The 143107-nt window shown below is 37.5% G+C and overlaps 14 protein-coding genes, 2 long non-coding RNA genes, 1 other non-coding gene and 2 pseudogenes across 18 annotated transcripts; 12 read left to right on the top strand and 7 right to left on the bottom strand.

Annotated features, from left to right (window-relative positions):
* The window catches only part of LOC110703362, a 5205-nt pseudogene extending 5158 nt beyond the window's left edge, over nucleotides 1-47 (bottom strand).
* Nucleotides 48-18650: 18603 nt separating this feature from the next.
* Nucleotides 18651-20013, bottom strand: LOC110703361 (60S ribosomal protein L37-3). Its single transcript, XM_021881158.1, has 4 exons — nucleotides 19892-20013; nucleotides 19634-19769; nucleotides 19010-19111; nucleotides 18651-18928 (listed from the first exon to the last, which is right to left on the bottom strand). The coding sequence occupies exons 1-4, from the start codon at nucleotides 19892-19894 to the stop codon at nucleotides 18882-18884; spliced, it is 288 nt and encodes a 95-aa protein (XP_021736850.1). The 5' UTR covers nucleotides 19895-20013; the 3' UTR covers nucleotides 18651-18881.
* A 9053-nt stretch (nucleotides 20014-29066) lies between these two features.
* On the top strand, nucleotides 29067-34401 carry LOC110703358 (ATP-dependent DNA helicase DDX11-like). The gene is made up of 9 exons (XM_021881156.1): nucleotides 29067-29273; nucleotides 29347-29931; nucleotides 30381-30469; nucleotides 31454-31807; nucleotides 32009-32305; nucleotides 32398-32637; nucleotides 32746-32967; nucleotides 33232-33805; nucleotides 33923-34401. The coding sequence occupies exons 1-9, from the start codon at nucleotides 29129-29131 to the stop codon at nucleotides 34132-34134; spliced, it is 2718 nt and encodes a 905-aa protein (XP_021736848.1). The 5' UTR covers nucleotides 29067-29128; the 3' UTR covers nucleotides 34135-34401.
* Nucleotides 34402-35211: 810 nt separating this feature from the next.
* LOC110703114 (uncharacterized mitochondrial protein AtMg00310-like) lies at nucleotides 35212-35649 on the top strand. The gene has a single exon (XM_021880866.1). It carries the CDS (start codon nucleotides 35212-35214, stop codon nucleotides 35647-35649), a length of 438 nt encoding a protein of 145 aa, XP_021736558.1.
* A 2956-nt stretch (nucleotides 35650-38605) lies between these two features.
* Nucleotides 38606-39451, top strand: LOC110703113 (DNA-directed RNA polymerase II subunit RPB1-like). The gene has a single exon (XM_021880865.1). It carries the CDS (start codon nucleotides 38606-38608, stop codon nucleotides 39449-39451), a length of 846 nt encoding a protein of 281 aa, XP_021736557.1.
* A 2719-nt stretch (nucleotides 39452-42170) lies between these two features.
* Nucleotides 42171-43849, top strand: LOC110703359. The gene has a single exon (XM_021881157.1). It carries the CDS (start codon nucleotides 42282-42284, stop codon nucleotides 42915-42917), a length of 636 nt encoding a protein of 211 aa, XP_021736849.1. The 5' UTR covers nucleotides 42171-42281; the 3' UTR covers nucleotides 42918-43849.
* A 901-nt stretch (nucleotides 43850-44750) lies between these two features.
* Nucleotides 44751-53071, bottom strand: LOC110703357 (kinesin-like protein KIN-13B). The gene is made up of 12 exons (XM_021881155.1): nucleotides 52780-53071; nucleotides 52102-52314; nucleotides 51064-51255; nucleotides 50351-50452; nucleotides 49543-49620; nucleotides 49356-49437; nucleotides 48594-48753; nucleotides 48197-48499; nucleotides 47077-47295; nucleotides 45765-46116; nucleotides 45616-45681; nucleotides 44751-45440 (listed from the first exon to the last, which is right to left on the bottom strand). Exons 1-12 carry the CDS (start codon nucleotides 52894-52896, stop codon nucleotides 45261-45263), a joined length of 2064 nt encoding a protein of 687 aa, XP_021736847.1. The 5' UTR covers nucleotides 52897-53071; the 3' UTR covers nucleotides 44751-45260.
* A 5711-nt stretch (nucleotides 53072-58782) lies between these two features.
* On the top strand, nucleotides 58783-60260 carry LOC110703356 (pyridoxal 5'-phosphate synthase-like subunit PDX1.2). Its single transcript, XM_021881154.1, has 2 exons — nucleotides 58783-58983; nucleotides 59085-60260. The coding sequence occupies exon 2, from the start codon at nucleotides 59114-59116 to the stop codon at nucleotides 60020-60022; it is 909 nt and encodes a 302-aa protein (XP_021736846.1). The 5' UTR covers nucleotides 58783-58983; nucleotides 59085-59113; the 3' UTR covers nucleotides 60023-60260.
* Nucleotides 60261-64418: 4158 nt separating this feature from the next.
* On the bottom strand, nucleotides 64419-67168 carry LOC110703355 (mitochondrial arginine transporter BAC2-like). Its single transcript, XM_021881153.1, has 2 exons — nucleotides 66346-67168; nucleotides 64419-65452 (listed from the first exon to the last, which is right to left on the bottom strand). Exons 1-2 carry the CDS (start codon nucleotides 66595-66597, stop codon nucleotides 64739-64741), a joined length of 966 nt encoding a protein of 321 aa, XP_021736845.1. The 5' UTR covers nucleotides 66598-67168; the 3' UTR covers nucleotides 64419-64738.
* Nucleotides 67169-71815: 4647 nt separating this feature from the next.
* On the top strand, nucleotides 71816-71887 carry TRNAW-CCA. Its single transcript has one exon. It is a non-coding gene; the product is annotated as a tRNA-Trp (tRNA).
* A 4332-nt stretch (nucleotides 71888-76219) lies between these two features.
* LOC110703354 (probable serine/threonine-protein kinase DDB_G0281745) lies at nucleotides 76220-79346 on the top strand. The gene is made up of 2 exons (XM_021881152.1): nucleotides 76220-76632; nucleotides 78788-79346. Exons 1-2 carry the CDS (start codon nucleotides 76354-76356, stop codon nucleotides 78974-78976), a joined length of 468 nt encoding a protein of 155 aa, XP_021736844.1. The 5' UTR covers nucleotides 76220-76353; the 3' UTR covers nucleotides 78977-79346.
* Nucleotides 79347-90624: 11278 nt separating this feature from the next.
* LOC110703111 lies at nucleotides 90625-91347 on the bottom strand. The gene has a single exon (XM_021880864.1). It carries the CDS (start codon nucleotides 91345-91347, stop codon nucleotides 90625-90627), a length of 723 nt encoding a protein of 240 aa, XP_021736556.1.
* Nucleotides 91348-92426: 1079 nt separating this feature from the next.
* LOC110703110 lies at nucleotides 92427-96396 on the bottom strand (annotated as a pseudogene).
* A 2054-nt stretch (nucleotides 96397-98450) lies between these two features.
* On the top strand, nucleotides 98451-101645 carry LOC110703353 (F-box/LRR-repeat protein At4g14103-like). The gene is made up of 4 exons (XM_021881151.1): nucleotides 98451-98825; nucleotides 99717-100800; nucleotides 100899-101051; nucleotides 101157-101645. The coding sequence occupies exons 2-4, from the start codon at nucleotides 99748-99750 to the stop codon at nucleotides 101463-101465; spliced, it is 1515 nt and encodes a 504-aa protein (XP_021736843.1). The 5' UTR covers nucleotides 98451-98825; nucleotides 99717-99747; the 3' UTR covers nucleotides 101466-101645.
* Nucleotides 101646-104831: 3186 nt separating this feature from the next.
* LOC110703109 (MADS-box protein FBP24-like) lies at nucleotides 104832-106564 on the top strand. The gene is made up of 4 exons (XM_021880863.1): nucleotides 104832-105019; nucleotides 105922-105991; nucleotides 106117-106281; nucleotides 106502-106564. Exons 1-4 carry the CDS (start codon nucleotides 104832-104834, stop codon nucleotides 106562-106564), a joined length of 486 nt encoding a protein of 161 aa, XP_021736555.1.
* A 92-nt stretch (nucleotides 106565-106656) lies between these two features.
* Nucleotides 106657-107335, top strand: LOC110703167. Its single transcript, XR_002507652.1, has 3 exons — nucleotides 106657-106732; nucleotides 106813-106999; nucleotides 107109-107335. It is a non-coding gene; the product is annotated as an uncharacterized LOC110703167 (long non-coding RNA).
* A 1373-nt stretch (nucleotides 107336-108708) lies between these two features.
* Nucleotides 108709-110734, bottom strand: LOC110703352. The gene is made up of 4 exons (XR_002507670.1): nucleotides 110581-110734; nucleotides 110434-110489; nucleotides 109062-109103; nucleotides 108709-108978 (listed from the first exon to the last, which is right to left on the bottom strand). It is a non-coding gene; the product is annotated as an uncharacterized LOC110703352 (long non-coding RNA).
* An 18157-nt stretch (nucleotides 110735-128891) lies between these two features.
* On the top strand, nucleotides 128892-132905 carry LOC110703351 (IST1-like protein). 2 transcript variants are annotated; one of them, XM_021881148.1, is made up of 7 exons: nucleotides 128892-129344; nucleotides 129685-129817; nucleotides 130155-130220; nucleotides 130344-130447; nucleotides 131326-131470; nucleotides 131570-131710; nucleotides 131796-132905. In XM_021881148.1, the coding sequence occupies exons 1-7, from the start codon at nucleotides 129304-129306 to the stop codon at nucleotides 132705-132707; spliced, it is 1542 nt and encodes a 513-aa protein (XP_021736840.1). In that variant the 5' UTR covers nucleotides 128892-129303; the 3' UTR covers nucleotides 132708-132905. The 2 variants fall into 2 exon arrangements, with proteins under 2 accessions (XP_021736840.1, XP_021736841.1); XM_021881149.1 differs by lacking the exon at nucleotides 130155-130220 and having other exon boundaries at nucleotides 128895-129344.
* A 7086-nt stretch (nucleotides 132906-139991) lies between these two features.
* LOC110703108 lies at nucleotides 139992-140825 on the top strand. The gene has a single exon (XM_021880862.1). The coding sequence runs from the start codon at nucleotides 139992-139994 to the stop codon at nucleotides 140823-140825; it is 834 nt and encodes a 277-aa protein (XP_021736554.1).
* The last annotated feature ends 2282 nt before the right edge of the window (nucleotides 140826-143107 follow it).

Below are 143107 nucleotides of genomic sequence, written 5' to 3'. Positions count from 1 at the left end.
GTGTTTTCAACCTTTGGAAGTATCCTACACGCCCTAATGCGAAAAATGTGCGAGTATAGGGCTATAGGCACTAGAGACGAGCATGGTTTGGATTTATTGTATGTCATAATTACGAGATTGTGAGATCATATCCTACTAGAGGCACTTTGGGATGAAAATTCTCTTATCCTCCCCCTGTTAAGTGCTAACCCGGGCCGGGAGGACCTGTGAGGGATTTCACTAAATCTCTCTCCTACTAGTGATAAAAAAAATGTTCATTATTTAACGCCGAACAATTGTTATTGTACGACTACATTACATTTTAGTCATTAAAAATGTTTAATGCCGAACAATTACATAATCTAAATTTGTAGCGTACGATTACATTTAATACATACTACAAATAATTAATGAAATTCGATTATTAATGTACGATTACATTAGATTATATTAAATAGTTATCGTCAACAGTTGAATTTTTTTACTCATTATTAGAACCATATTTTTGCCAAATGTGTTCCACTATATCTACTTTTAAACCTGAGTTGCTCTATCACGTACGAACATTCTTTCTGGACATACGTGTCGAAATCAACGTTAAGCGGTCGACTAACATTGTATTCAAAAGGCTTGTTGTTAAATGTAGCACTTGTAGTTGGTCTTGTAAATTGTGGGCGATCTTCTTCATAGTACCTTCTTAAAACTTCGGCCTGAGTATAGTTCTGTCGTTCATCTTCAACAATCATGTTGTGCATAATGATAACAAGCTTTCATTATGTCACACAAAATGTCTTCATTAAACGCAAGGGATGATTGTCGTAGAATGGCAAACCTAGCCTGTAAAATCCCAAAAGCTCATTCAACGTCCTTCCCAGCCGCAGCTTGTTTATCAGCAAATAATTTATCCTTCTGAAGTTGAGGAAGTGTTATACCTTGAATCAAAGTAGTCCATTTTGGGTAAATGTCATATGTTAAGTAATAATCCAACTTGTATTTATGGTCGTTCACGGAAAAATTAATTGGAGGTGCCCGGCCATGGAGAACATCATCAAGGAGAACGGTAAAGGACAATAAGATCATTACAAGATCCAGGGATTCAAAGAATGCATGTCAAATCCATAAATCTTGATATGCAACGACTTCTAAATTGAGGGTTGCATTTTTACTCCGTCTTGCGTATTACGCTTTCCAAGTCATATGACAATTCTTCCACTCCCAATGCACGCAGTCAATGCTACCAATCATACCGGGAAAACCTCGCATTTCATTTTGATGCAAGATTCTCCTTAAATCTTCATCCATGGGACTTCTGAGATATTCAGCTTCAAAATGTGTAATAACCCCTTAACAAAAATGTTGCAATACCTTCCAGGAAATTGTTTTGCCAATGCGTAGATATTCATCCAAGGCATCCGGAGAGGTACCGTACACCAACATTCTAATCGCAACGATGAATTTCTGCAACGGTGATAACCCAAGCCTTTCAGTTGCATTCCTACGCTGCTGGAAGAACTGATCCCCATTGACCACCTTGTTCATAATCCAACAAAACAAAGGTCGTTGCATTTGAAATCTACGCCGAAATTGTTTGTTGCTATAAACTGAATTACTCAACTTGCAAAGTAATCATTTAACAACTGTACATGCCCCTTTTCCCTATCTATCTCTTCTATCTGTATCCCCTTTACGTTCCAGACACAATCAACTTTAGATACGGGGTGGGCTTGTGTTTGATTAGACAACAAAGTTGGTAGATGGGTTGCAACAAATTCTGCATATTGATCAGAATCAAATGAGCTGGAGGTTAAGCTAATGGAAAACATTGTGTTTGTTTGATAATTATGATATTTTTGATAATTTTGAGCAGTTAGATTATATTGGTTTGGTTGTGTGTAGATAATTTCAGTAGAATAAGCATGAATGGGAGGTCAAAATTATGAATGACTACTCAAAATACAACAAGATAAGTGACATGAATGAAAAATGACTAATCAAAATATAGTAAGACAAGTAACATAATTGAGACAAGACCACTTTTGTCAAGTTTGATAAAAATAAGATACCACTTTTGTCAAGTTTCATAGTAATATGACATGACTATTCAATGCATGTGAAAACAAACCAGTGATTATGACTAGTATTTGCTTAAAACAGTTCAACTTTATTACATAAATCAGAGAAATAATCTAACCGCACAATACAACTAATTAAAAATAAACTTCACACACCACTAAAATACAACTTGAAACTATAGTTAATACTTGAATTTAGAATTATATCACAATACTTGAAAACTTGCAATCATCTTCTACCATAGACTAGTTGAAATAACTCTTCCTTATGGGCCTCTTCAGCAGGAGTGAGTGGTGTTATCCTTTCTAAAAGAGATTGCAGCATATCAAACATTCATCTTCTTCTCTGCTAATTCAACTTGTTTGTGCCTTCTTTTTTTCCTTTTCCCTATCAAGTTCCAACCGTCGTTGTCGTAAATTTGCCTCCCTTTCTCTCACCTCAGTACACGCCTTTATCTGTTCACCGATGCTCAAAATTACACTATCGGAAGCAACTGCTTTGCCCTTACCCTTAGCCTTCGTTTTTTTTAGCACCATCAGGTCGTCGTAGACCTCCGGACGTAAATCCATCAGTATGGATGTCATTCTCATCCTCCGCCCTAGACCTCATCCCACTTCCACTATTATCGTCCTCATCATCAACACCACAACCCTTTCTTTCCTCCTTCGTCGACAGACCTCACCTTAGCTTTGTCCTCCACTACGGGTCTTAACTCATCATTTCCGCTGCATGGAAAAATGCAAAATTATGTTGTGGATTAGAGGAGATATAAAACAACTTGGATGCATTTTTAATTCCACCAGCTTCATTGTAAACACTTCCACTTTCTGGAAGTTTTCCCGCCTCCATATAGCAACTAGTCCACTGTAGCAAATCAGTTGTCATTCTTCTCCAATGTGTCTCCAAACTCTTCATAAGTCTTGGCGGGAGTATATGTGGCTTCTCCACTTGAGCATTATAGTAAGCTGCATATACTTTTGTCAAAGATCGGATGTTTTTGGTTCGTACCAACAAGCGCATCATCACTTATTTTTAGGTATAACCCAATTAGAGCTTCATCCTCAGCAACCGACCAAATGCAACTCGCTTTAGCGAGTGGTTGGTTGATCGGAATCCTTGGAGGTGGTAGAGGGTATTGTGGTGTCTCCGGAACAACTTCTTCTTGGCTCACGTCATACTCAGAGTTGCTCCCTATAGTAACGAGAGGAGTTTGTTGTTCAATATAAGTGTTTTCATTAGAAATTTGTGGAGGTATTAGTTGATGACCAAAATTTTGCGAAGATAGGTTTCCTAACCTTTCTAGGAATAGTTGAAAATTAGGACTAGTGATGAAATCATCACCTAAATCAGAAAAACATTGAGAAAGTTGATAGTAGTTAGGGTTGCTGGGATCGATTAAGTTGTATAATACAATAACAACAATAATAATTACTTATAAAAAATGCACCGATATTGTTTCGGGGTTTTCTGATGTCCTGCGGGAGAGTTACAATTCCGAGACTGGAACCGGACGCCTGTACCTGCAAAACAAACGGATGCTCCGGATGATTGGAGATCCGCCTCCGACGGTCAAGTTAGTACTTGATTGAGGAGTAATTAATGCGGAAATTAAAGTGATTGGGTCTCTCTAGGTGAGAGTGTTTAATGTGTGTAATCTGCGTTTTTTGCGTAATCTCCCTTAATGAGGATTAAGGGAGGTATTTATAACCTCGGGAAACGTGCCAATCTAGGTTTAGGTTAACCTTGGGCTGATTGGGCTTCCCTCGGAAGTTGGGCCTAGGTGACCTGCTTCTCCATTAGGCATGGAGTATGCCACGTGTCATGACATAATAAGTCCAGGGTGGACGAATAAGCGTGTGCCACGTGGCAAGCCCTGAGAGGTCCAACTGGGGGACACTTGGCAGGACCTGATTGGCCCACGTGGCGCATTCCGATTGGTGGGAGCAAAATCCCCTAATCATTTGCCCCCTCACAGGTGGCACGTGACTGGTCACGTGTTACCTGTGACAGGTATCGCCCTGTAACAGGCGACGGCCTGCTACAGGTGTCACTCGGCGAGAGGCCGAGAGATTCTCCCGCCAAAATTTTGAATTCTGGAAGTGACCCTTCGCCTTCTCACTTCGCCTATATAAAGGAGTGTTGACTTCGGTCATTTTCACACTTGAAAACTTTGTGAGAGAACATTCGGACCCCTGAACTTGCTCTGACATTTTGGACCCTTTCTGCCTACCGCCTGCTCTGACAAGCCGACTGCAAAGGATTTTCAGAACTTCATCAATCGTCACTCGTTCAGGTAACCGTCGGTTCTCTTACTATTAATTTTCTCTTTACTTTATTCTTTTTTGAAATGGCACCACGGAAGCACACGACACGACCTAGGTTAGTGATTAGCCGGTCACCGGGGACGGCTGAATCTAGGACTAGGAGTGCTGCCTGCCCTTTTCTGGACCCATCTTTGCCCTTTATACAAAGTCCGACTGTATCTGTGTCTATGCAGAGCATGATGGCCAGAACAAAAAAGACTGCCAGGATCTCAAACTCAGACGACTCCTCCCACAGGGTGCCGATTAGTGAAACATCTGACCAGGCGCCAGATGTGGAAGTGAAACAAAGCGGCTTGAAAGCCGGCAGTTCTGAGGGAGGAGTCAAAGTGACCCCTTCCCATTTTACAGCTGACAATTCTACATTCTCTCCTGCTCCTTTTAAAGGAGAGGAGGCGGGCCCCTCCGGGAGAGGGGAGGAGTCGTCCTCTTCGGACTCGTCAGAGAACGATTCCGAGTCTAGCTCTTCTGGCCATGCTTCTCTAGACACAGAAGAGAAAAACAGTCGCCTACAAGAGGCGAGGCTTTCTCACGCAGTTGAGAAGGGGGACGATTGGGCGGAGCCATCCGCCTCTCACCGAGAGCAAAATACCCCCTACTACTGCACGGTACCTCGGGGCCGGATCACGACCATGCAAGAGAAAGTGGAGAGCTTTATCGCAAACCACACAATGGGCCCCGACTTTTTAGTGTTCGTGCCGGATCCAGAAGACACAGTCGTCTGGCCGGCTGGTACCAGTTATGATGGCGCCTGCTTTGGCTGCTACGAGGCGGCCTTCAAGGCTGGGCTACGCTTCCCACTACATCCGGATGTTCAGCGGATCTTGGATGGGTATGAGTTGGGGTTATGGCGGTTAGCCCCGAACTCCTGGGTCAACGTACTCGGCTATGTGGCCGGGTGCGAACTGCACGGGGTGGAGCCGAACTTCGAGGCTTTCGCCCACATGAACTACCTCAGCCAGACCCCTAAGGCAGGCGGTACCGGCTGGTATCAATTGACGAGCCACAGGGGCTACCTCATGACGAGAGGTAAATCAAACAAATAGAAGGACTGGTGGAGCATCTTCCTTATCATTGAGAGTTCAGACACAGAGCTGAACAAGCGCTTCAACAGGTGGAACAGGAATCCGCCCCTTCTTGCAGGCGGCCGCAGCATGCCGCCTGTTCCCCCCAAGGCTAAGAAAGAGATCCTAGATAAAGGACTCTTCAAAGTAGAGTCGAAGGTGAACTCTACTTCAGGGGTACGAGAGCAAGTACCCCTGCACTGCGTCCCGAGCTTCAAATGGCTCTACGACGAGTACTTTTTGGCCGCCTGTGGCCTCAGCAGTCGGTGCTCAAGAGGTAGCCGGCCTGTCGAATACTCTGTTGTTCCATGCATTTCTTGTTATGACTTTTATTAACTTTGCTATTTTTTTTGCAGCGGACGCCATGAGCAAAATTACCGCCTCCAAGACTGCGACGGCCATGTTGCGGGCCTCCATCATGCAACAGTCTTCAACCGACTCCCCCAATAAGGGGGCACCCTTGGTGGGCTTCGAACCTTTCACCCTCTTTTTGGAGTTGTGTTTATGCATATACTGACTCTTTTCTTCTTTTTTAGACGGGCGCTCCAAGAGCTTCTTCTTCCCAACAGCCGGACCCCAAGGCCCGGAGGACGACTGTTGCAAGCTCTCCTGGTTCTGCCAGGAAACATGCGGCGGCTGAGAAACAGCCGGCCACTTCTTCTAAACTCCAGCTGGGCCACCTAGAAGTATGAAATTGTCCTTGTAAATTTTAGACTTGCTCCCTTCTTTACTAGGTCTAATCCGTTTGTTTATGCTTGATGCAGCCGACCCTCAGGAGCCTGACTTGGTCGAAGTGGCCAAGTCTATGATCAAGGTCGTACCTCCAGCTGAAAGGGAGGCGATCAGGGGTGTCGGCACCCTTGACCTAGACGGGATTGTCGGGGTTCTTGCTGAGGTATACTTAGCATATTTTTGAGTATTTGAATTCCAGGACGCCTTTTTTCTTTTTTGTTTGGAAACTGACGCATGTTCCCCTTTTTACTTAGGCCCTGCTCCGAGTGAACGGCTTTCGCAAGCCGCTTGACCGGAAGAACAAAGAGGTAAAGGCTGCAAAAGCTATGGCCGCCTCTGACTGTGATAAGGCAATGTTTCAAATTGCCCAAAATGAAGTTCTGACAATTGATATTCTTTATTATCAGGCGCAGGCTACCGCCGCTATCCGGGCTCAGATAGAGGCGGCCCAGAAGAGGAATAGCGAGCTGGAGGCGACCATCAACAACCTCAAGACCGAGCTGAGACCTCTTCGCCACAAGATGTCCTCATACGAAACCTTGGAGAAATCCTTGGCGAGCGTAAAGGAACGCCTGGTGACCCAGGAGAAGAGTCTTACTCAGGAGCTCTCGGAAAAGGCCGAGCAAGAAAAGAAAGAGCTGGTCCGGGAGATGATGGAAGACTTTGCTCAAATCCAGCGCATGACTTGGGGCCGCCTCTTCCCCAATGCCGACTTTGCCTCCTGGGAAAAATCGTACCGCCAGTGTTCTGATAGATATAATCAAGAGATCCTGGCGGCTGCTGAGGAAGAGGCGCTGGAGGAGGAGGAGGAGCCGGTGGTGGCGCTTGTGCCGCTTGGGGGTAATGCATCGAAGAAGGATGCAGCTGAAGCCGAGTCCAGCAAAAAGAGTGCTGACCAGGCGGCAGCTGCTAATATTGAAGATCTGCCCCCTTCATAAGCTTTATGTCTTCTTTCCTCGGCCTGCGTGCCGTTTGTTTGTATTTACCTGGCCAGGGGGCCGGGGCTCTGAATATTTTGCCGGTCTTTAATGACCGGCTTCCTTTTAATGAATATTTTTGTTTTGCTTCAAATTTGTTTAAGTATTGAATATTCTGATATCCAATTGTACACTATACCGACTGTTTTACATGGCCGATAGTTGCAGACAGGTACGGATAGTTAGTCACGCCGCCTATGCCCCTGGACGACTGGTTGTCTGTTTCCAGGCTAGACGATCAGTCGGCCATTTATCCAATCGGTATTCGAACCATTTTAAAGACTGGATCCCCTTTAGGCAGGCGGTCCTGTCATTTGTAAAATTAACCAATTAGGAAAGTGGTTTTCTACTTGTCATGTTTTTAGGCTAGAGACTTTAGGCCGTCTAGGCCGACTGTTCCCCTCCATATTTAATCTAGTGTGAACAGGTGCTGTATGAACACCTTTTTAGTTTCATACTAAATTTTTAAGGAGTAACCAAGTAAACATGATTGTTACCTAGTCGCCAAGTAACTGAGTAGTAGAGGTATCAAGCGGTGGGTACCGGTTGTTCCCCTTTATTCGCCAATGTTTGTTGGCTTTTAACTCATAGGTTGTTAACCTAGCAGGAGTAGTGGTTGAGAGCCCCTGTTTGCTAAAAACAGGCGAACGACTCATACCTTTTAGGCTCCATACTAAGTTTGAGAGAGTGACTATGAGTTAACTTTGGTGTTACTCAGTCGTCGTCACTCCTGCTTGAGTAGTAAAGGTACCAAGCGGCGGAGGCCGGCTGAACCTTTTGATTCGCCAATGTTTGTTGGCTATTAACTCAAGAGGTACCCCCTGCATTTATCCCAAGTAATACAGGCGGTCATCTGACTTAGATGTCAACTGCTACCACTGGTTTGGTTAGTGATAGAGTTATCCTTGTCTCAAAAACGGCTACGTGGTTGCCCTTGGGGACAGTCGTATAGGTGCCGTGTAATTAGTTTATAGAGCAATGTTCCACCCAAAAGGGAGCTGCTCTCTGCGACGAATTTCATCCGAAGGGATGCCGCCGGACGCCTGCTATGATGTTGGGACAGGTCGTATTAGTTTAAAGATTGGATCAGTTGGCTTGGCGCCTGGTCTGATCATTCGGCTTGTGGCCTTGGTTAGTTCTTGGTGAACGTAGGTGCTAAGTAAGAGGAGGGTAGCCGCCTGTTTAGGCACAGGGTCGGCCAGGCCACCATCATTTTTTAGCTAAGTATAGGAGGGTGGTCGTCTGTCTTGGAATCGACTGTATGTCCAGACGGCATGCCCCTATGGTGATAGAGTAAAATATTCAATGGAGAGTAGCCGACTGTAAAGGTACAAGCGGCATGCCCCTCTGAAGATAGAGTAAAATACTCAATGGAGAGTAGCCGACTGTAAAGGTACAGGCGGCATGCCCCTCTGAAGATAGAGTAAAATACTCAATGGAGAGTAGCCGACTGTAAAGGTACAGCCGGCATGCCCCTCTGATGATAAAGTGAAATACTCAATGGAGAGTAAGCGACTGTAAATGTATAGGCGGCCTGCCCCTCTTAAGTAAGAATAAAAATTAAACATGGAGAGTAGCCGACTGTTTGTTAGTAGGCGTGCCCCTCTTAGTACAAAATTGAATATTAAGTATGCAAACTTTTATTAAGTAGCCCTTGACTATTTATATCATTTAAAAGAAATATTTCTTAAGATTATCTACATTCCAAGTTCGAGGCAACGGTTGGCCATCTGGTGTTTCCAGACGGTAGGTACCGTCCCTGACCTCTTCACAGATTCGGTAGGGTCCTTCCCAGTTGGGAGTTAGTTTGCCAGACTCATTAGCCCTTCCAACTGCTTCCATTTTTCTAAGTACAAAGTCCCCCACTTTGAGTGGACGCCTGTGTACTTTTTTGTTGTATGATCTAGTCATTCTCAGGCGATAAATTTCATGGCGCAAGACAGCATTGCCCCTCCTTTCAGGGAGTGAGTCTAATGACAGGCGCATGGCTTCCCAGTTTGCCTCTTCGTCATATAGCATTACTCGAAGAGTCGGCTCGTAGTGTTCTATTGGAAGAACAGCTTCCGCACCATAAGTTAGGAGGAATGGAGTTTCTCCAGTCGCCCCTTTTTCAGTCGTCCTAATGGACCAGAGAACATGTGGTAGTTCATCCGCCCATAGGCCGCCTGCTCGTTCAATCTTTTTCTTGAGACCGTCTGAGATGATTTTATTAAAGGCTTCTACCTGGCCGTTTGCTTGTGGACGGCCGACAGATGCAAAGTAGTGTGCAATTCCTTGGTCACCCAACCAGCTTTTGAGAACAGGCGTCTCAAATTGGGGACCATTATCAAAAACCATAGACATGGGAACCCCGAACCGAGTGATGACATTTTTCCAAATGAATGAAATTACATCCTTCGTCTTGATTCCCTTTACAGCCTCCGCCTCTACCCATTTAGTGAAGTAGTCGACTGCAACAAGTATGTACCTCCTTCCGCCTGTAGCAGGCGTATATGGACCCAGAATATCCATGCCCCACTTAGCAAACGGTAGTGGGCTATGAATGGTAGTGAGGTCAGTAGCCGGACGGTGAATTAGCTTGCCAAACCTTTGGCACTTGTCACATTTTTTCACCATCTCCATTGCATTTGCTTCTAAAGTAGGCCAAAAGTAGCCCTGCCGCCTTTCCCGTTGAGCAAGCGTCCTACCGCCTATATGGGAAGCACAGTAACCAGAGTGAAGATCATCTAGTATCTCTCGCCCCTTTTCTGGAGTAACACACTTTAAGAAGGGTTGAAGGTACCCCCTTTTGTGAAGTTCTCCCTTTATTATTTCAAAATTGGTTGCTCGTTTTTTCAGTGCTGCCGCCTGTTGATGATCATCCGGCAGGGTACCATTTGTCAGATATGCCCTGATTGGATCCATCCAGGTTGAGCTTCTGTCTAAGATTCCAATAGGGTCTTCCTCAATGCTTCTCCTCTCCATTACTTCCCAAAAAACAGTTCGAGGAGTATCACAGGAGGCGGATGATGCTAATTTTGAAAGTGCATCCGCCTGGTTGTTTTCTGATCTCGGCACTTGGGTCAGATGGAAATCCTCAAGGGAGCCGACTGCTTGTCGGACCGCCTGTAAATACTTGATCATGGCCGGATGGGTTGCTTCATATTTGCCATTGTACTGACTCACTATCAATTGTGAATCGGAACAGACGTCTATTTTTCTTGCCCCTGCCGCCTTGCACATGCGGATTCCGGCTAGTAAAGCTTCATATTCTGCCTCATTGTTTGAGGCCTGAAAACTGAAGCGTAGAGCATACTCGTACCTGTCGCCCTCTGGCGACTGACATATGACGCCTGCTCCACAACCATTTTAAGTAGAGCTTCCATCCACATATACCTTCCAGACTTGGTCTGGAACTTGAGAGTCAGGAGGACGAGTCATCTCAACAATAAAGTCAGCAAAGGCTTGCCCCTTCACTGCTTTTCTAGGCTCAAAAGTAACTTCGAGGCTCTGTATTTCTATGGCCCATTTGATCATTCGGCCTGACGACTCCATGATGGTCAGTGGGCGCTTGATAGGTTGGTCTGTATACACGACGACTGCATGTGCCAAAAAGTAGGGCTTCAATTTTTTAACAGCCATGAAGAGTGCAAAACCAAATTTCTCCACTAAGGGATACCTCAACTCGGCATTTTTCAGTACGTGACTGACAAAGTAGACCGGGAGCTGACAGCCGTCTCTTTCAGCAAGAAGAACAGCGCTTAACGCATGATCAGAGACGGCCAGGTACATGTAGAGAACCTCTTTGGGCAAAGGGCTGACCAGCCTCGGCAAGGAATGCAAGTGAACTTTTAATTTCTGGAAGGCGGCCTCAGCATCCGGCCCCCATTCAAACCTTGCCTTTTTCTTAATTGCCTGGAAAAAGTATAGGCATTTGTCGCCTGATCGGCTTAGAAATCTTCCCAAGGCCGCCAGACAACCTGTTAACTTCTGAACCTCTCGGATGGTACGAGGCGACTGCATGTCGATGACCGCCTGCACCTTCTCAGGGTTCGCCTTTATTCCTCTCTGATTGATAAGGAATCCGAGAAATTTCCCAGACTCAACTCAAAAGAAACATTTCTTGGGATTGAGCATGACATGGTGCCGCCTGAGTGTGGCGAAAGTTTCTCGGAGGTCCGACAGATGATCTTTCTGAAGTTTAGACTTGACAATCATATCATCAATATATGCCTCGACATTTCTCCCAATCTGATCAAAGAACACAGTGTTTATCATTCGCTGGAAAGTGGCCGGGGCATTCTTAAGACCAAACGGCATGACCGTGTAACAGTATAACCCCTGATCAGTGACGAAGGGCGTCTTCTCCTGATCTTTCTTCCATAAAGGAATTTGATGGAAACCAGAGTAGGCGTCCATAAAGCTCATCAAAGCATGGCCGGCTGTTGAGTCGACCAGGTTATCAATTTTAGGCACAGGGTAACTGTCTTTGGGGCACGCCTTGTTTAAGTCTGTGTAGTCTACACACATTCGCCAGGTGTCATTCGGCTTTTTAACAAGCACCACATTTGCAACCCAGTCTGGGAAGTAACATTGCCGAATGAACCCTGCATCAAGTAATTTTTTAACTTTGGCGGTTGCCGCCTGACTTCTTTCTTCGCCATGGTTCCGCTTCTTCTGCCGTACCGGCTTCTTTTTCGGATCCACGGCCAGTTTATGTACCGCCAGATCAGGACTAATGCCTGGCATTTCATGGACTTCGAATGTAAAGATGTCCTTGTAGTCTTTCAATAGTTTGTGAAAGTCGTCACCCAGGTCCCTTAGAGCAGTCGTCCCAACCTTGATTGTTCTGTCAGGACGCGAGTCATCTAAGATCAGGTCCGTATGCTCACCAGCTGGCTGAGGGCGGAATTCATCCGACCGCTCCTCTGCCAATGATTGCTATTTTCTGTCTTTTCTTGCGGCCCCTGTCTGGGATGCCTTTCTCTTCTTGCCGCCTGCTTCTTGAACAGGCGCACTCTCCTTGACATTGTCAAGGTCTATTTTTCCACCTCTCGACCCAGTGCCCATAACAGTGGGCTTGACATCCGAGAGATAGCACTCTCGGGCCATCCTCTGATCTCCCCTTAGGGACCCGACTGTTCCATTATCCCTCTCAAACTTGAACAACATAAGAGATGAGATTATAACAGCCTTGGAATTATTTAGGGTTGGTCGTCCCAGAATCATGTTATAGGCCGAGAGTTCTTCTACTACCAGGAACCGGACTACCATGTGTCGTCCTTCCCCTTTTTCGCCCAGGCGGATGGGTAAATCCACTCGTCCCACTGGGTGGACGACTCCTCCTCCAAACCCTACTAAAGGGTGGGATGCCGGATGTATGCAATCAGTCTGATATTTTAGTTTCGACAGACATTTGCTACTGATGAGATCTCAGGAGCTTCCGGTATCTATGAGGATTCGGCCAACTCTCTGGTTGGCCACTTTACATTCAATAACGATAGGGTCGTCATGCGGCCCTCTTACCCCTCCTAGATCTTCTTCAGTGATGACAATCTCAGAAAATGAATATTTGGAGGGTCGTTCTTGGTGAACGGAATTTACATCTAACCGTCTGATATTGTCTTTGTTGCCCCTAATAGTGGGGTCGCCTCCTGAGAAGCCGCCTGCAATGGTGTAGACGACTGCATCATCTGTATCGGAGCTGTCGGCCTGTTGATTCTTTTTGGTCGACTGCTTTTTCGAGGAAGTGTTCCCCGTAGATTTCTTGACATAAGTGTCAAGGTCACCTTGCTCAGCCAGGCGGTCCAGATACTGCATGAGACTGATGCATTCATTGGTGTGATGACCAACATCTTCATGATAATCACAGAATTTTTCTTGGTTCCGATTGTTTGCAGAACCCTTCATGGGGACCGGCTTCTCAATTGAGATCCGTCCCTTGATTTCCTTTAGGATAAATTGGCTATCCTTGTTAAACACATACTTTGGGGAGTATGGTTTGAATTCTTTTTTCTTTTTCTGGGACGGCTGTTTAGAGGAATCAGTTGCCCAGACCTCTTTTCTCTTCTCGTCTTTGTTTGACGACTGCTTCTGTCGTCCTTCTCTTTTGTCGGACCTTTTCCCGTTTGACTGTTTTACCGTACTACAAAGATCAGTCGCCTGTATATAAGCTTCCGCTTCAATCAAGGCCTCTTGAAGAGTCGCCACCCTCTTTCGGACCAAATCAAATTTGAAGGTCGACCCGTCTTTGAGACCTCTGAAAAAGTCAGTATAGGCTACTTCATCCGGTAACCCTTGAATCTGTATTCTCATCAGGTTAAATCGCCTGATGTAAGAACGAAGCCCCTCCTTCTCGCCCTGCTGAATTGTTCCTAAATCAAGGGTCGTCTTCTTCGCAGGGATGTTCATGGCGAAGTTGGAGGTGAATAAGTAAGCAAGCGTCTTGAAGTTATTTACACAACCAGTCGGCAAGTTGCTGAACCATTGTTGTGCGATTCCTTTGAGAGTCGCTGGGAAACACTTGCACCAAGTGGGATCATCCAACCCTTGAAGGTACATCAGGTTGGTGAATGCCATCAGATGGTCTTCTGGGTTTGTAGTGCCGTCATAGGCGCCTACTAATACATTTTTCACTTTGGCCGGCTGAGCGGCTTCAGTAATTTCCTTGGAGAAGGCCGACGGCTGTTCACCAAGTCTAAGCAACCGTAGTTGCCAGTCCATAGGTTGGACATTTTTTGCTGCATGTCCACCAAACGGAGGTGGATGTAAAAAATACTGTTGTTGGGGTACAAACGGTAAGTTTGGTACCGCCTGGTCGCTATGAAAGCCGGACTGACGGGAGGTGCCGCCTGACTGACCCTCATGATACGACTGAGTATGCCTCATCGAGGTATTTCGCAGACTGTCTTGGAAGTTTGAAGTAGAGGCCGACTCTGACAATCGGTCACTCTTCTTCTGCTCTAGCAGTAGCCGAGCGTCAGTGTATGTTTTCCTCGACCCGTCCGCCTGAATATGACGAACAGGTTTCTTATTTCCTGGAGTAGGAAAACGGTATTTTGTGAAATCAAGGGCAGGTGGCTCCCACTTCCTAGATTTAGGATGAGGGGTCGCCTCTCGCCCTTGAATTGGCTTCCTCTTCCGCGAAGTGGAGGGTTTCTTAGCCGACTGCTCCTTGTCCAGAGCAGGCGGCTTCTTGTTGATCAACTCTTGAATTTCTCCCTTGAAGTCCCTCATGAAGGTCATGAGTTCGTTCCTTGTGATGGGAGCAGACCCATTAGTCGGCTGCTGCCGAACAGGCGGTGCGCCTGCTGGCTCGCTTCCAGTTTGAAGATGTTCCCGTACCCTCCTTTCGGTATGACGGGTACGTCGGGCCCTTAGGGTCCCGTCTGAAGCTGTGTGAGCTTCAACTTCAAATTCATTCTCAGTATCGTGGTCCGACTGAACTTGAGGGTCGTCTAGGGGACGCCTCTCTTCAGGAGTCGGTACAGACGTGGATGCCATCTCAGAAGTACTCTCCCCACAGACGGCGCCAAAATGTTTCGGGGTTTTCTGATGTCCTGCGGGAGAGTTACAATTCCGAGACTAGAACCGGACGCTTGTACCTGCAAAACAAACGGATGCTCCGGATGATTGGAGATCCGCCTCCGACGGTCAAGTTAGTACTTGATTAAGGAGTAATTAATGCGGAAATTAAAGTGATTGGGTCTCTCTAGGTGAGAGTGTTTAATGTGTGTAATCTGCGTTTTTTGCGTAATCTCCCTTAATGAGGATTAAGGGAGGTATTTATAACCTCGGGAAACGTGCCAATCTAGGTTTAGGTTAACCTTGGGCTGATTGGGCTTCCCTCGGAAGTTGGGCCTAGGTGACCTGCTTCTCCATTAGGCATGGAGTATGCCACGTGTCATGACATAATAAGTCCAGGGTGGACGAATAAGCGTGTGCCACGTGGCAACCCTGAGAGGTCCAACTGGGGGACACTTGGCAGGACCTGATTGGCCCACGTGGCGCATTCCGATTGGTGGGAGCAAAATCCCCTAATCAGATATTATAATTAAAATGTCAGTAATAATGTTTTAAAAAATATTAGAGTACTAAACAAAATTTATTTTCTAAACACAAAAAATAACCTTTTAGAACTTTATATTTGAAAATACTAGGTTAATTCTCGTGCCTTGCACAGAATTTTTCAATAATCGATCTTGAATTATCATTATAATTAGTTTTTTATAAACAAAAAAATATAAAATATAATTGACAAATTTTTTTATCAAAATAAAGGATTACGAAAGATTTGTTAGGTATAAAATGATGTACAAAATTATCAAACTTATGTTAAGAACGTTTTTTTTTATATAGCTATATAAATATTTGTGTTAAAATATGTCAAATATTTTTTTATTTTAAGTAAATATATTATATAAGTTTAGGGAATTATTTTTGTATAAGATTTGTCTCTGTAATAAAAAAAATTATTCAGCAAAAAAAAAACCCTAAGGACACATCAGGAAATGACACATGTCATTATTGATGTGTCTTTTAGTATATAGTTATTGATAATTTAAATCTTACTAGAATTGGGAGTAAAATAAATATAGAGAATTTTTGTGATAATTTAAAGTATACCAAAAATATGTCAAAATGAATCTCTATTTGTAGAGAAAAAAAATTCATAATAAAATTATAGCTGTTGATGAATTTATTTATTTAAGTCGGCCAAAATAGCCGTTTAGATTTATTACCGTTTTAAAACGGTAACAATTTTGTGATTGGGTGTTGGGCTCATAGGGACGTGTGTTAGCGCCCCACTTGTTGGCTAACGCGCCCCTGTCAGCACGGCTTTTTTTTTTTTTTTTTTTTTTTTTTTGCGTTTCACCCATTAAAACGACTCGTTTTGATGTTGGGTTGTTGTGTGCTCTTCCCAAAACGCATCCTTTTAGGGTGTAGGAAGCAAAAAAAAATAAAAAAAATGGGGCGTCAGTTTTCTTATTGAATGGGGCCCACACGATTACTGTTTATAGTTGAATTTGCTCATCCTATGAGCATTTTCTAAGTTGATCATTAATGTAGGACCTTTTTACCCATTTTTGCTCATCAATTTTGCCCATGAACAAAAATATGCTCACTAATGTTAGTGCTCTTACAATCTTTTTATATCATGGTCCTATATATCATCAATATGACAAGAGGACACAAGCACACAACCACAAGTTTCCTTATATTGTTTGTGCTTGGCAGTCATCTGTTAGTCTAAACCAGCTTGTCGTGGATCTCCTTCAACTTGTGCTTTTGTATGCGTTTCCAGAGCTAGATCATGTTTTCAAGCACGCAGCTACATGAAGAAAAGCACAAGTTTGGTGAATTCAAGGCTACATAAAAGTTTTGCACAAATCTGCAAAGTGCCGAAAGCCATACAAGAACATAATTAGCCCGTTTGTGTCTATAATTTGTGTCACAGACTCACAGCACTAACTGAGTCCTCAGTTCTTTCATTGATCGGACTGCTGAATTCTGTTAATTTTGAGGACGTTTCAGATGAACCACAGAATTTTCCAGTCCCCAACAATGTAAGTGAAAGCCACTGATTACAGCACTGGATTGTGCTTAAAAAGTGTAATGTGAATTTTGAAAATATTTCAGATACATTGTCGGAAACCTTGTAGGTCACTAGATTCAGTTTCCTGCTCCTATATGGGATTCATTTTCTCCTTATTGCCGGACAAATTTCTAATTGTGCTGAACCAAACGTCGATGTTCAAGTAGACATTATCTTAATATTTAAGATCCCGTAGGTGATAACGATACTCCTACTCGAATACAATTGTTTTCCCAAGCAGCCACAGATAGAGAAGTGAGTCCCCCACCCCAGTCTAGATACTAGAACAAAGTTATTACACCTTTTAATACAAGATTTACAAGTACATAACAGCTCAATTACTTCGAGAATATGGTAATAATATAAATTTGTATATTACGTAAACAACCTAAAGCTTTTCCTAGAGCAATACCATTTGAGACAAATTGTTCATCAGCACCATATATTGCATGATTGAAGCATAATGAATGATAATTAGCCACCAACATAAACAACCGATGAACACACATCAGACACCGTAGTAGTACACAGTAATGCTCAATTTGCAAGTCCAACCAATACTCAATAATAGTTGGTTTTTCAAAATCCTGATCAATTCTATAAAAGGAAGATAATTCCACAGATCAAAGCTTAATGTTTCTACAATTGCAAAACAACCCACCTAAAACCTTCAGTACCCCACTAGGCTTGTTCATATCAGTTGTTATTTGCCATATTAGGCATACAAGGATTTTCACATCACAAAGCTCTCATTTAATTTTTACCTACATATAGCCTTTTACTAAGGTATAAGCAAAATGAAAATAACCAAGAGTACTAATCTCCAGTATATTGTTTCTGACAAACATATATTCTTCCCCGTCCAGAACTAATCTACCGTCCCTCTCAGCCTTTCCAAAGTCCAAACTCTTACATCCACAGTTCTAAGTATACCTCAACCAAGTGACAGCAAATATGTTTCTTCCATTATCATAATTCAAACTTTACGCACTTCCTCATCAATCATTCTTTCGGATATTCTACTCCCATCCACAATATCAGTACCATTAAAACATGTTTCTCCAATTACAATGCAAACATTTCCAAAACCACCTCGGAATAACAATGCAAATTGTACATTACTATCTACTAGCCAATAATTTCTAATTCAAAAAAATATAGGTCATGGCATCATTTACCTACATATAGCCTTTTACTAAGGTATAAGCAAAATGAAAATAACCAAGAGTACTAATCTCCAGTATATTGTTTCTGACAAACATATATTCTTCCCCGTCCAGAACTAATCTACCGTCCCTCTCAGCCTTTCCAAAGTCCAAACTCTTACATCCACAGTTCTAAGTATACCTCAACCAAGTGAGGAACCCCAATCTTCCAATGTAATCCATGACAACAGAGTAACTTTGAAGAAATGAAGGCCAGCACTCAAACATGCTTCTAAGGTGTAACCGTATATACTACTCCGTAGTAAGTTGCCTTCTTTAGGTCAAAAACTACCTTGTATCTTCCAAATCTTCAAAATGTGGCAATTTTCAAGCACAGAGAATAGGATGACATTCTATACATTCCAGCATTCAAAATGTATGAGTAGCATGCTAACGTTACACCAACCAATCCAACGATGATCATTTTATCCAACCCAAAGAGTAATGTAGGACATTATTTTCCAAGTATATTTCATCCATCATACTCAAATAAGAGATAAACAATGTTTAATCTTCAAAGAATATGACAGATGATAAATGATCAATGACTCAAACTTACCAATTTTTTCTTACACTATACTCAGGTGGAATCACACCACATCAACACCAAATTATTGCACAACTAATCAATCCAGAAGGGGAGATAACCAAGGAGTGTATCAAACTAAATCAACCTTACCAATGACAACCATATGGAGTAATAGAATGTAATACGTTTCACCAAATATCAAAACTTGAAACTACTAATAATCTCATCATTAAAACTCAAAATTTTAAGCTAACAACACATTGAAAAGAGAAACAAAATCAAATAGTATCATTCTAATCACAATACAATGTCTCCAAATTCTTGAAAAATAAAATAAGATAAAGGCTAGTCAAACACTTCAAAGATTCAAAAATGGAGTTAAATGCTTGTAGTACCCAAAATAACCCCTCTGAAACTTTCACTCTCTTTAAGCTGATGCAGCTGCGCCTAGCTTCCTTGGTGCAGCTTGAGTACCTAATCAAAGCAAAACAACCATCAATTATAAACCCTAAAATCAAAACAAGCAAGCTAGTCGTTTAAGCATAAACTACATACCCTCTCTGAAACCAGTCTTGAAACGGCGTGGAACATTGCGGAGGTACCTCATACGTCCAGTTCCGGTTGTCTTCCTCCTTATTGCCTTCTGACTCCAGTTATCTAAACTCACCCCACAAACATCCAACACCACAATTCAATACAAGCTCACTCCAAATTAAATAGAAAATTTCAGCAGTAAACCAACTAATCAAAACCACGAAAACCTATCAATCGACACGACACATATATATGCAGCTACAAGTAATACCCAACATATTAATATCTTAATGCTCAAAGTCTAAACCACACAAAAACACAAACAACAGACCACCAATTGCAATGTCAAGTAGGTCTAAATTAACCCCAGCAATATATATAAAACCATCAAACAATTATGCAAGTTATCAATATAAATATCAACAATTAATCCAATATAACAAAAACCCATTATCAAATAGTTAACATAAAAATCAAAATGCAAACAGAAATAATCACCTAAAAAAAACAACCAAGATCTACCCATTCCAAAACATCACAAACCCAGTTCAAATCTTAATCATTTTTCTTCAAAAAAAACCAGCAAATAAACAAAATCAAAATTTACAGAATCTAAAATAAGAGATAGGAAAAAAAAGCTCATACATTTCCTGGTGCGAGCGGCGGGGTAAGCACAGGCAGAGCAACGGCTCTTCTGAAGATGGAAACTACGGCGACCACATCGCACACAAAGTGTGTGGGTCTTGTTCCTTCTCTTACCAAAACTCCCTGTTCCTTTTCCCTGTTTAATTCATCACCCAAAAACCAAAATTAACAAAATATTAGTTGTAAAACCATGAATTAATTGAGGGTTTTGGGGTTAGAGATGAATGGAAGAGAGAGAAAGAGGAGAGAGAAACTCACCATTGCAGCAGACGATGAAGAAAGCTAAAGTGTTAGGGTTTTGTTGAGAAGGTGGTGTTGGAATTCAGTGTATTCAAGAAGTGTACATGTGGCAAAATCAAGGTGGTTGGATTTTGATGGAAATTTTTAATCTTGATTGAAATTTGTGTTATTGGGCTATTTTACTGTTTGGGTTTTTAGTTTATGGGTTGGTCGAGGTGTTCAGCCCAACAGACCAATGTTGACCTGTTGAGTACACTTTTTTTTTTTTTTTAATGACACTAAATTTCATTAATTAAAGACATACAAATGTACAATATCAATAATTTGACGATTAACGATAATGAAAACAAATTTTAAAAAATAAACTCATGCTCGAAGCTCGATTGGAGGTCAAGAGTGTGGTCCGCCGGAAAAGGCAAAAGTCGTGCAGAGTGTAAGTGTATCACTTACGAGAAAGAACCCCAATTCAGTAAAGTAGTTAACCAAAGACACAAGAATTAATCGGGGAAGGTCTAAGAATCCAAATACATAAATGTAATAATTCGGCACATTTGCGATTCGTTATCTCATCCAACTTTTTGAGTGGATTCATTGTCGCTTTGCAATTTTGTGAGAAAATAAATTCTTGTGCTGATTCCGTAACCCGAATCCGAGCCATAATTAATCGTAGCCCCGCACAACCGGAGACCAAATTAAACATAAATAAATAAAATAAAGATTGAGGCTTCCCACCGGTGAAATCCGATATAAGCACCTTCAAAATTGACAATGGAGGCTAGAGAAAAAAGAGAAGGCTAAGATTTTGAGTGCATTACTATCTTTAGTATTCACTATTCAAATATTTTATTTGAATAGTGAATACTAAAGATAGTAATGCACTCAAAATCTTAGCCTTCTTTTTTTTCTCTAGCCTCCATTGTCAATTTATAGATGATTAAGCCACCTGTTGTAATAATATAGATGTATATGATATCAAGTTTTAGTATCATCCTTTAAATAGTTATAAATTTATAGACCTCCATAAAGCATTCCAAAATGAAATTTTTTTCATCATAAATTACTTTTTTATTGTTTTAAAGTGGTAAATAGAGACTTTTCACGCATGTCAAGTCGATGTACTTTAAATATATATTAAATAAAAAAAATTGAATTCTAATTTATGAAAATATTCATCGACACAAATTATCTACCAACTTTTAATATGTTAGTTTTTACAAATTTTACGGTTTAATAGCTTATTTTACGCTTGTTTTCAAATTTTACAAAATTAAAAATTTTATGGTTTGCTCATCCATGAAAATTTGTTTCAGAGAAGGCATTAAACTATATCTAGAAATCTAAAATAATACTTATTAATGTAAGTATTGATGATAATGATAATGATAACAATAACAATGAATATAATTCATGTATTTATTCATAATTTATATTGAATAAATTAGAAAATTTAGATTCGAAATGGATAGTAGTATGATAATGTTAATAATTCAAAATAATTCAAGTAACTTTTTCATAATTTTCATGTAAAATTGTATTACACATCCATAAACTTTGGTGACATTAAATGATTTTCAACATACATTTCCCATTTACATATATACTTTCTCATATAATATTCCTTACTTTTCAAAAATATCTATCTATTAAATAAACTAAAACAACAACTATTGACATCATTACTTTTTCAAATTGTACACATGGCAAGTTGTGGCTAAAATTTTTCCCACCTAAATTAATTGTTGACATCATATTTTTATTTTATATTTATTTTTTACATTAATAGTTTTTTTTTTTTTTTGAAACAATTATTATGCTCCATATATTATATTATATTATGAAGAATTTATGAGTTACTATTTGGCTTCAAAATATAAATACTCCCAGTTAAAGAGTACTTTGTATTGCATAATTTCCTTAAATTTATACTCTTCTTCAAAATTAGTTAGATCTAAATAGCATTGTAATTAATGGTTTCATATATAGCATTGTAATTAATGGTTTCATACGAGGAAATTTTTATGCCGTGCATCGCACGAGGCTTATCTTTTTTTTTTTTTTGAAACAATTATTATGCTCCATATATTATATTATATTATGAAGAATTTATGAGTTACTATTTGGCTTCAAAATATAAATACTCCCAGTTAAAGAGTACTTCGTATTGCATAATTTCCTTAAATTTATACTCTTCTTCAAAATTAGTTAGATCTAAATAGCATTGTAATTAATGGTTTCATATATAGCATTGTAATTAATGGTTTCATAAGAGGAAATTTTTATGTCGTGCATCGCACAAGGCTTATCTAGTTATATATTATTTTCATTTCCTTAATCATCGTGAAATATGAGAAAGAAACCCATCATTTAAGGCGAATTGTTGGGGGCAACGACTCATCTTTGTGTTTGATATGACAAGACTATAAAAGTACTTAAGAGAGAAGAGAGAAAGAGAGGTGGTATCAATGTTTGAACCATAGACCTTGACTTAGGGACGCTAGTGTATTAAAAGTACTTTTTTTTAGGGAAGTATATTAAAAGTGCTTAAAATTACCTTTTATACCGCAAAAGTTATTACTATTTAATTAATAAATTTTATCTTACAAAAAACTTATAATTTATTTAATTAATCATATTAGTCTTTATAGTATGTAATTCCGTATCTAAAGAAATTACACATCAAAATAAAATTCAAACCAACGACAAATTAAAGATTACCCTTTACCCTTTAAGTGGTTTAAATTACCCTAAAAATAGTTAAAGTTACGCTTAAACGGATCGTTTTACAATGAAACTAATGTACACTCGTTCTTTTTTTTTAAAAAAAAAAGCTCAAAATATAAACATTGATCTAATCTCGCCTCCCTTCTCCTCTTCTCTCCTTCTCTCTCCTAAGGTTTCTCCAAAATCTTGGTCGTTTTAGGCCGGAAATAGTCTAATTTGTTCGGAAATTAGACTATTTCCGACCTTTTTCCCTAAATTTTATTTAGATTTCAATAAATCTACACAAGGAGTGTAGATATTCGTCTGTCTTACTATGGTGGAGTGTCTCTCTATGGGGAAGTCGTTAGTTTTGTTAGTTTAGTTGTTTGTTTAGGGTTTGTTTGTGTGTTATGGTTCATAAAAAAGTAATCATCTTTTGCCTTATTGTCAGTTCTTTGGTAAAGATTTGTTCGGAATCGCAACGGTTGTCAAATTTTCAAATGCGTTCAGGCGAATCAGATTAGAATCATCCTTACGACTACATCGAATTTGTAACACCACAATAATTCTCTGTTTAAACTTGTGAGGACTCTGAATAATATTCAAGAGAATTACTGGCGTGCTACCGCCACGTGTTCAAATGTTAAGGCTTTATCAAAAAATAGCAGCGGAAAAACTAACTCAGTTATAAATAAGTTTCAAAACCAATAAACAAAACCAAATTAAGTGATACAAGCTGGAACCATTAAGACCCTTATTCAAAACCCCGCAAGAGTAGTAAATAAATAAAACAAGAGTTTAAATAAATTCAAACTTGTGAAAAGAAATAAACTGCGAATAATAATCAACTCTCCACTCAAAATCCCACCACCTTGATGCAAGTCCAAACTATGTAAACACCTGTGATGAGTCTGCTCCCCAATATTACAAGTGTAAAGATTGGATCGTTACAGGATCATTGAAAGGCAAAGGCAAAGGCCATGACCAAAGAAAGACACACAAAGCACGCAATCAGCAAAGCTGGGTACATACAAGCTGCGAAATAAATTAAAAAATACCTAACATGCTACTAATAATCAAGCATAAGCATCATTAAATTATAGACTCAGCACATGACTCAACCATCAAGTTTATTAAGACTTCACTAGTTAATATTAACCAACTCATTTCTTTATTTAATTGGATTTAGCAATAGACAAGGTTGTCCAACCCATGTCCCATTTGGAACATCAATAAAAGAAAAACCCCATGCCTCCTTTCGGAAACATCAATAAACATCCAACGACCACGGGCGCGACTCCGTGACCGTAGTTAGTATGAGATCTCACCTAACTCCTAGTTTAAAAAAAAATATATTTGAAATAGAAGACTCGTAGATCAGGCGGCCTCGATAAAAGTACACGACTAATACCCCGTGTACCCCAACCCCTGATTGTCATTACTCCAGACGTGCACCAATCTAGAGTTTTATTGCTCACTCATCTTGCACTTTACGTGATTTACAGGTTTAGACTTGGTGATGACTCATATGCAAACAATACAATCAATCCAATATCAATTCAATCAAGTAAAACAACTTTCCCATTTCAATTCTTGATCTATTAGTGACAAGAAACATTTATTATTTATTCCTTTACTACCTCGGTGTATAAACACCTTGAGTGCATAAGGCACCCCAAAACCTTAACTTCGTCTTATAAGACTTGAATTTTTTCTTTACTAGTCATGTTTGCATAATCATGAATGAGTAATAAATTAATATTTGCACCAATCACATACCTTTGCCTCTAAGAGCACCTTGCATAATTAGAGCACAAATAATACTTGCAATATAAAATAGTGCACATCATATGAAATTCACAATGCATAACCAAACAATCATTCCCAGTCATCCCTATACATGATACTAAGTTCTTGATCCATCCTTAAACATGCACCTAAAAGCAAGGTTTCTTAACTCGTACGTACCTTGAATAAAGGAATTAGTATGCCACTTTACTAACTAGAAATCACCTTCAATAAACTCCTCTCCTAAACCAAATAATAACATCTCAATCAATACCCAATCAATCACATTTACAGCAATACTAACTTACTTTAAAACCTTCAAAATCCAAATCAAACAACACTTTAAAACCTTCCCTTTAGTTACAATTAAAGGCTTATATATAGTTCTTTAAATTTTCATCATAAAAACCTTAAAATACACTCTTATACATGAAATTACAGCAAGTTTAAAATTGGGAAATTCTCATTGGTAGCCTTCAACTTTTGCTTATTTTCATTGGTAGCCACTTTGTATATGAATTATCTTTGGTAGCCTTTAACTTTTAAAATGTTACTTCCGTAACCTTATATGGTTAAAAATCGTTAACTGGCTGTTAAATTTAACGGAAGTTAGTTTATAAAATTTAAAACATATTTAACTAAGGTTAGTTACATTATATTTGATTAATTAAAAAAAAAAAAAAACACCTCCCCAACCAATCTTGCCACCCCCTCCCCTCTCCCCCTCCGTTGCCGGCGCCGCCCAATCCTTTCCCACCGGCGCCCAATTCCCGACACTCCAGCCGTCCCTCCACACTAATACTACAGCTGTCTCCCCTGCTCCCTCACGCACCAAACCCGCAACGCCAGCCAACAACCGGGCAACTCCCCACAACCGTCACATAGTAGCTGCCGAACAACCAACCACCATCACACCAACCTGCAGCCAACAACACCACACCGCCGCACTACCATCAATCCCCACCCAGCAATCGAATCAAATATCACCACGGCACCACCATGCCCTCACTACAATTGAACCAAGCCACCATGGACAACGTGGATTACGCTTCAAAGGGAAATTGATATTCGATGATTACAAAAACGAACCATCTTACCTCACAAACTATTTCAATGAAAAAGAGAAAGCTCAAAAGTCGCTTTGATGGAGAACTCAAAGAGTCAGAGTAAGCTTCAGAGGCTTAGATCTACCTTTCATCAAACAATTTGGGGGAGAATTCTAAGAGAGAGAAGTCAAAGAAGCAAATAGAGGAGAGAGAGGAACAAAATGCCCAAGGAGATGGACTCGGTGGAGGAGGGGGAAAGAAGAAAGATTTTTTTTAATTATTAATTTTACAAGACTAATTAACAATTAAATTAACTCTAATTCAAAGTTGATGTTTATTTTAACATTTTTAACTAAATAAGGTTACAGAAGTAATATTTTAAAAGTTGAGGGCTACCAAAAATAATTCATATACAAAGTGGCTACCAATGGAAATAAGCAAAAGTTGATGGCTACCAATGAGAATTTCCTTTTTAATGGGTGATTAAACCCTCTTTATAAAACATCAAAAGTAGTACTTAGAAACTATTTTTAGCACTTAAAATTTCAATAAAAACATACATTTAAGCTTAATTAACTTTAAACATAATTAATTTTATCAATCAAACTCAAGGATAATATTTTAAGTATAAAAAAAACTTCGTTAAAATCAAAAAATGCCCGAAAATCATATTTAGAGGCTGAATTTGGCCACGAAAGGGTAGTACTCACTACCACTACCATTTTGGTAGTGAGTTTTTCTTAAAACGTTGTTTCCACATGAAAAACACTACTTTTTCATCAAAATCGGATGAGTTCAGAACCTGATCGGGATTAAAACGGGATTAATATTAATGAACGGAAATCTTAAAATTAAAACACGAATTTAAGCGTTTAAAATAATCTGGAATTAAGTTAAACTAATTAGTAGTTATAATCACCAAAATTTCAAAACATCATTACTATAAAAGCCCTAAATCAATTGTTCATAAAAACCCTAAAATCATGATTTTCAATAATTAAAAACCCTATGTTATAAAATTTACAAAATCTGAAAATTATGACATTTATAAAATCTGAAATTATAAAGTTTAATCATCAAAATACAACTTGATACTAATTAAATTAATTTCAAACAATAAAATCAAAACCCATAAATCAATAATTATAATTACACAAATTAATAAAACAAAGGAGAAAGAAAACAAGACTAACCTTTTTGCGTGGGAAATTTTTGGGGATTAATGGGGTATTTATAGGAGAGAACGTTGTAGGGTAAATAGAAAGATTGAGCCTCATAATATTAATGGGCCAAATGAATGAAATGGACTAAGCTTTAGTTGTATTGAAATAAATTATAAAATGAAGGTTCATAAAATAATTTGTACCAAAATAATTTTGACCCAAATTAATAATTTGAATATTTTAAAATTAAATTACGGAAAAATACAAAACAATATTATAAATAAAATTAAATTTCATTTATAACATATTTAAAAATACGGGGGATTACAGAATTGTTAGAATGTCTCTTCGAAAAAGCTATACATTCCAGCGATGTGTGCGAGAGATGTACCACAGTGCAAGATCTTTTCAACGATCGTAGCTCTGATGAAGGAAACCCTAATTTGATTCAATTTTATGTTTTTGTTAATTTAGATTTCATTTGTAGATGCCATATGACTTTTTATTAATGAATTATTTTATTTTTTTAAAAAAAATGAGCACTCGTTTTACACGATACTTATTCTTTGATCTTATATGGTCATCACTAGCAATGTCAAACGGACATTAAAATTTGTACTATTACAAGGCTAACCATGACCTACATAGAGAACAAAATACACCCAATCACCCACCAATTAAATCCACCATAAACCAGTCAATCGATCCCAATCAGTGACTAGTTAGTTTGGAAGACTTGGGTGAGGAGAAGGGAATCTCCTCTCCTAAATTGTCACTAACAATGTGTAGGCGTCGTTCGAACGCGCCCACGTAAGCATGTTGTGAATATGCTTGGTACTCATAGAAAGTGGGAATTAACATATACGATTAGGTATAAAACAAATTAGGGAGCCGCCTACAAGTTTTTAAGGAACTTGTAAATCGTTCATGGATCATTATAAGGCAACCACGAATAAGGGACAACGATAAGCAATAACGATTGACCAATGAAGGACTACCGAAGGTTACACCCTATTCATAATCCATGGGATCACTAACTCCATATGATTCGGAACCACGAAAAGGAGGATCGGAGATGATGGTACAGAGAGAGTCATGGAGTCATGAAGTGAGGTTGATTTGCTGTAGTTGTGAAGACATTGTTAAGTTTTATTAGCTTTTTGGTTGATAAAGATTCATGAGCAATCCTTTGGGGGGTTGGACCACGATGCGTGGTGAAGGTGTGGAGAGAGAGAGGATTTGATGGACAAATTTGTGGATTTCGAAGTTGTAATTAGATGGGAGGAGAGAGATTGCGGTGTTTAAGGAGGGATTGTTGAAGATTGAGGAGAGGATTTGGTTGCGTATAAAGCGTTTTTGGTTGGGGTTTTGGGGTGGTTTCCTGGGTTGTGGTTATGGCAAAAAGTGGTATTGGTTGGTGGTTTTCAAGAGGAAGGTGGTCGGCTAGGGTAAAGGGGAAAGGGAGGGGGTCGGTTCGGCGAGGGTGAGGGGTTCCAAGCGGCGGCGGCTGGGGATGAGGGGAGGGGGAGAAGGAGATGATGGCTCACTGGTGTTGGTGAGGGTGATATTTGTTTTTTATTTTCTTTTATTTTATTTATAAATCAACTTAATTATCAAGTAGTTAGTGAGAGTTATGAGTAATTAGAAGAATGAAGGGGAAATTAGTGGTTAATTGAGTGATTAGAGATCTCAAATTGTGTTCAATAAAAATATTTTACAATTTGGTTTATGCTTGTCAAAATTTTTTTATAAGATTTTCTAAATCTATTCTATTAACTATTACTAAAACAAAACATGTTGACATCATTAAAGGACACATGTCCCTTTTTTTTTCTTTCAAATTTTCATGATTAAATAGATACAACACTTCTTCCAAAATAAATGAATGAAATTATGATTGTACTATTTTTTCGAATAAAGAATAGGAAAAATTGTCAAAAATAATACAACTTTGAACAATCCGTCAAAAACAAGTCAAACTTTTAATTATTTTTTAATAATACAAACTTTGGGGGTTTTCGCTTTAAACAAGTTAAAACCGATTAGTTACCTCATGAACAGGTTATATGGAACACGTGATATTGTATTTTTTTTTAAAAAACTATTAAACAACTTTATAAGATAAACAAAAAAAATTAACTGCCTAAATAAGTTGTAGGTAAAATAACTTGTTTAAAACGGATATCTCACAAATTTTGTTTTATTTAGAAATGATTAAAAAATTGACTTATTTTTAGCGGATCGCTCAAAGTTTGTATTATTTTGGACTATTTTCCTAAATAATATCAAACAACTATTTTAAACAAATAATAACTATTTAATTTGTGCAACACACGGTTTAAACTAGTACAAAAAAAGAAAATTGTAAGGTTTTTTTTCCAACAAAATAGTTTATATAGAGTAAATGTTTTATTTATAAAATTTCCAAAAGTCATTAACGTTAGACTTTGGGCATCTCCCGCGCTTTTAAGCTTAACTCAACCAAAATGGCGCCTTTCACTGCCCAAATGCTCATAGGATTTCGAGGAGAGAGAAATTAACCAGAATTTGAAGAAGAAATGGGAGTAGAAGCTAAGGAAGAACAATGGAAGCAGAAATTTCCAGCATTTCCATACAAACCCTACTCCATTCAACTCGATTTCATGAACTCCCTCTATCAATTTCTCGACAATGGCGGCATTTCCATGCTCGAAAGCCCCACTGGTAAAATCCCTTTTCTTCCTTTCTAGATTATTCTAGAATGTTATCGAAATCTCAACAATTTCGGGTGTTGCAGGTACTGGGAAAACTTTAAGCATTATTTGCAGCGCATTGCAGTGGGTCGTCGATCGGAAAAATCAGCAAAAACCCAATTTAGGGAATTCATGTCCGTCTGATGATGAACCCGATTGGATGCGAGAATTTGTGGTAAATAAAGAAAACCCAGTTCAGGAGAAGAAGAAAATTGGGGTTAAGTCAAAAAAGTTCACTGAGGCAAATCGTCGAACAGGTGGTGTGGGTGATTTGTTCGGCAATGAGAGTGGAATTGGGAAGAATGAGAGGGTTGAGAAGGGGGGAAATGGTGAGGGAAATGATGGGAAATTGTTGAATGATGATGATGAGTTTTTGGTAGAGGAGTATGAGAGTGAACAAGAAGAGGAAGAGGGTGGGGTGTGTAAGAGGAAGGGTTCGATTAGTTCGTCGAGTGATGAGGATGAAGAGGATAAGTTGGATGGAGAGGAAGAGGGGTTGAAGGTTTTCTTCTGTAGTAGAACACATTCACAGCTTTCTCAGTTTATAAAAGAGTTGAATAAGACTGTGTTTGGTTCTGAGTTGAAGGTTGTCTCTTTAGGTTCTAGGAAGAATCTCTGCATCAATCAAGGTATACAGACAATACAGTTGTCCATGATTTATTTGCATCTTCTGAGTTACATCCATATTCATCTTATAATTTTAATAAATAATTAACTTTTTGATCCTGAATCCTGGCAAAAGCTGTCAAGGATTATCTCTTTTAATTTACATTGAGCAACTGTGCATCATATATATGAAATTATAGCATCGTCTAATGTTACTGAAACCTGCAACTTTTTAACATATTTCTTGCAAATTGCCATCATTAGTTATACGAAACCAATAAGAATAAGTTTTTCTTAGATGGAGTCTTGTGGCATTGGGGGTTTCTCACTGTATTATGATAATGGGAGGAAGTTTGTTCGTTTTATATTTAGCTGTGGCCTGTATTACATTCCTGCTGCTTGGTGGCAAAGTTGTATTCCATGTTTCTTAATGTTTTGCAATGTGGGATTTTCTTTATTTATGTTAATTCAGAGGTGCTGAAGATTGGTAACCCTGCTAGCATCAATGAACGTTGTTTGGAGCTGCACAATAGTAAGAAAAATGGAGGTTCTAAGATCAAGGTGTGTGATATCTTGCTATTTAGATTTGCTTTTTCAGCTTATCCTGCACTAGAGATCGGTGAACAGTTATTTTGTGCTGTCATTATACCTCATCAACTCATCACTAGTGTATATAGTACACTCTATTATTTGAACTTTTGAATGTCACTTATAATGGACATGTCAGTTGTTTGATCATTTGCTTAGTCTACATGTATTTGTGAAAGGCAACTATATGATATTGGCTTTCTAGAGCAAATACTGTCACATTGGTTTTCAATCTCACATGTGAATGTTCTGGTACTTGATTCTAAGAGAAAAAGTTTATTTGGCTAAAATGTCCTTCCTTAGAGGGTGGTGAGCCTCATATCAAATGAATCCCCACCAGACTCACACGACACAATAAATAGCCTGGTAATTATACTCATTCTAAAAATCCACTACTTAGTACTAATTTTGAATCTCTAAATTATGATGGCACTACGACTATCACGGAGTTGATTTATCCAATATTATATCCATTTTGATTTCTCATGTCTTTTCTTGCTTTATATTAAGTAGTGTCAAACTTGGATATTAATCAACTAAGTTGCTGATAGTTTCCTGGATAAGATTTATATGTATGGTTTATTTTTACCTCTTTGTGGATAACTGGATAATCATTAATTATCAGTTTGAAGGTTCCATGTGTTTTTCTCTATGGAACATCATTCTAATATCAAGAGTTTGCAGAGCCTCTTCACTTGATGTTTAATTTATTTGTTTTGTTTGGGGCAAGCCCCATGATGCATGTCTGAAGCTGCTGCACTTTTTGCTGCTTTCCAATTTAAATACAACCTTTTTGTTTTGCGGGAATTGTGTTGAATGATATTTCTGTACATTTTTGCATACTTATGTTGTTACCTATAAGATTTATAACCATATACACTTTATCCAGAGATAGGTCAATTTGAAACCTCTAAACAGTTAAATGCTTAACTCTGACATGGCACCTGCTGATTTCAGAAGCTGGAGCCTGGAGGAAGTGTACGGCGGACAAAGGCTTCTGCAGGCTGCCCAATGCTTAGAAAACAGAAGTTGCAAAAGGATTTCGTGAGTGATGTCTCTCAGCAAGAGGCTTTAGATATTGAAGATCTTGTTGATCTTGGTAGCAGATTAGGAACTTGTCCATACTATGGCTCAAGACGTATGGTTCCAGCAGCGGATCTTGTTGTGCTTCCTTATCAATCTCTATTATCGAAAGCTTCTCGTGAATCCCTTGGAATAAATTTGAAGAACAATATCATTATAATAGATGAGGCTCATAATTTAGCTGATTCACTTATCGGCATGTATGATGCAAAGATTTCTTTGTCACAGGTAACTTTTTCCTCATTCATAGCCCTATTAGAGTATTAGCACCAGAATTCCTATCATGAATTGGCCGTTCTTTGGTATTGTTTTGAATTGGACTACTGGAGCTCTTTACATACATAAAAAAGAAAATGACAAATTTTTTTACATCAGTTTAATTGCTTTAGGTTATAAAATTCAATTAATTTTGATTTGTCTTCTATTCAGTTGGAAAACTTGCATCAATGCTTGGAGAATTACCTTGAAAAATTCCGTAGCCGTTTGGGGTCTGGAAATAGGAGATATATCCAAATCTTAATGATCCTGACCCGAGCTTTCATGCAAGCTATATTCAATGAGGATGAAACAAATGATAATGTAACTAGCAATGCTGTTGATAGAGCTACAAAAGGTCCAAACGAATCATCAGTGACAATAAATGATTTTCTATTTGCTTTGAATATCGACAACATCAATTTTGTAAAGCTCATAAATTACGTTAAGGAAAGCAACATCATTCACAAGGTGCGCAAATGTTTGCAGCATTATCTTATGCATGATATTTTTTGTGTTTCCTTGCAATCTTGTGTAGCTTACTGTCATAGTTTAATGCTCAGGTCAGTGGATATGGAGATAAGGTTACATGCTTGGAGAAGCAGATCCCTGGAGATTCTATCAGTAAAGAAGGGGGAAGTACTTTGTCTGGATTTCGGGCACTACTTGATATGCTATTATCATTGACAAATAAAAATGTTGATGGGAGGATAATAGTCTCAAAGCTGAGATCAAAAGGACTGTCTGAGCAAGATGGATTCATCAAATATGTTATGCTCACTGGTGAAAAGATTTTTTCTGAGGTTTGCTTAACTTACCTTCCATTGCTTTCTACTGTTACCTTGTGGTGTGGTATTCATGGTTGGATAGGTTTAGTTTGCTCCTCTAAATGAATGATGGCCATTTTGTAGATTGTAAATCAAGCTCATGCAGTTGTCTTGGCTGGAGGAACTCTGCAACCTATAGAGGAGACGAGGGAGAGACTCTTCCCTTGGTTACCATCAGAGAGTTTGCATTTCTTTTCATGTGGTCATATCATCCCTCCTGAGAGTATCCTACCAGTTGCTGTATCAAGTGGGCCATCTGGCCTGTCATTCGATTTCAGCTATGCATCCAGAAGCTCGCCAAAAATGGTCCGTCATTTGCCCTCCTATTTCATTTTGCAAGACTGCTATATTGTATTTTTGTAATCCTGAGGACATTGTGCTGAATTTGAAGTCATATCGATTCTTTAAAGTACATATCTGCTCTGGTGTAGTCTTCTTGGTGACCTTAATTTAAGTTCCCTGGAGTTCCTTTTGTTTTCTTGTTGATGAACATTCTTCTTTCAAGTAACTATTCAGCCAAATATTTGAATGCTGAAAGTTGTTCTTTGTTCATGTATTTTGGAAGTGCAGATTGAGGAGCTTGGTCTTATGCTTTGCAATTTGGTGAGTGTAGTTCCTGAAGGAATAGTTGTATTTTTCTCTTCATTTGACTACAAAGACAAGGTCTATGGGGTATGGAGAACAAGTGGCATTCTAAACAGGATTACAAAAAAGAAGCGTTTGTTTAGAGAACCTCGAAGCAGTTCAGATATTGAAGGTGTTCTGAAGGAGTACAAAGATACAATTGACATGCTTTCTAATAAAGCCCTAAGTGAAAGCAAAACATCTCTAAATGGTGCAGTATTATTGGCTGTAGTTGGTGGTAAGATATCAGAAGGCATCAACTTCAGTGATGGAATGGGCAGATGTATTGTTATGGCCGGGCTTCCTTACCCTAGCCCATCAGATATTGAGCTGATTGAGAGAATCAAGCACATGGAAGGCATTGGTGACACCAAATTTACCAACACACTACAGGTTTCAAATAATGACACATATAATGGAGGAAATCTTAATTCTGGGTTTGACATTTTACGACGTTGCAAGCGAAGAGGCAAGGAGTATTATGAAAATCTTTGTATGAAAGCTGTGAATCAGTCAATTGGTAAGCAATATTAGAACTTGACCTATAATTAGATCCTTGCTTTTCAATCTATGTTTATACCACGTATTCCAAACACAGTTTTAACCTCATACATGTATACTTCTTCTCAACTTGCAGGCAGAGCAATTCGTCACATAAATGATTATGCTGCTATTTTGTTGGTTGATTCACGATATGTCTCTGACCCTATAAAGCGAAGTTCTTCACACACAGCTAGCAAACTACCACAATGGATTCAAGACCGTCTTATCTCTTCTACTTCCAACTATGGTGAAGTTCACAGACTGCTACATCAGTTCTTTAAGATTAACAAGAATAAAGTAAGGTAATGTTCAAAACTAGAGAATCAGTTTTAACTTAGCAAACCAAGTACAGGGCGTACAGCCACCTCTGAGATCATTCCCTTGTATAGATAGATGTAATACAATAGGTTTCTTGGCCAGATTCAACGATGACAAGTTTTTTACTCTAGCCATGATTTTTACTTCTAAGGTTGTGTAAGTGTTCATGATACAGTACACAGCTATAATAGCTATAAATCAGCATAATTTCATGGTATAAAAATTGCAAGTCAATGATAAGATCTTCAAACTTAAGCTACTCTGTATGTTAATTCATTCTCTCTCTCTCTCTTTTTTTTTCATTTAATCTTTAAAGCACTTGTCCAAATATGTTGATTTAGTCATTTGAACAAATTTATGTTGTGAATTGAACCTTTGTAACCTTTATATGAACTTATAATCTAATATTATTTGTCATTTTGTACACCTAATTTGAAATTTTAATGTTTTATCTTTTTTTTTGTCGAAAATTAATTTAAGGCTTAAATAAACAAAAGCTGCATGTGAAAAAAAGATTAGTGGGGCGAGGGTGTGCTATGCGGCTCCTAGGGTGTCTCATCTGTTTTTTGCCGAAGATAGTATTTTGTTTGCTAAAGCTACTCCGCAGGAATGTTTGAAGATAGCTGATATTATTAGTATATATGAAAGAACATCTGGTCAGAAAGTTAATCTAGATAAGACGGAGGTTGCTTTTAGCAAATGTGTAACCCTTGAAAGGAGACAGGCAATTGTGGAGGCTCTGGGAATTCGAGAGGTTGAAAGACATGAGAAGTATTTGGGATTGCCGACGATAATTGGGAGGTCTAAGAAAGCCATTTTTGCAATTTTGAAGGAGAGAATTTGGAAGAAATTGAATGGGTGGAAGGAGAAACTACTTTCTAAGCCGGGGAAGCAGTTGCTCAAGCCATTCCTACCTATATGATGAGTCTATTTAAAATCCCGGAGGGCTTAATTGATGAAATACATAGACTCTCATGTAGGTTTTGGTGGGGATCTACGGTTGATAATAGGAAGTTGCATTGGCAAAATTGGGAGAAGTTATGTCTACCAAAGGCAAAAGGGGGAATGGGGTTCCGGGATCTAAAATGTTTCAACCAAGCTCTATTGGCGAAACAAGTGTGGCGTTTGATGTCAAATCCGGAATCTTTAGCATCTAAAATCCTCAAAGCTCGATATTTTAAGAACACTTGTGTTATGGAGGCTAGGAGAGGATATGATCCAAGTTATACTTGGAGAAGTATTTGGGGTGCAAAGGGTTTGCTTCGTGATGGTCTCGTGTGGAGAGTAGGGAATGGGGCTAATATTCGAGCTTGGAAAGATGCTTGGCTAGTTAAGGATGGTAAGCCTATCAGCGTGCAACAACCTAATGGGGTGGAGGAGAATATGCTGGTGCACGAGTTACTTTCTGTAAATGGCAGCGATTGGGATGTTGAGAAAGTCAGGGGGTTGGTGGATAACTCTACTGCTGCTAAGATCCTTGCCACTCCTATTTCCCACCATTAAAGAACGGATGGCAGATTTTGGTGCTATACGAAGAGTGGTTTTTTCTCCGTAAAATCATGCTACTGGTTGGCTAGAGGGGTTGAGGATGGGAATGCTATGGTGGCCGATAATGAGGAGCTCTGGAGGTCTGTTTGGAATATGAAAGGGCCACCAAAAATTAAACACTTCCTTTGGGGGGCGGTGAAAGGTAATCTCTCTGTCAAAGATCGCTTGAAGCAACGTCATATTACTGAGAATTCTTCCTGCCAGATTTGTGGGGCATATAATGAGACTATTATTCATGCACTTTTTGAATGCAAAGCTGCTGCTGAAATTTGGGGTCGTAGTGGATTGTTGGATCAAGTGGCTGATGCACCAACTGATTCTTTTGTGGCAAGGTGGGAATGGCTACAAAGGAAGGTCGAGACCAAAGTGTTGCTGCGTATGGCAGCCTTGATGTGGGCATCATGGCGCTGTCGTAATTTGTGGATTTTTGATGGCGAAGAACCTGATGCGGTGATGCTAGCAGCGGGGTATTTTAAATTAGTGCAAGAGTATGAGGAATATGCCTCAAAGGTTTTTAAACCTTCGGTGCAGCAGGTTCAGGGCAGCAGTGTTGTGGAAATGCCCACCTTTGGGGTGCATCAAGGCAAATGTTGACGCTTATGTACCGAGGGTGGGTTTGGCAGGTCTGGGGGTTGTATTTAGAGATGATAAAGGCTGTCTTATTATGACAGCAACGAAGAGGGTGGAGCTTTTGAACCCCGAGTGTGTGGAGGCACAAGCTGTCCGTTATGCACTAAGGTTAGCTCTTCGGTTTGGGTACTTTAACCTATGGGTGGAGTCAGATGCTATAAATGTAATCAAGGCTATTTCCTCTCATGATGGTGGTCTTTCTCCTATTCATTTAGTCTACGATGATATTAGAGTTGATAGAGCAAGTTTTAATGATTGTTTATTTTCACATGCTAAGAGGATTTGTAACACCGTAGCTCATCTTACAGCTAGGGATGATACGAGTGGAAATGCGGAGTATATTCGCTTTTGCAATTTCCCACAGAGTATTGTAACTTTGTCCGATATGGACTTTTCCTCTTAATATATGAAGCTATATGTCTCTTTTCAAAAAAAAATAAAAAATAAAAAAGAAGATTAATTATTGACACTATTTTTTTTTGAAGAAAATTGTTGACACCTTGATACTAGCTTACTTTGCTTGTACTAAAATTTAAAGTATTGAATAAAGAATCCTGCCTTACTTCCCCAAATTCTACTGCAAACTATCGTCAATTATTTTGAAATGGATAAAATCATTTAGTATAAAGAAGAAATTATGATTTTGAGTATTTTTAAAAATATATATGGAGTATATAACAAAATTATAAAAAACCAAAATATCTACATAAGACTAGAGATTCAAGTTCCCTACTTGGTAAAAAATATACAGATAATATTAAAGATCAGTTTATTTATCCCCTCAAAAAAAAAAAAAAAAAAAAATCAGTTTATTTAAATATTTTTTATAAGGAAATTTATCTATATATTTCATCTATTATGACGCCACATATAATCAACTATTACAAAAAAAAAAATACTCCATATTATACAAAGTTTAAGATAACTTTTAGGCCAAATTAGAAAATAACACCTGCTAAAAACCCCGATTTTGATAATAACACCTGTTGAAAAAAAAGTTTTATTATAACACCTACAAAAATCCCAAAATTTTGGTTTCACCACCCACTAACGGACTTTTGGATGGAAACCGTTAGTGGGGCTCGCCATGTACACGTGTCAATAAGGTATTGGTTTAAAAAAAAAGATAAATAAAAAAAAAGTAAAATTAAAAAAAAAAAAGAAAAACCCCTAAACCCTAACCCAGCCACCACCGGCGGCCGTCACTCCACCGCCAAAGACCCCCACTGCCGCCGGAAACCCTTCCTTCACTGGCGGAATCACCAGCCATCACCCCCACCGACATTAGCACCCCCGCATATCCCCTTCCCCCTTCCCTCTCCCCGAAAAATCACCCCCACCCACCACAGCCCCCCCACGAAAACCACCTAGCCCCTTCGCCCCCTCGTCGAAAACCACCTAGCCCCTTCGCCGAAAACCACCCTTGGAATTATCCTTCACCTTCAAACCGGCCGAAATCGACCTTAGAAGCCCCAAATCTGTCGATTTCGTGGTGGAGGCGAACGAAATTGGCTGTTTAGGGGAATGCCAGTGTTAGGGGAGGAGGTTTGGGGTTATCGGTGTTAGGGGATGGGGTTTAGGGCGGTGCTGGTGTTAGGGGAGGGGATATCGGGCGATGCCGGCGTTAGGGAAGGGTTGTCGGTGTTAGGGGAGGAGGTTTCTGGGGCTGGCTAGGTGTTAAGAGGGTTCCGGCGGCTGGCTTGGCTGGGGTAGGTGTTGCCGGTGGTGGGGCTGGCTGGGTTAGGTTTTTTTTTTAAAAAAAAAATTCTTTTTTTTTAAACCAATACACAGCTGACACGTGTACATGGCGGGCCCCACTAATGGTTTCCATCCAAAAGTCCGTTAGTGGGTGGTGAAACCAAAATTTTGGGATTTTTGTAGGTGTTATAATAAAACTTTTTTTTCAACAGGTGTTATTATCAAAATCGGGGTTTTTAATAGGTGTTATTTTCTAATTTGGCCTAACTTTTATCCGTTTAACACAAAAGATAATGTATAATAATATGCGTGTAAAACGCCAAATTTAATCTAACAAATAACTAAGAAAGAGCCTGTAATAGAAAATAACACGGTCTTCAAAAAAAAAAAAAAAAATGAAATATGAATATCCTAGTGAGTTTAAAATAGCGTAAAAGATAAAATTGTTAAGATACTCCCGCATCAAAATCAGCCAATGAGTATTGAGAAATATAGAAAAATAACCTGGAAATGCATAAGGGTTGACGTTATTCCTCAATTTTTATAGCTTAAACAATCATTATTCAAAATCAAACATTAAAAAATGTGGAAGCCCCAAAACCCTCCATCATCTTGTTCGCACCACCCTTACTACCGCTGCAATTCAACTCCTCGATACAAGTACTCCTCACCGGAGTACACCCCATATTCATCGATGTCATCTCCTAATTACTCACCCGAGTACACCCCTTCTACTCCCCAATACAAACCCAAGTACACCCCGTTGTCTCCATCGTCTCCTCTTGATCACTTGGGTTCACCCGAGTACACCCCTGATTCACCTAAATATTCACCCGAGTACAACCCATTGGCTCCTACATACTCATCCCACGCATCATCGGCGTCGTCTCCTCTTCGTTATTCACCTGAATATATCCCGTCATCTCCGAAATATTCACCCGAGTACACACCGTCATCTCCCAATTATTCACCTCCGAAATATTCACCCGATTACACGTCAACTTCACCCGAGTACACCCCGTCGTCTCCAAAATATTCACCCTATTTATCTCCTACATATTCACCCGAGTACACTCCGTCGTCTCCTACATATTCACCCGAGTACACTCCGTCATCTCCGAATTATTCACCGTATTCATATTCACCCGAGTATACTCCGTCGTCTCCTACGTATTCACCCGAGTATACTCCGTCGTCTCCGAATTATTCACCGTATTCATATTCACCCGAGTACACTCCGTCGCCTCCTACATATTCACCCGAGTATAATCCGTCATCTCCGAATTATTCACCGTATTCATATTCACCAGAGTACACTCCGGCGTCTCCGAAATATTCATCTGGGTACATACCATCGTCCACTCTGGATTGCTCACCCGAGTACACCCCGAAGTCATCGGAGTACACGCCATCGTCTCCTGGATACTAGCGGCCGATGTCTCCAAATTACGAGCCGTGCTAAGCAAGGCACCTTTAATTTGATGTAGGATCTATGTTGCAGATTAGTTCTAATTCAGTAAAACTTGTTAGTTTGTTCACAAATTGTAAAGCAATTTAGTTCAAGAGTTTTCTGTTGTTAATAATTTGTTCAATGTTCATGATCAAACTCTGGATACATTAGATAATTCTTGTAAATTCTCTGTTAATTCCAATATACAACTGATACACAAATACTTAGTTCTACACCCTTTTTCTATAATCTTTTATTAATCCCCTTTTTTTATCTCATTTGTTTTTTCTTGTTAATTTCTTTGCTGATTCTCTGTTAATCCCAATATATTTCCTCCGTTAACTATTATTTGCAACAAAGGGAGCGTTTGCGCACTCCTAAAAAGGAAAAAAAAAACATTTGTTGCACATAATAGTTAGCATCTCGTTTTAATCGTTAAAGTAGCTATTATGATTCTATTTATGCATATGTATTCAATATATATGTCTGTTAGCTTAACCTATGATGCAGATTGACAATTTTCAAGTTGTACACACGAAAGTCAAACCAAAAATCAATAACCTAATACGGAGTATACTTTATACTTCGTATATGATCCGCCTTTATAATCCGTATTGAACACATCTTCTAGTTTGAACAAATCTCTAATGTTGTTACTTAATTTCAGTTTAGTAAAAATAAGTTCAGTTCAGTAAAATTCAGTTTTCTTAAAGAAGAATTACAATAGAAAATCAGTAAAAATAATTTCAGTTCAGCAAAAATAATTTCAGTCCTATAGAACATGGGATTACCAAGTTAAATTCAATTGTATAGTGATATCCCATGTGGCCACGTGTGTGTCAACTTAGAAATTAAATTGCAAAGTGGGTTCCATTTTTATTATTCTAATTATGATTCTCAACAAATTCAGTTGTAAAATCAGAGCAAGAATTCAATCTCAACAGCTTACGTAATGTCACCTGCCAAAACTTACTTGAAATGTCATTTTTTCTGTACTGTCAAAAAACTGACATAGGAAGCCTCTTCTACTGTACTAAAATTTCCTTTGTCTACTAAATGACATGTACAAACACTTGTATCTGATTAACTACTGATGTTTCATTAATTTAGTCATAGCTGCCAAGAACATTGATTAACAAGTATCAGACTTATCTCTTAATGACTTAATGAATGTCCGAAAACTAGATGTCACATTGTCCCAATCTCTTCTAGTAAAATACCAATAGGTTATGAAACTTATGATTTCGCTAAACATTCATCAGTACAAATGGAGTGGCTGTGTTATGACTGATCTTCGCTGCATTAAAGCAATTGCCTAAGTCAAAGAAAAAAAACCATCCTAAATTAAGCTAATGGTTAAAAAAAGTGAACTTTTTCCGAACATATTAGTACATGGTATACGTGACAATTTTGAACGGACGAAGAATTGATTATGGCAAGTGTAAGAAAGTGACCACACTACTACTATGCTGCAGGTCCATAAATTGCTTTTCTAAAGTGTATCCTCTGAATTTAGCAAATTTTTTGGGTCCATTATTGTCCAATTTCCTTACAACCTGTGAGTCTCATATTGCTAGTAACAACTCTACAAATGAAATTATGCTTAGCTTTGTGCCAACACCATCCTACATAATGCCTGCAAAATCTATTAGGTGACTAGCCTTAGTATCTTAGCATGTTGCACTATTGTATGTACTCACTACATTATTTCATACAATCCTGTTATCATGCTAATCGAAAATCTTATAAAGCAGGTAAGATGGATTCAGGATCATGAGATCGTTTTCTATCCTTAGCTTTAAACCCAAAAAACCCGTGTTAACATACAACTAATTTTACCAAACAATTAATATCATCGATCAACTAACTGAATGAACGAGCTATATAACATCCGTTAAATGCAAACATCTACATCTTGACACCACATTATAAGATGAGCAAGGTATATTAGCCCCATCAACAAAACTTGAATGATGATTGAAGCCTTTTGTTTACAAAGATCTTGGGACCAGCAAACAACTAGGCCACTCTAATGAATGAATTAATCCTACTTTAATAACAATAAAAGAAGGTATAACACAATAAGATTGTAATCCTAAAATTCAATCATATTAACAAAATCCCCTGTTCATTGTTGTTGCTTTCATTCATGAAAATTGCCCTACATTTTCGGGAATCGCATGGTTTTATCCAATAATTGATCATGATTTACTTAGTGCTTGAGAGCTATTATGTGACCTTTATAAACTTTTACCCATCTTCCACTTATTGCCTTTAGCTTTTCTTCCTTAATCAATGCCACTATCTTTTTCTTACAAATTTACCAACTAGATCTATTGTTAACCTTCAGGTAAAAAATTGGTGATTTTATGATCCCTTGTTATACTACATAATACAGATAATAATTTGAATGAAACTTCCTATACGTACACGGTACATAGTACACATTCATTGTAGATAACTAGATATGAAAATATCGGATACTACTTTTGGGATGCATGGTCATCGCGTGTACATATTGTATCATTTTTTTTCTTGTTGTACTGTGTATCTTGAGACGAAGGGAATAAGTACTTTGTCTTTTGTATTAGAAAGATTTATTACGCTGATGACTTATAAAAGTACAATTAAAGAAATGAGAATAATGTAAAAATTAAATTTACTTTGAATAATACTAGTTAAATTATAAGATTATTTCCAGAGGACTAGATGGTTATTTAGTACATGACTCATTCTTCTATTTAGCCTTGTTCATAATACGTTAGTAGTTGAAGTTAGAGAGGGAAAAAGAAAAAAGAAAAGAGAGCAAATGTTGTTTAGGAAAACCATGCAAAAAACTAAAAATTTCTTCCAGAAATCTCTGCAAAACATCAGAAACTTCCTCTTTGGAAGCTATGATAAGATACCCAGAACCTTATTCTTAAACCCTTTATCTTGCAGCAGCATTAACCAAAGAAGCCATCACCTAGATCAAATCTATCCAGACTTCTTCAACTGCAACCAATCATCAGTTTCCGGTCACACTGACCGAGCCAATGCTGACAGTTCAATGAAGCAATTTACCAACACTGATGCTCATGACAGCACTGAACCAATCAGAACTGCACAGGATACAGCTGATGAGACCGCGAAACAAATTGAAGGTCCTAAGAAAAATCAGCCTTCTACTACAACTTCAACTTCTTTTAGGTATGCAATTGCAAATGGTGATGCTTACTTACTAGCACAAAAAATGAAAGAATTAGATATGATGGATGTAAGGGATGTGGATCATACATTGGATGTTGAAGAAGCTCTTCACTACTATTCGCGCCTTACTTGTCCAGAGTATGTAGATATTGTCAACAAGTTCTTCATGGATATGTACGCGGATTTTCACCTCCCACAACCTTCAATCAGCATAAGCTCTTCGAGCAGCAGGAGACTCGGTCCCTTAGCACTTTAACCAGATTATTTACTACATATATATATGATCTGATCTTCATCTCAAGGTCTCATTATATTCTTCTGATTGTCTATTTTTTTTTCTGTTTTCCTTCCATTTCAACCCCTGGAGTATTGTGTGCTTAATTGTCCAGTGTGTGTTATTGTACTACCTTTTATTATGTAATGAGATAATAAGGTTATCTACAAACAAAAAAGTTGTAATCTGAGCTTTTTGTTAAATCTTTAAATTTCTTGCTGAAAATGAACAAAAAAACTGTTGTTTTTGCGGTAAAAAGAAAGTCTCAATCCTTCAAAATACACAGCTGATAGTACATTGACTGAATATGGATTGTTTTTTTTAGCATGAAATTAAAACTTAGCTACAATTACAAGGCATGGATACCAGACAGTCAAACTATCTGCAACAGAAATGAGCCTGACTTCAGAAGTTACAGAACTGGATAGGCACGGAACAATCAAGCAAACCAGCTCCGTATAATGTAGGGGCTACTAGTGAAGAATCGTGTAGTGAATCTCTTACAATGCTGTGAGCTCTCTTGGATTTTAGATAAGCAGGAAAGTAAGCTCAAATCACAAGCTGGTTTCGCTTGCTGGTTTGAAACTCTTATACCAATAATTCTTAGAAGGGTCAGAAAGGGGTTTGACATCAGGATATAAAACTGGTTAGACAAAGCTGTAATCCTTTCGCGAAACTTTAATTATGTCATTTCAAAGGCACAAAGCTGAATTCATGACTTTTTGTGCATTAACTCAGTGTATTGTAAGTTGTGGTTGTCCAAATATAGTGAAGAGAAGAAAGAAGCTCATATTATGTAACTTTGAAAGTTTGCTGTTTTTTTATGATGTATCAGAACATTCTATTCACATATGGTGGCACAGAGTTGGATGACATTTTCGACGATGTTTTGATAGAGACATCTGGGTATGGGGAGGGGCAGACCGGGCAGTGAGATGAGTAAATCTACTCATGGATAAATATTCCCAAAAATAGTCAAATTAGGGAGTGAAAAAGGGATGAAGATATTTCTAGTGTCAGGTTTGAGCTGTGAAGGTAGAGCTATACCTATTTCGAGTAATATTAGTACTTGCAACTGTCAAAGGAGGGAATTGGAGGGAAGAAGTCACTACTACCTCATAGGATAGTAGGTACAAATTAAGTAGAGTTTTGCAATAGGAATAATAGTTGAAATTTGAACACAAGGGAATGAATATTAATATTGGAGCTACTTACTTGAAGATTTTAGGAACAGCTATGTATGGATGGCTTAGAAAGCGATGCCAATCTAGGACCATCCTACCATGGCTTAATTGTAGGCCTGGACCCTCAACCCCTGAGTCCGTTTTAAGAGATCCTTTATGTTGAACTTCAGGTTGAAATACATTACTATGATGACAAAATTAAGAGATTGAGGTTGAGAAACTGCGAGGTGTTTTAGCCATTTACAGGCGAGCAATGCCAAGATATTCTTTGGCAGGTGAACTGACTGAGTTACTGTAGGATTTCTAGGATAAGAGGAAAGATAAAGGAATAGCTTGTGGACATTGTTCTCCAAATTGTCATCAGGTGCTAAATATAGCAGAAAAAACTGTGGTTGAATGAATTACTGATGCATAAAATTTGGTTTCAGAGTTATCTGCAGAAAAGTTTTTGTGAGAAGTCATTGAATGAGATAGGGTTATCCTGTCCATCCAGAGAGGCTTTCCAAGGGCAATTAAATTGCAAGAAGAATTACTTGGGACATTTTCCTAGGTGAAATCATTCCTAAATAATTTGAAGTAGGGATTGTATAAAGCAGAAGTTAATTAAAAAGTGCACTCCAAACAAGTTCAGTTAAACATAGAGAACAAGCACTTCATATTATAAAGTGATGCAGGAAATGATGCACATTGAACCATATCACCAATGGTCGTGGCTAAAAGTTATCTTGCTATACCATCATCAGCTATCTTAGATATCATGCAAAAAAGCTCGGCTGACAAATAATATACAGTGGTCAAGGGAGGTTATTTTACTAGAAATCTTTACAAATGCATGCTTAACTATGATGAAATACCTCTTTCTCATAGTATGTTTATATGTAACATATCCTCTCCTGGCCATAATACGAAACAATAACACGAAGAGAATAAGCAAGGCTTTCTCCAAAAGCGAAAATCATTTCCAACTTGGTAGCAGCTGCAACGTATGAGCAGGAGGGTTAAAAAAATTCCTGCAGGCAGCAGGCATATCAACAAGGCACAACAATCCTGCAACAGAAGCTTGTCGATAAACAATTGATGGAGTTGCACTATGTAGAAAGCTGCTCTATGAAATCCAGCTTCTTCAATAGACACAATGAGATCAATAAGCTGTTGATGACATCAAAATATCATTCTCCTTCAATCGTTTTTGGAAATTAGCTAAGCGTGTCTGCAGCTGCATAATGCCAGAAGCCTTCTGAGATAAAATGGCATTGAGTCTAGTAATGTAATCATCAAGCTGATTCCCCGGTTGGTCTGCTTCAACCAACAAATTCATCTCCTGCGATTTGAAAAAATTAATATATTGAAGGATTCAGGATTTTATCTAGTCTAAAGTAGAAAAGATATAATGCAATGAAGCTCAGGCTTGAGTGCACATAAACAATATAACAAAATATGTCAAGAGATGCAAGTTATTTCATGACATGGCTCATGTACATGTGACATGTACATACCTCTCTTACAATATCCATAGTCTCCTCAACTTGTCTTCGGTGAGCATTGACAAGATCCTCTTCTTCCTGTAAAAATTTAAATCATATTCTGGTCAAGAAAGGATTCATCGCTTCAGATTTAGAGCCACCATCAACAGTATTAATTGTACCTGCAAGAGGTCACTCAAGTCATCATCATCTGAATCAAGATTCTTTGTCTCGACTTTGGGCATGCCTTTCCATTTTGCCTGACCCTTGACAGTCCTTAATTTATCCTCAGAAGCATAGGCGCTTGAGTCAAGCTTTCCATTTTTCTTCATGGCAACTTTTGGATGATCATACGTTTCTTCAGGAATATCATACTCATCTCTCTCAACAGGTTGGGGCCAAGAATCATTGCTGTCATCCTTAAGCACAGCTTGTAAACCAGAAGATAGTGGAAAATTTGTCGATTCCCTTAAATTTGCAGTAGGAAGTGAATTGTCCTTCTTTGCATTGTTTCCTTTAGAAAGGCCCTTCACCCTGTAGAGAGTCAGATACACATTATCTCAAATTTTTTTTTAACAAAAACTCCTTTGGAAATTTCAATTATACTATTGTAGTGAAAAACATAATTGTGCAATCACATCAAGCCCAGTCAGGACCTCAGGGGAATTTTTTTTACATCCTAGGATACTCAGGATAGTTAATCTTTTAGAGTACTCCCTCCACCCCCCAAATAATATTCCCAATTTTCCAATTCCTTATTCCATTAACCCTTCCCTCCCACTTTTTATTCTTCTTTCTCTTTCCTTTCCACTCGTAAAACAAGAAAAATAAATAAACAACTTCCACTAGCTTAGATTTAACTCGTTCTTTAAACTTGTAGTTTACACTGCAACATATGCTCCATCTTAAGAGCTCTCCCAGACATATATGCCCAAAATATATAGGAAGACTACCATGGGATGAAAGTAAAACTCCATATTTCCTTCAAAAAAAAAGTAATACTCCATATTAAACAAATCAAAATAATTATCCTCTGCATCCCAAGAAACCTTACTCCTCTTTGACTTTTTGCACTATTATATACTTTGACCTTTTTTCTTAATAATATATATATATATATTAATGTTGTTATATAGTCTCGACGTATATTTTCAGATATTAACTTGTTATAGTTTTTACTAATGAATAATTAAAAATAATGACAGTCAAAGCTCTGTGTTGGCAAACTTGCCTCTACTTGGCCAAAAGAATAGGGCAAGGATTTATGGGTTGATGGGGCTAAAAAATTATCGTGTTGAGAAAAAGTAAATTATCTATATGTATATACTCTACACTTTGTACAAGTATATTACATTAATTATTCTTTTAATTATAATGATATCTACCATTTATATAAAATGATGTTTACCATTCAATTAAACAAACCAGTTTATTTAAAATTGAAAGAGAGTCATGCTAGTGGGTGCAATTCTATCTGTAGAAAAAAAAAAATACCTGTCAGCATATCTCAGTGTGTTAAGAGTGTGTTCACATGAGCCGGAACTTGGGGAAATGCAAGAAATCATTACAGTCCTTGAGTTTCCAACAAAAGAGTCCCTCAACACCTCAGTCAATTTACTCCCTCTGAAAGGTATATGATTTTGGTCGTTGTCAAGAGCTCTGATGCATTCCTTCAAGGCAAGCAAGCTTTTATTGATTTCAGCTCCTTCTATCCTGTAAAATTGAATGGGTGAAAAGACTGAGACAAGCAAAAAAGATGGAGAACAAAAAGAAAAATGCATGGTATACAACAGATTAAGTTATATAATGGCATAGTCACCAATGGTTTTAAATTTAAACTTGAGACATCAAAACTGCACATTTGAAGTAGTTATCTGACATTACAAAACTATATTACACTCACTGACTCACAGTTGTGCTTCATATTAGAATTGACTCAAAAACCAGCCAATCAATCAAGTGGTAGCATAGAATATAATGATATTGTGCTGCTTAGCCACTTACACAACTCTATTCTATTGAAGCTCACTATGGTTATGGGTGAAAAAAGAATCAAGTATTAATATACTCCAACATGCCCTAAATTCACTCGAGAAGTTACCACCAACCATGATAGGACCTTTTAGGCTTTGAATCCAAAAATCTAGAAAGTATGTTATGCTTGCAAGACACAACAATAGGATACTACACTAATAGTTTAAAATGCAATGGGGCCTACACCGTTCCATCAATTCACTTGGGCCAAAAATCTAAAGTTAACAATTTCAGATCAGTTCCCCTAGAGTTATCAAGTCAAATAACTCCAAGCTATCGGTAAGACCTAGTTTTTTTTTCTAAGATATGGATGCAATGCACCAAAGTCTGAAAGGAAGCACAATTTGGGTCTGAACCAAAAGTAAAAATTTGTTCAAGTTAATAAAAAATCTGACATATTTTTTAAATCAACCACATACACAGAGACAGGATATACGGTCAAGTAAATCGGAAATCAGACATACTTTCCAAACTACAACAACTACACACAAAAGAGAGAGTAACAATGACTAACAGTGGGAATCTCTTTGAATTATACAAGGGGAAGAATAACTAATCAATAAGAGGTAAAATGCATTACCTGGTCTGTTTATCATTGTCTGTCGTATCTGCACCTCGTTCACTCCCGGCAAGATCAATGAAAGAAAGTTTTCCAACTAGTCGTGGAGGCTTTGTATCGGCTTTATCAACTGATCTTTTGATAGCAAGCTGAAGTATAGCATGTGAGCGGGAGGACTCTTCGTTAGCACCAGTAGTCCCAGTACTTCTGGTGGCACTTCCTATCTCTATGAGCTCTTTAATCATCTCCACATCTGACACTTTATATTCTTGCAATCCTACTATGCACACTTGTTGCTTTCCATCTTCTCTAATGAAAAGCTTTCTACAAATTTGAGCTTTAGCTTTAGAACAGATTCAAGCAACTAAGCAGGTAATGCAAGAAGTGCAAACTTAAATGAAAACATGAAGCAACTCACTTTCGCTCATTAAGGAGATCGAAAAGCTTTCCACCATATATCTCAAAGAAGCTGACAAACAAATGAAAACCCTGATCTCTGTAAGTGTGATGCATTAGCCGTAGAATATCTCTGGAAGCTCTAAGGGGCAAAGGCTTCATCGTATAAGTCTTTCCACTTCCTGGAATGCAAAAGCAGCACATAGAATGATTACATTCATGTTGAGCACCCTCGTATCAATGCAGCATTACAATCCACATGAATGTTCAGCCCTTGACCACCAATTAAACATAAACAAGGAAATTCAGAGACAGAGTCTACCTATGAACATATTGCAGATATAAAACCAGTATCCTATCAACTCAAGACAAGGTGGAGAATGTAAAGCTATATACAGTCTCTATTTCTCCGATATTTCCTTATACTACTACATCACTATTCAAGCACCAGAGCTGGTCTTAAGACTCAAGATATAAAGTTTCTATACTTCACATGATATTCCTCCGATAATTCCTTATACTGCTATGTCACACTATTCAAGCTCCAAAGCTGGTCTTAAGAATCAAGCTCGCATCCAAGCAGAAACTGAACAATATGTCTACTGAATCTCACATGCTCATCACAGTGAGCTATTGAGCATAAAAACCAAAACTATGCCTAAACTGATTCCAGCAAAATAAAACGTAAAAATAATTCAACTACATATAACGCTAGCATTCAAGGATTTACAAGTATGACAAAGTAGACAAACGGTCAATCCTAAACTAGGAACTACTGACTCACCTGTTTGTCCATAGGCAAAGCACGTGGCTTTCGTGCGTTGGAAGATAATAGGTACAATGGGCTCCACAGTTTCATGGTAGACCTGGAGCAAAAAGAAATATAGGATTGATTTGTTAAAGATATGAAAGCCACCACCAAGAATAATATGATAAATTAATAATCTATCATCTCACTTGTGTCACCTCACCTCATCATTTGAAACTTCTTCATCCAGCACAGCATCAAAGACAAAATTATGCTTGTCCACATATTCTGTCAGGTCAACCTGTCAAAAGAGTTTAATTTTGCATTTGATACATCAGATTTAACAATTGCCTACAAACATGTCAAAAGTACAGAGAACAAGTCATTAAGAAATTTTAAGCAGTTGCAATACTTATTAATATAGGGAAGCAGTCAAGCAACACAAGAAGAAGCATGATGAGTGATGATTACTTTGTCCTTTGAAAATCCATAATTTAAAAAAGCGGAAAGCAAATAAACATCAAGTGCGCTATGTCCTGTGTTTTTGTTACACTTGAAATTTACTAAATAAATGCATGAATTGTGTGCAATAAAATCCTCATTTCACTTAAACAGAAGAAAATGCTCATCTTGACTGCTTAATATTCATCAAAGTAATCAAAGTGATTGAGAGAATCAGAATGGCAGAGGGCGAACAGCAGAAGAAAAAATAGGGCAATCATAGATCAAGATAATCATTTCACTTTCATGGAAAAAAGTGTTCATCTAGCCTGCTTAATATTCATCAAAGTAATAAAAAAGACGGGGTCAGAACGGCAGAGGTAAACAACAAGAGAAAACTTAGAACAATTATAGACCCGTAAATTTTGCCACTTCAACATCAGATGATTATGTGACTGAAAGATCACTTTTTCCAGCCAAAAACATATATAGGGCCAGATTGTACAGCATGTCAGCATTTAACCCTTTACTTAAGGAAAACAAAAAAATAAGAATGCAATCAAAGATTGGAATTTATCAGCAACACGCACCTTCAATTTAGTTTCATGAACCGTCAAAGAGTTGCCAAGTGTATCAATAATATCTTCCTCATTTTTAGTCAGCTCCTTTTTGTTAAGAGGCCTCTTCCGAACCTACACATGCATATAAGGAAAAGCAAAAAAAATAATGAGTCCACCAAAACATAAAAACAACAACAAAAAAAGACACATAGAGTAACAACACAAAAAGACATGCATCTCTACAAGCCCAACACCGGAGAACAAAAACTGTGCTGCAAATTTGTTGTCTGATTGTGTTAATTAATAACAAAGTATGAGTATTAATCAAGTTAATAGCCAATCGATTTCAGAAGTTGTTAAGCATGCATTATACTCACTAGTTTAATGGTAATGGCTAGATACTACATGTATATCATTAGTCAATTATCCAGAAATTTCAGTCTTTCTGGGATTTTCAACCAATACTTGAGAAACAGATATTTTTCCAATATATACCAAGCATCAACCCATAGCATTCCAGTCACTCATATTGTACTTCACGGTTTCTAATTTGTTATAAAACATGTCTCCCAAGCTATTGAGGAAGTGAAACTGGTAGTAGATCACCAGAAGAGGATAGATCTACTGATTACATTAATAGCTTAGCCTGAGAATGTGTAACAACACAAATTTTTGAAACTAACAGAGGAAATATTGAACAGAATGTGAGATCTTTATACTTAGGTTGGGTGAAAAAGGCATACCACAACTTTGATTTTTGCAACAGAATTACTTCTATCCTTTTCCACAGCAACACTTTTCAAAAGATTGTTCTCTTGCATACCACGAGCCCTATTAGTCCCATTCTGCTTGCTTGTGGGAATTTCAAAGTCGTCAAAACTTCGGCTGTGGATGGATTGATACATAGAGCCATTGTACTGACCAGGAGCAGGCATCTGCAAAATTACAGACAATAAAGCATTTACTGGATCTGGAAGAAACATGAAAAAGAAATGTGCATGTTATCATGAATAGTTTTTCCAAACTACCAACACATCTCAGGCTCTCAGCAAGCCAACTGACAAAAAAACCATATTGTACAAGCATGGATGCATCAGAACCTTGAAGCCAAAAGGAATGACAACAATTTCAGTTATTGATCGACTCCGTAGTATTTCTAAATGCTGTTTTTGAAAGATCTGCTATCCCTAATTGCAGAATTTAGACAACAAGGATTGTAGACCCAGGAAAGCTAATGGTTTCAGAATGACCTTTTGAAAAACAAATTTGATAAATCACTTCAGAACTAATGCCCTACCATGTTACAAAATTACATTACCCTAACAAACACACCCAACTACCAAGAAAGACCTCAATTCACCTACTGAAGCAAGGTGGCAGACCTGAAAGATTACCAATAAAGAAACACATGCCCTGCAAATTAGTCTACAGAAACTCTACAATTGTCTTCCAATGAACCTTCCAAATTAAAACTTCTGACCTTTTTATAAAAAGATCAAATTTTACAATAAACAATGTTAAAATTGGTTTTAAGGTAATCCTCTTAAAAAATAATCAATATCAATCAATAATGTAAAGTAGTGTGCATTGGAAAACAACCAACTGGTGTTACGAAATGTGAAAACTCCTAACAACACACCATCCTCATCTCTCAAAGCAACATCCCGGTTACTTGAATTTCACTCTTTAACCAAACAATCTTATTTATAAATATAGAATGCAATCCAACACGAAACCAAAAATGGCATTGAGAGAGACAAGGAGATTTATTACACACCCACCTCAGTCAGGAGTTCAGTATCATGAGAGTGAAGATCTAAAAGACCGGGACTGAAATCATTCGGCGAAATCTGGCCCTCACTGTTCTTCCTCGAAATCCGGGACGAATTCACCGGTGGTGTTGATGGCTCCGTATAAAAGTCCCCACTGCCGTTGCCATAACCTCTCTGCCCATTCCTACTTCCCCTTGTTCCTTGCCCATAATACCCATAGTCCTGCATTCACCATTTCTAATCATTAAACTAAATCCCTAAACTTTCCCTAAATTTCACATTACCCCAGAATATTTGAAGCCATTAAAACCTAATTTCTACTGTTTGATTATATTCAGTCAAAATTTCCAACACCCAGATAAATTTGACACTAATTAGCCCAGCAATTCAGTGCCCATAAACTTACATTAAGTCAAAATCACATAAATTTTAAAATATAGCATTGCACTAACTCAAACAACTATAAACCCCAAATTCTACTTATTTATAATTATTCAAAAAATCAAACACCCAGATAAATTCAACACAAATTAACCATAAATGTCCAGTACCCATAAACTTAAATCAACTCAAAACCAATTAAATTTGAAGGAAAAAAAGAATTAACTCAAACAATATCAAATTTGCATCCACAACATTCAAACTTAAAAAATATCAAATTTGCAAAATGTAGGAATCAGATCTAACCTGTTGAGCCCCATTAGACTGAGCCCAAAACCCATTATCCAAAAAATTATCAGAATGTTGCCTCTGATGATGGGCAGTTGAAACCCCAGATCTCTGCGTTTGCCTATTGTTGTTCATCTTCAATTTATCAGAGTATAAAACAACTGAAGAAATTTCTCTCTTCTTAAATTTTCTAGAGAGAGAAAATCAATAAACCCATGAAGTTTCTTAGCATTTACTCCAAATTACAATTGATTGTTCGCAGATTTCAGTCTCACTCTCACTTTTGTGGAGGAGAGAGAAAAGAAAGAGGATTCAAAAAAATTTGAAGAGGGGGAGGTGGCACGTGCGAAATGCATTGCACACATGTGAGGTTTTTGATTGGTTGAGAAATGGGAATGAGACATTCTTGAGGAAAAAAGGGCCCACTTTTTGAATTTTTTGGCATGTATTGACCGTTGCACATGGTGGGGTCCAATTTTTAAATTGAGCTAAATAATCACCGTTTTTAGATGGTTCATTATCCAAAATTATGAAATATGGAGTTTGAGACTTTTTAGGGATTAAATAATTTTTATTTTTAATGTACTAATTGCTTGTGTTTGAGGGTACTTTGATTATTAATTTGATGAAGCTTTAATTTTGCATGATCTTGAGTCTTGTTTTTCCTTTCTTACAAGACATTGAATAGAGCCATGATATAATGAATTTACAAAAATGCATTATTTAAAGGAAAATGTTATACATATCCTTAAGGCTACATATAAGTATTAAATTTATACTTGAAAATCGTAAAAGTTAAGAAATCATCAAAATATAAACACTAATAACACTGATTTACGCGTGTTTTTGTCATGAATTCCTAATTTTATACAAGTTCCAAAAGTATATTTAATGCTTATATATAGCCCTTAGGGCTACGTATAACATTACCCTTATTTAAATGTTATGTCTTATACCGTATGTTATGGAGACACAGGGTATGATTGTAGGCATGAAAATTTTATCAAGTATTGTTCATATTATTCATGTCAAAGTCAAATAGTTGACTCGTGTATATTGACTAAATAATTAATCTGGGTTACTTTGGCCCATGTTATTTATTTTAGTTAGACTCATTTAATTATTAATAAAGTCCATCGAATTGGATTTAAATAGAATTTAAATGGGTTATTCATAAAATGAGGTGAAAATGGATATGAGGCTCATTTAATGGTCACCTTGAAACCCTAGCTTGATAGAACTCGATAAATAGAACTCTCCTCCCTCATTTCACACACATGAAAAATTTAGAGATAAACCTAGAGTAAACAAGGAGATAAAAAAAAAGGAGATCAAAATACAGAGAAAGTCTCTCGTATACTCAAAACCTTTCCAAAGAAAACATCTCATCAAATACTCTAAACTTATCCAATGAAATACTCTCAAAACCTAGAAGAAGAAGAACAAGTATTCAACGTGCCGTTGTACTCTAGATTATCACCCGTGGAAGAGATCAAGCCTCGACGACCCTCGACACGAAGGAAAGAAGGAATTCAAATCATCAAGAACCAGTTCAACCTCTACATCAAATAGTCATTGATCAAGATCAAGCCTTGTCGACCCTCAATCAAGAACCCAAGTCAAAGTTCTACATCCATGTCTTTGATCGAGATCAAGCCTCGACGACCCTCAGTCAAGAGTCAACTCAGCCCATGAAACAAGTTAAAGATAAAGTGGAGATCGAATCAAAGGAGCAAATTAAAGATTGTATCCAAAATTAATTATCAAATTAATAAAATTAAGATTTTGTTGCCTTTGTTTTGAATCTATATATTTGCAGATTTAAAATTTGTGTTTTACAATGATATTATCATATTATGATAATAATATAATATCTATTTTCACTTTTTGAGTAGGTAAAGGTACTAATAAAAAAAGGTTAATAAACAAATAATAATAATATGTATAGCAAAATCATAAAAGCTACCCCATACGACCTAATATATGACCAAGGGCGGAGCCAAGAGGGGGCTGGCAGGGGTCTTGGCCTCCCCCTTGGCTCAAGATATTAATTAAATTTGCTCTTCATTGTCGTTGATTTTGGTGTAGAGGAATTGGTTTTTTTCCATGTGACAGTATGCAAGTTGTCAAGGGATCAAATCTTGTAGCTACCAAAATTTGTTTTATTTTTTTAAGTAAATGTAATACGCAGGTATAATCTTGACCACCCTCACTTGGAAATTCTGGCTCCGCCACTGTATATAACAACATAATAATAAAATAGATTTACAAAAAAAAGCCAAATTTGGTACTATATTTTATGTTTACTTGGTTACTATCTTTATGATCTACTTCATCCGTCTCAAATTAGTTTGACATTTTTTTTCTTAATAATGCCTAAACCAAAAGCCAACAACAAAATGCAAATATAGATTCCAATAGTCAGAAATCCTTACTAATGGGGTTGTTTGGAATTGCCTCTCTAATTGAGATTTTCATCAAATAGTTAATTGCATTACATATTTACTTCACCACCGATTTCTAAGTTAGAGAATTTAAAAATAAATAAATAATTTAAGTTAAATGATACTCGACTCAAAACAATTTTTTACTTTATAGCGAGAGTTGCACACAGGGTAACATACATATGGATTCAATCTAAGATAAGTTATCCAATTGGGGGGAGGTACTTGATCACAGTCGAACATTGTGTTTTAATTAGACCTTGAGTAAATGAAAGAGAATGAAAGATCAAAATTGATAACATTAGAGCACTCACATCAGTGAGCATTTTTTTTGCTCATGAGCAAAAATGGTGAGCAAATTTGTTAAAAATGGTTCCCCATCAATGAGCATATTGAAAAATGCTCATGAGCATTTCTGATTTTGCTCATCCTACGAGCAAATTTGAGGATGAACAGTAACTACGTGGGGCCCAACAACTCTCTAATGTCCTTGTCAGCTCCTTCCTCCAATCAGCAAATATTACCGTTTTTAAACGGTAATTAATTTAAAACGGCTATTTTGGCCGATTTATAATTATAAAAAAAATTCATCAACGGTTATAATTTTTTTTTCTCTACAAATAGAGATCCATTTTGACATATTTTGGTATAATTTCAAAAATCACAAAAAACACTATATTATTCTTACTCCCATTTCTAGTGAGATTTATGATTTATAATTGTTTATTAGCGATTAAAATTTCAATATTATTAATTAATATTTAATAATTATATTAAGTTAAATAATAGTATAATTGTAATTAGTAGTACTAAAACTTCATTTAACCAAAACATAATTAATAATAATATGGTGATATGTAAAAGAGAGAAATGTTGGTGGGGTATGTGAAAAAGTAGGAGAGAGATTGATGAACATTTTTTTTTTGCTCACTAGTGGGATAAAATTTGCTCACAAAAAATGCTCATGGTTGGCAAGAGAGAGAAAGTGGCTAGAGAGAGAATGAGCAAATTTTTTTTTCTCACTAGTGTGAGTGCTCTTATAAGTAATAATATAAAAGGAAAAAACATATTGGACATTTGATGTGTATGTTCCTGTGATTGCTCTATAACCACCTCTTCTCTACCTTTGTTAGCTTTCCCAAATTAAATCCAAAATTTTCTTTTTTCCGTTTTAGTTCGACTGGTTCTTGGAATAATGTTATGGCATTGTTTGCTATCCTATGGGGTATTTAGCCATCCTGAAATCAGTTGAGATTTAGACCGGCGATTTAGTTGCTTGGGATAATTGATAGTTTGGCGAAGGATTGGTTCCACCATTGTGTTCAGGCTCAGGAGTTGAGGAATTCTTTTTTGGGGGGACTGTTCGGTTTGTTTGCCGAAGGTGGCGGCCATTCTGTGGCGTTGCTTTTAGAGGTTACCTAGTATTAACCCGACGGCTTGTTTGACTGTGGACGGGGCTTGGGACTGTTCCACTAATAGGGTTGGAGCAGGTTGGGTTACTATGATCTTTGTTCTTCATAGTATCTAGGTGGTGGGAGTCATGCCTTTATGGCTGGGTTAGCGTCACATTCTGAGCTCCAAGCCTGTTTGTGGAGGCTACAGTTTGCTATTCGTAACGGATTCTTGAAGATCCGGATTTATATCGATTGTGCGACCCTCCTTTCTTTCCTTTATGTTTCAGGTTCAATGGATTTTCAGTTTGGTGGCTCATTCAGGAATTACGGATGTTGGTTTATTCCCTATCGGTGTGTCAAGTTCGTAAAGTTCCTCGAGGTTGGGTTACCCCGAGTCACTGGTTAGTTGGTTGTGCTTGGCGTAGGCAATTGTTTTTTCAGTTTTAGTTCTTCCTTTGCTAGCTCTTTTGTCAAAAAAAAAATCCAAACTTTCACCACCAACTACAACTAGAGGTGGGCATGGGCCGCGGGCGGCATGAGCATGACACGGTGGTGGCCCATTCCGACACGATCCCACTAGTGGCACGACACGATGAATCGAGCTGAGGAGTGGGCCGTGGGCTGTGCCGTGAACACAATTTTTAAAAATCGGCATAAGCACGGTGGATGGCATAGTAATTTGGCCCGCTAGCATGGCAAGAGGCACGCCACGGGCCGTGCAAACGACTATATTTTGTTGCTTCCAACATCCATAAAACAGTTTTACTAAAGAAGTAAAAGAACTATAATAATAATATCAAAATTAATAATATAATAATACAAAAAATAAATTAATAACATTATTTAAATATACTCATTTTAAAAGTTAAAATAAATTTATATATTGATTTTGATAAAATTAAAAATTCTGGGCCTGACACGTCAGACACATCGGTCGTGCCGTGCTCTGGGCTAGGGTGTGCCAAATGGTGGCCTGGCATCGCACGACCCGCCAAGTTGTAGGCACGACACGGCCTGCAGTGGCCCCGCACAACACGTTGCCCACCTCTAACTACAACTTTAGCCTCCTTAATATAATCCCACAAATGCTACTTTAGATGTGTTGCCAAGCTATCTATAATCTTTTACGCCCTCCTTTGCACATAACCTTATATACACCATTACAAATCGCCTCTAACTACCTTCAATCTTTCATCCACCTCCCTCAAACCCACCAACAAAACGCTATTGTTGCAAACTTTGCCCTTCTTCATTTATTCATTTTTTTTTTGCCTTGGTTAAATTATTAACAGACACCCTTACTCATAAAGCCTAGAGCAGAGTCAAAGTGGAATGCAAGAAAATCAAAGCTAATGACTTCTCAGTATTTATTATAGGTATGTTGTTAATTGCAAGTTTGCAACAAGGGGGGTGTTAGGTAAATGAAGATTAAGAAAAGTACTTTAGAGGGTATTATGAGATCAAACTTCGAGATATTGATCATGCTCTTAATATTTGAAAGTAAAATACTAGTGTATGGATTTTTTATTTATTTATTTATTTTTTTTGGTATGAAGTGGGCGTGCCAAACTATATTTCGTTCATGTATGTGTAGAATCGTTCTCTCCATTGAGAATTAGGCCATGCTCTTTTGAGCTTATGAGTAGAGCAAGTGTTAGCAAAGTAAGGCTCTAGAGAGTAGATTTTAGCAGAGACAACAGATTATAGTAAAGTAGAGTAGACTACAACAACTCAAAAAAACTGGATCTAAGGCCCTGTTTTCATTAGATTATTTTCAGTTCAATTCAGCTCTAATAAGTTCAGTTTAGTTAGTTCAGCTCCTACTTTTCTTCTCTCATAAAATATTCAGTTCAACTCTAATAAGTTCAGTTTAACAAAGTTCAATCAATGGGAACATGTCTTAAATGTATCAATCTACAGATAATTATGGCCCTGAAATGTAATGACTACCCCACTATTGTAATTGGTTCAATATAAAATTTTCAAAGTAAATTCTTGTTTTGATTATTCTGTAAAACTCTTCCCGCTTATACTCCTCAATTCAAAACCAACCAATTAGTCAAAAACACATTTTCTAAACACTTGTCCTAACTCCTAAGATTAGTGACAATTAGTTGGGCTTGTTTGTACACTAAAATTCAAGCCTCAATCAATTTGGACATCAATTTTCACAAATCCCAAACTCCTACAAAAATCATCATTATGACATTATTACATTATAGAGCCCAATCCAAAGTAATTAAGCACGTTATATTATTCATCATCTTCCTAATACACGAAGTTTCTACACTCCTCTCATGGACAACCTTACAAGTATGACAATCAACTTTCTTTCTCTCTCCTAAAATCTCCCCATTTCCTAAGAACTTTCCAGAACAATCCAGGTCTCACCTTCTTCTTCCTTTAGATTCAATTTCCCCATTTTTATTAAATCTCGAAAAAACCTTATTAAATCAAGAATCTCTGTTTTTTTTCTTTCTCACAGGCATTTCATCAAACACTTAGTGTGCATCAATGGCGGACAACGGCGTTGTACTTTTTTACGATGGAACCATTGTCACCACCGACACCAACAAAAACACAAACCCTTTTTCGATCAAAGTCGGATTAACCCAGATGCTTCGCGGCGGCGTAATCGTCGAAGTCTCCGATCCACGGCAAGCTAAAATCGCTGAAAGTGCAGGAGCTTGCTGCATTTCTGTCGCCGGAGATCAAAAGGGTATCGGAAGAATGTCAGACCCATCTGTAATCAAAGAGATTAAACGCACCGTTTCGATTCCCGTCATCGCTAAATCTCGGGTCGGGCATTTTGTCGAAGCCCAGATTCTTGAATCAATTGGATCCGATTACATCGATGAAAATGAGCTCTTATCAATTGCAGATGAAGATCATTTCATCAACAAACACAATTTTAGGGTCCCATTTGTTTGTGGGTCGAGAGATTTGGGTGAAGCTTTGAGAAGAATTCGAGAAGGTTCTGCTATGATTCGGACTCAAGGGGATTTATCTGGGTCTGGTAATATTGTGCAAACTGTAAGAAATGTTAGGCAAATAATGGGTAATATTAGGGTATTGAATAATATGGATGATGATGAAGTTTTCACCTTTGCTAAGAAAACTGGGGCTCCTTACGATTTGGTTGCTCAAACTAAGCAAATGGGTCGGCTTCCGGTTGTTCATTTCGCTTCCGGTGGGATTGTTACTCCTGCTGATGCTGCCCTGATGATGCAATTGGGGTGTGATGGGGTGTTCATTGGAGGTGAGGTTTTCGATGGGTCGGACCCGTTTAAGCGTGTTCGGGCGATTGTGGAGGCGGTCAGGAACTATAATGATCCGGCTGTGTTGGCCGAGGCGTGTTCCGGGTTGAGTGGTGCAATGGCGAGGATGAATATCAATGATGATAACAGGGTGGTTGAAGTTTGAAAGAATGGAAGGTATCTTGTTCTGACTTTATTGATCAAGAGTTGAGATATGTTATGCTAGAATTCATAGATGTTGATCTTGTTGACTTGTTTGATGTTGTTATAGAAAAATATGTGGTTTCATGAGACATGAATCATGTTGTAGTTGTGTTGTGTACTTGGTTATGTACTTGAGACTGTTTGTTGTAATATGAGGAAATATAGAGATATGAATGAATAAAATAGTTACTCTTTGTGTATGTTGCTGTCTTTGTCTTTGTTCTTGTTCAATTGTCTTTTGCTGAAACTTATATTACTTAGTTACTTACTCAGAAAGGATTTGTTTCGTGGTGCAATTTTTATCATTGGAATGTGTGTGCAAAGAATATATGGTTAGTTTTCAGATACAGGCTCATCTCAAAAATTTGAGCCATGTTGGAGCCCCTTTGATTTCTAAATCTTACCCTTGCATAGATTTTCTAATAGTGTTGCCATTATATAATGTCCTTAGGCATCTCCTAGATCAATTAGAGTATCGGGGAACGGGGGTTGTCCTACTTTCATTATGGTTAGCCCACCAATAACATTTCCACCCCATTGCGGGGTGGGGGATAGGGAGGCGAGATTGTCCTAATCTCATCATGTCAGTACTAATAACATCTTTACCCCATCCAGTTGGGTGGTTGGGGGGTAAGGAGCAGTCCTATTCCCATGGTCAGTTTACAATAGCTAAAATGTATAAATTAGCTTGTTTCAATAAAAATAGTGTAACATAAACAAATCTAAGCTGAAGATCTTTGCAATACTACTGGATCTATATTTTAGAGGCTAGAGATACTAAAGATTGTGTCTGTCAAAGTGTCAATCAATGATTTACTGTATTCCGCTTTGCAATGAGGGTTGGTGATAGTTTTACTAACAATTTGATCATACAAGTCAAGAATGTGTGGGTTTTTTTTTCTTGTCCGTGATGACCAATTTGATGTTGAAGTGATTTTAAAAGGATTTACTGATGATGCAATGATGAAGCTTAGGGCCTGTTCTCTTCCGTTGAAGTGAAGTGAAGTTCAGCTCAGCTCAACTCTTAATTTACGTCTAATGATATTGCTAATGATATAAAGTCAAATTTCATTCTTTTAAGCTCTTATTACAACGATAATAATAATAATAATAATAATAATAATAATCATCAATAAATAATAATAATAATAATAATAATAACAATAATAATAATAATAATCAATAAATAATAATAATCATCAATAAATAATCAATAAATAATCAAAGATCACTAATCCGTAGTTAAAAATCACTAATTAATAAGTTCAGTTCAGTTCAGCCGAGTTCAGTCAATCGGAACAGGCCCTTAGAAGAGTTGTGCTGAAAAGTATTGGCGGGTGAAATCAATTGTTGGTTCGGTGACCCTGGTTTTGGTAAATAGTTGTTGTAAACGGATTTATTCAGCATGGAGTAATATTAGTGATTTTGAAATTCTAAATTTTTATGAAATTAAAAACACTCAAATCTAGTAAGATGTAGAAATATAATTTTCTTTCCTCCTATATGATTAATTGTGATTTATGACTGTTTTAGGCTACTATATTTCAAGCACTTATAGTAGTCGTTTTAGCTGTGTTAATACTTGGCAATAATCTCATGCATTGTTTGTAAGTAGATTTCCTAATCCCCTATGGGCAGTGGCAGCAGATCCTGAACCGAGTGAATTCTAGGTTGAGCCAGACTGCCAGTATACATCCGACTTTCCTTTACCCTGGCTGTCTTAAGATCGAGCTTGTGCAGGAGCATATTAGAAGAATTAAGATAATGTTGGTATTCTGTATGCTGTCTCTCGTGTAACTTTATGAGTTTTGACAGGTTGGCATTTTTAATGCAAATGCCACATAGCTAGGTGATAATACCATTTACCCACTGAATTGATCATGTATTCTTCATTTCTGCTTCACAGCTTACCTGTTTTGAGTGCAAAGAGAGGGTGTTTCGAGTGCAAAGGGATGGTAGAGGTTGTGTAAGCATTGATGCTGTCAAAATGTCAAGCTTATGTGTCTGGGAAGTTATAATGGCCTTGTATTTGAGATAAATGTACTTGTCAGCCTTGTGGCATCTCTTTCTTATCCTATTTACACATGTTTTATCTTACTCTGTATATGGTGTGAGAGTAAGCCTATTGGGATTAAAGTAAAGTTGCTGTTATGCTTTCCCTGTAACACGCGCTGCAAAACCCTTTGATGATGAACTTAAAGATTGATGTTTTGCTTATGCTCAGTTAACTCTCTACCTGTTTATTGGGCATCTGATCTTGCTGATAGCTTCACTACACTCTCCCACTCCCCCCTCTTTTTTAGTATGTAGGAGTAACTTGGTACAGCTTACTGTCTGTAGGTGACGACAACTTTTTAAACCAATAAGAGCTGGTGGCATGTTTTGTTTAGATCTAGTCTAGAAACATTAGTTGCTATTGGTTTCGCCTCATCATAAGAAACCTGCGAAAGCTCAAGGTAGTATTATCTTCTAACTACAAGGTGCAGATATGCAGCATGATAAATCAGATTCAGTTAGTCAGTGCCCTTCGTTACACGACTCCTGAAAAAAATAAATCCAAACTCTAAGTTTCAATAAGTACTTGGGACAGTAGGATCTCTAATATTTTGTAACTTGCTACAAGCTCAGTAGAGTAGTACTCAGAAGTTTGTCCTAAGCGAGTATATCCACTGTGCTGATCAACCCAGAAAAATTCTATAACATGGGTAGTTCTGCATCTTATTATGCACAAGCTGACAAGCTTATTTATTTGTAGTTTCAAAGTCTTGTGGAAAAGAGATCTATTTTGACACACCTTGGACCATGTCCTTGTAGATTTGATAAATGCAACTCATGCCCTAGATAATAAGTTGACGATTGTACACCTCTTACATTATTGTTATTGTCTCATGTATTATTACGACATTATTTAAGAGTGTCTCTCAAAAGCATTTAATAATTTGATATCTATCATTGTATTAATTGACGTGTGATTTTGAAATTATATTGAATTGTTAATCCTAAGAATTTAATCATTTTAAAAAAATATATATTTTAGTGACACTTGTTTTAAGAACATCATAAAATTTTTGTACTCGTATTATAACGCAAGGCTGTTACAGAATTAAACGCGGTCTATCTAGGAAATTGGCCTCTGAATGGTTAGATAGTGTGGCCAACTTTAAGTGGTGAAGCAGAGGTTAAATGATGGTGTATTGATACCGGTGGATTTGCATGCAGTTTCAGCAGCAGCACATGGTCGAACTACTTCCGCCGAATTAAATACTCTCAATCAACAAAGGGTCTTGTTTTAGGCATTGGTTATGAGCATTTTGGTATTTTGTTTGGTAACTATATAGGTGCTAGTTACAATCTTTGATGATTATAGTACACAGTAGTATTTTATGAAGGATGCAATATGCAAGTGACAATCCATTGCAGTTGTTAGAATGAAGAATGATCAGCTTGCGTTTTAGAAGTGTCAACTTGAGACTATTATTACCTTGTTTATATATGTTTATTTAGGTGAGTCGAGCCAATTCCCCTGTTGTTATTTAATCAATCTATTACCGGATTGTAATAAGTTTAGTACAGTGTATGTTTTAGTCATCGTGAACTAGTTGGAACTTAGAAGTGCAAACTTTTGATACCCACATCAACTACCATTACGTCTTAAAAGCCATAATCTCAAGCTCACCTAATAATTTACGTGACACTTCAAGTCTTTAACGAACCAACCATCAAAAGGATGTTGAGTGTCCTCTTGAATATCTTATTTATTGCCCACACCCATAGGTTTGATCCTGTAAAATCTGACCCACAGATTCAGAAGGTGATCTGTGATTCCATATCTTGACATATTCAAAAGCATGGAGAAATATGATATGGGAGCCAAGTTGTAAGATCAAGTTCAAAGATTCGGTTAAGCATAGGTTAGATTAGATATCTCCTTACATCATGGAAACCAACAGCTTACTTGCGTCATCAAGAACAAAGATCTTATCTTGTCAGCAGAACTTGTTTACTTTCTTTCTCAACCTTTTTGTGGTCCTAAGAACACTCAACCATACGTGCACTTGATATATTTAGCTGATCTTAAATTTATTTAAATCCCTAGGTTAATTTCACACCATCATCTTAATATATCCGCGATTTTGATAGGCATCTCCTCTTCTCCAATAATTACTCAAGTTATCGCATTTTCTATGACTGAAAATAATTGTTGATGATTGGATTTCTTGAATTGTTTGTATAATAGTACTACCTCTGATCTAAATTACTCGCAACTTTGGAATATTTTATATCTCACAACCCCAAAGTTGCGAGTAATTTGGACCGGAGGTAGTATTTGAAATTTACATGTAACATTGTTACCAACATTTTAAGATACCAGAATTCTCTTAGGCATATTGTCACTGAATCTATAATTCATACATTGTCAACCAAAGTGTGGATATGCCACTTCCTCTGGTTTTTAAGTTCATGGTAAATCAATATTTTTCTTTTGATATTTCTTAATGTTGATACAACAGAGGTCCAGCTGAGGTTTCTGTACAAGCAGCAAATGAAGTACAGAACTCCTCTACCTATACTAAATTACTAATCATATAAGTCGATGTGCCAAATTTGATCATCCATGAAACAATTCGCTTCAATTGCCCAAATGGTTGGTCACCCTAGAATTTCAGGGGAATTAATCTTATGGTCCTGAGGCCTTCAATGTGCTTTCAGTCTGAAGACTCTCATTACCAACAGTTCCAACACCACTAAACAGGCACCTCAAAGAAAGCTCGTAGGCAGCAAAAATCGCTCCATTCACGACAAAAGCCCTAGCCACTGCAGTTCCTAGTCCTCTCCACAGAACTCCATAACCATCCTGCTTGACACTCTTCCTAAAGCAATCGACAATTCCACTGTATGTCATTGAAGCTTTCGTTTGTGCCTGGAGTCTAGTCTTGATCACATCTAATGGGTACAATGTGGCCCAGCTCGCAACTCCAGCTAAACCCCCAGCTACAAGCATTGTATTTAGGGACTCTTGGCCACTCTTTCGGCATCCAGGGTGGAGCTTTTCTCTCATGTACTCATATGTCCAGAAGTACAACCCATGAGCTGGTGCATCTCTGAGGGCTGTGATGGTTAAGCCATGATATAACCCTCTTAGACCTTCGTTTTTAAGTATGGTTTTGGCTAATTTTTTGGGACCGTTTTCAGTGTTTGATACCAAATGGGTGTTTTGCTTCAATTGAAGACGGATTTTTAGCAGCTCAACGGGGCTCAGTATAAGACTTTGGAGTGCCCCGGTGCCAAATCCTCCTAGGGCTACCCCCTTATACGAAGGAGGTTCTCTTGGATCGACAGATTTGTCACATGCTCGAGATAAGACTGCATATGTTTGGAAAACCATGGCATTCTGCAAATCAAAGGTAAGAAAGCACAGGCTTAAAAGATATAACCTATCAAGCAAATGCAAACAGGATGCTTAAAAGTTGAAGCATAAAATCACAACCACAATTGAAGCAAGTTTTCTCCAAGGTTATGATAGATCTACATATTGAATGCTTGAGACTATTTTTCTGTCAAATTTACCTTTTCTAATTGCCTGAGGATGTCACAAAAACACCAAGTGAGTCAGATAGACACATAGTTATGACATTATGGTGGCTGGTAGTATTCAATTCTATCAATTTCATAACCAAGAACTATGTTTGTTATGAAATTGGGTTGATAAAAACATCAAAACCAAGAACTATGCTTTGTTACTAGCCTGAAAATCAGGACAAAATGCACAACTTATCTATGCTACTCGGACTCATACATAAACATCCGTGGTGTCCCACACAGCCATAACTTCATAAACGCGCACATGTACAAGTGTCTAAGTGCACATGTGCGCGCTTATGGAGTCATGGCTTATAAGCTTTTTGCATGCTTCTTATTCAAAATGGAGTGTCTAAGTGTCATACCCACGTCTAAGGATCAAACATCCCAAGAATACAATTACACAAATACTTAAGGTGAAATAAAAATGGTACTCTAATAACTTGTCATGCATATTCTTTAGACATGAAAATACAATATACAGTACGCAATTGCTAAAACACAGGGGATTGGACCTTTTCTTTTCTTACCCAGAAACTGGCATAAGATTCCCAAAAAAACGGTGGATTCCCATTTCCCAGGATCAATTAGTATCCTAAAAGAACCATCAAAATAAGTAATTATCCCAAAACCAATAACAGCAATTTAATCAAAAAAAAAAAAAACTCCAAAAAACATAAATTAAATAAAGAAAATTATGCAAACCTGAAAAGTGACAGAGGCTAAGGGAGCAGCCATGCCTCTGTAAAAGGCAGAGGGTCCTTCGGTGGCAAGAACTCGCCGGAAAATACTGATTGCACCGCCGGAACTTGAGCTCTGTTGCCGGATTCTGAGCGTATCCAGCGGATATCCGGCGACAACTCCGGCGATTCCACCAAACCCACCTGCTATAAATTCTTTCCCCCAACTACTTGCTAAAAATTCTGGCCAAAAATCCAACTTTATCTCCTTTTGCATCCTCCCCCAATCCTCAAAAAAAAATAAAAATTAATCAATCCTCTTTTTTTCTAAGTAAAAATTCTGTTTTTGGGTAAAATCCTTCAATTAAAAGGTAAACCCAAAAGAAAATTTGAGATGATTATACTTGCTTTTGGGTTATTTTAACAAATTGCAGAATACCCACCTAATCAAAACACCCTTGTTTTCCTTGAAAATTTCAGGGTGTTTTTTTTAAAAAAAAAAAATTAATGTAATTATGCAAAATCTCTCTTTTTGCGAAATTAAGGAGGATACGGATAGGATTTTCAGATGGGTGTTTCTTTTCTGAGTTAATTTAACAAATTTAAGGAGCAATTTAGAACTTTCCCACTCTTTTTAGGATATGGTTTTGTGAATCTTCTCACTTTTATCCCAAAGATTCAAGCTTTTTATAAGAAATAAATTTCAATTTCAAGCGATAAAAATCGAGACATAAAATAATGATATTTATTGAGGGAATTGATTCAAAGAGGGAGAAAATTAATTGGGAATTTGAATTAAAAAGATGAAAGAAACAAAAAGTGATCACACGATACAAGTTTGTTGGGACTAGGATACTGCTCCAATTTAAGATTTTCTTATTTAAGTAAAATTGCACCACAATTTGTGGCACGTGGCCCAATTGTAAAAGACACGTAATATAATGGACCTTTAAATTCTTTGAAAAAATATTAATAAAGAATGACCATCACAAACTTTTTTTATTTGGTGATTGAGTTGGATGAGGAAGTACTAATGTAGGTTTGATATGTATGTGCAAATACATATCAAACATTAAAATATTGAAAAGTATTGTAAAGCACATGGGGGTGGGAGAAAAGGAGGAGAGAGATGGGCATGTGGGACCAGTTTTAAATGTACCACTGAAAGCTTATATAATATCATTGACTATGTAGTGATTCTATTTCTACACGTAGTTAGTACCACTGAATGAATATACAGTACCATTGAATGAATATATAGTACCACTGAATGTTCAATGATACTATTTGATCATCTAGTGATACTATTAATCACCCAGTGGTACACTTAAATTCAGCACATGGGGGTGAGAGAAAGGAGGAGAGAGATGGGTAAATTTCATGCGAAATGTCTCTTATGCCCCTTGATATGTATGTCCAGGTACCTATCAAACCTCCCTTTGGAAGGCCTCGAGTTGGATTGGGTGAATTGATGGGTTGATGATGACGAGATGTCATGATCTTGATTCTCCTTATTAAGTAAGCTACTCACAAATCTTTATTCCCCCCTTCAATTATATTCCGATAATGATTAGCTCTAAGGGTGAACCGGGTAAAATACCAAAAAAAAAAATGTTCCGATAATCATATTTCAATTAAAGTTATGTTTAGTACTACATACTCCGTATCTATTATGTTATCTACATGTCTATTTACATAATAGCCTAATAGGCATGTAGATAAGGGACGGAGGTAGTACATAATATTTCAATTAAAGTTATCTTAGGGCATGTTCTCATTAACTGAACTGAGTTGAGCTGAACTGAACTGAAATGAATATTTTATAAGAGAAGGAAATTAGGAGCTGAGCTGAACTGAACCGAACCGAACCGAACCGAACTGAACTGAATTTCAACGTAAGAGAACAGGCCCTTATAGTGTGTTTAATTTAATTAATTTTCACTTATTTGAATTTGGGAAAATACAAGTTAATCTGCTAGATAAACGAATTTTTGTTAATCTGATTGAAAATGCAGGGTCATTTATTCAGTATTTTTGGTGAGCTATCCAATTACTGTTTGCCTTTTGCTTTTACTGTTTGGTGAGGAAATTACACATGTACCCCTCAACTAGTACATGAAAAGACGCATATACCCCTCCACTGGTATTTGAAAAGACAATTATACCCCTAGATAAACAAATTATATTTCAAAGGTAGACAATTGTTTATCTGGGGAATTAACTGGGTATCCCTCTTTGAATTTATCTTATTTTATATGAACTATATAGACCTCTTTGAATTTATTTTAACTTGTTAGATTGTACGGAGTATTAAAAATTATTTTAGATCTAATATGAACATGGATTCCTTATCATAAACTAACTTTTCCTCAAATTATAAAAACTTCATCTACCTTTTTGTAAATCATATTTTAACTCTTAAATTGAAATATGATTATCTTTTACGAATAATTTGTCAAATTTTGAATCCAACGTATAAAATAAAGGCCAAAAAAGGTAAGTCGATAAGTGTAAGGGCATGTTCTCATTTACTAAATTGAACTGAAGTGATTGGAAATGAAGTGAATATATTTTATGAGAGAAGGAAATTAGAAACTAAATTAAATTAAACTGAACTGAAATTAAGCTGAATAGAACAGTCCCTGACACTAAATTATTTCAAACTAGGTTAGATCCCGTGCCATGCACGGTAATCTTTATATATAGTTATATATTATTGATTGATTAAGAAATATTATAATCATATATTCACTAGTAGAAAAATAGCAAATGGCACCGGTTCAAACCCGGCCTAAGACACCGGTTTGAACCGGTGCCAATGTGAGGGGTGCCAAAAACCCCCCTTGAACCGGTGCCATAATTGATTTTTGGCACCGGTTAACCGGTGCCAAAACTAATTTTTTTTTGTTGGGAATTAAAGTGAATTGGCACCGGTTAACCGGTGCCATAACTATTTTTTTTTTTTGTTGGGAATTAAAGTGAATTGGCACCGGTTAACCGGTGCCAATTCACTTTTTTTTTTTTTTTTTTTTTTTTTTTTTTTTTTAAGTATGCTTTATCCACACATTCAATCAGAGATATATTGATCAAAATATAATCAGAAACATATAACAAGCTTGAATACGAAATATAATCAGAAATATATTGATGATTAAATTGTTATTTTACAATACAAAAAAATAAAATAAATTACAACATCAAAATCCAAAAAAAAAATTACAACATCAAAGAAAAAAAAAATTACACATCGAACGAAAAAAAAATTTACAACAATAAAATAAAAATTCCAAAATCAACACTTTGATTCTTCACCTGCATCAATTAAAACACCGAATTAATAAAAACTCACAATAAACTTAAATTACGAAAATTAAACCCAGAAAATAAACCCAGAAATCACAAAATTAAAAGCAAGAAAATAAACCCAGAAATCCCCCCCCCAAAAAAAAAACCCCAAAAATACTCACGAACTGAAAATAAAAAAACCCAGAAACTCAAAATTATAAGAAAAATTGAAAAAAAAAAACAAAATCCCCGAATTACTTAACAAGAATGGCTTAACACAAGTACTTCATCCATTTTTTTTAACATGCATGTACCCAGAAAAATACAAATCCCCGAATTTTCTCTTTTAAAATTAAAACACCCACAAAACTCAAAAAAAAAAAAAAAAAAAAAAAAAAAAAACCAAAAGACACATGCATATACCCAGAAAAATCGATTAATTAAACACAAAATTAAACCCAGAAAAAACGAGAAAAATCGAATTAAAATACAAAACCGATTAAATTCGGATAATTATACCCAGAAAAATTGACAAAACTCGAATTAAAATCCAATAATCAATTAAATAAACCCAGAAAAATCGATTTAAATCCAAAATCAAACCCAAATTTAAATCCAACAAACTCGATTAACATCGAATTAAACCCATAAATAAACCCTAACCTCGAAGGATACCCATAAATTGTTGTTGATGATGATGTTGGTGGGCTTTGCGGCGGCGGTCGACCTTTGTGGTGGTGGCGGCGGCTTTGCGGCAGTGGTGATGTTGTGGTGTTGGGCTTTGTGGTGGTGGTCGAATTTGTGGTGGTGTAGATCAAAGAAAGAGAGGAGATCGAATTGAAGAAGCTAGGGAGAGGAGATGAAAGAAGATTGGTTGAGAGAGAGGAGATGAAGATGAATAAGGGAGATGAGAGGAGAGAGAAGGAGAGGAGAAGAAGGGAGAGAGGAGAGAGGAGGAGATCAGAGGGAATGAAATAAAAAGAGGCGGAGTGAGTCAACTTTATTTAGGGTTTATTATGTGTTGAACCGTTTTTTTTTTTAACATCTTATGGCACCATTTGTATTTTTGGCACCGGTTTGATCTGAACCGGTGCCATTTCTCTTTGTCTAAAAACCCGCCCATTTTTAGGCCGATTTTTGGCACCGGTTTGGCCTGAACCGGTGCCATTTGGGGGTTTCCTTTTTGTATTTTTCTACTAGTGATTAGTCAAGAAATAATAAAAGTATGTGACATGTTAATTTGATATTTGCAATTTTAATTGTAGCTTCCAATACACAACTAAAACAAAGTAGGCAAAAAATCCGAGCAATATTTTTTTTGGTATATATTGCCCAATTTTTTTTAGAAAGATTTGTGAATAAATCTTTTATTTTAAATATAATAATTATTACGTGGCAATATGGAATATGTACAAAAAAAATATGATTTTTGTAAATGATTTGTTTCCTTAATTAAAATATTTTAAAAAAATGAAAAAAAAACCTACCAGGAGATGACACGCGTCATCGCTGGTGTGTTTTTTTAGTATATAGCATTGATTTGTTGCTCTAAAAAATTAATAATAAAAAAATTATTTTGTATTTTCTACTCAGTAAGTGTTATACGTTTTGACACGTGATTTTAGGCAATTTTATTACCTTAAATAAAATAAGAAGGAAGTGATTAGCTGGAGTATTAAAAAATTGTAAAAAAAAAGTAGGGTTTATAGTTTATTGAAAAACAAAAAAATGTAAATGAAAAACAACACTACAGAGTATAATAATAATAATAATAATAATAATAATAATAATAATAATAATAATAATAATAATAATAATAATAATAATAATAATAATTTATGGGTTTGAATGGAGACCAATAAGAGAAGAATATATAACAAAGAGTATTAAAAAATACTCCATAATTTTTTGTGAATAAAATAAAAAGTGTAATTTTAAAAAATTACAATAATAAATTATACTTTATATTTGATAAATATAACACTTTAAAAAATACTCTACAAATGGGGAAAAAAATTCAATTGAACATGCCAAAAACGATTCATTTAACATTTCACGCAAAGCTAAGATGCTTCTATTAAAAAAAAATAAAATAAATAAAAGATGCTTCCAGAATCCCATTTAGATAAGGCCTTATGCTGATGCCACGATAACAACTCTATGTGATTAAAATGGATAATTATATAATGAAGTACAATTATCAACAACGGGGATCTGTGGCGCAATGGTAGCGCGTCTGACTCCAGATCAGAAGGTTGCGTGTTCGATTCACGTCAGGTTCAATATCCTGGTCCCAATAGATCATTTTTTTTACCTCCCTTCTAATTAACTTAGGGTGCGTTTGGTTCTCTGGTTTCAGGAAAGGGAATGGGAATCATTCCTTTTCAACCTGTTTGTTTGCCACTTTTTCCCTCAATCATTCCCCCATTTCATTTTTCAAAATACCCCAAAACCCCTCTTCCCCATTCCCCACCCCCCACTATCCCATTCCATTCCCCACCCACCCTAACCCTAACCCTAACACTAACACTAACACCCATATACGCCGGTGGTGGTCGGACGGCGACTGTCGGCGAGCACCGGGGAGTGGTCGGGGAGGCTCGGCGAGCACCGGGGAGTGGTCGGCGATGTGGTGCTGTGGTGGAGGAGGGAGATCGAGCGTCGGGGAGGGGGGCTGGAGCATCGGGGAGGGAGTTCGAGGTGGTGCTGTGGTCGGTGGTGGTCAGCGACCGTCGGCGAGGGGGGCTGGAGGGTCGGCGAGGGGTCAGCGACCGTCGGCGAGGGGGGCGCAACTGTCGGCGAGGGAGTTCGAGCATCGAGGAGGGGGACTGGAGCATCGGGGAGGGAGTTCGACGGTCGGCGATGGAGGCTAGATGGTCGGCGACGGTCGGCGGAGGTCTGTGAGGGTTCGGCGGCGGTCGGAGCTGCGCTGTGGTGGTGGTGGTGTGGTGGAGGGAATGATTCCCTGGTTTTTGTAACAAACAACCTTCCAAATTTTCCACTTTGCCATTCCATTCCATTTCATTCCCTTTGTTCATTCCATTCCGATTCCCTTCTGTGAACCAAACGACCCCTTAAAGTTTTAGCTCTCTTGTCAAAAAAAAAAAAACTTAGGGGATGTTTGGTATGAAAATTTATAACATAGGAAACGTAAACAAATAAGTGTTTCCGTTTCTATTAGTTTGGTATGAGCTATAAGTAACAAATACCGTTTCCAAAGGGTAACAAAATATCCCAAATTGTTACCCTTATCCAACTAGTGGAAACAAAATGTGTTTCCCTCCTCAATCATAAACTCCTCAATTTGTTTCCATTTTATAAAGATACCAAACATATATCAAAGGTAACGTGTATCATTAATTACCCTTTCCCTATCTTATATAAATCCTTTCCATTCTGTTTCGGGGTTTTCTGATGTCCTGCGGGAGAGTTACAACACCGAGACTGGAACCGGCCGCCTGTACCTGCAAAATAACGGAGACTCCTGGGAGCTCCGCCTCCAACGGTCAAGTTAGTACTTGTTTAAAGAGTAATAAGTGCGGAAATTAAAGTGATTTAGTCTCTCTGGGTGAGAGTGTTTAATGTATAATCCGTGTGTTATTCGAGTTCTCCCTCTTAATGAGGATTAAGAGGAGTATTTATATCCTCGGGAAGCGTGCCAGTATCTAGGTTTAGGGTAAACCTAGGGCTGACTGGGCCTCATAACAGGATTGGGCCTTGGTGGCCGGTTTTCCCATTTGGCATGGGTGGACACGTGGCGTGTCTCAATTGGTCCGCAGAGGACGCATCTGTAATTGACACGTGGCAGGCTCCTATTGGCCTACGTGAAAGACACGTGGCGGAACCTGGTTGGTCCACTTGTCAGACGGTGATTGGTGGATAAAAATCCCCTAATCACATTCCGTTTACGAAATTTATACCAAACGCCCCCTTAAAGTTTTAGCTCATTTGCGCTTTTTTTCTTCGGCTAAAAGAAATAATTAGTCATTTATTTAAATAACTTGAAGGTAGATAATTGATATTTGAAAAAGTTTTTTCATCCTGCTTAACTAAATGAGGTTGTTTTAGAGGGGACTCAAGTTAGGTGTTTTTTTTTTTTTTTTTTTTTTTTTTTTTGGCAATAAACATGCTAGTTGTGTTTTTGAGGGTGTTAAATAAGTCGTTTATATGGTGTTGGTTTGATTCAAATTAATTTAGAGTAATTTATTTTACTACTCAAAGGTACCATGTAGAAAAATCCAAAAATTCAAGGGTATAATGTAAAATAAACTAATAACTCAAAGTCACCTTCTAGAAATTTGAATTTAGGAGGGTACAAGGTAGAAATTTGAATTTAGGAGGGTATAAGGTAGAAAAACCCTTCTTCTTCTTTCTTTCTTTTTTTTTTTTAATAAAAAAAAATTGATTTTATTAGTTTATACATTTTTCTTATTGTTGATATGTAGAAATTTTCTAAATTATTGATTTATTGAATAATGTTTTTCCAACTTTAGATTTGTTGTAATATAAAAAGGAAATTTATTGTTATTAATAGTTAATGAAATATCATTTACATATTTATCCTTGAAAATAATAATTATTATTGATTTGTAAGATTTAGTAACATAAAAATAAAATTTTGGAAAGTAAAATTGCGGGAAATTATATTATCATAAAATGATCTGTGTCATTTAAGATTCACCTTTAGGGCCTGTTCCGATTGACTGAACTCAGCTGAACTGAACTCAGCTGAACTGAACTGAACTGAACTGAGCTGAACTGAACTGAACTGAACTTATTAATTAGTGATTTTTAACTACGGATTAGTGATCTTTGATTATTTATTGATTATTTATTACTATACATATGTGTATATACAAATGTACATATTATTATTATTATTATTATTATTAATATTATTATTATTATTATTAATTATTGATTATTATTATTATTATTTATTGATTATTATTATTAGTATTATTATTATTATTATTATTATTTATTGATGATTATTATTATTATTTATTGATTATTATTATTAGTATTATTATTTCAATTATTATTGTTATTGTTATTATTATTATTATTATTATTATTATTATTATTTATTGATGATGATTATTATTATTATTATCATTTATTACTTATTGGTTATTATTATTATTATTATTATTATTATTATTATTTTAATATTATTATTATTATTATTATTATTATTATTTTTAATATTATTATTATTATTATTATTATTATTATTATTGTTGTTGTTGTTGTCGTCGTTGTAATAAGAGCTTAAAAGAATGAAATTTGGCTTTATATCATTAGCAATAACATTAGACGTAAATTAAGAGCTGAACTGAACTGAACTGAATTTCAACGGAAGAGAACAGACCCTTAATATAGGTTTATTGATGATTGATTATTTCATACTTCCTCTCTTATTTTAGTGGAAAGTTGGTAAACGAGTATTTTCTCATTTTTAACTGCTTGAAAACTACCTTAACTTGGTTGAACAATCTGCTTGAGAAAAAGAAGTGGAAATTACTCTTAACATCGAGTAAATAGGTTCAAAATTTCTCAAATTTTGGTATAGTTGTTATAACAAGTTATTCAAAATTGAAAATGTGAGATTTAATACCACAAACATTATTTACCATCGAAGCCTTTCGCTAAGGGGTGTTTGGTTGGGCCTTTGAAATAAAGTAAATTCCTTTTCAATATTTGGTTAAGCATAATTTATTGTTTTTGCTATGAAGTCTCATACTAATGGTATCTAACTTCAGTGTCCATTCCAACTCCCTACAATCTCACATCCACCCCAAATATTTTGAGTCCATTCCACTCGAAATACAAACTCTTAACTAGTTGTAAATCCAATCTAATTTTTCTCTAAACAAGTTTAAGGCCCAGTTCTGATTTATTAAACTGAACGGAGCTTAAATGAATAGTTTATGAGAAAAAGAAAGAAATCAGGAAACGAAATAAACTGATTGGAGCTAAGCTAAACTGAACTGAAATTAAGCAAAAAAAAAAAACCTTAAGTGTTTAATTAGATTTAGGGTTCTCGATTCGTACCACCATGATATGAGTTTTCAATCCATTCTATTTCAGTTTGTTGAACCAAACGACCCCAAAGTAGAGTACCGAACAGAAGTAGATGTTATTTTAAAACTTATTTACACTTTTGCGTCGGAATGAAACTTAATTACGAAATTACTGTCCACGTAGGCTCGAAAAAGTTTTTATTTTATTTTTTTATTTTTCAAAGTAAAACCGCTACCTCAAGTAGCGATTTATGTACTAAAACCGCTACTTGAGGTAGCGGTTTTACCCTTCATAAATTGATTAAATGTATCTTTACTTAGAGTACTAATGACAAACCGCTACCTCAAGTAGCGGTTTGGTTTGTCTCTAAAGAAAAAAATTACCCCCAAACGTATCTCCAAACCTACGTGGACTATATTTTCGTAAATAAGTTTCATTCCAATGCAAAACCGTAAATAAGTTTCTTAAAAGCTATATTTTTGTAAATCATCCCACAACCAAACGACCCCAGTTCCTTAGTCAAGTTGCCAAGGGTTTGATTCGGTTTTACATTTAAGACAATTTATTAATTCGCAAAGTAAAAAACATAAAATCCCCAAAACAACACTAACATCATCTCTTTTTTCGCCTTTCACCAACCAACCACAAAACCTCTGCCTCAAACCCCAACACCCATTCACTCTTCCATTTCTAGAGAGAGAAAACCTCCGTTGCTTCAACAATGGCGTCGCTGAGTTTTTCAGCTTCTACTACTGCTCCCATGGCTTCCTTTCTACCTACACCTTCATCTTCAAGCGTATCGACTTCTTCTTCGTCGTCGTCTTCGTCTTCTTCAAGCAGTTTCAAGCTTACTGGGCCCAGATGTTTTCTCTCTCCTCTTTCTCTTACTCGTATTTCTTCTTCTTCTTCTTTGAAGGTGAAATCTCGTCGTTCTATGGTTGTTTGTATGGCTCCTGATGAAGAGAAGATGACTCGTCGCTCTCCTCTCGATTTTCCTATCGTATGTTCCTCTTTCTTTGATTAATTTTTGAATTGTGGGTAATATTAGAATTAGAATCAAATTCTAGGGTTTTGAATTCGAATTGATTTCATCATGGAACAATTGATTTGTTGTAATTGCTTTAATTTGTGGCATTTTCTGATGTTAATTGCTGCCCTAGTACTTTGATTTTGATGATGGATTGTTTTCACAATGTCAATCTTGTGATTTTAGGGAAAATAAGTTGAAATTATTGGTTTGAGAATTGAGAATATCATAAATCTGCACTTTTGGTTGCTGCTCTTTTTTCAGTAAGTCTTCATGATTAAAAATTTCTTTTTTAAGGTTCACAAAGCAATTGAAAGAATTTGAGATTATATTTAGAAATCTTAGAATTGCTGGATTTCTCTTTTTGAAGAATGGTTAAAGGATAAGGTTTTAGGTCTTAGAATTTTAGCAATCATTCATTTACCTTTGATTTGGTATTTTTCCCTTACCTGTTATCTAGTTAGGGTTGTGGCTAATAACTTGTTTAGCACCGTGCAATTATTGTCAATATTGTCTTACTTCGTAGGTTATAAGGACATCGGAATTGGTATCGTTTTATCGATATTCTTAAATTACAAATACTGTATTTCTTTGATGGGTTTAGGAATCAAATAGGGGATTACATTCAAACTATAAAACTCTTATACCTTCGATTTCACCCTGCCCTTGCTCCTGCCTCCTGGTGGGATTTGATACACTTTGGCAATTCTAGTGGATTGAAATGCCAATTTTAGACAGGGAGAGGATTTACGAAGGTTGCTCACTTGATTTGGTAAATTTGTTACTACCTCCGTTACATGTTATGTGTAACGATTTGACATAAAGCAGTACGGAGGTAGTACATATTTTTATACTTTTTACATTACAAACCAAACATAGGAGTGTTATTGCATTAAGTGAATTCTCAATCACTCACTCCCATTCTTTAGCTCCAATATCCTTTTAAAAATGCCTAGAATCTACTTTACAGCCTTCTGTACTTTCTTTTGTGGCTTGTGGAAAGGAGGAGGATAGGGTTGTAGCTTCAGTGTTTTATATATTTATATATTTATTTATTAAGCTTGTGTGCTCTTTTTTCGTACATTTTTTAGTCCTTATGCATCAAAGTTTGATCACACAGTCTTGAAAGTTTGTTTGAGGTGACTTTGGCAATATTGGCAGTCAGCCACTTAGGTATCTTAGTTACTAATTCTAAATCTAGCATTTTATTTTACTTGTCCCTCCCCTAAAAGAAGGATTTTCTTTGTTTGAGGTAATCCCGTGGTGATTTTGCCTTAGGAGAATGGGGATACTGTCTTTTGTGTCAAGGGGTGAGGAAGAATTTGATGAATAGAATAAGCCTAAGAAGACCTATGCTTCCTCTTGCTGTGTTGTTTTTTGTACCTATTCAGTTATTCAAATAACTAAGCAAATAAGTGATAAGTACATAAGCTCTAATTAAATTCCTTAGCTTCTGTTCGAGTGAAACTGAGAACAAAGGAGGAGTGTACAAGGGATGAGAGGGGAAGATGAATTAGAATACTGAAAAGGAAGATTCACTTTTATTACATAGTTCAAATGTGATGACAGGGAATACTTGGTGCCTACAGATAAGTGTTTTGAATCATCATTGATTCCAAGATGCTGTCAAAATATAAAGCTTCCTGATAATTTCATTTATTATATGGTATTGTGAGAGTAGTCATTGAGGCTTTTGAGCCTGAAGTTGGGTTAAAATGCAAATTAGGGCAATAGTATGAGTCTTGTTAAGGCAGTTATTTTTTTTTTTCTTTTTTTTTGTTTGTGTAGCTGTGTGAATGATGCAGGGTAAATGTGTTAATGGTGCAATTCAAATGGGTAATTGTGTAAAAGGTGTGACTAAAATAGATGCAAATCTCTCAATTGATCATATTCATTAGCATTTTTAAGTGAACCTAGACCTAGTCAAGGATGAGAACTGAAAATTGTATGCTCCAATTATGTCTTGTATATTTTTTTATTTTTTATTTACTAAAATAATACTATGTCAATCCATCCATGACATCACTGGTTCTAATTGCGTCGTTGAAGGGAAAATTGTCTATAACTTTCACATTTACATTTAAAGACTTGTTAATCACTGCAAGTTTAACATTTTGTTGCTTGACAGGAGTGGGAGAGGCCCAAGCCTGGGAGAAGACCTGATATATTTCCTCAATTCAGCCCTATGAAAACACCATTACCACCTCCTATGCCTGCTGATCCACCAGAGGAAGACGAGGATGAGGAAGAAAAGAAGGAAGAGGAAGAGGAAGATCCGGAAAAGGAAGAGCAAGAAAACCCAGACAAACCGCAGTGATAAATGAATGTCTTGCTATTAGGCAGTCATTACAATTCATATTCGATATCCTCAGTAGCATAGTCAAATGCATGGATCCTGCATATGACAGAGCTAAGGTTGGTATCCACATCAACTCTCTGGCTTAAGCACAAGAGTTTATGATGTCAATTTTTTCAGGTCCTGTGCGGGTTTAGTGCTTTCCTGGGGAGTTATCCTAATTTTGTAGTATTGAGGCGATTTTAATAGGTTTTGTAATGTTATTTAAGGAATAAGGATGGTTTCATTTCCTTGTAAGTTGCCTTTACTTCTCTAATTACATCTTATTTGGAGTAATGTAGTTGGCCATTATGTTGATACCGGTAATATATTGCACTTGTTTTCAGGCTTACGTAGCTTAGAGAAGCTTTATACTATACCCTCATTCCCTTCTGAAAGGATTTCATGCATCAAATTTCACATTGGTCATTTCAAATGTGTGCTTGTAAACCCATGACCCAACAAAATTTACAAATTTTTACCTACACGGCTACACCCCTATGTGGCTATGTAGGTAGTTTATCGATTTTATAGTTAAAATAATTGAGCACTTTTAAATAAAAGGACTACTGTTACATGATAAAATAATGAAATAATGATTTATGTAGTCGACTTTGGCCTATCAATAATTATAGTTTTCCATGCCTTATTGTTGTTGCTACTTGATATAGTAATTAACCATAGTATTAGCTCCATGGAAAATTGAAAAGAAGTTAGGAATATATGTATGTGAAAAGAGATAAGAAAACATACTAAAACTATATTGTTTATGTATGCCTGCTTCCCCTAGTTGGAAGGATCACCCTTTATTTTTGTAAATCCTAAATTTGGAAAGTTCCATGTTTTTACCTCTTTATTTCCAATCATTTTTTTTTTACCATGCATGTTACTATTATGTTACCACTAGCTTTTCATGTTTATGATACACTTATGTTTCACTTAATTTTCCACCCTCTCAAGATATAGTAATACTCCGTAATGTCTTTTGTGTGTTTAGGTTATTTAAATAATGAAACATATACTTGTAGTGTATAAAGCAGTATAACTATCCATCTTTTTTTAAAAATAAACTTATTCGACTCGACTACAACATTTTAAAATCAAACAATATAAGGCATTAAAGTCGAATAGAGCGTAATTAGTATGTAAAGAGGCTTGGATGATATTTGTTCTGTGGAAGACGATAAGCAAAGCCTCACCATAATTACATGTTATTGTCTCGTGCTTGGAATTTGGAGATGAATATAAGAAAGGCGTAAACCATTATCCTTCATCGATCAACTACCTAGTAAAAAAAGAAAAAGAAAAAAGTAGTGTATTATCTACCAAAATTATTAATTATAATTCATGTTCATGGTACATAAAAACTTATAAGGCTACATAGTTATTAAAAAGTGTTTATTGTTTTTGTCAAAAAAAAAAAAAAAAGTTTTTATTGTGTATACAGTATACCAAGTCTTCTCATATTTGGTTTTAATTTTCTATAACATGCATATGTTATATAATGTTATATACTACCTCCGTTAATAGTTATCTGCAATTTTTGGGTATTATTTGTAAAATATAAAACATTCCAAAGTTAACGGAGGTAGTATCTCTATATGCTAATTATTGCTACCTAGAAATTAGGTAGCTTAGCTTTTAACTAGTTATGTGGCTATGAGTATGATTGTATTGATTGTGCTCTTTAATCTTGCTCATCTTATTGTCTTATTGTTTCTTAAGATATTCTAATAAATAATCACAACTTTCTCGATCACATTTTCATGATACAAGACTACAAGCTACGAGTATATAATTTTGAACCCAAAATACAAGTTAATATAAAAGCAACTTTTATTTTTGAACGAAGGTTGATGAAACAATACAAGGTACTTTGATTCTTCTACTAACTATGACTTGTTGCATGAATAGAAATTGTGTAATTAGTATGACTTGTTGCAATATAGGTCCTAACGTACTAAGGTATAAGACTATTAGTTTTTTTTTAAAATTTTTTTTGCTCATTGGTATAAGATTATTAGTTACGCGGAGCATAAAGTTGTTAACCCAAAAATTACGCGTTGAAATAATTACTTTTACTCAATTTTGTTTTAATTTAATTGCATATCTCTTGAGGTTTCAAAAAAAAAAAAAAAAAATGAAAATTGCAGATCTCTTGACCTCTTTGTTTGACCAATTTTATAATGTCAAAAAAATATATTCTGATAATTTATCTAATTTTTCTTACCCTTAGCATTAAGGACTTGTCTTAGAGCACCAAAAAAATTAAGGACTTATTTTACCCTTAACTCTATAGTAATCCTGGGCACCGTGCCGTGCCGGGCCGCCGCGGGCCGTGCCTGACGGGCCACGAGCTGGTTCGTGCCGTGCCGGTCGTGCCGGCGGGCCCAGGATTTCGTGCCGTGCCGTGCCAGCCATTTTCACAGGCCAGCCCACGGCACGGCACGGCCCTCGTGCCTGGCGGGCTCGTGCCGTGCCGGCCACGTGCCGGCCTGCGCGGGCTGGTGCAGTTTTCATTTTTTTTTTTTTTTTTTTTAATGACAACATTATAAATTAATAAGTTTATAATGTATATAAGTTATAAAATTATAATTATAAGTTTTATAAGGTAACTTATAAGTTTATAACTTATAAGTTATAAGTTATTAAGTTATGAATTTTATAATTATAAGTTGAATATTTATGTTTTATAATTTGTATATTCAATATTTATATTTATATATTTACTTTATACTATTACTTTAAAATTTAATGTTTATGATTTATTAGTAATTGGTATAATTTTTTTTTTTTAATATGAATTTACAAATTGTAACAAAACGGGGAAAAAAGGCAAATTGGACTTTGGATGTGAATAATGCGTACTTTATATTATTATTACTTGAGTTGAGAAAATTGTACAATGATAACAATGATAAAAATCATACAATGATGGTATTAAACAAAAATTGGAAAATGATAAAATTGATATTTTTAAAATCGTACAATATACAATAATTGTCTATTCTTCTTCTCCTTCTTCTTGCTCGTCTTCGTCTTCGTCTTCGTCTTCGTCTTCGTCTTCGTCTTCGTCTTCGCCTTCAAGGTCATCGGCTAGTTGCATAGATTGGGAACTAGCCGAACCCGAACCGGAAGCGGAGGTTCCTTCTTCGTTGTCGTTGTGGTCGTAAGAACGGTCTTGTGAGCGATTTTCCGCATCCAACCAATCTTTGAAACACACGCACATTTCTAGTGTTTCGGGTTTTAGACTTGTTCTTCTATCGTCTAAAACCCTTCCGGATTCGCTGAAAGCTCGTTCGGAGGCGACGGAGGAAACTTGGATAGCAAGAATGTCTCGTGCCATTGCCGCCAAAGTTGGATGCTTCGAGCTTTGTTGTTTCCACCATGCAAGGAGGTCGAGGCTGTTTATCTCATCGTCGTCCATGCCTTTGGTGAAGTCGTAACTCAGGTACATCTGCAACTCCGAGACGTCGCTTTGCGTTCTCCTGATTGATGAATCACCTGAAAACCTTGAAATCAAGTTAGTAGCTTGTGAAAATAAATGTTTGGCCTTCTTACTTACGTTTTTGGATGGTTGGGAAGGCCCTGAGCGAGGAACGGTGCCATATTTGGCTTCATAGACTCTATATAAAGCAAAAAACTGATCCTTCACATTAGTCTTATAGTTTTCTACATCATCGTCAAGAAACATGCATTGAAAGTAAATGTCAACTAACATAAATGTGTTTTCATACTTTTGCCTAGGATCTAATATGGAAGCAAAAATATAAATCAAAGGAATCTCACTATAATATTTACGCCACTTTTTTTCCATTGCTGGAAGATACCGATCATAATCACTTTGATCGCGATGATCAGCGAAAAGTTGGGCGAGTAAGCATGCATTAGAAAGAAAGTTTTGAGCACAAGGATTGTAAACAGTAGAAAAACAATACGTCATGTTATATAATAACTGTAAAAATTGCATATATCTTTCACAGTTTTTCCAATCATCATCATACAAAGCATTTTGTGGAAATTTTTGGTTGTAAAATAATGTTAACGGGCCCTTGTACTCAATTGCCTTTGTTAACATGTCATAGGTGGAATTCCACCTAGTTGGGCAATCGGTTCTAATTTTTATTACCCTTATCTTTTGTTGTTTTAGAAAACTCTTCCATTCTTGGTATCTCATGTTAGAGCTATTAATAGACATAATAGCATCTCTGATTTTGCTGTAGTATGGGCCAATTGCCCGAACTCCATCCTGTACACATAAGTTAAGTACATGGCAAACACATCTAGTATGAAGAGCTTCACCGTCTAATAGTACATCGGTTAAGTTTTGTTTGATAAGATTAGCTGTGTATGTCATAGAGGTTGCATTATCAAAAGTCATAGACATCATTTTATCTCGAAGGTTGTATTCGTCTATTGCTTGCATTAAATGGTGAGCAATGTTAATGCCGGTGTGTGGGTATTCCAGCATTTTGAAATGTATTATTCTTTTTTGTAACATCCATTGATCATCTACCCAATGGCAAGTCACACATAAATAGTGATATTTATAACCACTATCCCAAGAATCGGCTGTTAAAGATACTCTACAGTTAAGGTTACTCAATTCGGCTTGTAACCGGACTTTGTACTCTAGGAAATTTTTCATTGCGGCGGAACGAACGGTTTTCCTAGAGATTCTTTTATGTTGGGGTTGTAGTGCTTTGTTAATGTAGGTGTTGAATGCGTCACTTTCCGAGAAAAGAAAAGGTTGTTCGGCGTGTACTATCATTTTTCCTAGTTCATCCCTATCCCTCTCATAGTTGTATGTAAAGCTGTATGGATGGAATTGGGAAATTTTGGGCTGGGTTGGATTACTAGCTGGTTTTGCACAAGCTTTCACGTGTCTAGATAAGTGTCCCGTCCCGTTTTTGGTAACTGCCGTGAATACACTATTACATGTTTTACATTTTGCCCATTGTTCACCATCTTTACTTAGGACAAAATAACGCCATACCTCACTCCTTCGGTTTTTCAAAAGTAGCATCTCAGTTTCGGTTAACCATTCATGATGTGTGTGATGGTTAGTAGTGGGACTAGTGGGAGTGGCAGTAGAAGGGGTAGAACCGGAGGGAATTCGGGTACTTTCTTGGCTACCTTGGCTAGAACAATAGTTTTGTTGATTACCGATATAATTAGGTGGAAATTGGTATGGTGGTAGTGGAAATTGGTTTAGTGGTGGTGCTGGAAATCCCGACGTATTATATGGCTCATAGCCCGGGGGGAAGTAAATGGGGTCATTGGTTTGACTCGTAATTTGGGGGCTCGTTGTATTTGGTGGTTCCCTAGAACTACTACTACGGATAAGTCGGCCTTTCCCCCTAGACCTAGATGATGGGTTGTTCGATGCCATAATTAACAATTAATTTTTTAATAAAAAGTGGTTAACTATAATAATAATAATTAATAACAACAATTTTAACAATAAAAATATCAATAATATTAATTAATAACAACAACTATAACAATAACAATAACAACAAAAATAAATAATAACAACAATTGTAACAATAATAATAATTAATAACAACAATTATAACAACAACAATAACAATTAACAACAATAATAATTAAACAAGATTATTCTAATAATAACAATAAAACAATAATAAATTTAAGATTAGTTTAGATCTTACAACCGTGCTTCAACGCTCCACTAATTACGATTACGAACTTTTTAATTTTTTCCGATATTAGGAAAATAATTAGAGAATTTAAGAGAATAATTAGAGAATTTAAGAAAATAAGGATTATTAGAGATTTAGAGAATATAAGAGATAAGAAGAAGAGATTGTGATTTTGTGATTTGGGAATGAAATGGAGGTGAGTATTTATAGAATTTTTGGCAAAAAACTAGCCGTTTTATAGCCGTTTTATAGCCGTTGGCCCGCGGGCCGTGCCTACGAGCCGTGCCTGCGGGCCAGCACGGCGGGCCATGCCCGTGCTCGTGCTGGGCCGTGCCTGGGAATTCTCAACCGTGTCCGTGGCACGGCCCGTGGCACGGAAGTTGAACTTCGTGCCGTGCCGTGCTTGACTTCGGGCCGTGTCGGGCTGCGCCGAACGGCGGGCCGTGCCGGGCGGCACGCGGGCCAACCCGGCCCGTGCCCAGGTTCTATAGTAGTTATATACTCACAGTTTTAATTTTTCAAGTTCAAATCTTCGTCCCCTCAAAAAAAAAAAAATCAAAATTTTTGAAAAAAAATTCAAAAATTAAAGACCGTTACTTTCAAGAAATGGAACCACCGGAACCGCCGCAACCACTGCAGCCACCGCAACCTATAACTTGTCTGATGCATGGGAAGCAATGGCGAGTGCGACTCAACTTCCGAGATAGAGAAATGAATGACTTCTTCTCGCCGGTGCTTACGGAAGAAGAACTTCAAGGTGTTAACAACTTTAAGGCTAATATTGTTGTCAATGTACATCGGGTTTTTATCGACGCCTTCTCCGTTGAAAACCACAAACGTTCGTTATACATAAAGGTTCAAACTCTTGATATCGAATGTGCTAAATTCTTGCAGCAATTGCGCGGTAAGGATGGAGATTCTGTCGAATTTGCGTGGGAAATCAACCCAAGAAGACTTTGAAATGGAAGCTCTTCTTACTGCTCCGTCACAAGTGGGCGAATTTGACATTTTTATATAGGTGAGTTCAAATTAAATAAATTAAATTATAAGTATTTATAAATTAACAAATTACATGAAACTACATATGTATTATATTGCACATTTTTGGCACGTGTAATTATTGGTATTGATAGATTAATCATTATTTTTTATCACTTTTCTCATATTAAAGGAAATTTAAAAAAATAACACAACAAAAAACACACAAATTTTGATTATAATTAGGTTAGGTAACTTTTAATAATTATTCTATAATTTAGGGCTTGTTCATATTTACTTAATTTCAATTCAGTTCAGTTCAGTTCAATTCAGCTCAGTTCAGTAAATGTGAACAAACCCTTATTATGAAGAGTCTATTATTAGTAAAATAAATATTTTGAATACATAATTATGTATAAAGACTAGAATAGACCTGATCTACAATAACTTATTGTAGACCCAACCTTCTATTGTACCATACGAATGTGATTATATCATACGAAATGTGATTATATTACTACAAAAGTGATTATATGATCCTTAAACTGTTATGTAAATATATCACTCAAAAAGTGAATTTATCATTGTAAAAAGTATCAAATAGTAAATTACATCATTCAAAAGATGATTTTTAAATTTTATAATCCTAAAGATAATTATATATTTTCATTAAATGGTTTAATATGAGATTATATAATTCAAAATATGACTCACAAAAAGATAATTATATCGTCTAAAAAGTGATTATATCATCTACAATGTGATTATCTTATTTGAAAATGTCAAATTTTGGGTCTACAATAATTTATTGTAGACCGGGTCCATACAAGACCATATAGTATTTTACCAACAAATTTATATCATTTTCTTCTTGTTAATTAAATAAATATATTTTAACAATATGTATTTACCCTGTAAATAGATTTCTTTTTTGCATACTATTTTTTTTTTTGTATTTAACCCGTAAATAGATTTCTTTTTTACACTATTATTCATTCTCTCTTATATAGTTATTTTTTTTTTCCCAATAATTAACTAATTTAAAGTATTTTTTAAAATCTTTCTTGACAAGTTTTTCATACACAATTAAATACAAGTTTTTCATACACAATTAAATACAAAATCTTTCTTGACAAGTTTTTCATACACAATTAAATAAAAAATATCCTTGTTTTATTAATGGTAAAGTAGTTCATAGCACTATATATGTCACAATTTTTGTTAAGAATTTGATTTTTTAAAACTTACTTTATGGTATCTGTAGAATAGTGTAATTCTCCTTGGTGGAGGCTTTCTCATTAATTGAATATATATAGGATTTACAACCTAATTATGAGATAACCTAAATTACACAAAGATATATTTTACAGAATATTCACAAGATAATATAAACATATTATCTAACACATCCCCGTAGTCGAAGCGGGAGAAGGTCGAATGCTGAGACTGTCTCTGAAATCTAGGAATAGTTGGCGAGGTAACCCCTTTGTAAAAATATCCGCATACTGATATGAAGACGGAACATGTAAGACCTTGATCTCACCAAGAGCGACTTTATCGCGTACAAAATGAATGTCCATCTCAATGTGTTTGGTACGTTGGTGTTGTATCGGATTAGAAGATAAGTAAACGGCAGAGATATTATCACAATAGACCAAGGATGTCCGTCGAATAGGGCAATGTAACTCAAGAAGTAGGTTCCGGAGCCAACATAATTCAGAAACAACATTAGCGACACCACTATATTCTGCTTCAGCACTTGATTTGGACAATGTAGCTTGTCGTTTTGTTGACCAATAGATCGACCAGATTGTCACCTAAATAAACACAATACCCTGAAGTGGAGCGTCGAGTGTCCGGGCATCCTGCCCAATCGGCATCTGTGTACGAAGTAAGTCTCGTAGGAGCAGAACGGTACAAATGTAGACCATGATCATAAGTGCCTTAAATATATCTGATAATACGCTTAAGAGCGTTAAAATGAGGTTCCTTGGGAGCATGCATAAACAGACAGATCTGCTGGACAACATAAGCAATGTCAAGTCTGGTAAAAGTAAGGTACTGTAGAGCACCTGCAAGGCTCCTGTAAAGAGAGGGATCCGTCATGAGCTCACCATCATGAGCACTAAGTTTCGACTTAGTGTCGACTGGAGTGACAACCGGCTTGCAACTGTCCATTTTTGCCCTGTGAATAATTTCCTCAGCATACTTACTATGACAAAGGATCATGGAGTCCTTTGTTCTGGTTACAGAAACCCCCAAAAAATAACTCAACTTCCCCAGATCAGTCATGGAGAATTCGGACTTAAGAAGAGCAATAATATCACTTTTGCTGCAAACAAAACCAATCTGCAAAAGATAGTTAGAAAATCTTTGGTACCAAGCCCGAGGAGCCTGTTTGAGACCATAGAGAGATTTGTTAAGCCGGCAAACATGTGTGGGAGCCTTGGGATTTACAAATCCCGGTGGTTGATGCATATAAACGGTCTCTTTTAAGTCACCATGAAGAAACGCATTTTTGACATCTAATTGATGAATAGGCCAGTCCCTACCCAAAGCAATACTCAAAACAGCACGAATAATCGCCGGTTTCACCACAGGACTAAATGTCTCATCACAATCCACACCAACCTGTTGAGACTTGCCATTCACAACAAGTCTTGCTTTGTGTCTCTCCAAATCACCATTTTCCCTGTATTTGTGTTTAAATAACCACATACAACGAATAATATTGACCCCTTCCGGTCTTGGAACAAGGTCCCAAGTATGCTGTTTTGTAAGAGCATTACATTCCTCATTCATGGCGGCATTCCAATTATGGTCAAGCATGGCTAATTTCTGGTTTTTAGGAAGTGGGGAAATAGAAGGAACCGTAATATGAGCTTGATATTTGGGGTTCGGCTTAAAAATCCCGTCTTTAGCACGTGTGGTCATAGTGTGGGAAGGGCGAGAGATAGGCCGAGAGTGAGGAGAGTTGACTGGGGTTGGGCTCGGTAGTGAACCGAATCGAATTGAAGGTGAAATAGGAGAGTGAGGTGGGCTAGGAGGTGATATTTGTGGGCTAGGCAGGGGGGTCCGCAGGTGGCTTGCGCTTGAAGAGGGAATTCCGCGGCCCGCATGCGGAGTGGACTGTAAGTCCGTGGGATTTGGGGAATTAGTGGGTTTTGTGGGATTTTGTTGTGGGCCAAGTGTATTAGTGGGATTTGTGGGATTTTTGTGTTGTAAAGTTTGGCAGTGAGTTTGCATGAGCAAATTGTTACTGTCACATGAATAAAAAAACTCATAATCATTTTCTTTAAATTGCTGAAGGTTTGAGAAGGGGAATTGATCTTCAACAAATGTTACATGACGAGAAATAATTATTTTGCTTAATGATAAATCATAGCATAAATAACCCCGATGATTAGAAGGAAATCCCAAGAAAACACATGGTGTGGACCTAGGTGCAAGCTTATTAGGAGCGGTGGCACTAAGGTTTGGGTAGCAAAGACAACCAAAAATACGAAGATGATCGTATGTGGGCACTCGACGAAATAAGATTTCGGTTGGTGTTTTATTTTGTATGGTTGTGGAGGGAAGAATGTTAAGGATATATGCTAACATATTCACCGAATAAACCCAAAAAGAAGGTGGAAGGGAGACATGAAAGAGAATGGTTCGAGACATATTGTTAATTGTGCGTATAATTCTTTCGGCTTTGCCATTTTGGGAAGAAGTGTTTGGACAAGAGAAGCGAAAGATCATGCCATTATTAGCACAAAAAGTACGAAAAGGAGAATTATCAAATTCACGGCCATTGTCACTTTGAAAAGTTTTAATGTCCTTTTCGAATTGGGTTTTAATATATGCTCGAAAATTGACAAGAATATTATAGATTTGCGATTTATATTTCAACGGAAACACCCAAATAAAATGTGAGAAATCATCAAGCAAAACTAAATAGTATTTGTGACCCAATTTGCTAGGAATAGGAGATGTCCATAAATCCATATGAATAATGTCAAATGGTGAAAAAGTAACGGAAGTAGAGGACTTAAAAGGAAGTCGTACATGTTTACCCAAAGGACAAGAATATCAAAATTGAGAATTATTTCTCTTATTACAACGAATGAAATTGTTTTTCCTAAGAAAATCAAAAACTGGTTCGCGGGGGTGTCCAAGTCTATGATGCAAAGTGGAAGGAGAAATAGTTGCTAGAGAGAGTTGACTAATGCCATTTGATGCGGAAGAGTTGGAAAAAAGATAGAGGTCCCCTACACTATTGCACCTCGCTAGAGTTGTCCCCGAATGAAGGTCCTTCACAGAAAAACCGAGAGGGTCAAACTCAACAGACACAGAATTATCACATGCAAATTTCCTAACAGAAATTAAATTCTTGATAATATTAGGAACATGTAAGACATTTTTGAGGGAAAAAGGTGGATTAGGTGAGGGAGTAGTGGTAATGCCATAGCCATGAATTGGAATACGTTTGCCATCACCAACTAAAATAAATTGAGCAGTGCTCAAATTAAAGATTACCCGAGTCACGAGTCATGTGAGAAGTCGCACCCGTGTCCATGTACCATCCGTTGTCGGGAGGTTGGAGACTCATCGAACTGTAGGCTTGCCCCAAATCAGTAGGTGACATAAGTTGACCATAATCGGTTTGAGCGGGACCGGCATAATAGGCTTGAAATTGTTGAGATTTGGGCCCCAACACGGATTGTTGTTGATTGCCACGAAACTGGGCCTGACCAGTTGGGTAAGGGCAGGGTGGTGAAGCCCACTGCCCTTGCTGCTGCTGTTGTGGCCAACTGGGCTGCCCCAGTGAGGAACTTGCTGTTGGGCCGCTTGAGTAGGCCCAGTAGGCTGTCCGTGGCTTTGTTGTTGCGAATTGCTGTTGGTGCCTCGCCCACGACCCTTTGCTTTCCCTTGCTTGGAGTTGCCGCGTCCACGACCTTTGCCACCCCTACCGCCGCCGCGTTGCTGGTCGGCCGCCGCGGGCTAGGTGGTGGTTGACGGTTGGGCTTGCGAGATTTGGGCCACAAAAGCTTGACCTTGGTCTTTTTGCTTGTTCTTTCTAGTTTCCTCCAATAAGAACATGGACCTTGCCTTGTTGAAGCTCGGTGTTGGTTCGGATTGTGACACTATGGCAGCCACGGTGTCGTATTCTCCCTCGGTGAGTCCAGCAATCAATTGCATAACCATCTTTCGATCGGAGACCGGGCAATCAACATTAGCTAATTGATCCGCAAGAAGCTTGATGTGCTTACAATGATCACTCATGTTTGCATAGTGCTCGAGTTTCGCGTTAGCGAATTGTTCCTCTAGGTAAACAGCCCAAGTATGCTTGTTATCATGAAAAATCTCCTCGAGACGGGTCCATAGTTCTAGAGCGGTGGCACCCGGCTTAATTATAGTTTGGACTAGGTCCTTAGAAATGGTTCCATAGATCCAATTTTTTACAATTGCATCAAGTCTCTTCCAAGTTTCATCATCAATTCCCGCCGGTCGAGAAACCTTAGAGTCAATGTGGTTTTGAAGGTTGTAAGCACACGTTTGACATTGAAAAAGCTCTGCCCATGTAGCATATTGGGCTTCTTCTTGGTCGAGAGTAACGCTCATGAGGTTTTTGATGTGAACGGTGAAGGCTGGATGGAATGTGTTTGAGGGAGAAGGAGGAGGAGGAGGAGGAGGAGGGGAAGGAGGGGTATCACCTATGGCCATGGAGGAAGAAGGAGAGGGCACGGTGATGGTGGTGCACGGTTAGGGCACGGTGAGGGTCCTAAGGATCGATTAGGGTTTGAAAGAGAGAAAACAACGAAAAACCCTAAAAGGAATCTGATAACATGTAGAATAGTGTAATTCTCCTTGGTGGAGGCTTTCTCATTAATTGAATATATATAGGATTTACAACCTAATTATGAGATAACCTAAATTACACAAAGATATATTTTACAGAATATTCACAAGATAATATAAACATATTATCTAACAGTATCAACATATATTGTGGAAGGATACATTAAATCTTTTCAAAAACCCTTGTTTTATTAATGGTAAAGTAGGACATAGCACTATATATGTCACAACTTTTGTTAAGAATTTGATTTTTTAAAACTTACTTTATGATAGTTTGATTTTATTTCCTTTTCAAAAAAAACACGGGACATATGTGAGTATTACAGCTGAGAGAACTAGGAGTTGTCATCTTTGTTGCCAGCCCGGGAATACTTGGAGATTTACTTGACTGCGGTAAAGTATATCTTCATCTGATTAGATATATGGCATTTGATAAGGTTGAAATTTGGGCGTGAAATTTCTCTTCAAATTTGGGTAATTAATATTCAACACAACTATTGACATTGAGTTAACGTGAGAGAATACGTTTGAATAAGTACCTTGCAGGACGCATCTTGTAATTTTTAAAAAGTATAGGCATATCTTAACTCAATAACTACGGCTTACGGGGCAAGCTTGGAAAAAAACACCTTTTTTCATTTATTATTTTTTATTGCATTGATGTGGGTTGTTGGGGAATAAACGGACTACTTGCTGTTAGGTAGAGATGGCAATGGATCGGATTTGGATCGGGTGGAGTTTCACCCGCAACCATCCATTACTCTAATCACTCCATCCACATCCATCCGTCATCCGCTTCACCAATCATTCATATTCATCCGTACATCATCCGCGGATGATCTGAAACGGGTGGAGCGGATGACTAATGGATGAGTATTAAAGTGGAAAAAAACTCACATAAACTCTAATTTTTTTTTTTGAAACAAGGCTCCAAAGAGAGCATATCATTCATTCATAGCAATATCAGAATTCAAAAGGGATACAATGAAATCAGGAAACTCCGACTCCCAAATACGCCTTCCTACATGCCACAGACTCATATGAGCTAATTCATGGGCGACCTTATTACCTTCTCTACGCGAAAACGAAAAGGACACACTAACAAAAGACCTAAAAACATGATAAATATCATCAAAAATGTTATGAAGAGAGCTACTTCCCCTTTCCTGTGACTTCATTGCATTGGTAAGACCAAGGCTATCACTTTCCACAATTAATTCACGAAACCCATACTCTGCTGCTGTTCTTAGACCAAGTAACATGGCCATAGCTTCAACAATTTCAGGCTGCCACCTCTCCTCTAAACCCCACGACCCTGCCAACAACGCCACCCCATCACTATTTCTCACAACAACCCCAACAGAAGATCCCATACCCTCAAGAACACCAGCATCAACGTTCAGCTTCACGCATTCTCCATTAGGTGGCTGCCCGCGTTGTCTAGCACTTCTCCCACCCATCACTGGAGCATTTTCTTCCCCCTGCAGCTCGCACATCAGCTTATCAATATATTTAATTACACTACACGGGTCACATTGCTCCCTTTCGAATAGCCATTTGTTTCGTGCATTCCAAATAGACCAAAAAATGGTCATAAATCTGCCATGATCTTTACTTGGTAAGCGATTTAAACAGGACAAAGCCATATCCCCAAATGAATTATAAGGTCCCTGCAGCTCCATTTCAAGTCCACTAGCATCAGATTAAATGGGCAAGCACACAATCCCTTAAGCAATGTAGCTCCGATTCATCCTCGACTCCACACAAAGAACATGTAGGTGAAATACTCTGCACTCTTCTATGCAGTCCCTTAGCTGTAGGAAGCGCACCACAACAAGCACGCCAAAAGAACAGTTTAATTCGGGGAAGAGTGGCAGCATGCCATACCTCTTTCCACACATTAGAGGTATGTGAAGACAATGACAGCGAACTATCCTCAGAATCCCCAAAAATAGCTCGGTATGCTGACCGAACTAAGTATTCACCATTCTTCTCAAGATCCCAGCACCACGAATCTTCCGGGAGGCGAAAGCTAATAGGAATGCTTAAAATTCGCTCTCCCCCAAAAGGGAGAAAGAGTTCATTAATACGGCTTACATTCCACCTAGCTATAGGGAGGTGAATCAAATCACAAACCCTTAAATCTTCCGGAGCACTACCCCTAGGTGAAATAACCTTTCTTGTTTGAGTACCCGGAATCCAAGGGCTATTCCAAACAGAGATATTCAGCCCATCACCCACCCTCCATCTAACTCCACGGTTAATAACTCATTTAACACCCCAAATGCCGCGCCAAGAATAGCTTGGATTGTTCCCAAGTTCCGCATCTAAATATCCTCCGTTCACAAAATATCTAGCCTTAAGAACACGAGCCACAAGACTCTCCAGAAATTGCATGAGTCTCCAAGCTTGTTTCGCCAAGAGAGCCGCATTAAACAATTTAAAGACACGGAGCCCAAGACCCCCCCGCAGCTTTTGGCTCACAAAGCTTTTTCCAAGCCAACCAATGGATTTTACGCTCACCTTGCTTTTGTCCCCACCAAAAATTCGCCACCAAAGATCGCAATTCATCACAAAAGGAGGAGGGAAATTTAAACACACTCATCGCGTAGGTAGGGATAGATTGGGCCACGGCCTTAATCAAGACTTCCCTGCCCGCCTTAGAAAGAAATCCCCCCTTCCAACCCTGAAATCTCTTGCATAACTTCTCCCTAACACCCTTCGTTATCACCCTCTTAGACCTACCAATAACCGTCGGTAGCCCTAAATATTTATCATGAATATCTACCACCTTAACACCTAGTCGGCCCGCAAGAACCCCCCGTCTCTCCTCCGCCACCCCCTTGCTAAAACTCACAGTAGTCTTATCAAAATTCATCATTTGCCCTGAAGCCGACTCATAAATATTCAAAATATCTCTAATAGTATCCACTTCCTCCCCACTCTCCTTCGAAAAAATAATACTATCATCAGCAAATAGCAAATGAGAGATAGGCGGAGCTAACGGCGCCACTCGTATGCCATGTAAACCACCATGTTCTACTGCTTTATTCAACAAACCAGACAAAGCCTCAGCACATAAAATAAATAAATACGGGGATAGAGGATCACCTTGCCGAATACCCCGAGTAGGAATAAACTCCCCTGAAGGTGCCCCATTTATAAGAACAGAAAACGAGACCGACGAAACACAATGCATTACCCGGTTAATCCAAGGCTCAGCAAAGCCAAACTTGACCATAACTGCTCTCAAAAAATCCCACTCAACTCTGTCATACGCCTTGGCCATGTCCAATTTTAAAGCCATCGAACCCTTCTCACTATTTGAACATTTCATGTGGTGAAAAACCTCCAGAGCAACCAGAATATTATCTGTAATCAACCTCCCGGAGTAAACGCACTCTGATTGATAGAAGTAATCTCAGCTAAAAAAGTCTTTAGACGAATTGCAAGGACTTTAGTAATCAGTTTATACACCACATTACACAGACTAATCGGTCTAAACTCTGACATTTTGTCCGGCTCTTTTAATTTCGGAATCAAAACAATGAAAGTATTATTAATGGCCTCTGGAATAGTTTCACCATTAAGAATCCCCAAAATCAGAGTAGAAACAGTAGGACCCACAATATGCCAATAAGTCTGAAAAAATAAAGGACACATACCATCCGGATCAGGAGCCTTAAGAGGGTGCATTTGTTTCAAAGTTGTGTATATCTCCTCCTCCGTGTATGTTGTGGTCAAAACCTCATTCATGTCTGCAGTCACCCTTGGTTCAATACCCGTCAGCGCCTCATCAAAAGAAGTCGGGTTCGAAGTAGTAAATAGATTCCGGAAGTAATCAACAGCAACATGTCGAACCCCCTCCTCATCATGCACACGTACCCCTTCTTCATTCACCAAACTCCCAATGTGATTCTTGGCTCTACGCTGAGATGCCTTTCTATGGAAAAAATTAGAATTGCGGTCCCCACAGGTGAGCCAGAGAGCTCTAGATCGCCGACGCCAATAAATTTCCTCCAAGTGCAAAAGCTCAGAAATTTCCTTCACCACTTTCTTGCGTTCTACCACCTGCACATTCGACCTTCCCCCCTTATTTAGAGCCGCTAATCTCTTGCGCTTTTTCCTGATCTCATTGAAGACCTGGCCATATTCCTTATCACTCCAAGATGTTAACAGTTCAGCACAATATTTCAGCTTGCCTTCGATAAGAGTTCCCCCACTCACCCACGCTTGTTCCACCACTTCTTCACATTTAGGATTCTCGGACCAAACCTGTTCAAATCGAAACAATTTTGCTTTTTTAGTAGCGGGGTTCTCATCTTCACACAATAGCAACTTGATTGGTGAATGGTCCGACCATTCACGCTCCAAGTGGACAAGCTTAGCCCTCGGAAACGCCTCAAACCACCTATGCACCGCAAGAGCTCTATCCAACCTACATTGGATATTATCATCTGCACTCTGCCCGTTGTCATAAGTAAAATTATAGCCCGAGAATGGGACCTCCTGCAAAGCACAAGCATCTACCACCTCCCTAAAATTCTCCATCTTCCATAATGCTCTATCTCTCCCTCTTTTCTTCTCCGACTCCAGCAAAATCTCATTAAAGTCCACCCACCGATCATGACCTCCCCCATAAAGATCCTTTAACAATTTCCACGAGAGATGCCTATTTTGAACCTCCAGCCACCCATAGAAGCCAGTCAACCGCCACTCCACCGAGCCTACCCCTTGTCGAACCAACACATTAATGTGATGTATTGACATCGATCTCAATTCCACCTGTAAACCTTTCAGCCAAAACATAGCCACCCCTCCAGAACGACCACAACTATCAACTGCCAACCCCTCATAATTTATTAATTTTGCTTTAATTTTTACCATCTCACCACTACTAAGTTTCGTCTCCATTAAGAAAATGATAGACGGGGCCTCCCTTCGGATTAAATTCCGAAGATTATTAACTGCAGGAGTATTGCCTAAACCCCTACAGTTAATGCTTAGTACACTCATTGAGCTCGGCGGGGTAGCTCATCTGCTACCTCCGCCCCCCGCAATCCATTTGAACTCATATCAACCATATGTTTCTTCGGAATAATTTCTGCCTCCACCATATCACAGTCCCCTTCTCTATTACGTTTCCCAAGCGAAACCCCCCCTTCATAATCCATCCTACTCACTTCCTCACTTACTGACCCCTTCCCCCCTTTTTTATTCTTCCTTACAGACAACTTTCCCCCTTTGCCCCCCTCACCTACTACAAACTTCATAGCAGGTAGCATTCCACTCTCAACTTCTGACCACACCTTCTTACCCTCTTCATTTCCCCTCTCAACACTTCCCTTTATTAAAGAAACCTCCCCTGAGCTTCTTTCACCCATCCCACCAACTCCATCTTGCGCCACCTGCTTCTCTAATCCCTCACCTCTCCATTCCTCTTCATTTAGAGGCTTCTCAATCTCTATCAGAGAGGCATTCACAATAGAAGTTCCAATTTTTTCCTTCCCCTTATTCCTACCCTCATCTTCCTGTCTTACCTTCCAACTACCCTCTGCTTTCAACTCCCTCGGTTTATGAGTAAAAGTCAGTTTTCTGAGTTGCAGAACGAAGCCTCCCAACTTCCTCTTGTAGCTTAGCTCTCCCTTTGCGGGGGGAGGCACGCAACCACAAGCCCCATTGTTTATCATCTTGCTCCTCTTCCTCTGCCACACTCGGACAATCCTTCTCTGTATGGCCTAGAATGCCACATCCAAAACAGAATTTAGATAAGCGTTCATACTTTATTTGAACAACAGTCACAGCACCTCTCTTATTTCTAATTTTCTGGATCCTACGCAAAGGTTTCGAGGTATCCACTAGAACACGAACACGCCGGGATTTATCCCACCCCAATTCGTCCCTTTCAACCTCCAGAACTGCTCCTATTTTATCAGCAATGGTTTTAATATCAGTGTCCGACCTGCTGTCCAGAGGGAGATTATATAGTCTAATCCAAAAAGGGTAAAATTTCAATTCAATAGAATCCGGTTGTTCATCCCCATGAATCTCTCCTAACAACAGCAATTGATTATCAAAGTTCCAAGGAGCTCCATCTAACACTTTCTCCTTATCACGCCAATGAATGAATTGTATGATAAAGAGGTTATTTTCAATTTTACGGAAAACTACATCATGTTTCAATGCCCAAATCCGTTTCAAAGTCCTTTGCATAGCATCAAAGTTATAAGATCTCACCGTTAGTAATTTCGCAACAATCGAAAGAGCAATTTTATTCTCTTGATCATCCGGGTTGGACTCGCTCAGTTCTGCGATATCATCCTCCTCGGACGTTATTATAAGATTCTACCACTTCTCCGCTAACTCCTCCGCCATCGATCGCCGGCAAACACCCCGCCACAGGGGAGAAAACTTGAACGCACAAGAGCACTTACTCCGCCCTCCGCAAGAAAGGAAACCCTATTCTCTAGAGCGAGACTCTAGAATTTACATTTTTTTTAAGTACATAAACTCTAATTTTCGGTTATTTGTACAATAATTTTTTTTATTTTATTAATAAAAATTGAAACAATAACAATATAATGTTTGAAAAATTAATTTGCAACAAAAAATAGGTAATTTTCTTGCACATTTCATATTTTATCATTAAAATTCTTAGATTAAAAAATCTAAAATATGTTAAATGGGTTGGTGGATTGTTAGCGGGTAAAAAAGTATCATCCATATCCGATCCGATCCGTCACCCGCTTCTCATTCATTTAATTCGGGTTTTCGTCCATTTATGTATAGCGGGTGGAACAGGTTAGTGGATATGCACTAAATATTGCCATCTCTACTATTAGGTGCCGTTATGCCAACTGTAATACGGAGTAGTAGAGGTGATAAAAAATCGGGCCGGGCCTTAACACAATTTCTTGTGCCCAAACCCGCAAAAAAGTGGGGGCCTTGTCGGGCCAAAACGGGCTTTGCGGGCTTTTTCAGGCAAAGTTCGGCCTTTTTAACTAAAAAGGCGTTTGTTATGCTTGCCCAAACCCGCCTTATTTTCGGGCCGGGCTAGTAGGTCAGGGCAATGTTGATCGCCTGCTCTACGGAATAGTAGGTGAATTTCAAATGTGGCAAAACGTCCTAATAAGACAAAAGGAAATGACCACTATACCCATAATAAATGACTGAAAAGACTTTTATACCCTCATAAGTTTAAAAAAAAAAAAAATGGCGATGAGCATAGCCCTGCCTAGTCCTAGTGCCTCCTTTCTCTGTGAGTTCTCCATTGAAGTGCACTTAACATCGCACTTGACGTTTTCCATCGAGGCATTGTATCCCCCATTGAAGCAGTTTCCGAGGTAAATTGTTTCTTTTAGTAATCATCATATCAATTTCAAAGTCTCAATTATTGGTTCTAAATACTAAGATTATGAAAACAAAATTATGAGCCTAATTTGATGATTGAATCACATATGACATATCCCTATAATTATGTGATTTTTCGAATCAAATTTGGTTGCTAAATTCAATTTAAATTATTTTTTTTTTTTTTTTAAAGGATAATAACTTGTATCAAATTTTGGTTTGAGTTTAGGAAAGTTAAAGTCTTTGGCCTTGTTCTGTTCTCTCTCCTCTTGGTTGTTGAATTTGTGCTAATCTAATTTAATTATAACTAGCTGGTCATGCTTATCCTACCTCTCAGAGTTATTTCAGTTGACGTTCTCCGTTGAATCTAATTTTTGTATCCCCAGCTTCTAAGGTAACTTGTTTGTTGTTATTATCATCATATCAATTTCACAATCTAATTTTATTATCACTGCTTTAAGTTTAGGGTTCTAAATTTTAGATTATGAAACATCATAACCAAAATTATGACCCTAATTCGATTATTGAATCAAATATCCCTAAAATTATGTATTTTTTCCCTTGGTTGTTAATTTGTGCTAATGTTGGTCTGGATTGTTTTGATTATGTTTTTTTTTTACCTTGATCTTGTGAGTTTTTATAAGGAATTGATAATGTGGTTGAGTTTGATTTAAATCTTATACTTGATTAAGGTATCTCGAGAAAAAGGGTAGAAATTCTAAATTTAATTTCAGAATTTTGGTTTAATGTTGCTAATCTTTGATCTCCAATCTCAATCACAGTATGATAGTTCTGGTTGCTATTGCACAAGATGTTGAATTTTTTGTTGTTTTACTTTTGCTGTTATTGTTGTCTAATTTGTTGTTGTTGTTGTTGTTATTGAGGTTAAACGAGGCGAACCCAATCTGACATGATATGGATATGAGGTTGAAACGTTGTACCAGCACCACTACTACCTTGCAAGAGGACGTTGATAATAGAAACCTTGATAGACTTACTTGCCTATCTGATGAATTGTTAATTTATATAATTTCTTCACTTCCTACTAAGGATGCTGCTGCTGCTTGCGCCTCGTCTAAGAGGATGATTACCAATATATTCCATTCGCTTACTCACCTCAACTTTGATGATTCGCCTATAAGTCATTGTTCGGTGACACCCTATGCAATCGAACGTTTCCCCACTTTTGTCGCCTTTGTAGACTCCGTTCTCCAATCATACCACTCTCGCTATCTTACAAGCTTTAGTCTCGGAGTGGGTGCGCCCTTTCTTGAGAGGTCCAGGGATAATCACAAGCATAGAGAATATAGGTGTTGCAACGGCTTTTGTCCAGACTTGAAATCCACGCATATTAATGCGTGGATTTCTTTTCCTTTAACCTTTTCTGGACTCAAGGAGCTCAACCTCCGTATTCATGTGAGGGAAGAAGGGGTTATTCAGCTGCCACCAGAAGTTTTCAAGTGTGAGACATTGGAGATTTTGAAGCTTGATACTAACCTTGGTCTTGATCAAGCTTCAACCTATACATCCTTCCGTCTTCCTAGCCTGAAACTACTCTCCTTACATGCTGCTATGATTCCCGACGATGGCCTTGTGACAAGGCTTGTTTCAAGCTGCCCTATACTTGAGGATCTCACTTTGCTTGCAACTTGGAAACATGCCTGTTATATAAGTATCTCTTCGCCTTCTCTTCGGAGACTATCTCTGGAAGTGTTGAACAAATTTGAGGAGCATCACAGCAGTGACTTGGTGCTTATTCTTACTCCTAATTTGGAGTATCTTTACTACGGTGGTGATTTAGCATCACATTACAACATCATAAACATGGATCGCCTTGTCAAAGCAGACCTTGTTATTGAAAATGACTCCTTGGAGATTACATTTGAGGTTTCTGGCCAAGTAAAACTCAGCCTTTTGAGGCCATTGTCTAATGTTCAGCATTTGACTGTGAACGATACATTCTTAGAGGTTTAATTTGTCTCAATTTCTGATCTTGCCTCCATTCTGTCATCAATTTGATTTTAATTGATTAACTGACTTGACTGCTTGTTATCTGTTGATTTTAGGAATTAAACCATAAAGAGTTAAAGGATCAACTGCCCGTGTTTTGTTATTTGAAGTGTTTAGAACTGGGTTTCAATGAAGGTAGCTTTTGGGATAGTATATTGTTGGGATTTCTTAATCGTTCGCCTGTCTTGGAAACACTTGTATTCCCTGAGGTTAGTGTACATGTCGCTTTGTTCTAACTTGATATATTTTCACATACATGGATTGAATTCAGGAATGATTTAACAAATTTACTTTTATTATCATCTAATTTGCAGGGATTAACTGTATATCCTGAGTTATATGACGAGGAGGAACTTGCTTCAGAACAACAGTTTTGTAGAACAGCTCTGGTAGATGTTCCTACATGTTGCAGATATCATCTTAAAAAAATTGTGATTAAAAATTTCTTGGGATATGACAGGGAAATAGATTTGATCCAGTTTTTCCTGACAAATGCATTAGTTCTGGAGAATTTGGTCTTATACCCGGATCCCAGTGCAAATGTAGATCAAATGATGACAGTTCAGAGCACATTGCAAAACTTACCGCGTGCCTCTGTCACCTGTTCAATTCAAGTAGTGTAGATTTGGAAGAATTGCTCAAGCGCCTGAGCTTGAGTGCAAATTGCAGAAGTTTCCAGCGGCCTCTGTCTCCTGCTGGATTCAAGTAATGATCGAGGAATTTGCACTGTCCTGAGAAATGTTTATCTTCTATTTATTTGCCCTGGTTTATCTATATATATGTAAACAATATTTTGATTAGTTATGGAGTAAATTAATCATATTTATAATTTTACTCACATTCAAATACTTATTTACTGAGATAAGCTGCGCTGTAGGAAATTTTTCTACTTTGTTGGTAGGTTGGCTGTATGACAAACTGGCCTAATAAACCACACAAATACTAAACAACCTAGACAACCTCACCAAGCTGGGCATGGCACGAGCCATGAAAAACTTGACAGGACAAACTTCAAGACAAACTAATATGGAGGTTGGTAGCATACTAGCATGTAACCCGATGATACGTGGACTGACCGGCCGCTAGGAACTTATTGACGACATGACTAAGTAAAAATTAAGTTCGTATTTGATTTGAGTATTTTAAAAGAATTTCGTGATAAAATAATGGTTTATGTAGCCGACTCCTGCCTATTACTGAGAGATTTAGGTTTCCATGTCTTATTGTTGTTGCTACTCGATTTAGTAATTAACCATAGTATTATCCCATGAAAATTTGAAAAGAAGATTAGGAATAGGTGCATGTGAAAAAACTGTTTTGGAGGGACAAAAGAGATAAACAAACATACTACAAAAAGAATGCAAATTATGTTGAAATATGTATGCCAGCTTCCTCTAGTTGGAAGGACCACCCTTTATTTTTGTAATTACTAAATTTAGAAAGTCCCATGTTTTTTACCTCTTTATTCTCCACTAACTCTTCTGAATTTTCCAATCATTTTTTACCATGCATGTTACTATTATGTTACCACTAGCTTTTCATGTTTATGATATTGACTTGTGTTTCACCTAATTTTCCACCCTCTCAAGATATAGTAATACTACGTAATGTCTTTTGCGTGTTTTGATTAATTCTTGTTTTAATTAAAGATAAAAATGAAACATATACTCATAAGTCATAACGTATAACTAATTAGGCAATATAACTATCGCTCTTTTGAAAAAAAAAATCACTCGATTATAATAAAAGTGATCAAATAAAATTGATTGACTCTAAATTAAGACCTAAACTATATAAAGGATTAGAGAGTGATGGATAGCTCAAGTGGCTAGAGCTTCCCTCCCGATTCCAGGAGATCGTGGGATCGATTCTCACCCCCGCCTTTGTGGCTCTCTAAACACCAAAAAAAAACTATATAAAGGATTAAGTCGATTAGATTGTAATTAGTTAGTGAAGAGGTTTGGATGATATTTGTTTTGTGGAAGACTATAAGCAAATCCCCACCACAATCACATGTTATTGTCTTGTGCTTGGAATTTGGAGATGAAAATAAGAAAGATGTAAACTGATATCCTTCGTCGATCAACTAAATATAAGTGTATTATCAACCAAAATTATCAATTATAATTCATGGTACAAATCTTTACAAAAAAATAATAATAATAATAAATAAATAAAAAATAATAATGTACAAACTTTTAATACTACCTCCGTTACATATTATTTGCAACGATTTGACATAAAGTAGAGAAGAAAAATGTCTAATCGTTGCAAATAATATGTAACGGAGGTAGTAAGTTTTATATAGCCCAATAAGTTTTTATTGTGTATATACCAAGTCATCCTCATATTTGGATTTTAGTTCTCTATATAACATGCATGTTAATATGTTATATATTTCTATATGCTAATTATTGCTACCTAAAATTACTTAGCTTTTAACTAGCTATGTAGCTATGAGTTAATTGATTGTACTCTTTAACCTCGTTTATCTCATTGCACTACTACAAAAATGGCCAAAAGAATCAGTAAAAAGATTTCAGAATTGGGTTTAAGAAACCCCTTTATCAGAAAAGGGGTTTCTCAAGTTAAGCAAACAAACCCCCTACAAAAGGTGATTTCTCTAAGAGACTTCTTAGGCCAATTTTAAGAGGTTTCTTTCCATGTTTTTGTAGTGTTACATTATTGTTCAACAAAAATTCATTCTAATCAATAATCACTGTCTTGTATTTTGAATGAACTTTCTCGATCACATTTTTATGGTACAAGACTATACGCAACAAGTATATAATTTTGAACCCAAAATTACAATGCAATAAGTTAATACACTGAATTGTTGCATAAATAGAAATAGTGTAATTAGTATGACTTGTTGTAATACAGGTCATAACGCACTAAGGTATAAGACTATTAGTTACGCAGAGCATAAAGTAGTAAACCCAAAAATTACGCGTTTATTATAAAGAGGATAGTATATATGAACAATCTCGTCTGATTATGATTCCACTTATAAGTCTTCATCACACAAATTAAACATAATTAGTCAGGGAAGAGTGGGTTGGTTGGATGTTGATTCTCAGTTTCTCACACAAAGTGAAAGCAAAAATAAAGGTGTAAATTTAACTTAGGTTTATTGAACTCAACCCTACTTTTCCCTATAATAGAAAGACTATATTTCAGAAACTTAAAAGTTGGTTAACTTAAAATAGACAATATGAACTATATATAACACATACAATTATTGTTATTAAAAAACCCTTTTTTATATCAAAAAATTAAATAAAAATAAACCCTTTTTCTTATTACATATAGTTATGATTTCTTGCTTGAGGAGTAGAAGTGAGTTTAAGAAGTAAGAAAGAGAAATCAAGAAATCCAAATTAGGGCTGATTTGTGTAAATTCAGGAAAAAAAGAGTAAGCTTCTAAGACTTTTCTGCTACCTTGATCATCTCTTCAAATGGTGTTAATGAATTAAAGGGCTTTTTAATTATTATTGTTTCTTTTTTGTGCCTTTTTCCTTATTTTTTTTCCTAGAATTTGATCTCTTTCCCCTTATATTCCTGTTTTTGATACCCTTCATCAATCACACCTAAGGCGCGGTTTAATTAACTACAAGACGCGGCCTAATTAGCTAACTAAACCATTTGTTTCTTTATATTTCCAGTTTATGATCATAATAGTATGGTATTAAATGTGGTGGTTTATGCTTGTAAATTTTTTTGGAGGATGATGGTTATTTTTGACAAATTTACTTAACATGGGCTTTGTCTTAAACCTTGTAATATGTGAGTTATTTTTTTGTGGTTATTTTTGACATATTTACTCAGCATTTTATGTACTTAGTAACATTATATTTCCCTCAAATAAATTGGAAACAAACCTAGCTAAGTTTATTTCTTGAATTATTAACATACATAATGATACAATACATTTATAACTTTTTTTTTTTTTTTTTTTGGGAGGAAGAAAATTGAGCAACACATACACCATGGGAAGGGGAAAGATAGAGATGAAGAGGATAGAGAACAGGACTAATAGGCAGGTGACCTACTCGAAGCGACGACAAGGGCTAATGAAGAAGACCAAAGAGCTTGCCATTCTTTGTGATGCTCAAATTGGTCTAATCATCTTTTCTGGAACTGGAAAACTTCATACTTTTCCTGAATCTTCCAACAGGTCAATGTCAATTAATAATGTGGATTATTATTCTTATTTAATTAGATTTAATTGAAATCAAAGTTATTTAATTTTAACTTCATCAATTGTTTTTAATAAAATTTTACATGATTTTCTTGTGCATCTTATATAAGTATGTAGCTAAGCTAGCTAGGGTTTTCCTCTCATCAATTACTTTTCTGATGTTTTTTCATGTGGTTTTGAAATGATTACTTTTACTCAGTTTTATTTTAATTTAACTGCAGATCTCTGGAGATCTTTGACCAATTTCATGATGTCTTTTTTTGAAAAAAAAAAAATTATGTTATTAGAATTAATCTAATTTTTCTTACCCTATTTTTTTTTCTTCTAATATATATGCTGTTTTGTTAATCATAGCATAAAAAACTTGGATAATCCTGACTAAAATGATTAATCCATGTTGTTTCAAAAAAAAAAAAAAATGATTAATCCATGTGATGTACCTAAGTTATAATTCGATCAATTTCCAAATATTAATTTTGATGGGGCGATAAGTATATTATTACTCTACTAATCAATTAATACAATTTATATAAATTCATTTTATTTGTTAATTTTGCTAGGACCTTGATGTTATATAATTATGTAACAATGTAACATAAACACATTCAATTAAATTGTTGAATAATAGCTCAACTTCCTCAATGCTTTCTTGACCTATTTGTGCTTTTGATATCGACTCTTAAGTTACTCGATTTGTAGACCCTTGAACGAGTTTTTATTAATCAGTTGTGTATAACTTGATATTGACTACATGGCCTTAGTGTCACGGTATGAGTGTTTTTTGTACGAGCTAAGGTACTCTTAATTTTGACTGTATGGCCGGCGACCTAGAGTGATCGATCGAGCTTATAAAGGTGTTATGTATGTTTGCATGACAGCAGTCTAGAGCAAACCATACAGAGGTATTTGAATGTTCAAGGCATTCAGCTCCCAGTACAGGATAATCGGGTAATTATTAATTACAAACACGAAAAATTAATTAATCCCTTGTTTTTAATCCAATATGATCATGACTAGCATGAATTTTAATAAGTCTAATATAAAGAATAAATGTTGGATTATACCTTGTACAGGCAGAACTATTTTCGGAGCTGCAAGCGTTAAGGGAAGCCATTCACAACGCCGAGCAAAGCATAAGGAACTACTTGGGTGAGGATTTGGGTCCTCTACCCCTTGAGGACTTGCATAAACATGAACAAAAGCTTGAGTCTTCCTTGAATGTTGTTCGAGTTCGAAAGGTGATTAATCTGTCTTTTTTTTCTGACTTAATTGGTTTTTTGGATGAACCTCAAGAAAATTCACTGCTGTTTAATATTTTCTCTCTTTTTTTTTCTTCATGTACTGGAAGAAATGGACTATAAGTCTTGAGATTTTATTTAGAATTTTGTTTAGTAAAAAAATGTGTTTATAATCATGTCAAAAAATTTCTGAAATAATGTTTAATTTCTGGTCTTCCAGAACCAGCTCATGCAACAGCAAATGGAAAATCTTCGCAGAAAGGTTATTCAAATTAATAAATGATTGTGTTTGTACTAAATTCTATATCCATTTATGCTAGGACTAATTCTAATTCTCTTAACCATAATTTCTTTAAGCTAATTACATAATTTTATTATTCATATTGGGTTATAATTGATTGTACTGCAGGAATAATTGTTGCAGACTGACAATGGAAACATGTATCATTGGGTAAGCAAGTCACAATAAAACTTACTCTTCTAGACCGCGTTTATCTTTATAAAGAAATTAATTTGATCTCATTCTCATAGTTGATGGGAGGTGGACAACTTCAAGAGCAGCAGCAGCAGCAGCAACTAATGGGGCAGATGCCGTTTATCTATGGAGAAGACCAGCCAAGTAGCAGTACCGTACTCCAGCTTGGTACTTCATCTTCATCGCCTCATCAGTATTATCCTTACCGCCTTCAACCCACTCATCCTAACCTTCAAGACTATGGTAATTCTTCGATATTCATATTCGTTTTTCAGTATTCATATATTCTTCAATAGATTATGATATACATTATACAGTATATATTCTCATTGTTTGTCCTGTTATTTTGCAGAGTGAGTTGTGTCCAAAGCAAGGCTATGCGCGTGGGTGTATCAGTTCTGACAGAATGAAGATGGATATGCTTCAAGTGTGGCTTAACAGTTTTAGAGTTAAATACGGTTTACAAATGTTTGCTACTACATAAATCTTGTTACATAGTTTACAAATTAAACCTGTTTTTAGTCTCAGGAAATTATCTCTGATGTATGATTTTCTGATTGTTGTGTACTGTGTTTTAACTTTTATCATTTGATTTATGAAGAGTGTGTGTAGTTTATCTCTTGATATACTTGCTCCCTCTTTCATCATGACCCTTAATCGGAAATAATTCATCTTGTTGTAAAGACATCTTGATGAGATTAGATGATAACAGTGTGAAACAGAACCTGAAAATAAGTGTAAGCAAGCCCTGTTGGCTTGATCTTGCAGATAACAAAGACCAAGAGAACGGTATTCAGATAACTTGCAGAGATGCAAAAGTAACAAAAGTTACAAAACTAAAACAGGAAACTATGGGAGCAAAGGAGACGGTTTTTGGAGGCAAAATATGCCTATGATGCTATTACTTGTACTTATTTGTTCAATTATGTTTGCTTTTACATAGTAAAAAAAAGTAAATTCATCTCCACTATTACACCGTGTACGTACCTGTCCGAAATTAATAGTCAACATATAAAGATGACAATAGAGTCTTTTTAAATAAAAATAAAACGATGGAAGAAAGGAGACATAAGTAACCCTTTGAAAAAGATAAAAATATAAAATTATGTCACGTCTTTGAAAATGAAAATTTGGGGCAATTTGAAGACTAATTTATATCTTTTAAGTTTCCATCATTATAGTAATAAATGACTTCTAAATTAGTGATTTATTTAGGCTTGCTAACCTTTGTGGCAAATCAATCAAGTTAATTGTTTTAAATAGCAAAATGTGACAGGAATAGCTCATGGATTAACCATGTCGAATGTTACTTAGAAGACTGATATAACCTTAATTAGAAATTATTAAGTATACCAAATTACCAACTACCAAGTCTCCCTCATATTTTGGTTTTAATTCTCTAACTTCCATGTTTTTCTTTGTGCTAATTATAGATACCTAGAATTTACTTGTAATTAGCTAAGAAGCTATGGACTATGATTTTATAAGAGCATAAATAGTGTTCTGTATATACAAAATCATACTTTGTATTATACTCGTGAATTAAGATTTGTTTTACTCTCTAATCTCATTTTTTATTTATTCCAAGGACTATGTTATTATGTTTGACATTCCCAAAGTACCAAGACTATAAGCTACACGTAGATAATTTTGAACCCGAACCACACGTTCTATACAAGGTACCCAGGTTCTTCTAACCGTGACTTGTTTGGAGTATAAACAGAAGCAGTGTAATTAACCGTGACTTGTTTGGTATGCCGCATTGCAACTTAGGTCATACTGCACTAACTTATATTTACCAATACTGATCTACGTAGTATAAAAAATGAACCTAGGCAAGACCAAGCACATCTTAAGCAAAAAGTATGAACATATCTCAGTTACCTGTAGCGAAGAACAATAAAACAGATATTCATCAAGGGCAAGAAAAGTATAAAAAGATAAATAGGCTGTGAATAAAAATGCAGACCAAGATAATGTATTCGCCATCAAATTATTAGTTTTATATAAGAAAAACCATTAGCAATTTCAGGAGTTGGACTAGCATTATAACATCAACCATTAAATTACGATAGTTATCACAATAACAATATCACACCATATAATTGCAAGGTTCATCGCATATTGTTTCAGGAACATCCTCACTTCTTTCCACTCTTCTTCAGTCCTGAGCCTCCGAACTGTCCCTTCTGAGATGCCTTTGCTCTAAGTTCTTTAAGAGCCTGCTCAAGACAAAGAAATCAAATCATATAACTGTCTTTCCCACAAGCCACAACACCTAGGGAAAAAAATCCCAAGTACTCACCTTCTCCTCTTCCTTCTTCTTTTGAAGAGCGGCCTTGTCATCCTATATCACAAACAAATGAAGTCATGAAAGTATTTCAGCAAAAATGGATCCAGATACATAATACTGACAAAGTCCTATTCATATCACACATACCAAAATATAACAAACATGACATGTCCCCAATAGAAGAAAGAAATTTATAAACAGCTAGAAGAAGATACGATTTTACTTGAGATACCATGGAAAACCAGATACATGGCATACATCCAACATGAAGATAAATTAGCACATTTTAAAAAAACACTACTAGGAGATCCTTGGCATAGGAGGGAAATAACAAGAGCCTAATACTTGGTAACGGGAATAAGAAAAATTAATTGTTGCATTTCGGAGTAGGAGAACAGCTCATAGTAATGTTTCCCAAAGTAGCCACTTAGACATATGGAACAATTGATGCCTCACAAAAAATAAATATTAGGAAAGGTTATCTAGTAGAGGGCCAATGAAGGAAATGATTGATCAAATCAAGGAAATACAGACGTAGACTACTAGACTCCCTACCCTCATACCCTGTGTTAGATGTGGATCTCGTAACACTCGATTATGTGTCCTGGGATAGCATAGTTTAAACATAGTGCTAAAACAAAGCCACTACACTTTGTTAAGTGTAAGACTAACAATTTGGAGCAAAGATCATGGTAGCAGAACACATGGAATACTCAGTACACCACTTAACAATAAACAGTAGTCATAAGGTATGAAACCCAACCTATATCTTCACAGACAATGAATTGATCAATCATAACTCACCTCAATTTTTGAGGCAAGAAAAACAAACAACCGAGCTCTCACCCCGCCTTAGGTTTCTCAGTAATCATCATGGATCAACCAGGACCACTAAAGTTAACTAATTCATATACAAACTTAACTAAAAGATTTACTACATCCAGGGCAAACAGATGCAGTCTAGAAGTAAAACCTCGATCAACGAAGGATTGATGAACAGATTCTCGAGCCAATCTATACCTTTCTATCAAATCTCCGAAATAACTAAATAAGTATTAGCTCAATTATTAAGTTATAAAGGGATTAATTTCTGGACCTCCAATGTAAAAAAGTTCCACAAGTGACATAAATAAATAAATAAATAAATAAATAAATAAATAAATAAATAAGACACAAATTATTGATTTAAAAGCAAAAGACTGGGAAAATAACTAAATTAACATTCAAAGTAAGCTCAAAAACAGCAATCAAACAACTTTTCATTCGACAGCCACCATAAAAACAAATCAAAGCATAAGCAATACAGATCAAAACCTAATTTCCGATCCAAATCACAAACAAATCAATATTAAACAAAAAAAGATAAATATGGAAAATTAAATACCTCATCCAACTCAGTCTTATCCTTCTTAGGTTGCTTCAAAGGCTTCAACTTTCCACCTGCAAACAAAAATAGGGCAAAAATTGTCAGTTTCAAAGCAAAATTCAATGATCGATTCAAGATAATTGTCGAAAAAGAAGAGAGAGGAACCTTGCTTAGACATGATTGAGCGTTGTCTAGGGTTAGGGTTTGGTCTGGTTTTTGAGTTTGAGAATAATTGGGAATTTTTTCCAGAAAAGATAAACCCAGTAACCTCCCCTTTTCGAATTTATTTTCAACACAAAAAGTTAAAAAGTAGAGACACCAAGATATATAATAGCCGGACGTACCACCCACTTGACCCAAATGGAACATTGTGGGCATATTTTATCTTCACAATGGTTCTTTTTTAGTGATGGTTAGACTATGTTCTTGATTAGCGAATTTAATCAGTCAAAAGATATTTTTTTAAAAATAACCATCAAAAAAATACTTGAATGCATCCGAGCAATCGAGTCTTATTATCTTTGGACGGATGTATTGTGTACTACCTCCGATTTTTTTAGTTGTAACTTTGAAATATTTTATATCTCACAAATAATATTCTAAAGTTGCAACTAAAAAAATTGGAGGTAGTATAATTTATTTTTACACTTTAATAGTGGAGTATTTAGGGGTTTGCTCTGCTCTTATTAACCTCCACTTTTAATTAATGATATAAATGTAGATAGATTCGAAGAATATTGTGCATTATCAAAATTTAAGACCTAAACAAACTAAGGGTCTATTCTCTTACGTTGAAATTCAGTTCAGTTCAGTTCAGCTCAGTCCAGCTCCTAATTTTCTTCTCTTATAAAATATTCATTTCAGTTCAGTTCAGTTCAGCTCAATTCAGTTCAGTTCAACTGAGTTCAGTCAATGAGAACAGACCCTAATTCAACTTGAATCCCTTACCATCCCCCCTCATATTATTTGTCTCTCCAATTCCTTTTTATTTGGACACTCTCATCATCAAAAACAATTATTTACCCTCTTTTTAAGACGATTGGTCTTGAGTAAGCATCGCCATAAATTTGTAATTGTATCATAAAAAAAAATATTTATCTGATGTGAAAGCAACTTTTTCTTAAGGAATAGTAGAATGTCATTCATTAATTAATGGACAATCTTACATGAGAACATAAGAAGAGATTATAGGAGGGAAAAAGTTTGATTTGAGTGCAACTTGATTATATTTTAAATGATTAGAACTCAAATTCAATAGAATATGACTTGATACTTTAATATCCGAATTGAACCCAACCCACACAATTGACCAGCACATAGGGCATGTTCATATTTACTTAATTCCAGTTCACTTCAGCTCCAATCAGTTCAGCTCTTAACTCTCATAAAATATTCATTTCAGCTCACCTCAACTCCAATCAGTTCACCTCTTAATTACTCTCTCTCATACAATATTCATTTCAGTTCAGTTTAGCTCCAATCAGTTCAGTTCAGCTCAATAAATATGAACAGACCCATAGCCACATATTTGTAATACTCCGTACTAGGATTACATGCTTAAAACTATAAGCGAAATTAAGAATGCATCTCTTCAAAATATAATTACGATAGAAATTTATTAAAAGAAAAAATGCATGTTGGAGTTCCATACTGGCCTATTGGGCCCCTGATTTATTCGTTTTGGACAGCCATATTGGGCCTTTGATGGTTTATTATATAGACATAATAACTTCTTTATTTTTATTTATTTTTATTTTTTGTGTGTGTGGGGAAGGAATCATATTCTTTACCTTTAGAGCATCCACACTAGTGAGCAAAAAAAATTCTCTCATTCTCTCTCTACCCACTTTCTCTCTCTTCCCAACTAAATTTGCTCATGAGCATTTTTAGTGAGCAAAATTTATCCCACTAGTGAGCAAAAAAAAAAATGCTCATCAATCTCTCTCCTACTTTTTCACATACCCCACCAATATCTCTCTCTCTTACACATCACCCTATTAATATTTATTATGTTTTGGTTCAATGAATATTTATGGGTACTAATTACAATTATACTTTTATTTAATTTAATACAATTATTAAATTTTCATTCATAATATTGAAATTTAATCGCTAATTAACTATAAATGTAATACAACATAAAATTTAATTAGCGTACGAATACATTTAATACTACAAACCAATAACGAACCTAGATTTTAAACGTACGATTAATACTCTATTAAATTGTAATCTTACGATTTTTTTTACTCATTAATAGAACCATATTTTTATTCATTAGTGGAGGGTACTGTGGTGTCTCCGGAACAGCTTCTTCTTGGCTGACATCGTACTCAGAGTTGCTCCCTTCGGTAACGGGAGGAGTTTGTTGCTCAAAAAAAGTGTTTTCATTGTTGGGAATTTGTGGAGGTGTTGGTTGATGAACGGTGATTAGGGGATTTTTATCCTCCAATCACCGTCTGACAAGTGGACCAACCAGGTTCCGCCACGTGTCCTTCACGTAGGCCAATAGGAGCCTGCCACGTGTCAATCACAGATACGTCCTCTGCGGACCAATTGAGACACGCCATGTGTCCACCCATGCCAAATGGGAAAACCGGCCACCAAGGCCCAATCCTGTTTAGAAGCCCGGTCAGCCCTAGGTTTACCCTAAACCTAGAGAGTGGCACGCTTCTCAAGACTATAAATACTCCTCTTAATCCTCATTAAGAGGTAGAGACAAGACAGAAAGAGAGAGAAGATTACAAAAAATACATTAATTACACACAGTAATAACCGGCTGATCTCGCTAACAAAGCAGATTACCAGCACTAAGCACTCTCACCTAGAGAGACCTTATTACTTTAATTTCCGTATTAATTACTCCTTAATCAGGTACTAACTTGACCGTTGGAGGCGGAGCTCTCAGGAGTCTCCGTTATTTTGCAGGTACAGGCGTCCGGTTCCAGTCTCGGAATTGTAACTCTCCCGCAGGACATCAGGAAACCCCGAAACATTTGGCGCCGTCTGTGGGGAGAGTACTTCTGAGATGGCATCCAAGTCTGTACCGACTCCTGAAGAGAGGCGTCCCCTAAACGACCCTCAAGTTCAGTCGGACCATGACACCGAAAGTGAATTTGAAGTGGAAACTCATACAGCTCCAGACAGGACCCTAAGGGCCCGACGTACCCGTCATACCGAAAGGAGGGAACGGGAGCATCTTCAAACAGGAAGCGAGCCAGCAGGCGCCCAGCCTGCTCGGCAACAGCCGACTGATGGGTCTGCTCCCATCACAAGGAACGAACTCATGACCTTCATGAGGGGCTTCAAGGGAGAGATTCAAGAATTGATCAACAAAAAGCCGCCTGCTGCAGTCAAAGAGCAGTCGGCCAAAAAATCTTCCACTTCACTGAAGAGGAAGCCAGTTCAAGGGCGAGAGGCGACCCCTCATCCTAAATCCAAGAAGCGGGAGCCGCTTGCTCTTGATTTCACAAAATTCCGTCATCCGATGGGAAATAGGAAACCTGTTCGTCACATTCAGGCGGATGGGTCGAAGAAAACATACACAGACGCTCGTCTGTTGTTAGAACAGAAGAAGAGTGACCGACTGTCAGAGTCGGCCTCTACTTCAAATTTCCAAGAAAGTTTACAAAATACCTCGATGAGGCATACCCAGTCGTACCATGAGAGTCAGTCAGGCGGTACCTCCCGTCAGTCCGGCTTTCATAGTGCCCAGGCGGTACCAAACTTACCATTTGTGCCGCAACAACAGTATTTTATGCAGCCACCTCCATTTGGTGGACCTGCAGCAAAAAACGTCCAACCTATGGACTGGCAGCTACGGTTGCTTAGACTTGGTGAACAGCCGTCGGCCTTCTCCAAGGAAATTACTGAAGCCGCTCAACCGGCCAAAGTAAAACATGTACTAGTAGGCGCCTATGACGGCACTACTAACCCAGAGGACCATCTGATGGCATTCACCAACCTGATGTATCTTCAAGGGTTGGATGATCCCACCTGGTGCAAGTGTTTCCCAGCGACTCTCAAGGGAATCGCACAGCAATGGTTCGGCAACCTGCCGACTGGTTGTGTAAACAGCTTCAGGACGCTTGCTTACTTGTTTGCCTCCAACTTCGCCATGAACATCCCTGCGAAGAAAACGACCCTTGATTTGGGAACAATTCAGCAGGGCGAAAAGGAGGGGCTTCGTTCTTACATCAGGCGGTTCAACCTGATGAGAATACAGATTCAAGGGTTACCGGATGAGGTAGCTTATACTGACTTTTTTAGAGGTCTCAAAGACGGGTCTACCTTCAAATTTGACTTAGTTCGAAAAAGGGTGGCGACTCTTCAAGAGGCCTTGATTGAAGCAGAAGCCTATATACAGGCGACTGATCTGTGTACGATAAAACAGTCGGACGGGAAAAGGTTCGACAAAAGAGAAGGACGACAGAAACAGTCGTCCAACAAAGATGAGAAAAGAAAAGAGGTCTGGGCGGCTGATTCCTCTAAACAGCCGGCCCAGAAGAAGAAAAAAGAATTCAAACCATACTCCCCAAAGTATGTGTTTAACAAGGATAACCAGTTTATCCTAAAAGAAATAAAGGGACGGTTCTCAATTGAGAAGCCGGCCCCCATGAAGGGTTCTGCAAGCAACCGGAACCAAGACAAAATCTGTGCTTATCATGATGACGTTGGTCATCACACCAATGACTGCATCAGTCTCATGCGGTACCTAGACCGCTTGGCTGAGCAAGGTGAACTTGACACTTATGTCAAGAAATCTACTGGGAACACTTCCTCCAAAAAGCAGTCGGCCAAAAAGAATCAACATGCCGACAGCTCTGATACAGATGATGCAGTCGTCTACACCATTGCAGGCGGCTTCTCAGGAGGCGGCCCCACTATTAGGGGCAACAAAGATAATATAAGGCGGTTAGATGTAAATTCCGTTCACCAAGAACGGCCGTCCAAATATACGTTTCCTGAGATTGTCATCACTGAAGAGGATCTAGGAGGGGTAAGGGGGCCGCATGATGACCCTCTTGTTATTGAATGTAAAGTGGCCAACCAGAGAGTTGGCCGAATCCTCATAGATACCGGGAGCTCCTCAGATCTCATCAGCAGCAAATGTCTGTCAAAACTGAAATATCAGACGGACTGCATACATCCGGCCTCCCACCCTTTAATAGGGTTTGGAGGAGGAGTCGTCCACCCACTGGGACGAGTAGATTTACCCATTCGTCTGGGCGAAAAAGGGGAAGGACGACACATGGTAGTCCGGTTCCTAGTAGTAGAGGAACTCTCGGCCTACAACATGATTCTGGGTCGACCAACCCTGAATAATTCCAAGGCTGTTATAATCCCGTCTCTTATGCTGCTTAAGTTTGAGAAGGATAATAGAACAGTCGGCTCCCTAAGGGGAGATCAGAGGATGGCCCGAGAGTGCTATCTCTCGGATGTCAAGCCCACTGTTATGGCCACTGGGTCAAGTGGAGGAAAAACAGACCTTGACAATGTCAAGGAGAGTGCGCCTGTTCAAGAAACAGGCGACAAAAAGAGAAAGGCGTCACAGTCAGAGTCCGCAAGAAAAGCAAGAAAATAGCAATCATTGGCAGAGGAGCGGCCGGATGAGTTCCGCCCTCAGCCGGCTGGTGAGCATGCGGACCTGATCTTAGACGATTTACGTCCTGACCGAACAGTCAAAGTTGGGACGACTGCTCTGAGAAACCTTGGTGACGACTTTCACAACTTATTAAAAGAATACAAGGACATCTTTGCATTTGAAGTCCATGAAATGCCAGGCATTAGTCCTGATCTGGCAGTACATAAACTCGCTGTGGATCCGACAAAGAAGCCGGTACGGCAAAAGAAGCGGAACCATGGCGAAGAAAGAAGTCAGGCGGCAGCCGCCGAAGTTAAAAAATTACTTGATGCAGGATTCATTCGGCAATGTTACTTCCCAGACTGGGTTGCAAATGTGGTGCTTGTTAAAAAGCCGAATGGTACCTGGCGAATGTGTGTAGACTACACAGACTTGAATAAGGCGTGCCCCAAAGACAGTTACCCTCTGCCTAAAATTGATAGCCTGGTCGACTCAACAGCCGGCCATGCGTTGATGAGCTTTATGGACGCCTACTCTGGTTTCCATCAAATTCCTTTGTGGAAGAAAGATCAGGAGAAGACGGCCTTCGTCACTGATCAGGGGTTATACTGTTACACGGTCATGCCGTTTGGTCTTAAAAATGCCCCAGCCACCTTTCAACGTATGATAAACACTGTGTTCTTTGATCAACTTGGGAGAAATGTCGAAGCATATATTGATGATATGATTGTCAAGTCTAAACTACAGACAGATCATCTGTCGGACCTCCGAGAAACTTTCGCCACACTCAGGCGGCACCATGTCATGCTCAATCCCAAGAAATGTGTATTTGGAGTTGAGTCTGGGAAATTTCTCGGATTCCTTATCAATCAGAGAGGAATAGAGGCGAACCCTGAGAAGGTACAGGCGGTCATCGACATGCAGTCGCCCCGTACCGTCCGAGAGGTTCAGAAATTAACAGGTTGTCTGGCTGCCTTGGGGAGATTCCTAAGCCGATCAGGCGACAAATGCCTATACTTTTTCCAGGCAATTAAGAAAAAGGCAAGGTTTGAATGGGGGCCGGATGCTGAGACCGCCTTCCAGAAATTAAAAGTTCATTTGCATTCCTTGCCGAGGCTGGTCAGCCCTTTGCCCAAAGAAGTACTTTACATGTATTTGGCCGTTTCTGATCATGCGTTAAGCGCTGTGCTCCTTGCTGAAAGAGACGGCTGTCAGCTCCCGGTCTACTTTGTCAGTCACGTACTGAAAAATGCCGAGTTGAGGTATCCCCTAGTGGAGAAATTTGGTCTTGCACTCTTCATGGCTGTTAAAAAATTGAAGCCCTACTTTTTGGCACATGCAGTCGTCGTGTATACAGACCAACCTATCAAGCGGCCCCTAACCGTCATGGAGTCGTCAGGACGAATGATCAAATGGGCCATAGAAATTCAGAGCCTCGAAGTTACTTTCGAGCCTAGAAAAGCAGTGAAGGGGCAAGCCTTTGCTGACTTTATTGTAGAGATGACTCGTCCTCCTGACTCTCAAGTTCCAGACCAAGTCTGGAAGGTATATGTGGACGGAAGCTCTACTTCAAATGGTTGTGGAGCAGGCGTCGTATGTCAATCTCCAGAGGGCGACAGGTTTGAGTATGCTCTACGCTTCAGTTTTCAGGCTTCAAACAATGAGGCAGAATATGAAGCTTTATTAGCCGGGATCCGCATGTGCAAGGCGGCAGGGGCAAGAAAAATAGACGCCTGTTCAGATTCACAATTGATAGTGAGTCAGTACAATGGCGAATACGAAGCAACCCATCCGGCCATGATCAAGTATTTACAGGCGGTCCGACAAGCAGTCGGCTCCCTTGAGGATTTCCATCTGATCCAAGTGCCGAGATCAGAAAACAACCAGGCGGATGCACTGTCAAAATTAGCATCATCCGCCTCCTCCGATACTCCTCGAACTGTTTTTTGGGAAGTAATGGAGAAGAGAAGCATCGAGGAAAACCCTATTGGAGTCCTAGACAGAAGCTCAACCTGGATGGATTCAATCAGGGCATATCTGACAAACGGTACACTGCCGGATGATCCTCAACAGGCGGCAGCACTGAAAAGACGAGCCACCAATTTTGAAATTATAAAGGGAGAACTTCACAAAAGGGGGTACCTACAACCCTTCTTAAAGTGTGTTACTCCTGAAAAGGGACGAGAGATACTAGACGATCTCCACTCTGGTTACTGTGCTTCACATATAGGTGGAAGGACGCTTGCTCAACGGGCAAGGCGGCAGGGCTACTTTTGGCCTACTTTGGAAGCAGATGCAATGGAGATGGTGAAAAAATGTGACAAGTGCCAAAGGTTTGGCAAATTAATTCACCGTCCGGCTACTGACCTCACTACCATTCACAGCCCACTACCGTTTGCTAAGTGGGGCATGGACATTCTGGGTCCATATACGCCTGCTACAGGCGGCAGAAGGTATATACTTGTTGCCGTTGACTACTTCACTAAATGGGTAGAGGCGGAGGCTGTAAAGGGAATCAAGACGAAAGATGTAATTTCATTCATTTGGAAAAACATCATCACTCGGTTCGGGGTTCCCATGTCTATGGTTTTTGATAATGGTCCCCAATTTGAGACGCCTGTTCTCAAAAGCTGGTTGGGTGACCAAGGAATTGCACACTACTTTGCATCTGTCGGCCGTCCACAAGCAAACGGCCAGGTAGAAGCCTTTAATAAAATCATCTCAGACGGTCTCAAGAAAAAGATTGAACGAGCAGGCGGCCTATGGGCGGATGAACTACCACATGTTCTCTGGGCCATTAGGACGACTGAAAAAGGGGCGACTGGAGAAACTCCATTCCTCCTAACTTATGGTGCGGAAGCTGTTCTTCCAATAGAACACTACGAGCCGACTCTTCGAGTAATGTTATATGACGAAGAGGCAAACTGGGAAGCCATGCGCCTGGCATTAGACTCCCTTCCTGAAAAGAGGGGCAATGCTGTTTTGCGCCATGAGATCTATCGCCTGAGAATGACTAGATCATACAACAAAAAAGTACACAGGCGTCCACTCAAAGTAGGGGACTTTGTACTTAGAAAAATGGAAGCAGTTGGTAGGGCTAATGAGTCTGGCAAACTAACTCCCAACTGGGAAGGACCCTACCGAATCTATGAGGAAGTCAGGGACGGTACCTACCGTCTGGAAACACCAGACGGACAACCGTTGCCTCGAACTTGGAATGTAGATAACCTCAAAAAATATTTCTTCTGAAGGATGTGAAGTAAAGAGCTACTTAATAAAGTTAGCACTTACTATTCAATTTTGTATTACGAGGGGCATGCCGTCTGTACCTTTACAGTCGGCTACTCTCCATTGAGTTTTTTCACTCTATCTTCAGAGGGGCATGCCGTCTGTACCTTTACAGTCGGCTACTCTCCATTGAGTTTTTTCACTCTATCTTCAGAGGGGCATGCCGCCTGTTCCTTTACAGTCGGCTACTCTCCATTGAGTATTTAAACTCTATCTTCAGAGGGGCATGCCGCCTGTTCCTTTACAGTCGGCTACTCTCCATTGAGTATTTTACTCACAATACTTAGCTAAAAAGATTAGGGCCTGGCCGACCCTGTGCCCAACAGGCGGCTACCTTTCTTTTACTTAGCACCTACGTTCACCAAGAACTTACCAAGGCCACCGGCCGAATGATCAGACCAGGCGCCAAGCCACCTGATCAATTTACAAAACTAATACGACCTGTCCCAACATCATAGCAGGCGTCCGACGGCATCCCTCCGGATGAAATTCGTCGCAGAGAGCAGCTCCCTTTTGGGTGGAACATTGTTCTATAAACTAACTACACGGCACCTATACGACTGTCCCCAAGGGCAACCACGTAGCCGTTTTTGAGACAAGGATAACTCTATCACTAACCAAACCAGTGGTAGCAGTTGACATCTGAGTCAGATAACCGCCTGTATTACTTGGGATAAATGCAGGGGGTACCTATTGAGTTAATAGCCAACAAACATTGGCGAATCAAGGGGACTAGCCGGCCTACGCTGCCTGGTACCTCTACTTCTCAAACATAAGTGGCGGCGACTGAGTAACTCCAACGTTAACTCATAGTCACTCCTTCAAACTTGGTATGGAACCTAAATAGTTTGAGTCGTCCGCCTGTTTTAAACAAACAAGGGCACTCAAACCCCATTCCTACTAGGTAACCTATTGAGTTAATAGCCAACAAACATTGGCAAATCAAGAGGATCAGCCGGCCCCCGTCGCCTGGTACCTCTACTACTCAATCTAGATTGTGACGAAGACTAAGTAACTCTTATGTTAACTTAATAGTCACTCAAACTTAGTATGGAGCCTAAAAGGTATGAGTCGTCCGCCTGCTTTTAACAATCAGGGGCTCTCAACCACTACTCTTGCTAGGTTAACAAATTACGAGTTAAAAGCCAACATTGGCTATAAAGGGAAACAACCGGCACCCGCCGCTTGTTATCCTACTTAATTCATTGACGACTAGGTAATACTATTTACTTGGTCAGACCAATTGAATAAATAGTTCGAATACCGATTGATTAAGTGGCCGACTGATCGTCTATCCTGGAAACAGACAACCAGTCGTCCAGGGGCATAGGCGGCGTACTTACTATTTGTACCTGTCTTAACGTTCGGCCATACACAACAGTCGGCCTTGTGAACAAAGGGATATTAGATATGGAATACTTAGACAAATTTGAACCAAAACAAAAATTTGATTAAAAATGAGCCGGTCATTAAGGACCAGCAGAATATTCAAAACCCCGGCCCCCTGGCCGGGTAATTACAAAGCAAACGGCACGCAGGCCGTGGAAAAAATACTTAAAGCTTAAGAAGGGGGCAGTTCAGTATCAGCAGCTGCCGCCTGGTCAGCACTCTTCTTGCTGGACTCGGCTTTAGCTGCACCCTCTTTTGATGCCTTACCCCCAAGTGGCACAAGCGCCACAACCGGCTCTTCCTCCTCCAACGCACCTTCCAATGCCTCGTCTTCAGCAGCCGCCAGGATCTGTTGATTATATGTTTCCGAACACTGGCGGTACGTTCTTTCCCAGGAGGCAAAGTCGGCACTGGGGAACAGTCGTTCCCAGGGTCATGCGCTGGATTTGAGCGGAGTCTTCCACCATCTCCCGGACGAGCTCTTTCTTCTCTTGCTCGGCCTTTTCCGAGAGCTCTTGGGTAAGACTCTTCTCTTGGTTCACCAGGCGTTCTTTTACGTTGGCCAAAGATTTCTCCATGGCTTCGTAAGAGTGCATTTTTTGGCGAAGAGGCTTCAGCTCGGCCTTAAGGTTTGTGACGGTCGCCTCCAGCTCGTCAACCTTCTTTTGGGCCGCCTCTAACTGAGCCCGAACAGCTGCGGTAGCCTGCGCCTGATAATAAAGAAGATCAATGGTCAGTACTTCATTTTGGGCAATCTGAAACATTGCCTTATCACAGCTTGAGGCGGCCATAGCTTTTGCGGCCTTTACCTCTTTGTTTTTCCGATCAATCGGCTTGCGAAGGCTGTTGACTCGGAGCAGGGCCTAAGTACAAAGAAAAACAGGCGTCAGCTTCCAAACAAAAAGATAACAGGCGTCCTGGAACTCAAAAACTCAAAAATATGCTAAGTATACCTCAGCAAGGATCCCTGAAATCCCATCAAGGTCAAGGGTGCCGGCACCCCTGACCGCCTCCCTGTCAGATGGAGGAACTACTTTAACCATGGACTTGGCTACCTCAACCAAGTCAAGCCCCTGAGGGCCGGCTGCATTAAGCGAAAGGAAAAACAAGTTAGACCTAGTCAAGAAGGAAGCAAGAGTGAGTTTTTACAAGTGAGGGTCCATACTACTAGGCGGCCCCGCCGGGGTTTTTGAAGAAGTGGCCGGCTGCTTCTCAGCCGCCACCGTTTTCCTGGAAGACCCAGGAGAGCTTGCAACAGTCGTCCTCCGGGCCTTGGGGTCCGGCTGTTGCGAGGAAGAAGCCCTTGGAGTGCCAGACTGAAAACAAAAAGAGTTAGTATATGCATAACACAACTAAAAGAGGAAGAGTTTTCGAAGCTTACCAAGGGTGCCCCCTTGTTGGGGGAGTCGGCATAAGACTGTTTCATGAGCGAGGCCCGCAACATGGCCGCCGCTGTCTTGGATGCTGTTATTTTACTCATGGCGTCAGCTGCAAGAAATAAACAGCAAAGTTAGTAAAAATCCCAAGTAAACAAGGCGTGAAAAAACAGAGTAATTGTCAGGCCGGCTACCTCTAGAGCACCGACTGCTGAGGCCACAGGCGGCCAAAAAGTACTCGTCATAGAGCCACTTGAAGCTCGGGACGCAGTTTAGGGGTACTTGCTCTCGTACCCCTGAAGTAGAGTTCACCCTAGTCTCTACTTTGAAGAGTCCTTTGTCTAGGATCTCTCTTTTAGCCTTTGGGGGAACAGGCGGCATGCTGCGGCCGCCTGCGAGGAGAGGCGGATCCCTATTCCACTTGTTAAAACGTTGGTTCAGCTCCGTGTCTGAACCCTCTATGATAAGGAAGGTGTTCCGCCAATCCTTCCATTTGTTCGCTTTACCTCTCGTCATGAGGTAACCCCTATGGCTCGTTAATTGATACCAGCCGGTACCTCCCGACTTAGGGGTCCGGCTGAGATAGTTCATGTGGGCGAAAGCCTCAAAACTTGGCTCCACCCCGTACATTTCGCACCCGGCCACATAGCCGAGTACGTTTACCCAAGAGTTGGGGGCTAACTGCCATAACCCCAAATCATACCCATCTAAAATCCGCTGAACAGCCAGATGTAATGGGAAGCGCAGTCCAGCTTTGATGGCCGCCACATAGCAGCCAAAGCAGCCGTCATCATAGCTGGTACCAGCCGGCCAGACGACAGTGTCTTCTGGGTCCGGCACGAACAGTAAAAATTCCGGGCCCATTCTGTGGTTGGCAATAAAGCTCGCCACGTTGTCTTGCATGGTTGCGATCCGGCCCCGGGGTACCTTGCAGTAGTAGGGGGCGTTTTCCTCTCTGTAAGAGGCGGACGGCTCCGCCCAATTGTCCCCTTTCTCAACTGCATGAGAAAGCCTCGCCTCTTGTAGGCAACTGTTTCTTTCTTCTGAGCCTGGAGAACTGTGGCCAGAAGAGCTGGACTCGGACTCGTCCCCTGACGAGTCCGAAGAGGACGACTCCTCCCCTCTCCCAGAGGGGCCCGCCTCCTCTCCCCTAGAAGGAGCAGGAGGAAAATTAGACATATCAACGGTAAGATGGAAAGGGACCACCTTGGCCCCTCTCTCAGAACTGTCGGCTTGGCAGCCGCCTCGTTTCAATTCTACATCTGGCGCCTGGTCAGATGTTTCACTAAGGAGCACCCTTTGGGAGGAGTCGTTTGAGTTTGATATCATGGCAGTCTTTTTGGTTCTGGCCATCACGTTCTGCATAGACACAGATACAGTCGGACTTTGTATAAAGGGCAAAGATGGGTCCAGAAAAGGGCAGGCGGCACTCCTAGTCCTAGATTCAGCCGTCCCCGGTGACCGGCTGATCACTAACTTAGGTCGTGTCGTGTGCTTCCGTGGTGCCATTTCAAAAAATAAAAAGAAAATTAAGAGTAAGAGAACTGAGTTACCTGAACGAGTGACGGTTGATGAAGTTCTGGAAATCCGGGTCAGTCGGCTTGTCAGAACAGGCGGTAGGCAGAAAATGTCCGAAATGTCAGAGCAAGTTCAGGGGTCCGAATGTTCTCGCAAAGTTCTCAAATGTGAAAATGACCGAAGTCAGCACTTCCTTATATAGGCAAAGTGAGAAGGCGAAGGGTCGCTTCCAAATTCAAAATATGGGCGGGAAAATCTCTCGGCCGTTTGCAAGGTGACACCTGTAGCAGGCCGTCGCCTGTCACCATGCGACACCTGTCACAGGCGACACGTGACCAGTCACGTGCCACCTGTGAGGGGCAAATGATTAGGGGATTTTTATCCTCCAATCACCGTCTGACAAGTGGACCAACCAAGTTCCGCCACGTGTCCTTCACGTAGGCCAATAGGAGCCTGCCACGTGTCAATCACAGATACGTCCTCTGCGGACCAATTGAGACACGCCATGTGTCCACCCATGCCAAATGGGAAAACCGGCCACCAAGGCCCAATCCTGTTTAGAAGCCCGGTCAGCCCTAGGTTTACCCTAAACCTAGAGAGTGGCACGCTTCTCAAGACTATAAATACTCCTCTTAATCCTCATTAAGAGGCAGAGACAAGACAGAAAGAGAGAGAAGATTACAAAAAATACATTAATTACACACAGTAATAACCGGCTGATCTCGCTAACAAAGCAGATTACCAGCACTAAGCACTCTCACCTAGAGAGACCTTATTACTTTAATTTCCGTATTAATTACTCCTTAATCAGGTACTAACTTGACCGTTGGAGGCGGAGCTCTCAGGAGTCTCCGTTATTTTGCAGGTACAGGCGTCCGGTTCCAGTCTCGGAATTGTAACTCTCCCGCAGGACATCAGGAAACCCCGAAACAAACGGAATTTTGAGAAGAAAGGTTGCCTAGTCTTTCTAGGAATAATTGAAAATTTGGACTACTAATAAAATCATCACCTAAATCAGAAAAATGTTGAGCAAGTTGATTGTAATTAGGGTTGTTTGGATCCATTATATTGTATAATAAATTAAAAACAACAATATATACTTAAGAGACACACCTAAATTAAAATAAAATAACGTTAATAACGTTTTAAATAATTTCTGAGTGGTACAAAAAGTAATTAAATAATTTTTTTTTTGTTGAGAAAAAAAGTAGTTATACTAAAAAATAAAGAGTATTAGAAAATGAAAATTTAATCTAACTAAACTTGGGAGTAAAAATAACAAAGAGTTTTTTGGATTTTTTAAACTTAAAAAAAATATTGCTACTTAAAATATCATTTATAACGTTTTGAAAAAATATTAAAGTACTAAAAACAGTAATTAAAAAAAAATAATAAACCAAAAAAAAAAATTAACCTTTCTCTATTTGTAGAGCAAAAAAAATATAATCGTTGGTGAATTTTTTTTTTTTTAATAATTATAAAACGGCCAAATTACCGTTTTAATTTAATTACCGTTGCTAAACGGTTGAATTTTTTGATTGGAGGAACAAGCTGACAAGGACGCGTGTCAGCTTCCCATTCGCTGGACTGACGCGCCCCTGTCAGCAGCTGCATTTAATTTTTTTTTTTTGCTTGGCTGCCATCAAAACGCGTCGTTTTGGGGGTCATTTCTTCAGACCAAACCCCAAAACTCGTCGTTTTGAGGGTGTCAAAAGCAAAAAAAAAGCCGATTAGTACTATTGCTGGGCCCCACGATTTCACTATTCACTTTCATTTTTGCTCATAGGATGAGCAAATTTCATTATGCTCATGAGCATATTTTGATTTGCTCATTGGTGGGGAAGCAAATATTGCAATTTTGCTCATCAATTTTGCTCATGAGCAAAATTCTCCTCACTGATGGGAATGCTCTTTTATATACGCATTTTCAAAATTAGTTACTACGTATTTTTTTGACTCAAAGATTTTCCTACATCCTTTTGCAACCAAATACGAAACACTTTGTTTAAGGTTTGACTCAAACTTTTATTTTACCTTAAACCTTTCATTTTACCAGTTACCACAAACCTCTTCTAATCAGACACAATCTACCATTTATTACAAGGTATTTTCTCCATTTTATAATAATCGCAATACTTTCTGACACACATGCCAAATTGCCAATGTACAACTTTAACCATTAATATTTTTAATTATATATTACTTCATCTGTTTTTATATATTTGCTCCATCCATGCGCGATGTTTTAGGAGACATTGGAGAAAGTAATAAAATATGAAGGTAGTATGGTATGTGGAAGAATAAAAATTGCAAAAAGCAAAAGTAATAGAGAGAATTGGAGGAGAGAAATTATGAAATTAATAAAATATGATTTATGTTGTAGATCAAGTATTTAAAAACAGTTAAAAAAGAAAAGTAGAGCAAATATTTAAAAATGGAGGGAGTATTAAGAAGTTTCTTGTATAAAAGTTTGATTTAATTTACATCAAATCTAATCCCAAAATATTTTACATCATAAAATATGTTTATTATATATTGATAAAAAAAATATAGACAAAATAAGTATTTCCTCTTTTTTTTTATACTAGTAGGTGCAACAATTCTCTTGTCACGCTTAGCTTGCCGATGCGTGTTTTTAATCGTTAATATATTTAGTTACCACCATATAAAAATTATAGACCTTAAATATTAAAATTGTATAAGTTGAGATGAATCTAACAAGATCCTACCTGACTATATTTTTACATAACTATAAATCGTGAAAGCTAGTCAAAGTGAAACACATAAATAGTATAAAAGTCAAATTGTTACAACTAAAAAAAACGGAGGAAGTATATGAATACTACACATGTCAAAATGTTGTTATTATAAGAAAACAGAGGTTTTGACTCATTTCTCCTCAATTACCCTAAGCCTCTATTTTTTTTTTCCACAAACAATCTTTTTTTTTTTTGGTCTCAAACCTCTCCTAACCAAACATTCGCCGCACTCATAAATGGAAGACGTGATAGTGTGATACATTATTGGTGTATGAATTAGAGGATTGTTTTATCCATTTATATTATAATAAAGTGAAACATTTGAGTACAGCAACTCAGACTGTGTTTAATTGCAAGCATTAGCTAATTCAAAATTAAAGCAATGAATCAAGTATAAAAATTAAACCTTGTGGACCAAGCAATAACAAAACACAAGTAATTGGACATGAAATTAAGGTAAGACATTCCATGTGATTAATATCACAGCTGTTTTCCTCTCTTCCCACCCCCCTTTCCTCTAGTATTTATTTCGTCTCTAATTGTAGTAACTTTTGTTACAATTGGCAACAAATATGGACAACTTTAGGGTGTACTAATGCTTAACGAAAAAGGCCAGTTGATGTACAGACAAGAGTTAGTGTGGATTGTATGTACATTGATTTTGCAAGACCTAGCTAGCTACCACTTTCAACATTATCATCGTATATCATAATCTAAGCATATATATTGTATACATTCAGTAATCCCGCGTATATGTTTTTAAAAATATTTTATGTATGCCTATTGTGCATATAGAATTATAAATCTATTATTTATACTGCATATATAGAATATCGAGAAGGATTAGAATACTAACTTGTATTGGTACTATATATGTCTAAGTGCTTGGGTTAGTTGGAGGCATCTATTCAACTATATCTTAATTCATTAATTTGTTTGAGCCATTCAAAAGAGTTAAAGGTTGTCTCGATTAAGAAAAGTAATTGAGTAGAGGAAATAGCATTGGATCACTTAGCTTGATTCTTAATATATCTAGCTTTGAACATGTAAAGGATATTTCCATTATATATAATATATTCATGATACATATGCATAAATAATAGACCAAGGTGTAGTACATCTCCCTTCAATTCATGCACTTAATTATATGTAGATCGAGAGCATAATAGGTAAGAAGTTTACACTTGGATGTTAAGGGTCTGTTCTCTTACGTTGAAATTCAGTTCAGTTTAGTTCAGTTCAATTCAGTTCAGCTCAGTTCAGCTCCTAATTTCCCTCTCTTATAAAATATTCATTTCAGTTCAGCTCAACTCAGTTCAGTCCAGTCAATGAGAACAAGCCCTAAGTAGATACCTTAATGTATGTATGTACTCCAATCCATATTCACAATGTAAACCTTAGTAAAAAGGGAAGAATAAACCATAAAACAACAAGTATATATTATGTTGTATGCTTAGGTTGAAGAAAAAGAATCCAAGTAGTATTAAAAAGGGAAGCATAATTGCAAAAATGATGAACAAGAAGACCAAATCTAAAAGTATAACGTAGGACGACGTTTATAAATAATTTGTGTATATCATATCATATAGTAAGAGATAGAGAAGTAGAGAAGCAGAGCCCCCACCACAACCCTATTCCGCCGGCTACGTAAGTATCAAGCATAACTTAATTAGTTTGTTACAACCCATTGCCTTGCAATCATCCAGCTCATTTCTATCTTTTCGCTTCCTTGCCTTGCATATTCTTTCCCCTATCTTTTTTTTCATCCTTTTCCTCTTCAACTTTATCTTAACCAATAAATATTCTTTGCTAACTGAAATTATATTATAATGGTTATGAATCTTATGATATGTGCAACACTATATGTGAAGCAGTATAACTTAAAATTATACTACATACTATGTATTTCTTTATTGTATCAATTTAGGAATTCGTGATAAAATCAGTGTTATAAATAACTTTGTATCAACCGATATGAAGTATTATCAATCAATAACATATCATTTTAATAATATGAAAAAAAAATTGTATACATGAATAAAATTCCATTAAGTTAAGGATATGTTCCTTGACTTCCCTCAATCCACCACAAATTAAAATCACATACTTGGATAATATTTTATTTACTGTATTTATTATTTTTTGTTACTCCATCATTTCTAGATGTTCGAAATAATAACTAGGATATTTAAACCTAAATCATTCTAGCTTGACCTCAATTGCAATATATACATTCAGTTTTGTGTTAACAATATATAAATCACTATAATTTTAAAAATAGAATATTTTTTTGCATAATAAGTCAAACTCCATTTTTATTTCTAAATTTCTAAATACAAGCATTCTAATAAGTTGTCACATTACTATTCAAAAAAACTTGTGACAATTTTTTTCCAATGATACCCATAAACCCAATCGATATAGTCCCACACTACACCTTACAAATTGAAACCTCCAAGTTGAGGCAATCACAACAACTTGACATTAGAAAAGTTCAAATCATCTCCAACCATGTCCTAATTTCTTACATCCTGTTTTATCATTTTTATAACCATATTGTATATTTTTGTATGACTATTACAGTGATAAACCAACTCCCTTATATTCAGATCACCTTTGTTAATAGATTCTCTTGCCCTCTATTTAGCTTTCTCTCTCCTACGTGGCATCCCTCCTCCACCTCAGCTGCTCCTTCTTTCTTTCTCTCTCTCTATAAATTTCATTTTTCTGGGTTATTTTTTCTTCGTCACAGTTCATCAATTATCAGATTCTTTTCCTATTTTTTCTTTTTCTTGATTATTAATTTTTCTGGGTAGTATTTTGTTCTTATCCAAAATTTTACCTCATTCTTTCCGTGACTTGATTGGCTTAAACACAACCAATTATACTTCCCACATTCGGTTGAATTTTTCATTCCTTCTTTTTCTTTTATATATACTATAATATTCTGAGGATATCAAATTATTCAGAACAAATGTTGGACGGAATTTTTCGCAGTAATTTCAGAACAAAATGGTATGATTTTTAGAATTATTTTGATACTCTGTTTTTTTTTCTTCGAATGATTTCTATTGAAATTTGTGGGTTTTTGTGTAGATTTTATCAATGTGGTTTTGGGTTTTTCGGGGTTCATATTCATTACTAGTGAAAGATTTTTCTGGGTTTTCGCTGATTCCTGGTTAAAGATTTTTTTCTGGGTTTTCTTTGTTGATTGTAGTTACAGATTTTCATGTTTTCTGGGGTTTTGTTGCTTGTATCAACTAATGCGAATCTGGGTTTAGTTGTTAATGAAGATTTTAATTGAATTGAGTTTCTGGATATTTCAATTTAATTTTGATTTTTGAATGTTAAACAGCAAATCATTGTTGAGTCGCACAAAAACGCGATTAGAGGTGATAAAGAAGAGACGCAATGCAATGCAGAGGTTTTTGAAGAAAGATATAGCTGAGCTTTTGAAAAGCAACCTCGATCGTAATGCCTATGGCAGGGTATCTTCTTATTCTTTCGAATCTCGTCTACATTATTAATGCTCTATTCTGTATAAGGGTATATGGAACTTGCATGCCATTCTTTTTGTAACGTTTTGAAAATGATTTGTATGCTAAACAATGTTAACTACATTTAAGAATAATAGAGCTAATCATCAGCAATTCAATGATTGTATTTAATGCAAAATAAACTTTAGGTAGATAATTAATAGTAACTTACTTTCATTAAGCACAAGCTTGTTAATTTTATATACAAGCACCTTGTTATATGGTGAGTGCTAACATGCCCCATGTCATGTTGAGCGACTTATAAAAAATATGATCAACATTCCTACAGAAAACTGGAGTGAGCTTTTTAGCTTTTTTATGGAGTCGTCTCGAATGGGCAAATATTTTATCTATGGTAATTCTTAATGTTTTGGATATTTCTTGGTGTGATCTTCATTCAAATGTACTAGTCGTACGTACGTAATGATATTTAGGCATGACATACGACTTACGTGTCATATTATTTCTGTTAATGTAGGCGGAAGGGCTATATGTCGAGTTAAACCTGTCCTTGTGTTACGGGTACGTAGAGCAATGTTGCACCTGCATCATCGAAAATCTCAAGGAAATGCACAGGCAAAGGTATCATTTGCATTTGGTGAATTGTGATCATAATGTCTATTTCTTTGTAGAATATGGTACTGCTATTTTTTTTTAGATAGAAGACTTTTATGATATTTCAATATCATGTCTACAACTACCAAGTTATGATTGTGATTGGCAAGCATGTGTTCTCTTCATTAAGGAGAGTTTACTCATAAACTTTAATTGTTTTACCAAGTATTTCAGCTATAAAGTAATATGTAAAGTCAAATTGGTGTTAGTTTTTTAGAGAATTTGTAAAGTCAAATAGGTTGTTGAAGTTGTGGGTAGCAATCATATCAACTGCCTTTCATTTTGTTTTGACCCCAGAATAATTAATTCCCTCTTTGTATTTTAGTTATATGAGGAAGAATATCTAATATTCCTTGAGTATACAGATACTGATGGTAACATTACTAGCATATATTTCGTACTAATTTTAGCCGTCTATTGTCACTTGTGTTGTAATATAATAGTGGTCCTCATTTTGTTATACGTCGTTTACGAAGGTTGAGACAATATGACAACTAATTTCAAATGGAGGGAGTATAGAGGTTTTAACTTTGAAAATGGATTAGATGGTATAGTTTGTAAACTCACCTAACATTTAAACCACATGTAATTGTTTAGACCATGGGACATTATGCTTGCTATAGGATTTGCAAACGGTACATTTGATATACAGAATGAAATTAAATAAACTGTGCTATATGGATTATGAAAGTACAAGTCTTTAAATCTAGAGATAACACTGAAGAGGGCCTAAGACTTTTCCCTTAATTGCAAGGTCATTTCTATATTGTGCTTATGTTCATCTGTTTGCTTAAGAATAGCGTTACATACCACAGTTGTATTGATATCAAGTGCTTTTTCTGCAGTGAGTGCCCTGAAGAATGCAGAGTTGCCGTGGCATCTTTGATACACGCTGCAGCTAGATTTTCTGATCTGCCTGAATTGCGTGAGCTAAGAAATTTATTCTATGACAAATATGGTAAAGCATTAGAGCCATTCACCAGTAAAGAGGTATTTTTGATAGCCTTACTGCTGATATGGCTTTAAGTAAATTGGGTCTGTCTGTAATTCCGTACCTGATCGTTTGTATGAAATTTATGTTATGGTTAGTTCACGGAGAACTTATTGTCGAGACCTCCTTCAACACAAATGAAGCTGCAATTGATGCAAGAAATAGCACAAGAATTCTCCGTGCCATGGGATCCTGTACAATTGGAGCAGCAACTGCAAAGTCCTAGCCTTCCTACTCAAGTAAGTTGGTTTACCACAAGGTTTCATGTATGAGTACGTGCTAATTCTAGGCCACTATTTCTCATATAATGCCAATCATTTTCAGGCAAAACCTGCAAAAACTGCTTCTGTAAATGGGGATAGTGATAGCCAAACATTGTTCAGAAACAAGTCTACCACAGATCTTGTGAAAGGAAAACAGGTTGATAATGTCAAACAGAATAATGAAGAGCAGACTCTTCCAGTTAAATCCAGAAGGCGCAATTCTTGCACAGGACTGAAAGAAAACATTGCAGAGGAATCACAGGAAGAAAATAGCATGCAAGAAGAAAAAATTCCAAACAATGCTTATAGAAAGCCGTTCACTAATAGAATCATTCCTGCTCCGTACATCAAATCCAGTAATAATACAGACGAAGATAATAATCAGAAGAATGAGGTTGATGACGTGATTGGCACAACTAAAGCTAGACCAAGATCAGTGAGAACAAAGTTCTTAAAGCCATCAACAAGCACTGCGAGCACAACCAGAAATGCTGAGCATGAGATTGATCCAAGGGGGAGCTTAAGTGCAAGGGTCACAGAATCAAGGAGATACGATCTTGATCTAGATGATGATGACGCAGAGGAAGAAGCAAAACTTGATAAGTTTTTGACTCAATTCGGTAAAAAAAAGGTACCAGAAAGTGCTCCAGCTGCTCTAAGAAAAGAAGATAGTGGAACACCAAAATCTGAGCTGCCTCTACCTCCAGGTAGACGAAGATACTTTTCTTCCGAGCCTGATCAGCCTGCATCTCCAAAAATTAAGGAAGCAAACGACAGTCAAAGGAAACCGGACAAGAGTACATCTCTTCAACCAGATCAGCAGCAGTCTGAATCGCTTAAAACTTCAATTAGACACGTAAGATCTTCTTCATACGTCAATGATGGGCATGTGCATCCGAGGATGCCAGAATTCGACGATTTAGCAGAAAGGATAGCTGTCCTGAAAAATGTACAAGGTGATTTTGAATTGTAAAAAAAAGATGCTGGTCCTTTCACCTATAAAAACTTCTAGTTTTTTAAAATCTTGTTTTACACAGTTGTAGGAAGAATTATACTAGTATTTGGTTCTCTGTAAATTTTTTTTTTTCTGGGTTCTGAACTGTGTAAATTTGCTTAATTCAGTTCAATAAAATCCATGCAGATGGGCATTATATGAAAGTATTAATACTAACAGTGCAGTGTTTCATTAATATATATATAATTTTACTAGTTCATTATTCATACAATTTGTAATTACATACTTACATGTAGCATATATATAAGATTTGAACCGCGTCTTATACTCTTATACATCATTGCGAAGTTTCCATAACAAAAAGTGAAAACAAAGATAAGAAGCAGAGGAAACGAAAGCAAGTGTGATATCAGAATGAGAGAGATATGGCCGCTAGAAGGTGATTATTCCATTAAATTCTCTCAGAGTACATGACCTTACATATATATATTAAGGAAACAATCCCTAGGATGATCTTGCCCTAGTGACTCACCTAGGAAGAACTACAGGACAAAACACCAGAACTAATTTACTATTAACACCTGTTACAATGATATTGGAGAGCTGTTTACTAACAGCAATAACATGAAATTACTCATCTATCCTTCATTACTCCCCCTCAAACTAGGAATGATGGGGAAGAATTCCTAGTTTGGGAAATAAGTGTTGCTTTTGAGCCATGCTCATGGGTTTGGTGAATATGTCAGCTAACTGACGTTGAGAGGGTACATATTGAAGGATGATTTCACCTGATTGCACCTTGTCTCTTACAAAATGACAATCCAATTCCACATGTTTTGTTCTCTCATGGTGGACCGGATTAGCTGCAATGGACAATGCAGCCTTGTCGTCCACCTTCATGACTGCTGAATGCAAGTTCCTTAAGCCCAGATCTTTGAGAAGTTGTCTTAGCCAGGTCACTTCACATGTAGTTAAGGCCATGGCCCTGTATTCTGCCTCTGCAGATGACAAAGCAACAACATTTTGCTTCTTAGACTTCCATGAAATTGGGGATGAGCCAAGTAGAATACAGAATCCAGTTGTTGATCTTCTGGTGATTGGACATCCACCCCAATCACTGTCTGTATATGCTGTTAAAGTAGCATGAGTGAGCTTCAGGTGAGTATCCATAGGTATCCTTATTGGTTTGGCCTTCTGCATCCCAAACTCCTTTATCAAGTCTTGAGTGTATTTCTTCTAAGATAAGAAGAAACCTTGCTTAGACCTGTCCACTTCTAGACCTAAGAAATATCTGATGTTTCCTAGATCTTTCATGTGAAATTGTGAGGACATGAACTGTTTCACTTCAGAGAGCAAAGAGTGATCGTTTCCATCATCTACATAAACAAGAACAACAGCTATAGATTGACCATGTTCTTTAATGAACAATGAGTAGTCTGTCTTGGATTGAGAGAAACCAAATTGCCCGAGAGCAGTGGACAGTTTTGAGAACCATTGTCTAGGTGCCTGTTTCAATGCATATAATGATTTCTTCAATTTGCACACTTTCTTCAACTCATTTTCTTGTTTCACATCATTGCTTGCTTGTATCCTACTATTCCACCCTGTATACCCAACAGGCAATGTCATGTAGACATCTTTTTCTAGATCCCCATGTAAAAATGCATTTTTAACATCCATTTGCCACACTGTCTAGTTTTCCATGGCAGCAACTGCAAGAAGGGATCTCACAGTACTCATCAAAGCAACTGGGGCAAAAGTCTCAGCATCGTCTATTCCATGCCTTTGCCTGCATCCTAAAACAACCACTCTGTCTTTGTGTCTCTCAACAGTGCCATCTGGATTTAGCTTAGTTTTGAACAACCATTTGTTTCCAATGGCTCTTTTTCCAGGTGGAAGATCAGTTATCTCCCATGTACCATTTTTTTCTAGGGCAGCAAGCTCTTCATTCATTGCAATTCTCCATTTTTCTTCTTTCACAGCTTCTTTGAATGTCACTGGATCTTCACACATTGAGATTTGTGACGTAAATGAGGCAAATTGAGGTTGTATTATTGTTGATACTGAGCTAGCAATGCAAGTTGGTTGAGTGTTAGCTAGACCAACCTTGTAGTCTTTAGTCCAGGTTGGTGGTCTCCTTTCTCTAGCTGATCTTCTTACCTCAGGTTGCTGAGTTGCATGACTATCTTCCTGCTCACCTCTAATCATTACAACCTCTTGTGTTGCTTCTTCAGATTCCAGATTCTGTTCATGATACACAACTTCATCATGAAACTCTTCCTGTGCTTCCTGGCCATGTTATGAGATATCTTCATGATTATGTTCTTCTTCTTCCTCAAAAATCTCCTGGTCAGCTGTAATGTGTATAGGAATTGGTGACAAACACTTTACAATTGATCTCTTCTTATTGTAGGGAAAAATTCCTTCATAAAACTTCACATCTCTAGATACAAATTGCTGATGATTAGTTAAATTCAGCAATTTATATCCTTTCTGGTTATGAGCATAACCTAAAAAGACACATGGAATTCCCATGGGAGCAAATTTGTCTCTATTTAGTGTAGGATTATATGCAATTGCTAAGCAGCCGAACACTTTCATGTGAGAATAATCTAGTTTCTTTCCAAATATTTTCTCATATGGTGTCTGAGTTTTTAAAATAGCGTTTGGTAGTCTGTTGATAATATATGCTGCAGTTAGGACATAATCACCCCAGAATTGCAATGGCAATCCAGCTTGAAATCTGAGGGCTCGAGCCATCTCAAGGACATTTCTATGCTTTCTTTCTACTCTCCCGTTTTGCTGGGGTCTCTCCACACATGATTTTTGGTGAATAATACCAAGATCACCGAAGAATTCTCTACACTTCTCATCATCAAACTCCAGAGCATTGTCTGACCTTACAATCTTGACAGTTGCATTGAACTGAGTTTTCACAAGTTTCACAAAGGATGTTATAGCACTGTAAGCATCTGACTTAAGTCTTAACAACTGAACCCAAGTGGCTCTGGAATTATCATCCACAATGGTCAAGAAATATCTGTATTTTCCTTTAGCACAGATTTTGTATGGACCCCATATATCTATATGGATCAATTCAAACACCTGTTTTGCATGAGATTTACTAGCAGAAAAAGGTAATTTGGTAAATCTAGCCATGGGACAAGTTAAACACACAGAATCTTTAGGCAAGCAAGATTTAGATACACAACCAGTTTCAAAAATTTTGTTCATGGGAGCATGTCCCAGCCTGTTATGCCACAAGGTGCAACAATCTAGACTAGAACTATTACATATCTTCTTCTCTTTCTTCATCTGCTCCTTATTATTCAGATCTACTTTCTTGTGCCCTTGACTTCTCCAATTGTCTACAAGATAAAACAGTCCATTTTCTCATTTTCCCACAGCTTTGATCTTTTGATTCTCACAGTCCTGAACAATGCAAGTTTCAGGTTGAAATCTCACTTCACAATTGTTATCTTTTATCAGCTTATCAACTCATAACAGATTATGTTTAAATTCTGGCACACACAACACATTTTGTAACTTCAGACCACTACTCAGCTCAATATTACCTTTGCTGGTTATTTTTGCATTATTTCCAGTTGGTAAATTAATTTTGACACTACTAACTACAGGCATGCATTTATCAAGCAGTTTAGCATCTGCTATCATATGGTGGGTTGCTCCCGAATCATTAATCCACTCACCTTTATCACTACAGACATTATAACAAGAAATCATACCAGCAAAGTTCACATATATCTCCTCCTCTGTCTCATATCCAGATTTGCTTCCTTTAGAAGAAGATGGTACCAGCTTGAGTAGTTGTTCCAGCTGCTGTGCAGTGATAGCCACAGATTCTTCTGTACCTTTGGCATTTGCAGCCATTTTCATTCCTTCTTTTTGCTTGCTCCATTTACCTTTCCCTACTGCATCACTCTTTTCCTGCTTCTCGTACAAATGATGCCATTTAGGGTAGCCTACTACCTTCCAGCATACCTCAGCATTGTGAGTCTTCTTGCCACACACAGAGCAACCTGAGTTCCTTGAATCTTGGTTCTCCTGACCCCTATTCTCTGGTCCTCGATGATCATGTCCTCTGATATACATAGCAGTTGACTCCACCTCACCTTTAGTGGCAATCTCATTGAATGTGACTCTCTAAGATTCTTCTTGCTGCAGGGCTGCACACGCTGTTTCAACACTGGGCAAAGGCGATTGCATCAAAATCTGACTTCTTTGTGCTGTGTATCCACCATCAAGACCATTTAGGAACTGGAACAGCAGTTGTTCCTCCTTTTGCATATTCAATGCATTCACAAATGCATTGATCTCAGGAGTCGTGTTGGAGATGGGTGGCAGCATGTTCAGGCTCTCTATTTCAGCCCACAAAGATCTGATTCTGGTGTAGTACTCACTGATGGAGTCACCATTTTGCTTGATTTCATACACTTCTTTGTTCAGCCTATATTTCCTAGCACCATTTGTTTGCAGAAATCTGGTTTCAAGTTGCTTCCAGATCTTAGATGCTATGTCCAGAAACATTACAGACTTCTTTACTGTGTCTGTCATGTTGCTTGTAAGCCAAGCTATGGCCATGCTATTACATGTACCCCACTGGCCAGCCTTCAGATCATCAGTGGTATCCTTTTTGATCACTCTAGTAACAAATCTCAGTTTTCTTTTTGAGGCCAAATTGATCTCCATAGATCTCCTCCACTCTTTATAGTTACTTTCCCCAGTCAGCTTCTCCACTGCCACTGAGTGTTGCCCATCTCCAGGATGGAGATATAATGGGTTTTGCATGTCTGACAGTGAGATTTTCGACATTTCAAGGTGAAAGATTAAAACTTTAAGAGTTATAGACTAGGAATCTGCAGGAAAGATTTGATCTTTGAAAGGAAAACACTCACTCTACAAAAGCTGCAATCTTTACTCTCACTCTCTACTTGCAATATCGACCTGTAGCTCTGATACCATGAAAATAAAGCTAAGAAGTAGAGGAAACGAAAGCAAGTGTGATATCAGAATGAGAGAGATATGGCGGCTAGAAGGTGATTATTCCATTCAATTCTCTCATAGTACATGACCTTACATATATATATTAAGGAAACAATCCCTAGGATGATCTTGCCCTAGTGACTCACCTAGGAAGAACTACAGGACAAAACACCAGAACCAATTTACTACTAACACCTGTTACAATGATATTGGAGAGCTATTTACTAACAACAATAACATGAAATTACTCATCTATCCTTCATTAAAAAGAAGGGCTCAAAACTATTTTGAGCTAAGCCTTAGCTCGCCCTTTGGCTTCACTGCTTCAACGTTAAGAGTAGATTGAACAAACCATGAGTAAATAAAATACTAGTACAAGTTTTTTTTTGACAAGATGTACAATTGAGTTTTGACTCTTTAAACTAATTAAGATTAAAATATTTAGCATAAAGGCTTACTTATAAGCTAAATGTTGGGTCATTTGATCATTTCGGTATATAGCCCGTGTTATATTTACTTGAGACTAGTATTTTATTAAACATAATGTTAAGAAAATGTCAAATGAAGTTCACATGAGTTTGGAGCACAATAGCTTATAGCTCATCACATGAGCTATATTTAGGACAATAATTTGTATATAAGTACAATTATGTAACATACTTTATGGGCAATATTTGCCTATAAATAAGTTCACTATCTTGTGAACTAGTGAAGTAAGAAGAAAAACCGACATTCTCTAATTGCTCTTTTGCTCTCTTCCATCTCCATCATCATAAAATATACAATATCATAGTTACCTCTTAACACGTTATCAACACCAGTTACTAGTCAGGTATATTTATACCTACTTCTCAAAATTATAACAAATAAATACTATCTACTTCTAAATGTTTTGAGGAGTATGCTCTATAGTTGCCCATATTTTGGGATCCTCTATACCAGAAACTCAAACATTTATTATATCATATATCTCAAAACAACGGTGAAAAATATCCTTACTTATGAATTTATTACTATCTTGCCTTGTTTTATTTATGTTGGTATCTTGGTTTATGTTTGATTCATACATGTTGATATTACATACTCACCTTCTATGTAAAATTTAATTTTAGTAATTATAATTAGTAGTAACTTTGCATGCATATTATTAACTAGATTAACTAAAAGATGCAGCCTTTTTATACTTATTATTTTTCTTACTTTTACATACTTTTTTGTGTTTCTTTCCATTTTCGAACCCATGATCTTTTATAGATATTAGGGCTCTCGGACCACTATGGCTTGCATTCCCAGTGTGATAACCTTTTACAATTATAAATATATATATATGGACCATAATTTTATGCCAGTACGTTAGACTATTATATAATATTTTTACAGTTGTACAGAACAGTAACGGATAAACCTACCTCTATAAAAGACGGATTTTTCCCCCAATTTCACCACAAATCCTTTATCTCTTCCCACTTTTTATCCAAAAATCACCTAAAAAACAGATTTTTTTTTTCACCCCCTTCTTCTCCGATATGTTCCCCGACGACGGCAACCAAAACACCCACAACTTCACTTTTGAAGAAGATTTAAGGAAGATAAAACAATATTTCCTTCTAATTACGGCACTTGTAGTTCTATTAGTAGCAATATTAATTTTTGTCATTATGTATAAGTAAAACTCACTTATTTTGTCGTTTTAGTATATTAAAAGCTTGTTTTTGTTTTATTATGTTGTTTGTTGTTATTAATCATCATTGTATAATATTACCGTTATCATTATAATTATTGTTACTACTGTCATTGTTGTCGTGTTGCTGTTTTTTTTGCAACTAACATGATTAATTTTTGTCTAATCATATAATTACTCACAATAATAAACCAAGGGGGAGAAAATACTATATTATTTATGGTTTATTATTATTAAATTTAATTATCACGTGTCTTATTAACTTAATTATAAATATGGAAGAACTAAACATGTGAGTTGTACATATAATTTGTTATTATAATCTAATTATCACAAAATTTGTTGTAGCTAAAATGGGAGACCTTATGAAAAGACAGTTCAGCATCTTAGATTTATCTGGAAAGAAATTTCTGGAATGGGAAGTGGATGCAATGATGAATTTGAAAGCTCAAGGTTTGGAGCACACTGTTAAAGAAAATAAAAGTCCCTCTGGTCAAACAACTGATGCTACCTCTTCTGCAATGACGGTTGAAAAACCTATCACTGAATAAGATAAGGCAAAAGCCTTAGTGTTGTTAAGGCATCATTTACATGAAGGCCTTAAAACTGAGTACATGATGGTTGAAGATCCCAAAGAATTATGGGACTGCCTTAATGAAAGATTTGGACACCACAAAAGGGTGCTCCTTCCTAAGACATTATTTGACTGGACAAATTTACGGTTCCAGGATTTCAAATCTGTAATAGATTACAATTCAACCATACATGAGATAGTATCTATATTGAGATACTGTGATCATCCAGTCACCGATGAACAAATGATTGAAAAAACACTCACTACCTTTCATGCAAGCAACATACTGTTGCAAGAACAATATCGTGAAAGAGGTTTTAAGAAATTTAATGAATTAATGAGTGTATTGCTTGTTGCGGAACAAAATAGCGACCTTTTGTTGAAAAATCATAATCTCAGACCAACTGGGTCTTTGGCCACTCATCATGAGGCAAATGCAACAAGTTCTTATCCACTCGAGGCAAATGCTGCACGAAGAGGTGGACGTGGAAATTACAATGGCCGTGGAAAAGGCCGTGGAAATTATCGCGTACGAGGCCGAGGACGTGGTAGAAACAATTTTCAAAGAAACAGTAATTTCAAAAATTTTGAAAAACAGAAAGGACAGTCATCTGGAAGCCACAAACAAACTCTTTCAAAAGGAAAAGACACATGTTACAGATGTGGCATGACAGGACATTGGGGACGTACTTGTCGTACGGCCAAACATTTGGTAGACCTTTACCAGGCTTCTGTAAAAGGCAAAGAGAAAAATGCAGAAGCAAATTATGTTAATGAAGAAAATGCTCCATGTCCTACCCTTGATGTGTCCGATTTCTTCATGGACAATGCTGAAACTGGGAATGATTTCATCTTTGGAGAAAATAACAATGCTTAATTAACCCATCTACTGATGTAATATATACTACGTTTTAATGAATTTTCTGATATGTATTTTAAATGATTAGTCATGTACTCTTAATTTCTATCATAAATAAAAGTTTGTATGATATTATTCTAAACTAATCTCATATTTATTTTATGAAGATATGGATATACCCGAAGTTGGTTTCGAATATCATTGCCTTTTGGACAGTGGAACAACACACACTATCTTAAAGGATAGGAAATATTTTTCACAACTAAAGTTGTTTTAGGCAAATGTAAACACTATCTCCGGGTCAGCAAAATTAATTGAAGGATCTGGAAAGGCTTGTATAATGCTTCCAAATGGAACAAAATTAATAATCAATAATGCTTTATATTCGAGTAAATCTCGAAGAAATCTCATAAGCTTTAAAGATGTACGCCAAAATGGCTATCATCTAGAAATAATGACAACAGATCAAAAAAAGTATATATGCCTCACGGCAGAAAAACATGGCAAGAAACATATATATGAGAAATTGCCAGCATACTCTTCGGGGTTATATCGTATAAACATACGACCCGTGGAAATCAATATGGTATCTAACCAGAAGTTAGATGACAAACATTTGATTATTTTATGGCATGATCGTTTGGGACATCCAGCAACTGGGATGATGCAAAGAATAATAGCACATTCAGTTGGACATTCAATAAGAAATGTCAAAATTCCCCGATCAGATGAATTAACATGCTCTGCATGTTCACTTGGCAAATTAATAATAAGGCCATCTATGAACAAAATTGCTACTGAATCTCCAAAATTCTTGGAAAGAATTCAGGGAGATATTTGCGGGCCAATTAATCCGGCATGTGGACCATTTCGATATTTTATGGTTTTAATTGATGCTTCCACACGATGGTCACATGTCAGTCTGCTTTCAAGCAGAAATGTTGCTTTTGCAAAATTACTTGCCCAAATTATCAAATTAAGAGCACAATTCCCAGATCATACAATAAAGAAAATAAGGCTCGATAATGCTGGGGAATTTACATCCCAAACATTTAATGATTATTGTATGTCAATTGGAATTGATGTTGAACATCCAGTAGCTCATGTCCATACACAAAATGGTCTAGTTGAATCACTTATTAAGAGATTACAATTGATTGCAAGACCATTATTAATGAGATCAAAATTGCCATCATCTGCTTAGGGACATGCTATAATACATGCAGCAGCACTAATTAGATTGAGACCTACAACTTATCATAAATTCTCACCACTACAACTTGTTTGTGGTAGAGAACCAAGTATCTCACATCTAAAAATCTTTGGTTGTGCTGTATATGTTCCTATTGCTCCACCCCAACAAACAAAAATGGGTCCACAAAGAAGGCTGGGAATTTATGTCGGGTTTGAATCCCCATCTATAATTAAATATCTTGAACCATTGACTGGTGACTTATTTACGGCTAGATTTGCCGACTGTCACTTTAATGAAACAGTATTCCCAGCCTTAGGGGGAGAGAAAGTGGACCCACACAAGAAAGAAATAGAACTTATTTGGAATGCAACACAATTGTTGATGTTAGACCCACGAACAAATATGTGTGAACAAGAAGTTAAGAAAATTGTTCATTTACAAAGTGTTGCAAATCAATTGCCTGATGCATTTGTAGACCCAAAGAAGGTGACAAAATCACATATACCAGCAGAAAATGCCCCTGCACGTATTGAAATCCCAACTGGTAATAAGGCCATAGAAAATGAATCTCAGGCACGCAGAAAGCGTGGAAGACCACTTGGTTCAAAAGATTCTAAGCCAAGAAAATTGAAAAGATTGGATGGAATAGAAAATGAGACTAATAATGTTCCCCCGTCAGAAGGTCAAGAAAGACCAAATGTGGATGAAAGTAAAGAAAATGATGATAATCCAAAAGGGGACGAACAAGAAGACAACCCTACGGGAAATGAACAAGACGTTCAAAACGTCGATAACAATGAAATTTCAATGAATTACGTCTCTACCAAGACTCATTGGAATAGGAAAGATGTTATCGTGGATGAAATATTTGCAAATTCCATCGCAATCGACATTGTGTCTGATGAAAATGATGTTGAACCAAGGACAGTGGAAGAATGCCGACACAGGAGTGATTGGCCAAAGTGGAAGGAGGCAATGCTGGCTGAGTTGAAGTCACTTGAAAAACGAGAAGTTTTCGGAAAAATAACTCTTACACCAGCAGGTGTAAAACCCGTTGGCTACAAATGGGTATTTGTAAGAAAACGTAATGAGAAAAATGAAATAG

This window comes from Chenopodium quinoa, unplaced genomic scaffold, assembly GCF_001683475.1.
Source record: "Chenopodium quinoa cultivar QQ74 unplaced genomic scaffold, ASM168347v1, whole genome shotgun sequence".
Classification (NCBI taxonomy): Eukaryota; Viridiplantae; Streptophyta; class Magnoliopsida; order Caryophyllales; family Amaranthaceae; genus Chenopodium; species Chenopodium quinoa.
The sequence above is the reverse complement of the archived record's forward strand: the minus strand, read 5'-3'. Positions and strand labels throughout refer to the sequence as shown.

Excerpts from the sequence above, each read along its gene's own strand:
- LOC110703108 (XM_021880862.1), top strand. The coding sequence starts at position 139,992 with ATGGTTGAAGATCCCAAAGAATTATGGGACTGCCTTAATGAAAGATTT.
- LOC110703353 (XM_021881151.1), top strand. The coding sequence starts at position 99,748 with ATGGATATGAGGTTGAAACGTTGTACCAGCACCACTACTACCTTGCAA. Across the intron at positions 100,801-100,898 it reads TGAACGATACATTCTTAGAG|GAATTAAACCATAAAGAGTT; the intron begins GTTTAATTTGTC and ends TGTTGATTTTAG. Across the intron at positions 101,052-101,156 it reads AAACACTTGTATTCCCTGAG|GGATTAACTGTATATCCTGA; the intron begins GTTAGTGTACAT and ends TCTAATTTGCAG.
- LOC110703355 (XM_021881153.1), bottom strand. The coding sequence starts at position 66,597 with ATGCAAAAGGAGATAAAGTTGGATTTTTGGCCAGAATTTTTAGCAAGT. Across the intron at positions 65,453-66,345 it reads TAGCCTCTGTCACTTTTCAG|AATGCCATGGTTTTCCAAAC; the intron begins GTTTGCATAATT and ends TTTGATTTGCAG.
- LOC110703357 (XM_021881155.1), bottom strand. The coding sequence starts at position 52,896 with ATGAACAACAATAGGCAAACGCAGAGATCTGGGGTTTCAACTGCCCAT. Across the intron at positions 48,500-48,593 it reads GATCTCCTTAATGAGCGAAA|AAAGCTTTTCATTAGAGAAG; the intron begins GTGAGTTGCTTC and ends TCAAATTTGTAG. Across the intron at positions 45,441-45,615 it reads CTATGGATATTGTAAGAGAG|GAGATGAATTTGTTGGTTGA; the intron begins GTATGTACATGT and ends TTCAAATCGCAG.
- LOC110703356 (XM_021881154.1), top strand. The coding sequence starts at position 59,114 with ATGGCGGACAACGGCGTTGTACTTTTTTACGATGGAACCATTGTCACC.
- LOC110703361 (XM_021881158.1), bottom strand. Across the intron at positions 19,112-19,633 it reads CGCCGCTCGCACCAGGAAAT|ATAACTGGAGTCAGAAGGCA; the intron begins GTATGAGCTTTT and ends GGGTGAGTTTAG. Across the intron at positions 18,929-19,009 it reads CAAGACTGGTTTCAGAGAGG|GTACTCAAGCTGCACCAAGG; the intron begins GTATGTAGTTTA and ends TGCTTTGATTAG.
- LOC110703351 (XM_021881148.1), top strand. The coding sequence starts at position 129,304 with ATGTTGGACGGAATTTTTCGCAGTAATTTCAGAACAAAATG. Across the intron at positions 129,345-129,684 it reads AGTAATTTCAGAACAAAATG|CAAATCATTGTTGAGTCGCA; the intron begins GTATGATTTTTA and ends AATGTTAAACAG. Across the intron at positions 131,711-131,795 it reads GTCCTAGCCTTCCTACTCAA|GCAAAACCTGCAAAAACTGC; the intron begins GTAAGTTGGTTT and ends AATCATTTTCAG.
- LOC110703109 (XM_021880863.1), top strand. The coding sequence starts at position 104,832 with ATGGGAAGGGGAAAGATAGAGATGAAGAGGATAGAGAACAGGACTAAT. Across the intron at positions 105,020-105,921 it reads TTTCCTGAATCTTCCAACAG|CAGTCTAGAGCAAACCATAC; the intron begins GTCAATGTCAAT and ends TTTGCATGACAG. Across the intron at positions 105,992-106,116 it reads TCCCAGTACAGGATAATCGG|GCAGAACTATTTTCGGAGCT; the intron begins GTAATTATTAAT and ends TACCTTGTACAG.
- LOC110703113 (XM_021880865.1), top strand. The coding sequence starts at position 38,606 with ATGTGGAAGCCCCAAAACCCTCCATCATCTTGTTCGCACCACCCTTAC.
- LOC110703358 (XM_021881156.1), top strand. The coding sequence starts at position 29,129 with ATGGGAGTAGAAGCTAAGGAAGAACAATGGAAGCAGAAATTTCCAGCA. Across the intron at positions 29,932-30,380 it reads GAATCTCTGCATCAATCAAG|AGGTGCTGAAGATTGGTAAC; the intron begins GTATACAGACAA and ends ATGTTAATTCAG. Across the intron at positions 32,638-32,745 it reads GTGAAAAGATTTTTTCTGAG|ATTGTAAATCAAGCTCATGC; the intron begins GTTTGCTTAACT and ends GCCATTTTGTAG.
- LOC110703114 (XM_021880866.1), top strand. The coding sequence starts at position 35,212 with ATGGGGTTCCGGGATCTAAAATGTTTCAACCAAGCTCTATTGGCGAAA.
- LOC110703111 (XM_021880864.1), bottom strand. The coding sequence starts at position 91,347 with ATGGCCATAGGTGATACCCCTCCTTCCCCTCCTCCTCCTCCTCCTCCT.
- LOC110703354 (XM_021881152.1), top strand. The coding sequence starts at position 76,354 with ATGGCGTCGCTGAGTTTTTCAGCTTCTACTACTGCTCCCATGGCTTCC. Across the intron at positions 76,633-78,787 it reads CTCCTCTCGATTTTCCTATC|GAGTGGGAGAGGCCCAAGCC; the intron begins GTATGTTCCTCT and ends GTTGCTTGACAG.
- LOC110703359 (XM_021881157.1), top strand. The coding sequence starts at position 42,282 with ATGTTGTTTAGGAAAACCATGCAAAAAACTAAAAATTTCTTCCAGAAA.